General features: G+C 38.9%; 4 protein-coding genes across 4 annotated transcripts; 2 read left to right on the forward strand and 2 right to left on the reverse strand.

The window, feature by feature from the left end:
• Positions 1-13,941: 13,941 nt before the first annotated feature.
• Positions 13,942-20,028, reverse strand: LOC139731597 (large ribosomal subunit protein eL13-like). The gene is made up of 4 exons (XM_071642486.1): positions 20,010-20,028; positions 17,629-17,884; positions 16,573-16,746; positions 13,942-14,404 (listed from the first exon to the last, which is right to left on the reverse strand). Exons 2-4 carry the CDS (start codon positions 17,872-17,874, stop codon positions 14,180-14,182), a joined length of 645 nt encoding a protein of 214 aa, XP_071498587.1. The 5' UTR covers positions 17,875-17,884; positions 20,010-20,028; the 3' UTR covers positions 13,942-14,179.
• A 1,706-nt stretch (positions 20,029-21,734) lies between these two features.
• On the forward strand, positions 21,735-44,965 carry LOC139731598 (leucine--tRNA ligase, mitochondrial-like). The gene is made up of 18 exons (XM_071642487.1): positions 21,735-21,785; positions 22,522-22,617; positions 23,349-23,477; positions 23,895-23,986; positions 24,842-24,902; positions 29,624-29,764; positions 30,257-30,349; positions 31,048-31,158; positions 31,846-32,026; positions 33,609-33,817; positions 35,383-35,547; positions 36,200-36,485; positions 36,845-37,018; positions 37,499-37,681; positions 40,258-40,424; positions 42,600-42,836; positions 43,861-43,944; positions 44,752-44,965. Exons 1-18 carry the CDS (start codon positions 21,735-21,737, stop codon positions 44,929-44,931), a joined length of 2,640 nt encoding a protein of 879 aa, XP_071498588.1. The 3' UTR covers positions 44,932-44,965.
• Positions 44,966-65,374: 20,409 nt separating this feature from the next.
• Positions 65,375-105,626, reverse strand: LOC139731657 (zinc finger protein 423-like). Its single transcript, XM_071642548.1, has 5 exons — positions 105,479-105,626; positions 80,457-80,552; positions 74,816-74,878; positions 71,246-71,467; positions 65,375-69,666 (listed from the first exon to the last, which is right to left on the reverse strand). The coding sequence occupies exons 1-5, from the start codon at positions 105,624-105,626 to the stop codon at positions 65,375-65,377; spliced, it is 4,821 nt and encodes a 1,606-aa protein (XP_071498649.1).
• Positions 105,627-115,582: 9,956 nt separating this feature from the next.
• LOC139731658 (uncharacterized) lies at positions 115,583-115,918 on the forward strand. Its single transcript, XM_071642549.1, has one exon. It carries the CDS (start codon positions 115,583-115,585, stop codon positions 115,916-115,918), a length of 336 nt encoding a protein of 111 aa, XP_071498650.1.
• Positions 115,919-144,179: the final 28,261 nt, after the last annotated feature.

Genomic DNA, 144,179 nt, shown 5'->3' on the forward strand with positions numbered 1-144,179 from the left:
TGTCCGAGTGAATCCATAAACACTTTGAAGATCGAGGCACTGATTCTAAATATCAAATTGATATTATATGCAAATTGACTGGGTATACTACGACTGCAGTCGACTGTATGTACTTGTGTGCCAATCCTATAAGATGAAGCCTTGAACTTCTGGAATCCCCCCCCCTTTTTTTTTTAGCCAAGTATAAACGTTAAGTAGGTTTACAATCGGATTTCTATATCTGGAGAACAATAATTCACAACACAACCACAATAGTAAAACTGTCAGCATAGGGCCTAAATACCACGCAATTTCAAATAAAAACATCCACAAATCTTTCTGAGTGTGGGATCTGACGCTGAAATTACTAGTAATAAGTGATTTCATCGATAAAATATGTAGCCATCAAAGCTTTATGTGTTATAAAATATAACAGGTTAGATTACAAAAACACGCTTTACGCGAGCATAAAAGGTTTCCCGCGTTGAGCTTCACAAGCTTAGGAATAGTATTTTATCAGTTTTGATTTAAAAAAAAATAAGCTGGTATTTTCTTCAGACCTAATTTACCAAAGGAAGATAAAGATATCACATGTTTGATGGAGAAATTACGTGGCAAACCTTATACACGCTATGCCATCCAAAAATTGAATAGGCATTGTTTTCCCGAAGGTTCGTTAATCTGAAAATAAGAGAAACTTTATTATTTTGAAGGTTTGATAGCCCCCACCCCAAAAAACAAACAAACAAACAAACAAACAAACAAACAAACAAACATCAAACAAACAAACATATGAAACAAGGTTCGTAAATCCAACAAATGGAAAAATTGCATACTTATAACCAAACATTCGGAATTACTAACCAATATCGTTTTATATTAACGAACCTTCGGGATTGCAAACTTTTTTTCTTTATATTTCTTTTAGGGGCTAAAGAAACGAACATTCGGAAGACCAATCCTTTAGTATTTTAAACGAACCTTATTCAGTTTTGGATTACTGAACCATCGTAATGATAAACCCTGAAAATGAACCTTCAGAAAAACAAACTGTAACCAGAAATAAGAAATTTCTGACTCCAGAATTATTCAGCATTTAACAATCCCAGCGGATCGATTATTATACAATTCTGATATTCACATTGCATTATAAAGATGATACCATGTAACCATCAGGAGGTAAACTATAGCTATAATCATCAAGAAGGCAAGAGAGCCTCCTTGATATAACAGACAAACTCCACAACACCATGCTGAAGGGCATAGATATAAATCAGACACTTGCTTATATCGTATAGTGCAAAATAGATTTATTAATTATTCATTTAAACTTTATGATACCACAGTCTACGGGGTTCACCCCTCAGAACAACACGACATGATAACAACATGGTATGGACTCCTATAAAGTTTATCTAGCTGCCCTAGATTTTTAATCCTTCATATGTTGGACGATTTTTAAAGATGTTCATTAACAGCATGATTGAAGGAGAAATATCTGGTATTTCCAATGAAACATAATACTAGTGGTTACCGTTAAGACAAAATTGCAATATGTCGATCGTGTCCCACACTGCGCATCATCAATTTTTATACTATCCACGCAGCTTATGTTCAATGCATATAAATGCAATTTTACTAATAGCTTGGCTCGAAAGTTATATCATCTTAGTGTTAGATGCACCTTATTATACCCCTGTTCAAATTATGTTAGATTCTTTGAAATTACAATCCGTTAAACATAGACTGGAATATAATTATAATGTATTTATGTACAAGATTTTGAAAGGCCTTGCTCCCGAATATCTAAGACGAATTTCACCTCAGCGAACTAATCCATACTCTACGAGATCAGTCTCCATGCACCAACTATATCTAGCTAAACCCAAGTCCGAGTATAAAAAGCAGTCTTTTTCAAACACAGCAACGAAGCTATTTAACTCTCTACCCGTGTTTGTTAAATCCTCCGCCTCACTGCCCCTTTTTAAACGCAATGTCCGCAACATCCAGGTCACATTACCAGCAATAGTTAATTTCTCGTTTCTTTGAAAGTTGTACACATGTATTCTTCCTGTCACCTTTCTTTCTCGCCCTCTCTTTCTCTCCCCCTCCCCCCCCCCCCTCTCTCTCGCTCTATCTATCTACAGAGGCTCTCCACTTTTATGAAATGTATTATTGTGTGTGTTTGTATATCATTATTATATTTTATTGTATCATAAATGTGATTTGTTCCAGCAGGGCTCCCTTGGAAAGCAGGCCTTGCGGCTTGAATGAGACTACCCTGCTTTTATAAAGAAGACAATAAATAAATTTAAAAAAAATCATCTGTGATGTGTAAATATTTGCTAAACCATTTACTTCCGGGTATTGCTTTCCAATAGGTTCTCTACAACCATACAGACAAGAGAAAGTCCACTCCCATTAAAAAAAGAGAAGTAAAATGCATGTCTTTTCAACAGTATGGTTTTGCGGGAGGTAATTTGCTAGTCGTATCTTATTCAATTTTGCCCCCATTTTTTTTTTTTGGGTGTGTGTGTGTATAAATGAGAATGACCTGTATATCCTCCTGCATTCACATTGATGAGCACCCATTAAAAAGAAGTGTTCGCTTTCAAAGTCATAAGACAATTTGAGTCGCTGTGTACCTGGGTCTGTGAAGCATTCTGCTTCTCATCATTACAATGTCATGCTGTAGTATCATCCTTCGATCAACGCGGCTTAATGTGTAGCATTACAAGTTTGTTTCCTTTTGCTCTGTTTTGCTTTACTGCTATATAGGTTAGCACTAACACCTTTTTCAGGGAAAATAGATGTGTGTAACACTCCTGTTACCGGTAGGCCTACTTCAAAATCCATTCAGTTAATAAAATTAAAAGAATTTGCATATTGTTATCGCCACCAATCAGCACATGCCATGTGAACATAACAGCGGGTATTGTTGTGATGGTTAAGTGTGCTATTTACAAGTACATAACTACAAACCCTTAAATCTTTTAAGTTTCGGCTAATGAAAATTATTTCATTATCAGAAAAAAAAATAGTGAGCAATAGTTTATTGTCGAATAAATGAACCTTCGGAATAACAGGCATAGCTTTCTGATTAAAGAGCCTATCAGTTTGGAAGAACGCACCATTTTAACCAGCACCATATTCCTCACGAATATAGCACTTTCAGCATAATCTGTTTTAAAGGCAAGCCACAAGTGTTTTGGTAAAAGGACGCATGGAATAATGTTGCTTTTACGTTTAGATGAAATAGTTTGACTATGAAAGTTCTTACTATGAATAAATTCCCTCAGAGCGTTTGTATAAGTTTATAATGGGATGAATCCTGCGAGTTATGTTGGTCAGGGAGTGAGTTTTCGTAACGTATACGTTTCCCACCTGCACTTTTTCCATGGAAATGAGATAATAAAATTACTTTAATGTGTTCTATAGTGAGATATGGGAGGAGTTGCTTGCAGTTGAGCTATAAGGCTGTCATACAGTAATCCTTGAGAAGAAATCTCATAGCAGGGTATCACGTATGTTTCGCTGAATCTGGAAATACCTTATGGAATTCGTCAGTGAAATCCATCTGTATTTGACTCGATCTACTGAGTATATAAAAAAAAAAATAACAAAAACACGAATCTCTTCGTTATCCTACCCGCAGGCGCAATCCAATGAATTTCACGTGCCTTTGTTGACCGTGACAATTTTTTTTATTCCTATCTACAATCAGGCTTAAAGGACAAGTCCACCTTCATAAATACATAAGGATTAAGATAATGCAGCAATATTAGTAGAACACATCAGTGAAAGTTTGAGGAAAATTGGACAATCCGTTCAAAAGTTACGAATATTTTAAGTATCTGCGCAGCCACTGCTGGAAGAGAAGACTACTACAGTGTATGATGTCACATGCGTACAACTATATAAGAAAAATAGAAATATGTTGAATTTTCTTTATTCTTTCTTTACATCGTTGTACTCATGTGACATCACAAGCTATAGTAGTCTTTTCATCCAGCCGTAACTGAGCAGAAACTTCAAAAATTCATAACTTTTTAACAGATTGTCCGATTTTGCTCAAACTCTCACTGATGTGTTCTACTAATATTGCTGCATTCCCTCAACCCACATGTCTATGAAGGTGAACTTGTCCTTTAAGCCTGATTGTAGAGACAGAAATATATTTTGGCACGATCGACTATTTGAATCTGGTTCCTACATTGGATATTTTGTAATGATAATGATGTTATTACTATTATTTATTATCATTATCATTTTTTTTTTTTGGGGGGGGGGGGTCTGGTTTTAAATATCTTTGGTAGAGTTGCTTTACCAAAAATATGACTTCTGTGGCACGGGATCCCTTAAATCTATTTGAATTTTTTCCAGAATGGATAATATTGTTGAATCATTATTTTTAGAAATTTACATCCCAGGGATTAGGAATATTGTGGTCGGCATTATGTACAGACCTCCAAACTCCAATATCAAGGATTTTTTTAACTTACCTTTCAGATTTGATAAAATCCCCAGTTTTTATAAAATAAGGATTGTTTCTTCCTCGGCGACTTCAATATTGACTTACTCAAGTTGGAAAATGATACTGCCGCACAGGAGTTTCTTCAAAAATTTTTGTCCTCTTCTTTTCTTCCGCTTATTTCGAAACCTACGCGTGTCACTGATCACTCTGCTACTCTGATCGACAATATGTTTTTTTAATACCCTACCCCTTATTAATTCTTATATAATTCTTTCAGATATGACAGACCATTATCCAATTATGACTCATTTTGCGCTTAAAACCTCAGTTAATAATGTTAATTTTTTTCATCTCCTTTATTGAGTCGTAGAGTCTCGTCTGAAAAGCTAGCTAGTCTTGATGCGGTTCTCGAAACTGTTGATTGGTCAAGAGTATTTGAAAGTGATGATATTAATTTGTCTTTTGATTATTTCATGGAAACATTTAATTATCATTTGGATAATGTCATTCCGAAACAAAAAATAAACCAGATTATAAAAAGACACCTAGGTTGCCGTGGATTACAAAATCAATTCTTCGGTCGATTAACAGGAAAAATCGATTGTATTATAGATACAAATTTGAAAAAAAAATGAGCGATCAAAACGTAAATACACTTCATATAAAAATACTCTAACTATGATTTTACGTTCTGAAAAGAAAAGATATTATTTTAAGCAATTGCAAAGATATAAATTTGATATGAAAAATACTTGGAATGTATTAAAGCAAGCTATGAATGTTTCGAGTAAAAAATCTGGTTTCGACAACATTAAAGGACAAGTTCACCTTCATAGACATGTGGGTTGAGTGAATGCAGCAATATTAGTAGAACACATCAATGAGAGTTTGAGGAAAATCGGACAATCCGTTTAATATTACCCCTAACATAAGTCAGTAACAAGTCGAGGAAATGTGCACTTTATTCAAAAAGTCAAGTTTTGTGAAATTTTCTTTTTATTTTCCTTATATCGTTGTACGCATGTGACATCATACACTGTAGTAGTCTTCTCCTCCAGCAGTGATTGCACAGATATTTTAAAAATTCATAACTTTTGAACGGATTGTCGGATTTTCCCCAAACTTTCACTGATGTGTTCTGCTAACATTGTTGCCTTCACTCAATCCACATGTATATGAAGGTGAACTTGTCCTTTAAGTTGAGTGATGAAATCATCAGTGACCCTGTTCACATTGCAAATGCTTTCAATTCTTACTTTTCAAAGATAGGTGAAAATTACGCCCAAAATATTCCTGCGTCAGAGCATCAGTTTACTGAATATTTAGGCCAGCGCAATTCCAATTCTGTTTATTTTACTCCAACTAATAGACATGAGATTATTGATATTGTATCTTCTTTTAAGAACAAGAGGAGTTCTGGGTATGATGATATAGATAATTTCATTCTTAAAGGTGTTATATTTTCAGTTGCTGATCCACTTGTTCATATATTCAATTTGTCAATTTCTAATGGTGTGTTTCCTGATAAGATGAAACTGGCCAAAGTAATTCCATAATTTAAGAAGGGTGATAAATCCGATGTCAGTAATTATCGTCCAATTTCATTATTATCATCGTTGTCCAAAGTTTTAGAGAAACTCATTTATAAGAGAACTATTGGTTTTTTGAAGTTGCATAATATTTTTACTAATTCGCAATTCGGTTTTCGAGAGAAGCATAGTGCAACTCATGCTCTTTTATATTTTATTGATAAAGTAGCTCACGCAATTGATAATCATTCTCATTTAATTAGTATTTTCTTGGACTTCTCCAAGGCCTTCGACACTGTTGATCACGATATTCTACTCCACAAGTTATCACATTACGGAATACGTGGGAAGGCCTTGGAGTGGTTCAAGAGTTATTTGGAAAATAGAAGACAGTTTGTTATAATCAAAGACAATTGTTCAGTAATAAGAGAAGTAAATTGTGGTGTTCCGCAGGGAAGTTTATTAGGGCCACTGTTATTTATTGCTTATATTAATGATTTTTGTCAGGCATCTGAAGTACTTTCTTTCATCCATTTTGCTGACGATACCAATGTATTTTTTGCCCACAATGATGCTAATTTTCTTGTTCAAAAAGTTAATTTTGAATTACAAAAAGTGAGTAATTGGGTAAGAGCCAACAGATTATCCTTGAATGCCGAAAAAACGAAATATATGATTTTCAGTTATACTGTTGATACTCTGAGTACAGCTATAGTTTTGAATGATATTCAGTTAGAAAGAGTTTCACATTTTAAATTTCTTGGAATTATTGTTGACGACAAACTTTCCTGGAAGTTACATGTTGATTATATATCCAACACAATCTCGCGTAATATAGGCGTTATAAATAGAATGAATTCGTATATTCCACAAAAATCATTACTTATGTTATATTCTTCATTGATATTGCCTTATCTTAATTATGGTGTTTTAGTATGGGGTAACACTCATCAGAATCTACTGGATAGAGTGTTCCGTGTCATCTGTTATCCTTCCATATACCCTCCCACTCAAATTTTTCCTCCAATAAGCTATTAAAAACTAAAGATCTGTTTTTATATAATTTGGGGCAATTTATGTACATGTACAGCAACGACTCACTCCCGTCTATTTTTGCTTCTATGTTTCAAAGAAATCAATCATTCCATGAGTATCCCACTCGACGCTCCAATGAATTTCATTTACCTCTTTTACGAACGATGTTTGCTAAGAACACACTTATTTACACTGGCCCAACTTACTGGAATTCCCTGAATAATGATATAAAAAATGTTCCCTCTGTATTATATTCATTTAAAAGAAGATTAAAGTTTTCTTTATTGCAATTTTATGATCCCACAGAATTGAATTAGCCTGTTGGCTTATTTCAATTCCTTTTCGAAGAACTTGGCTTACAAGTGATATACTGTCACGTATTTTCTCGTCTCTCTTGTCCTGAGACACCTACAGAGTAGGTTTGATTTCATTTATATTATTTCTGCATCTATTTCTCTATACTTTTCTATATAATCGTATCCTTTTCACGCATCCCATCATTTTTTTCAATGAATTCTGTCGAGGATCACTGGATCTGTTTTGTCTTTCTGTCCGTTGTATTGTCTTCCTGTTATGTTAGTCTTGTCTCGTTCTGTCTTGTCTATGAGTCCCCCTTTATTAGTTTCGTCGTCCCAGTTTCGTTTTACGTTTACTCGCCTGAGTATGTCTGTTTGATACTCTATCTTCCTAGTGGGCTTCCAGACTTTTTTCTTTTTTACTTTATTCCCAGTCTTTCTTCCCCTTTTTGCATCAGTTCAATTTCTATTGACATTCTTTACTTGAGGGGCCCACATTCTACAAGCATTGTCTTTTTAGTGGGTCCCTCCATTTTTCGATGTCTTACGTATTATATCGTCTTTATCACTTCAGTCAATTTTCATTACAACGTATTTCTTATCCCAAGGTTCCTCGATTATATTTTTCTCAATTTACTTTGTTTTGACTATGCAACCTTATTCTCTGTTACCAAAGAAAGTGAAATGTTTATGTTCTTTTCGAAAAATGAAATAAAGCATGAATTGAATTGAATATTGATCAAAAGTCATGTATATGAAGATCACATATTTTAGCGGATATAGTGGGATTGACCCTTTTACGGAGGTCATTCTGTTATTCTCAGAGGAATCAATCTAAAATAAAGTCTGTAAACTTCAATAAGCCTATAATGTCCAATGAAACATTTTTTTTTATCGTATTATAAAATTGTGGAGATATACAGTTCCCCTATTTGGATGGAGGCTACGTTTCATGTAAAAACTTCTCTCTCATAAAGACACACAGACTTTACTTCTCTTGTATACATAATATAGCTTCATAATTATGAGAGTATTTGGAATTTCCTTGATTTTATGTAACAACTTCTATATGATGACTTCATGAAATCATGGAATTGGCAGCTTGTCTCTCATCATGCATAAAGAAAGCATAGGCCTACATAATGCAGTATGAGCTGGCGGTTGAAGTGGGCTCAACTTCACAACAAAACCCTCTATTTGGTGGACATTGCTGTAGTGTATAGTCAGGGAGGTGCTATAGCACCTCCCTGGTATAGTGGAGGTGGGCAGCACTACCACACACTACCAGTGGGAGTGCGATCAGCTGGTATTCTCATTAACAAGTAGTAAAACTGTCTGATTGACTGCAAGTTATGAATATTCATGACCACTCTAGCGTGAACTCTTGACCCTGCTCGATCCGGCGAAAGTATTTTACTGGACTCTTTTTTCTCGGGTATCGCAGTTCTCGGCGTATCGCAATCCTCGGGTGTCACGCCCTCATACGGCTTGACGTGTACACGATCACTGCTACGAGTAAAAAGAGTCCAGAAGCTAGACTAGTGTACGAAGGATTATCGATCTTTACACACAAAAAAAGAGAAAAAAACTCGTCTCTGTCCTTTTGTCGAGATCATGATAGCTCTTGTCTTTCAAAGTGTCGTTCTGTGCATTGAACCGATGGTGGTCATTTGCATATAGTGGGAGGGACGAGGTGCAGATTGTTATTTACAAGACAGTATATTGAGGTGCTGAGGCGCTGTAACAGTCTAGTGAACAGCGCTTTATCCGGTTATAGAAAACAACATTCCGTCTGGCAAACTATAACGTCGATGCCGCAACTCAAAACGTAAGTTGATTGTTTGTTTCATGCTGGTCTGTTTTTGAAAGGAAAGATCAAAAGCTCGAAACATATTGATATGAAGAAAGAGTCCAGCGCGGGAATTCTGTAGTCCATGCATGGAGGAGGCTAGAACATCTCAACGAAGGATTACTGCACTGGCATATTATAGGCCAGAAAGTTTATAAGGCCTATATATAATAGGCCTCAATTACACTGATCAGGGGCGGATCCAGGAATCCCGTAAAGGGGTTGGGGGCACAAAGTATTTTTTGGGTGCTACTTTGGGGTTTCATCTCATTTTTTTTTTTGACAAAAAATAATCCGCCACTGCATGCATGCTGATGACTGTGCCAATCAGGGTCTTTTCCCCTTGTTTCTCATGTCCATGCTCTGATCATCTCTGTCATCAGTCTGAGTTTAATAACAACCATTTTGATGGGTATTTGACTTTTTTTAATGATTGCCTGCTAGCTCAGAGATAACGTATGCATAATTTATGTCTAAATGCACAATGTAATGCATTTAATGTACAGTTCATAAGTAATTAACGTGTGTAGGTCTGTCATTGATAACTTTAAATCTACTAATGGGCGTGCGTATAATTATGTTGATTGATGTGTATGCATGTTCTATTCGTATGTAAAAGCCAAAATGTGATACAGGAAACCAATAACCAGGAAAGATGAATTATACTTGTATGTTGGACGATCTTGGGTTTTCTTAAAGTACAAAATTAAAACAAAAATGGTCCGCATTGTTGAATATGAATATTATATGTGTGCCTTTGTGTGTATAATAGCGCAGGCCTGTGAGTATTCACGTAATGATAGTAATATATAAAGTTATTCTCATTTTCAATTGATAATAATACTTACTAGTAGAACATTTCACTGTCGTCAACCCATGGACACACAAGACGAAGTGATGGCAAAGTGACAGTGCTTACAAACAAACAAACAAACAAACAAACAAACAATCAAACAAACTAACTAACTAACTAACTAACTATACAATCCATCCAATAAAAAAGTAATACTAATGTGGCTTCTAGCTTCTCCAACATTACCAGATTTCCTATAAGGCCTATATGGATACGTAAAGACAGAAATATCAATTCCAAGTTATCCGGTTTGTCAAGTAAAAGCGATGGTGCCTCTGTGGTGTATCTGCTTTTTCTTACAGAGAGTCGAAAATTCTCTGCATTAATTAACATAAAAATATCATACAATGTACAAGGTTAAATTGTCGATCGTGTTGTAGTGTTTAGATACACAAGTGCAAGAATACTGGTTCATCTTGGTGTGAAATGGACTGGGGTGGGGTGAAACTGCGTCAGGTGCAGCTGTTGTGATCGTTTGTGTTACGCCATTAGTGATTACAATCATTGGCTCATCCTCCTGCGTACTGCTGCTGACACACACACGCCGTGCGTACATGTACACACTCATACCCTATAACCAGGGAGGTGGTGCTATTAATATACTCGGTCTGTACCAGGAGATAAAACGCGGGCCTGGCGTCTTGCAAACCTGCCCTGCCCTTGAAAAATAGGAAGCAACGTAGGTATACAGTTGGGAAGGTTGAGGTCAGCACACCACGGTTGTGAAGTGTGCCAAACCTATCAACAACATCTTTACTGGGAAGCTGTGTTTATGTACTTGTAGTGTATACATGCGGGCAGGAAACTTGGGCCTTCAAGTACATTTTTGCTAATCACGCAAATTGACTGAGAGTCGCAGTGTTTCCCCTTTCTAAAGGTCTCGACCAAGGCCTCGTACCTCTGAAAACATTTTCTCCTGGACTAAACACTAGATTGATTCCACCTGCAAAGATGCTGGCGTTACAGGGTATCTTGAGAACTACTCGCGCCGTAGGTCTGGCGAGGAATGTCTTGAGAACTAGCTCGTACTCCACGGCTGCTGCCCCTCAACCCATTGTTCAACCTGATATTCATTTCAACAAGGTAAGTTTTATTGTTATCTTCATATTAATGCTATTAGGACAGCAGTTTAAAATCAAGGTTAAATTGTCTATTTAGCCAGAGTTTAATTTCACACGTACTCCGAATGGAGTGACAAATACCCAGGTCCAGGCTAGGCACACCAATCACTCACACCGAGTAGGAGAAAGAGATGGTGATGCCTGATGGTGGTGGTGGTGGTGGCGTGTGTGTGTGTGTGTGTGTGTGTGTGTGTGTCCCTGGTGCAAAATATAAAAACAAATTAGAAAAGAGTAATTATTTAGCGTCCGGCGTTGAGGTCGCTCGCAGACTGATTTTTTTTTTTTTTTAATAGATCTGAAGGGGGGTGCGTTCGCACCCAACGCACCCCCCCTGGTGACGCCCATGTCTACAACATATGAAGAGTTTGTTTGCAAAAACCGATAAGTCCATATTTGCCAAATGGAGATACTTGCAATTAAAGGTCAAGAAAAATAAAGAGAATAATAAGAAAATTTTTGCTTTTGACCATAACTTCATAAATGTACCTTTGTATGTAGTGACCAATATATCATTTAAAAGGTATTGTTTTGGACTTTATGACAGAGACCGTACTTCAAAATCTTCAAAAATGGACTTATACGTTTTTGCGAACAAACTCTTCATATATCGGAAATTTATTTGCATAGGTAGACCTACATGTATCACTATCATGTGGTGCTTCCATGTCATGAATTCAGGTATAATTTTGATAATGATGCTGTTGATCAAATTCCTGTAAGCCTCCCATTCATTCTCTCCAGATTGTTCATAACTGTAATACAATAAAGTTTGCACAAGTCTAAGTTCTTGAAAAAGTGCTGAAGTTCCGCGGTACGCAACTTTTTTGAGGATCCATGTTTTTCAACACAAACGATTTCCAATTTTTTTGACTTGTTCACTCTGTAGCAACATTGTATCGGTGGTGTATATACCGGTAGTAACTGTATACATTCAAGTGGGTAAGATTAGTGTTTCGTCATGTTTCTGTTGTACAGTGTTATGTTCCTGCTCACTCTAACGTGCATTTGTCCATAAATATTGTGATGCAAGCATACCCTTGTACTTCCAACTTAAATTGAATGGGCTCTTCATGGAAATGCATAGCGCTATTGTACTCAAAAACCAGAGCCAATGCAAAAGTATTTATATGTTAATCTTTGTGTCTGCATGTGCGTGTCACAGATCATCATATTTCCACTACAATGGGGCCATTCACAACTAGCAAGTCCTCATAATATTTTGCCAGCAATCACCACGGCCATCTGCACTTTGTTTCGTTCATAATTAAAGGGATAGTACAGTAATGGTTGAGGGCGAGGATTGAGCTTTTAACTATTTGCCAGATACTAAAAAAACACTTAGCATGTATGAAATGTTACAGAGCATACCTTTCTAAGAGGAATTCAAAGTCTATTTTGATGAAAATCAGTTTTGAAATGGCAGAGATAGTATCCACAAAGAAAGTAAAACAAAGCGATCCTAATGAAAGGTGAGTCCCACGTTTTATAAGGATTGCTTTGTTTTGGATATCTCAGCCATTTAAAAAACAATTTTCCTCAAAATATGCTCTGAATTCCTCTTGGAATTATATGCTCTGCCATATCTCATAAGAGGTTTCTCATTATCTCAAAATGTCATCAAAACTTGTTGGAAAACTGAAGCCCCATCTCATCCAAAACTGTACAATCCCTTTAAACACAGGGAATTACACATACAAACACCAGAGAATACTGAACACATTCCAGTCATACTATGCTGCCCTACTTTGGCAAAAGGAAGCAAGTGACATACCATCCGAATTTGAGTTAGTGATGTTTTCATAATTCACATGAGCTCTTCTTCCAGGTCAAATTTCATGCAGAAACTCTCATCCTACTAAGAGATACAGTTGTATGTTAGATAAGACATCTTGATAGTCCATTGACATCAGTGTAAATGACAGACACATTTTGCTCTTTTACAAGAAATGTCACTTTTGTCACTTGCTTCCTTTTGCCGAAGTAGGGCAGTATGGCTTCATCTGAGAACATCACACACTATTTACTACATGGCACACAGACAGACGCCCACACAAAACTAATTTGGTTTCAAGTTCCAATCAGAACTGGTCATATTGATTCATAACAGACATGTACATGTGCAGAAAACAGAAGAGCCAGTACTGGAGTTGCATGTAGTGCTTTGATAGTGGAGTGTGATACAAATTAGCTTTGTGAGATTTACTCTAACAAAGACCCTGCTATTTCCAACTCGCTCGATTTCATTATGTATTTCAGTGAAGAACTTGATGTTTACTTGGATTTGTCCAATAATTGACTCGGCAAATTTGTATTCAGCCTTATTTTTTTCCTTTTACACAAAGGCACGGGGAAAAAATCAGGACATGTGTAGGGGGGTAGGCTTCGAGTAAGGCCAAATTCAGCTCATGTGACTGAGACTTATAATGTGGAATTTTACTGTACTGTATGTGATGATTTAATAAATGTTTCCCCCGAGTATGTTGTTAAGCATGTTGTGTGATTTTGTTGCTCTCCGTTTGTTAAGACACCTCATACCCTCCCTCTCTGTAGATTTCATACACCAATGCTGTTCCATTAGTTTTTGAAGCCTTTGCAATTTATGTCATATTTATTCACAATCCTTTTTCAAAATATTCCAAGACTGCATCCAGACAAGAGATCTCACACACACACACACACACACACGCACACTTACAATACACAACCACACAGCAGCACTCAATCATGGTCACTCCTCAGTTGGGTGACTGCAGTTTTATGAATATGATAAAAAGAGAAAATCTTCAAACAGTAGGACCAGATGAATACAAGTCACAATACAGATAACATTATCCTGTATTTATTGACAATATGACGTCAGATGTTATGTCACGAAATGTTCATTTCTTGGCATGATGTAAGGGCTTCAGAGATCAGGCACTGAACTCAATGATGTCTCAAATCGCAGGTACCATGATATGCGAGTGTGTGAGGATGTGTTAATGACTTCTCCGGTCAGATCTGTGCTTTGGGGGTGGGGGGGGGGGGGGGGAGTGAAGAGAATTTACTTCTTTTTGGGCTTGGACTGGGCTTCTTCCGCCTCCTTCTCCTTGGCACGCTTGGCACGGATGCCGTGGAGCTTCTGGTTGGAGCGAGCCATGCGCAGGGCCTGGTAGACACTGTGCTTTCTCTCCTCGTCGGTGATGGCCCGGGCCTTCTCACGCCTAACGGTCTTCTTGATTGGCATGACGGGTCCTGCCAGCTGAGTGGCCAGCTTCAACTCGGCCTCCTGAATTGTTGGCAAAGCAAGTTGCACACAAGGAAGAAATGGTGAATCCTCAGAGCAACAACAGCTTTAATTACACACAAAGCAGATTTGGAGATAAAACACAAATTCTGCTTCAGGCAATGAATCTACTGCAAAAGAGGATATTTTCGTGCGACTAATTTTTCACGCTTGGCCGGGAAAGAAGAGTTTCGCATGTTTTTAATTCCGCGGAATCAAGACATCATGCTCAGGAATGTATGGCAAGCAAAAATATTCGCATGCTTTTATTTTTGCGCTAATTTCTGTTCGCGCGAAATGCGCGAAAATTTCAACACCGTGAAAATTTCCACTTTTACAGTAATTCACTTGGCATGAATAAAACATTTTAGCCCTAAAACCAGGCATGACAGATTGTGAACAAGTATAACCACCCTTCCCACTTTCTTAACACTTTGAGGACGGACCGATTTTGCTACAACACACATTTCTTATACACACCTGCCCGAGTACACTTGGGACTCGTCCTCAATGGGTTAATTTTCTGGATTACGTATTTCATATGGTACAGTCTATCTGACCTACCATTCACACTTGCCTGTTGTTTTAGGCTATGGACTGAAAAGTGTCAATACGCCAGACATCTTTCTTTCTAAATCATAATTCATACATGGGTAATCCTCCAAAACATTATCAATTTAACTAAAACAGCAGCATTCCAATGGATAAATAAAATAAAAACACAGCAATATATTGCACACCAATTAAGTTTAGGGCAGTTTCAACTGTGCGTAGTTTCAAAGGACATTCTCTTGCAGGTCAGCAGCAAATATGTATACATGTATATCCTGTCTTGTTTCTTGGTTCTTTTCCCCCTTCATGAAAACACTATCAAAGAACATAGAGTGCTGTAAGATTGATACTCTATCATGGGAATTAATGCACTGATGCAAAACAGCCAGAATCTTGAATAACCCAATGGACACTAAACATTTAATTGAAGACTTCTTTGATTTAACTTTTAATTTGATTTGATTTGATAATGGTTTATTGAAACAAACATGCAAAGTCGAAGCCTGAAGGCTAAGTTATAATGCATCACATTGAAAAACATGTCAATTACATCAAACAACATACGATGTATGAACTTTGACCGATTGCACAAGGAGGTCATCTACAGTGCACTCCCGTTATAACGAACATGGTTAAAACAAATTCCAGTTACAACGAAATAAAAATCCAGGTCGCAAAATTATCGAGTCTATATGTTTTTTTATTGTTTATTTGTTCGGTTATAACGAAATTTCGATATAACTAAAGAAAACTGCCGGTCTCGAAGACTTCGTTATAATGGGAGACCACTGTACAGCATGGCAGGATAAGGAGAAAACTTTGGTACCACCATCCCATGAAAAGGATTTCAGACAGAGTGCGGGGACACTATGGGAATAGCGCGACACTTCAGAGATGTGAAACAATTTGGGTAACACACGTCTCGGTGTACTGTTTTTCATATTTTGATCAACTTTGTCAAATGCTCTATCCTCACCATGGACGCTTGGCCATTAAAGGGGAAGGCTAGTAACTGATCAGTGGGAATCAGTGGAAATGCTGGGAGATGATTGTTCCAATCCTTATGGGATTCATTCAAGAGTTCATTGTATATCTATTGTTGTGTGAAAATGATTTGCTTCAGAACAGTCTTATATTCAAGTAATGTGCAGATTAATGCTCCGTCACTGACCAGGGACGCTAACCTGGAAGCATTAAACTGCACATTACTTGAATATGAGACCATTCTGAAGCAAATCATTTTCACACAACAATAGATATACAATGAACTCTTGAATGAATCCCATAAGGATTGGAACAATCATCTCCCAGCATTTCCACTGATTCCCACTGATCAGTTACTAGCCTTCCCCTTTAAGAGGCATCAATTCTACTATGTATGAAGGTAATGAAATTGGCAGAGTTTCTCATCTTTTACATCAAACTTGATATGTCCAGAGCCCTTTATCTGTTCAAGCCAGTGCAATATTTTATTGAAATGTAGTATTTCTGGCATTATCAAAATGACAAACAATAATACATTTTCTATGTGGCTTTCTGGCACAGACAGACCACACTACAACAATCATGCTCTGAGTCAAAACATCAACAAAGTTCATATCAGAATTCCTATTACTCACCTCACTGTCACCCTTCTTGGGCTTGGTGAGCTTCTTGGGGAAGAGGATCAGCTTCGATCTGTACTCCTTGAGGCGCTGGACATTGGCCTGAAGACCCTCCACAGACCGATTCTTCCTTCTGTGGTCAACAGAGATACCAATTGTGGGGGCAAACTTCTTGTGGATTCCAGCAGCCTGCAAGGTACATAAAAAGTTAAACAGGTAAATGTGATATTTTTCTGCAGTAAAAATGTCATGTGCCTTACCCAATTTCAGCAACATTGTATTTATATGACACCAAGAAGGCACATGCCTCTGCAGATGTTTTTTTTCTCACTTTTTTTTTCTTTTTTTTCTTACTCTGTCTTTCTGTCAACTTTATACTTTGGTCTTTAGATCTCAATGAGCAGTGTCATCTATTACCCCTAAAATGATCTCTCATAGCAGACCAATGTACTGTAATATCGTACCAAGTGTTCTGTCTGTGTATAAAATTAGAGTTTTCTTTTTTTAATTAATTCTCAGTAATATTTAAGAGTTTGAGGTTTAACTTTGGATCAGGTCTGCAATTACACTGAGCCCACTATAACACCAATGTTTCAAGCTGTATTCAAGAGACTGATAGCAGCGGCTTTATTCATTTTAGATTTTTTTCGTCAGGAAATAGTCATTTCAAACTCTCTACAGTACAGTGCACTCCCGTTATAAAGAACACGGTTATAAAGAACACGATTATAACAAAATTCCGGTTACAACGAAGTAAAAATTCAGACCGCAACATTATCCACCCTTTGTATTTCATTATCGGTGTTCATTTGTTCGATTATAACGAAATTTCGATATAATGAAAGAAAACTGCTCGTCCTGAGGACTTCGTCATAATGGGAGTCCACTGTATCAAACTTGATTCAATCAAACAGATTCTGGGTCCAATGACATCATCACAACAAATCAAATAGATATGTTTGAAGGGGCATAGCTACAGAGTTTAAAAGCACACACATACACGAAAGATAGGGAAAAAAGCAAACAAACAGACAAAATAGATGGACATGCAATTTTGTACAGTGTACTTACCTTCAGCTCTTCAAGCGTGAATCCACGTCCGGCCCGGACCTTGTTGTGGTACTTGAAGGTCTGGCAGGTAACCCGAGGTCGCAGTGGTCCAGCAATGGGGCGGGGTGCTATCTTCCTCGCTTTTTTCACACGGTTCCTGTGCCGCCTTTCCTTGCGCATGGGCTGGTCAAACCAGGTGCGGACATAGTTCTGCCACTCCTTGCGAAAGTGGACATTGGGAAGGCGTCTGTTTCCCTTTCGCGTCATGGTGACAACTCTGTTAAGTTCAAAATACACAATAAGTCATTTTACATTTTTTTTTTAATGATAGACTCCAAAACAGACTCAATCAATGAAATTATTAAAGAGAGAACAAATTAATGAAGACTTTGATACAGTGTTGATCTGTGTCCATGTGCTAAAACATAATTTGAAGAAAGATTGGGTGAACGATTTGCATGCACAGCTAGCTGCACGACACAGACTGTTGAGTGTTGTTATCAATGTCACACGCACCAAATTAACTCGCAATGTTATGCACTTGTCAATGTAATGACTCACCCCACTACCCCCGGACATGGGTGCGTCATTTCCTCGTTTGGTCCGTCAAATTTGTGACCCAGGTGTTCGTCATTTTACCAGCTTTGTCCGTCAAATTTTTGACCGAGGGGTGCGTCAAAATCCCATCATTGTCGGTCAAAATTTTGACCGAGGGGTGCGTCATGGTACGTCACTTGGCTATGGAAAATAACACGCATTTTTGCACGCTGGATACACGTACCGCGAGTGAAATTACAGTGAGCGCTTTCCCGCGGCGGCAAGTGAAAATCAAAGTCGAGAAGCGTTTTGGAATAAGAGGAAAAAACAAAAATGCTTGCCAGAATCTGGCAAGCAAAGAATTTAAAAGCCACCCTTTCTCCTTACATTTTCCCTCCAACAAACCCATGAAATCATGCATACTCAATCTCAAACCAGGGACTGTTCAGCGATGTAACAACTTAGTTCAATCTTTCCTGTCGAAACGGCAGCAGAAGAACTGCCTGCCGCATGCTATTTTCTGCTCGCGGGATAGCCCGACCGACCAGCTGGCCAGACGCGCGCGCGACGCTGTTAGCTGTGCGAATCTCTACGTACCGCGACTTGGCTGTAGTTGCGCAGTACTCGAGCGGGAATATGAATGCCGTGGCGTGGTGTGTACCTACCTGCGCTGCAGCAGTATGCATCCACCGCACTAGCAATGGCCGCGCACACACAGCGCATTCTGCACACATGTGATTGTCATGTATGGATTGCATGCACAGAATACATACTACTGCACGGAATATCGTAGCAGCAGCGTGATGTACGGTGAATGACAATACGGTGCTTACATGGTAAGGGAAACTTGCCGAAACTTTTACAAATTATGTGTACGAACCAAAAGAAAATGAAATTGCTTGAATAAAACGTATGCAAAAATCGTTTCAGTATTTACGGGGGTGCGTCAAATGTACCGAGGATGTCCGTCAAAAAAGTGACCGAGGTGTGCGTCACTTTCAACGTGTTGTCCGTCAAAAAAGTGACTGTGGTGTTCGTCACTTGCAGCGTTATGTCCGTCAAAAAAGTGACTGTGGTGTCCGTCAAAAACCCCGTGTGGTCAGTCAAAAAATGACCATGACGCACCCATGTCCGGGGGTAGTGGGGTGCGTCATTACATTGACAAGTGCATTACACGGTTACACCATTTAAGAACCTCTCTGCTCTATCCCCCTCCCGATCCCGGGCTCCCTAGGCTATTTCCCTCACCCCACCAATGTCAACCCCATCTGTCCATGCACAGATGCACGTAAATTTTACATCTTGTAAGAACGTCTAACGTTACTGACGTAGATTCTTCAATGTGTACCGCATGTCTCACCAATTGCAATTACACACAGGAGTTATTGGCCCTTGCCTTGGCATATCATATCAACCATGATTGCATGACAAGTTCATAACTAACAACATTCCATGTTTGTAATTTAATGTGTGTGTAGTCTTCAGTACAAAATTATGGCTCTGGCTTCTGTAAACAGGGCTATGTTGAGGACATTTACGTGGCGTTGAATTGTGGACAACGTAAATTACATTTACACTTGATTCTACACACAGCCTTGTCGCCGCGCTGTACAGAATGCCGTGCTTGCTGGTAGCTAGTTTGGCTACTACACGGGACGTATCATTTCGACAAGCCTTTATTACACGTACATCGTCTACTATTTCGTCTTGTGTCGGACGTGTTTTCCACCAAGATCACGAATTATCTCAAAGAATAGACATTTCATATTCAACTTAATGTTAAAGAAATGTCCTCATATCAAAATTATGAGCGATTGGCACAGATTAGATTGATTTTCCCACGATATGCATAATAGAGATCCTACCACCACATCAGTGCCCTTCGAAAAGGAAGCTAAGCAACACTTTACCATACAGTTGAAAATTCAGATTTTATTAGTGATGTTATAATGATTAGTCTCACAATATCATACTCATCCAGAATAAAATAAGGTTTTATTTTAATTTAAAAAATTAATATTCGATATTTTATATTATTATTACAAAAAAGTTCCAAATATTTATATTTTTCTCCCTAAAATTGAGTTGTTGTTAACATTATCACAAAAGTTCTGCTTGGATGTATTGCAAACGGCAATACATTTTCGTTTAGTCGCTAACTTTAATTCTTCGCGTACGAGAGTACAGCAGTTCACACATGTGTGGTGTTTGGGGTGATATTCAGCAGCATCCAGTGTATGCAGCGGTCGTGTGTGATCACTCCCAGCCGATCCTACAGGCGACCACTCCGTTGAGCTGGCCGGCCGATGAGAAGAAGCTTGCTGGGTCCGCGATACGACTGCGAGCTGGGAATTGTATTTAAGCTGGCTCTGGGCAGCAGAAGGCCGACAGAACGTAATGTGAGTCTTTTTTGGTTGTATCTTGATGATGCAATGTACATGTACCAAGTATCTACTATGATTATGGAAATAACCCACTTTTCATGATAAATATTTAGACATTTATGCAGTAGAATCTTGTCCTTGTATCTTCGTTCATACATGGTGATTGGTATGATCTGGAACTGGAATACGCTTCGGCTTTCTGGGATCCACATACAGTAAAAAAACATCCAAGTTTTAGAAAAGGTGCAAAGACAGGCAGCAAGATTTGTAACCAATTCATACGGGAGGGATATAAGTGTGATGCATCTCCTCAGTAAATTAAACTGGATCCCTCTGAAAGACAGACGAGAGGAACATCGACTCACATGCCTGTACAAGATCCTCCATGGGCATGGCCACCTGGACATACAGTACGATAACATACTTAGAAACAAGTTCACAAGGGAAAGAAGGGGACATACCAAGCAGTTTGTGATAGATCAAACTTCATCTGATGTCTTTACTCTACAAGTTTTCTTTTTTTCCATGCACTGTAAAAGCATGGAATAACTTGGCTCCACCTACCCGTACTATTTCCCAAAAGGACCCCCCTAAGTTCAAACATGCCCTGTCTGAGGACCCTTCCCTCTCATCCCTAAAGTCCACCCTCTATGCAACCTCCAGTTAAAACTCCACAGGAGATGTTTAGGAGGTCTACTTATCCAAGATCCAAGATACTTCATGTTGTTTTGAAGCACAGATGAGTCAGAGTAGGTTCTTCTACTTCTGTTCTTGTAGTATTAGACTTTATATTTTCATCGTATCCTATGCAGGACCTAGTGTAGTCGAGCCTAGGTGAGCAATTTGAAGTGAAACAGCTACTTTTTTTTTTTCTTTTTTCTCTCCAGGATAGACCGTCTACTTTAATTTAATTTAGGTAAGATTTAAATTATTTGTAGGGTCTAAGTTGAAATGTTTATCGTGAACCAATTGCTTATGTTGGGACCTCAATGTTGGTATTAAGTTATGGTTTTCTGCATGTCCAGTTTTATTTGTTGTACCATAGCCTATAGGGAAGGCAAAAAATGGAACACAGTTGCCTTTGAGGGATCTTCGGGATCTTCTGTATGAAAGCTGCTCATCGTTAACTGGAGCAATGTCAAGATGTCATTACGTTTAGCAAGGAAACTGTATCGTCAGTCGCATGCAGCTTTCTGCTCACTGTGTATGTGGCGCAGTAGATTCGTCAGATGCATCTACAGCAAGACAGGAGTTTGGGTAAGATCTCAAATCACGCTTGGGAGGATATGATGACAAGTATCCCTTTTCTGTAACTATAGTTACACAGCCCAGTCGCTGTAGCTATTCGCACAGCGTACTTACAGCGTCTGGTCGGGCTACCCTTTTCTGATGTTCCAAGAAGATGTTTATAGATAATATTACAACAGTCGTGCAGGGATCACTTTTTTTAACCAATTTTTTCCCCTCCAATTTGGCTGCGAAAATTAGATATTGCTTTTATTCAGATGCAGAGTTTGTGGGATGCATCGTACATTTAATACACTGCTGAATCTTATCATTGTGTCCCACATACACTGATTCATATCACATACCGGTAGTAATAGTATGGCTGTTATTGTTGCAAGAATTGCATTATTGCCTTCATTTATTATGTCATCAGACTGAAATGCTTTTCAAACATTGAAATAACAATAGTGAATACTGGTAGGTCTTTCTGTGAGCAGGCATACACGACTTCTTTACTTGACATACATTTATTGCTTTCCTTTCCTTTTGAAGTGAGTTTTGTACCTGATAGTAAACTATCTTTGGTTGCCAATCAGAGACAAATTACCAATAACAGTTTTCCTCTCCTTTCTCCAACATGTTGAAATTGCAATATAGCACAATCTGAGTGTGCATCATGGACAAAAGGCTGTCTCCATCATTTGCAGTTTTCCTGCAGCAATATATACCAAATTTTACATTCATCATTTTTATCATTCTTCTCCAGGAAGGAGACTTCTCGGTGGAAACTCGGCAGGAAGTTGAAAGTTACTGGAGACAAAGGCTTTCTCAATTCAATGAAAAACTGACATGTAATCAGGAGGTGAGAGGTTGAGTGTTTTATTTGTTAGTAGGCCTTTCGTTTACCCCCTTGCACAAAATTAGTTCAAAGAACAAAAGCTTCTTTGTGGCTGGAAATAATATTGACAAAAACATATTGCAGCTGATTGAGAAATTGCCCTACATCAACAAAAATAGGCACCATATTAATCAGTATTTACTAACAGTGGCCATGATTTAAAAAAAAAAATTTCAAAAAAAAATATATATATGTATATATATTAATTTGAATGAATCCGCAGTACCTGCTGCATGCTATAGGCCTAAGGATTACCACCAGCACCGGCTGTTATGTGGAAGCGCGGTGGTTCTAGTGGATAAGACCGCTGTCCGGTGTAATCAGAATGGTTGTAGATTCGAATCCTGCCAAAGTATGTATGCCCATAATTTTTATTATTTTTTTTTGTATCATGGCAACTACTAAACACTTCATTACATGTAGTCCAGTATTTTTCTTTTGCCTGATTTTGGCCTATTCCAAATCATTTTGTTGGTGTAAGTACAGTGAACCAATAGCAATTTAACTTGTCCAGTTGCTGCCATTATGATGTCATCAGTTTTTGTGTTCGACAAACATTTAAAAGCATGAATTTTAAAACCACATTTACATGATTTTTATGATGGAGTGTTCAAGCAGTATCATAAGTCATCAGTGTTTGTATCATGATGTGCTGTGGTGTGTTTTCATTTCATTTGTTCTCCTCTCTATTATAGGACAAGCGGGACAAATTCTATGTGTTGTCCATGTTTCCGTATCCATCCGGCAGACTACACATGGGCCATGTGAGGGTTTACACCATCAGTGACACCATAGCTCACTACCAACGACTGACAGGAAAACAGGTAGATAGTAATACAAAGTAACTTTGCCTCAGTGGATGTATTCCAGCCAGTGTTTTCTTCTCAATACCAACTCCAGAGCATGATTACTTTAAAGTTATTACACAATATCTGTTTATTGACAGTACTTTTAGAACATCTCTTTGCGTTAATGGAGGAAATATAGAAATATAGTGAGCGTTAGGTATTGCAAAAAGATCTGTCTCCATGTTAGATAATATTGCCTAGAAATATCCATGCTCGAGCAATGTCACAATCTTTAATTTGTAAACATATAATTTGTATCAACACATACAATGTAGGACAACAAAAGTGACCATTATGACATGGCATGAAACAGGTTTATATTTTGCTTTTTAAACTTCTCTAAGTGATGATATGTGCACATATTCTGTCTGTCTTTCTCATATCATGGACAAGGTTTTGCATCCCATGGGCTGGGATGCCTTTGGCCTGCCTGCAGAGAATGCTGCCATCGACAGAGGCCTCCGCCCAGACGACTGGACCTACAGGTTAGGAGCAATAGTCATCAACACCATCACCCCTTATACTGCTTTTCCACCATTCTCTGTTCTATGATTTCAATTCATCTCCCTACCATCTTAAAAAAGAAATCCGTACCAGTAAGAAGTTAGTCTGAAAAGAAAGGGTGAAATTTTCTCAGCATTACAGTGAAAATTTTATCAAAGTCAGATGAAAGTAAAAGAAGTAATGAAATTGTGAAGTTTCACTAATTTTTAAGAAAATTCCTTATTTTCAGTCTTAAACTCTGCATATCTTTGAAATTTCATAACTTCTTAATTTTCAATCTGATTTGACCAAATTTTCACTGTTGTGCTTGTCATATTTTACTCTGTCTTTTCAAACTTTTATCTGGCCTGGAATTTCCCTTTAATAGACACTAGCTACATGAAACACCTGCAGCACATGTGGTATTCACCACTATGATTACCTCCCTCCAGAAAAAAAAAAAGATAAACAAATGATCAGAAAAAAAAATACAGATATATATTTTCTAAAACCTCTAGCAGCTAGTGTTTTCATGCAATGTTCAACTCTACTAGTCAATGGAAGCCATAAATATCACTCTACTTTGCTTAGTTTAGACGAATTGACTATTTCAGTGATCAGCTTGTAGTAGGAAAATGATGTATGTGGTAGGGGTGATGGGGTAGCTATGGGCAAGTAAGGTGCTAAAAGGGTAACACTTTCATTATCACTGGTAGCATATTTGTCCATGATATCAATAGTAATTATGGGTAATGGTCCTGAATGTTACGTGCATTGTCATATCTACTGTAAAGTTCCATACTGCTTGACTGTTTAGTCACATTCAAGGGACATTTGTGCAATTTATTTTCCTGCAGTAATATAACCAGTATGAGAAGACAACTTGAGCTGCTGAGTTATTGCTTCAACTGGGAAAGGGTAAGAATAGATTCAGCAAACACTGTTGATATAATGGCTGAGATCCAGACATTAATGAGGCTCACTCCTCTTTTGCATAGCAAATACACTAACTTATCAGAAGTGTTACCATGTTTGCAATACAGCCATGTCTTTTTTTGATATTGAAATTGTGTATGCTTCAATTTATGAGGTATCTCCTTTGGATTTTAAACAAATATGCAGTGAAAAGAGTATTTACTGAAATTTGATAGAGAGAGAGAGAGTGAATAAAAGAAATGATAAGGGGTAATCTTTGAGAGGTCTCTCCATTTTTCTCATCGAAGTCATTGCTTTAATTCTTTTGTACTGTATTTCAGGGATGCCAAGTTAAAAAAAAATTTATGAGTGAGATTTTCATGACTTGGCATGCGAATGTGCGTGCGAACAAGGGTGTTGGGAGGGTTTTTTTCCCCCCTGTGGCCCGAGTCCCACGGTAGGGAGCTTTTTCAATTTTTAGCTCTTAATGGTGTGATCAGGTGCATACTTAAGTGACTATAAGACAAAAGGGAAATATGCCTTCATTTGCAAGTATCACTTTAATCTTTTGAGCTATGCTCATTATTTTAGGCCCAAGTTGCAGACTTCGCCTGATGCGTGAGAAAAATGGGTGTCATGCGTGAGATCGTGAGATGACCCGTAAATGCTTGAGTCTCACGCAGAATGCGTGAGACTTGGTAGCTCTGGTATTTACTGTATTAGATCTTGTGTTTGTCAGTTGTGTAATGGTGTCATTAATATTAGATGTAACTACCCTTGTAGATGGGGTTATGTCTGGTCATTACGACTCTGTTACCAAATGCTGTGCAAGGCTCAGAAGGTCTACATCATGATATGACTTTTCTCCATATGCCTTGAGTTTAAGAAGTTGCCGACATTACTGAAAGGAGAGTAATGCTCAAATCCCATTCCTCCTCCCCCCCCCCCCCCCCCCCGTCAGCTTGAATGGAATTGACAATTATATTAATTTGTTTTTCTTTTCTTTTCTTTTTTAGTCATTACCAAGGTGCCTGTCAAGCAAAAAAAAAAAAATAAATAAATAAATAAATAAACTAGAGAAGCACTCTGAGAGCGCAGACCTCCGCCAAGCATGCAGCTCATTTCCACCACTGATCTTGTTCTTCCATAGAGATATCAGTGATTTCCACCCATACGTACTTATAGCATTGTGTGCTGAAAGCCGCCCAATTTCCCAATATAGAAGCCTTTGTTACGTCATAAACCCTCAGCTGCACGGCGCATATAGCATTGTGTGCTGAAAGCCGCCCAATTTCCCAATATAGAAGCCTTTGTTACGTCATAAACCCTCAGCTGCACGGCGCGCCTCGCCCTAGCAGAAACTAGAGCACGCAATTTAGTGCGCGCATGAAAACCTCAAATACGCGCAGTCTGAACTCCCAAGTTCATTGACCCTACCTGCTAAAATATCAAAAATCCTTCATAAATTCCCCAAAAATTTTCGGATCACTACCAAAAGTTAATCGTTTGTTACTTGTGTCATTCTCAACTTTTCCTGCAAGTTTCATCCCAATCAGTCAGTCCGCAGCGTGTGCGATAATGAGGCACAAACGACAATTTTATTCAGAATCATGTTTACGCAGTTTGTGCCCCTGAGACTGACGAGATTTCGCGATACTTTGCGAGAGTTTTTGCAGAGGTGGCAACAACAGCTTTCATAGCTTTCGCAGTGCATTGTTTGACCCAGGATGGTTGGGTAAGTTATAGAGCTGACTATGCTCATTAATTTGATACCTAATTTCCCTATTTTTGATGTCAATATAGTAGTCCATTTTAGCATCAAAGTAAACGATTATTTTGCCAATGTTCAAGAAGCTTTTAGCTCATAGTTTGATGTTTTGCTAGTTCCTGACTGGTATTGAAAATAGATCTCCGTAATTTCTTCGATTTCACAATCGTGAAACTTGGGCGAGTATGATCAATTAAAAAACGAAGAGGGGCACCATTTTCAAGGTTGTGAATTTTCCTGTTGAAAACAAGGCAAATAATGTTTTCTTACTGGAAGTGGGGTAGTGAATGAACGCGCGTGGAATGTGTTGTTGATACCCAGACAATGGTCGTGGACAATGGCCAGGATTGGAATGTTTCATGAGGAATTCCACTATCGCAGCTAGTCTTTGTTCATTCTGAAATGTGGTGTGTGCAAGCACATGGAAACATGTGCTTACTTCTTTCATGTGCATGCATTTCACCCTGTGTCAAGAATTCAGACTAGCAGTGCTGGGGCAATCCACATGAATAATTGATTAAGCATTCATGTGCCTTGCAGCAGAGCTCGGGACAGGTGGCAGCCAGGTTCATTGTTCAGAGTCATTGTACGTGCACACTCACATACACATCATTGGTTCCTGTGTAAAGTTCAAGTTTTGTATAGAGAGTGAAAATTCGATCACAATCTGGAACCTAACATTTAAAACTCACAGCATTGAGTCAGCAGCCAATGGATACTACGCAATGCGACACGCCACGTCTTGCGACAGATTTCGACCAATCACAGACCCGGAATTCCGGTGCGAATGCGAGGATAATCTTTTTAAACTTGACGCTAGACATGTCTCTGAATTTTGCTAGTTCCTGACCCGTATTGAAATGAAGATGGGAAAACGTGCCCTTATTGTGATACTATATACTTTAGCGGACATAGTCTTCACCATATTCTAGAGGGGCATGAAAGATTTCAGGTTAGTTTTTTGGCGTCAAACGTGAAGGAATATTTCTGAATACAATACCGAACTTCGAGAGGGATTTTGATATTTATGTTCTTCTTTTCCATTTATTAGCTCACCTGAGCCAAAGGCTCAAGTGAGCTATTGCGATCGCCCTTCGTCCGGCGTCCGTCGTGCGTCGTGCGTCGTCCGTCGTCCGTCGTCCGTCGTCCGTCGTCCGTCGTGCGTCGTGCGTCGTGCGTCGTGCGTAAACTTTTTACATTTTCATCTTCTTCTTGAAAACCCCAAGACCGATTTTCATCAAACTTGGCAGGTAGCATCCCTAGGGGGTAAGGAACTCAATTTGTTAAAATGGGCACCATGACCCACCCAGGGGGCCCCCAGGGGGGCCCAAACCCCCCAAAATTAAGGAATCTTTAAAAATCTTCTTCTCTAGAACCAGAAGTGATAGAGCTAAGTTAATACTATGAGTTAGTTCATTGATGACTGTAGTTTCAAGTTTGTTCATGGCAGAATCAGGGGTGCCCCCCTTGGGACCCAGGGGAGGGGGGTGGGGAGGGGTTCTAATGGGGCCTAAATTGTACATTTTCATCTTCTTCTTGAGAACCCCATGACCCATTTTCACCAAACTTGGCAGGTAGCATCCCTAGGGGGTTAGGAACTCAATTTGTTAAAATGGGCACCATGTCCCACCCAGGGGGCCCCCAGGGGACCCCCAGGGGGCCCAAATCCCCCAAAATTAAGGAATCTTTAAAAATCTTCTTCTCTAGAACCAGAAGTGATGGAGCTAAGTTAATACTATGAGTTAGTACATTGATGACTGCAGTTTCAAGTTTGATCATGGCAGAATCAGGGGTGCCCCCCTTGGGACCCAGGGGAGGGAGGTGAGGAGGGGTCCTAATGGGGCCTAAATTGTACATTTTTATCTTCTTTTTTAGAACCCCATGACCCATTTTCACCAAACTTGGCAGGTAGCATCCCTAAGGGGTTAGGATCTCAATTTGTTAAAATGGGCACCATGTCCCACCCAGGGGGCCCCCAGGGGGGCCCAAACCCCCCAAATGAAGGAATCGTTAAAAATTTTCTCTAGAATCAGAAGTTATACAGCTAAGATAATACTATGAGTGAGTACATTAATGACTGTAGTTTCGAGTTTGTTCATAGGAGATCCAGGGGTGCCCCTCTTGGGGGCAGGGGTGGGGGGGGGGGGGGGGGGGTTGGTTAGGAAGGTCCAAATGGGGGCCTGAATCGTACATTGTCATCTTCTTCCTGAAAACCTCATGATAGATTTTCGTCAAACTTGGCAGGTAGCATCCTTAGGGGGTCAGGATCTCAATTTATCAAAATGGGCACCATGCCACACCCAGAGGGCCCCAGGGGGCCCCCAATTCCCCAAATTAAGGAATCTTTAAAAATTTGGGCCCTTATTGTACATTTTCATCTTCTACTTCAGAATGCCTGGTCAAATTTTGGTAGAGCTGTGAATAATTTAGATTAGTGACTGCGTGAAAGGTGAACTTGCGATACTCAGGTGAGCGCTAGACCCGCGGGTCTCTTGTTTTGATCATGAGCATATTTCCTTATGTTTTCTCTTTCAGTCGATACTAAAAGTGTCGAAAACTGACGAGAAATACTCGTTCTACATGGATTTATTCATGACAATGTATCTGCTCATTACGTATGCAAGCACCGCTCAGCCGTGCATACGACTTGAATAAATACGTGCGTTTTCGCTCGCGCTGCGGACTGACTGCAATGCGTTATCTACTTTTTGAGTTATTTTGCACACAGACAAACTAACTAACTAATTAACTAACTAACGAACAAACACACAAACCAACGGTAACGAAAACATAACCTCCTCCCTTGGCGGAGGTAATAAAAAATAAGAGACATTGTAATATCACATGTATTTACAAAAAAGTAAAGAAAATAGAGAAGTGCTGCTTCTGTTGGTGTAAAAATGATCTGGCAGTTCAACTTCTTTTATTAAATTTTATTTTTCTATTGCTGCAATAGGAGCTGACCACATGCAGACCTGACTACTACATCTGGACCCAGTCCATCTTTGTCAAGATGTTTGAGGCGGGGCTGGCCTACCAAAAGGAAGCTGTGGTCAACTGGGACCCTGTGGATCAAACCGTTCTTGCCAAGGAACAGGTGCGGTTTAAAATTTTTACATAAATAGTTGCACTTGATTAATGTTTAGGTTTAGGTCCTGATTTCTATATCTCTTTCTAAATATCATATTGTGTATTTATTCATCAATCAGCTAAGGTCATGCACATTGTCACATACAAAATGTAACAGTAACACATTGTATATGTCACAATCACATTATACGCAGGTGACATGAGATGAAGAAGTCACTGTATTACAGCAATCACCCCTGACAGTTTGTGCATACCAAAATACTGTGCACACCAAATTTTGGACAAGGAAGCCTAAACTGAACTAGGATGTTCACTTTAATTGAAACAAAATTATATATCATTGCAAAATTATTGCAGTGCTGGAGCAATTGGTATAAGGGAAATTACTTCTTCTTTTTGAATTCATTGAAAAAAGATGAGACAGAAGGAAATGATGGAGTGAAGATTTGTGTGCAAGTCAACCCTCATCACCCTGCTATAATTTTTTGTCTGTCTGCAGGTGGATGAGAATGGATGTTCATGGAGGTCAGGTGCCAAGGTTGAACAGAAACTGCTCCGACAATGGTTTCTCAAGATGACACACTACTCAAAGGTAAATACAGTCAAACCTGCCTTAGTGGCCACCTGTCTATAGCGGCTACTGAAGTAGATTTTAACCTTTTTATAGCATTTAGTTTATATGGTGCACTTGTGTGAGAATAGGTGTATTTCTACCACTTGCGTGTTATATCCCTGTATCAACTGGCTTTACAAGATAAATGTCCATGAATGTACTATAGATTTGTTACAGCCTGTGCAAAATATTTTGAACTCTACTGCTTCCTCCAATGAGTAGAGGTGCATTTGGCTAGAAAATTCTTTTCTTGTAGAAAAATGAAACTACATTGAATTCTCTTTATGTTTTCTTTTTAAATTGTTCCACTGCTCGGACTAAACTTTTAAAATTCATAACTTTTGAATGGATTGCCCAGTTTCCCTCAAAATTCACCAGCAATATAATTTACTAATATTGCTGTATTCACTGAAATCATATGTTGATACGTATTTTGGATAGGTTTCCTTTTTTAAGATATGTAGATAACTTTACTTGCCCATAGAATGTTCTTTTAAGTGGCTCTTGCATTTTTAAGCATTCCATCATATGCAATGATGCAGAAGTATATTAGTGCAGTAAGATATACCATCACTCTGCCTGACACAGTGTCACTGCATTCAAGGTGTGCTTCATCATGTTATGACCCTAACTTCTCTACCTTCTACTCTTCTGAAATTCCTGGAAAACTTGCAAAGTCTCTCCTGGATGGCCTCAAAGACCTTCCAGACTGGCCGCAGAGCATCAAGAGCATGCAGCAGAACTGGATTGGAGACTGTTCGGGCTGTGCCTTCAACTTCAGGCTGGAAGTAAGCACGATGGATAATTCTTAAAGCTTTCAATCTTCTCCATTGCAACAGCTCAGAGAGAAATCTTGGAACAAGAAATGTTTGTTTACTTAAATTGTATGTTAATGAAGCGTGATCGTGAGTGTTCTGTAGAATCAAAATGTAACCAGCAAATTGATATCAAAACTTTCTCTTTACATTATGCATACCAAGTTTTTCTGATGATTGGGTGATCTGCTATATATATACGGTTTATAATCTTTGTTCACGGAGTGGACTCGAGATTAGAAAATGTCAAATGAGCAGAAATAGAAAATATAAGAGAATAAGAGTATCTCAAAAGAAGCTACAATTACTACTACTACCACTACTACTACCACTACCACTACTACTACCACTACTACTACTACTACTACTACTACTACTACTACTACTACTACTACTACTACTACTACTACTACTACTGCTACTTCAAACTACTACTACAACGAATAATCCTTCTCTTACTTATGTATGATTAGTGCATTATTTCAATTTGTTTCACAGAAGACCATGTAGAATACACAGAAGGTATGACATAAGTCAGTTATTGATGTAGTGATATATCAAATCATGACAAAGAGCTGGATATTTCTTAAAGACTTGACAGCAATGATGGCAAGAAGGACAGTGATTGCTTCATCTGAATGTATTTCATTGATTCATCAGCCCTCATACCAGCAGGAGGACTCCGCCCTGTCGGTCCACACCCAGCATCCCGAGCTGGTCTACGGGGCATCCCACATTATCCTAGCAACCTCCCACACCCTGCTCAAGAAACCACAATTTACTCAGAAGCTGTCTGAGGAGGTGAGACTACAGCTGGACCAGCTGGACTCAACCAGGCAAGGTATGACAAATGGGAAGATGAATCTGTAAAAGATGCAATCTGTAGAAATCAGAAAACTTGGATGTTGTGTGCAATGATGCCATCCCTTCTGGGAAGAGGCGGAACTTTCTGTTTCCCAGAAAGGACAAACATGGAGATCACTTGCTTGAAAGAGACATAATGATACACTGTAACTCATGCACATGAACATCCCCCCCCCCCCCAACACACACACACACACACACAGATGGAAAGAGACACACACAACACACAGAAAACATTCAAATCATGGTGAAGATCTGTGGTTCACTTCAGGTGACTCACAGTATTCACCAAACTGTGTCAACCAGACAACCCAAAAGTTGTTCAAGTGTCACTTTTATGTTCATGCAGCCGTAATTTGTTATCATCTACATGCTCTCATCTTCACTTTATGGGGGCAAAAAAACCCCAGGAGTGTTTGGTTTACTGACATTTTATAAAGATATCAACTGGTACTACTTGATTCAAAGTAAATGCTGACACAAAAAAAAAGATGATTGAAATCATCCTTGTAAAATAACAGTAAAGGCAGTTACAGAAAATCAAGCATGTGATTTGCTGCCTTCCTGTAAAGTCTGTGTTTCAGGTATGTCAGTGTAAGACGGAAAGATGCTACCCTGAACATTGGTTCATTTAGAAATCCAGTCCACCCCAAATCCTGTTTACAATTCCCACAGTTTCAAAGTTCCTATATTCTTTCATTAGCAATGTCGTTGAACTTCCCATGTAAACTCCTGTTTACAGTTCCCACAGTTTAATAGTCCTTATATTCTTTCATCAACAATGTCATCAAACTTCCCATGTAAAAGCCCACCATCACAATATACGCCTTCCTCTAGTAATCCGCAATGAACTTAATACTTAATCCTTCTTTTTGTTCTGTAAGTAATTCAGACTCCTGTATTTACAGTTCCCACAGTCAGTCCTTTGTCCAGTTCTACTACATTATTGTAACAAAAGTAATTGTTACATCAAAGACCCATCTCTTTATATAGTACCTCACATGGTTAGATGGATCATTCTGGATTCTCCCCTCTTGGGGACAAGTCCTCAGGGGCGATACTCCCTGGCCATACCCATGACCATTGTCATGGGTAGCTATATGGCTACCAAGCGAAATGAGGGAGCCTGTGTGCATATACATTTGTTGTTATATTCTGCGCTGGATACATTTGTTGTGACTCTACGCTGGGTACATTATAGATATTACCAATAAATGTGCACTTGTCTTAACTGCATATCATGGTTTGAACCTGGTTTTCCCTCGCGTCTGAACGTAAGAGTTGTGATTGTACCACGCTACATCACCCGACAAGGAACTCACAAATCACGCTCTTACATCAGCATAGGAAACTTTAGTAAGCTATTTTGTCAGAATGAAATAAAAGCTATCTTATGAGAGCAAATATTTCCTAACCCGTTGAGGACGGGCTGATTTTGCTACAACATGCATTTCCCATAGACCCTTGCCCGAGTATACTCGGGACTCGTCCTCAACAGGTCAAAAGTATCCCTCTATTTCACTTATGGCCCATTTTGTCTTTTCATCCTCTTTCTGCAGACATAGATCTTGGTGTGTCTGTCATGCACCCCCTCACCCACCAGTCGATACCTCTCTATGCTTCCAGTGCGATGGAATTTGAAGAGAATGTGGATTCCTACCTTGTCATCCCCGGTGCATCGGGCCGTGACGCCGAACTCGCAGACAGCCACAGGATTTCTTGTCGGTGGGTTCTTGACGACGAAGATAAACTTGTGAATTCTGAGCAGGTTCGTTTACATCTAAGATTTTCCTATTTATGTTGAAGTGTGGGAGGAATGCCCTCTGACTAATTCTTCTGGGCCCCATTTCATAAAAGATGTTAGGAGAGCAACTCTTGCTGGAATGGCAACTTCTCATATAATAGCAGCAGCCAATCAGGAAGTTGGATTCATGTTGTTACCATGACATTTGCCATTCCAGCAAGAGTTGCTGTCATATCAACTTTTTATGAAATGAGGCCCTGGCCATTTTTTTGGCTTTGCATGCAATTAGTATGTTTGTTTGTTTTTACAAGTATTAAGATATCACACAGAAATCATCTTTTAAGGAAAACAATCTGTCTAACATAAGTTTACCTCAGATATTTCTTTTATTGTACCAGTAACAGTGAGTCTATTCTCTTTCTCTTTTTTTTTTTTATATCCGTTCCTATGCATTCATACCGGCATATGCACCCAATCAATCGCAATTTCAAACCAGGGAGCGTTGTATTGTTTTGTTATTGCATTTTCATCATGAAGTACAGTATGCTTGTGTCCACGATGGCGTGTGTTGTACCATATTCTCATTTCCCCCTTTTTTGTTCTTTTTTTTTTTTCTTCTTCTTCTTTTTTTCCCCTTCCTAAGTTAATTTCATGTCAGTTGACATTGGTTTCTTTGACTTTGTGTGCGTACTTTTTGAGGGTCCCATACCCTACAAGCTTTGCTTTTTAAGTGGGACCCTCCATTTCCATTCTAATCTTTGTATTAGGTATATACCTTAGAAACGAAATTCTGTTGTTACTCGTGACCACTTGTACGTTTTCTTTGAAATTGTTATAAATTTGTTCTGTAAATGTATTGTATATATTTTTTTCTATTTATTCAATGGAAATGGAAATAAAATTGAATTGAATTGAATAGTACTCATTGACTCACTTCGCAGATTTTCTTGGGGGGGGGGGGGGGGGGGGGGTTCCCCAGAACATAAAATTATGACTGTAACTATCAATAGCAAGTTTTGCAGTGAGTTTTCTTTAATATCTGACTTGCCTTTGTGATCACAAGTTTTTCAAAGTTAACACGTTCATTGCTGAATGTGTATGTTCTCTATTCCAGCAAAAGTTTCAGGGACACAGTGACTGATCACTGTAAAACCAGAATTTTTAGTGTGCTCAAAACTTCAGCGAATTTTACAAGGTGGCAAGATTTGTAAAAATGAAATGCAGTGAATGCTACTCCAATGTTGTACGCCGTCATGGTTGGCAATTCCGCGAAAATTTCATGCTGCACAAAATGGATGTCGGGAAAGTTTCATGATGCGAATGTTTCTGGTTTCACAGGACATTGACTTGATCTTGTTAACCTTTTAACCTTTGTTTAACCTTTTTACCTGGTAATCTGAATTTGTTTGCTCCAAGTGCCAAGAAAATATGTTTCTTTTTAGTTCAAAGGGATTACATGTAGAAGTTGCTAGAGCTGCTGAATGAATGCAAAAAAGAAAAAATTGAAATGTTGATGATTATTGATAAAGACTGAAATTTACTGAATTGCTTTAATATCTTAATTAACCAAAATTCTTGTTTATTTGTAGTTCACAGGATTATCCAGGCAAGAGGCAAGAGCTGCCATTATGCAATATGCAAGGGAACAGGGCATTGGTGGTCATATGACCAGTCCAAGGCAATTTGATTGGCTGATATCGAGGCAGCGGTACTGGGGCACGCCCATACCTATCATCCACTGTCCACAATGCAAGGTAGGTACCACTGTAGTCTGTACTTCTTCATGTTTAGCACTTCTACAGAGTAAACATTAAGCATCCAATCATTTGCCCTGATACCAGACTACTGTCTGTTCATCAGTCAGGAGACAGTTCTGTGTCTCTTCTGCAGGCAATACAAATTATAATTTTTGCCAATCTCAAATGAAAAATTCTTTCATTCTGGTGGAAGTTTGGAGATTTGCCTTTTCTTATTTAGCAGTGTGTTTTGTATCTTTTAGTCTGAAATGTGTTGTTCATTCAACATAATTGATTTTTATCTAATTATATATTCACAATGACAAATACTGTAATAATCAAGCTGGTATGAAATAGAATCAGACCTGCTTTATAAGTACAGTAGAGACCCGTGTACTGCTGCAAAAACTTTGAAGGAGCAAAGGAAGTACTTTGAAATAGCTGTGTGAATACTTTGCTGCATTCATATTGTGGCTTGTATTATGTGTGACATTAGAGTATTAATGCAGTGTTAACATCACAATCAAAATCTTTGCTCAGATCTGTAGCTCCTCTTTTTGTGCGTCATATATCACAGGGTTTTTACAGTCAGTTTACATAGCAACAATTCATTTTGTGTGTAAGCTATATGATAAATGCTTCCCTGTTCCATAATTATTTGTGCCCGTAGGCTGTCCCGGTTCCCAGCTCCTCCCTGCCCGTGGTCTTGCCAAAGCTGGAATCCCTCTCAGGGAAAGGTTTGTCAGCTCTTGCCAACGAGGCGGACTGGATCAACGTGGAATGCCCCAGGTGCGGGGGAGCGGCCAAGCGAGAGACCGACACCATGGACACGTTCGTGGACTCATCGTGGTACTTCCTGCGATACACTGACCCCAACAACCAGGCAGAGGCCTTTCGGAAAGATCTGGCTGACTGGCTCATGCCAGTGGATGTCTATGTTGGCGGAAAGGAACATGGTACTCTAACCTTCGGTGATGTTTCATTGAAATACATCAGAATGTTGTGCACTTTAGTGTGAAATTGTATTTTCACATTATCCTGTATGCTCTGTCCTTTATTATCATCTTTCTTGACTCGCTGAGGTCACTCACAGGAAAGAATTTACGAAAAGGATCACTGAAAGTAGAAAAAAAAAATTCATTAGTGAAAGCACATAGTAAAGAAAAAAAAAATTTGAAGTACTTTAAACACATACCTTATGATTTTATTGGTGATATTTCATCCTTGAAAATAAGCATAGAAAATATATAGTCTTGTATACACAGATTGTCTTTCTCCATTTGTATGTTTTCTTTAACCTGTTTTGTTCATCCAGCCATCATGCATCTGCTGTATGCTCGCTTCATCAACCACTTCTTGCATGACCAGGGACTAGTGGCCCACAGAGAACCCTTCAAGAGATTACTGGTCCAGGGACTGGTCATGGGCCAGAGCTACAGGGTGGCTACAACTGGACAGTACCTCGCCCTAGACCAGGTTGACCATTCAGGTAAAGTGTGTTTATGAGCCAAAGTTGTTATCTAATGACATTACATCTTGGTGCTTTTTTTTTTTTTTTTAACTTACTGGTTGAAACTGCAGTTATGTAGTTGGGTTGTTAAGGTTTTTTGTCTCTCAGTAAGTCTCTGAGCCTAAAATTCAGTAATATTGGTCACAAAAATATGCTATATCTCGGCAAGAGTACCCCCAGTTTTTGCAAATTGGGTCTCCAAATGTGCGCAGAATGTGAAAGAAAAAGTGTACTGTAAGTGAGAGAAAATTTTATGTTAAACGAAATTATTGTGAAAAATGTCGTTCTCGTAGTCTTGGAAGAGGTGGATAGTGATTTCAAATCCCAGACTGGCCCCTGCTCTTCAGTTCTTACTATTGGATGATGAAGATCAATCCATGCACTCTTGCTTGTAAAGGGGCGCGTCAGCAAAATGTGCTGGTGTGACATGACCAGGTCACTATATCTTTCTTCCTCCAGGACCCAAGCCTGTCTCAAAGGCTACAGGAGAGGAGCTGGTAGTGAAGTGGGAAAAGATGAGCAAGTCCAAGTACAACGGAGTGGACCCCGAGGGCGCCATCGAGACCTACGGAGTGGACACAGTCCGGCTTTTCATCTTGAGTGGGATCCCACCAGAACTCGACATGATGTGGAATGTTGAAGGTTAGAATGTCACGCTCAATCGATTTGTCTGTCTTTACGGTTCTGTGTACTACGGTGTAGTATGAAATATATATTGATAAGTTCAGGTCTTGTGTACTTTCTGCCCTCAAAGGCATTATTTACCATTTACAGATGAAACAAAAACCCAGCTTCAGTGCTTCAAAATAGTCCAAAAATGTGAGTTAGGGATAGAAACAACGGATGTAAAAATATCAATCAGTATAATCAATGATAAGTATTGTAAAATATACAAAATGTGAACAATAGTTATAATAGAATTGTTTCTGGAATATACCATCTACAGTTATGATTTTATTGAGAAAAATAGTGATATCTCCATTACATTTTAGGCTTTATTGCACAATTTTGATATGGTAGGATATTTTGTGATACAACATCCACTCGCCTACACATTTGTATCAAATGCAGAGACTCCAACCCGAAGCACCTTCTGATCTGGAGATTCTCCCGCCTGAAACCCCTAGCAAACGGGAGACTCCAAGTTTATGTGTACGAAGCGCAAAGTTCCTAGGGTTATAGATGCTCTCTGGTGCTATCTGAGGCTTTTTTTTGCAACATACGATAGCAATATAAGTAAGAAATCCTTTCCAATGGGAGACATTGAGCCAGGGCGGGAGAAATTAAATCTCAAACGGGAGAACGGGAGATTTTGCAAAAATAGGTTTTCGGCGGGAGATCTCCCGTCGAAAACGGGAGAGTTGGAGTCTCTGCAAATGTGATTACTCGAACATTTTTTAAATCACTGCTGCCAATGGTCAATGGTACCTTCAAGCATTCATACCAAGTGAGTGATTTTCTCTAGTCCTTATAGTGCTTTGGCATGTCTGCCGGAGAGCTTTCTTTGCTGATCATGATTGGCACAGATGTCTAGAAACGAACTGTCAATTGATGAAGATTACATGATCATCTAAATCCCTTTTTGTATCATATATATGCCTTTCATATCGGACCGCGGCATATGGTAACACCAAAGTGGGCTAGCTAACATTCAATGAAGTCAAGTTTATAGGAATTATTAAACTGAATGGTTACGAAAAAACACAGCAAGTTACAACTTAATGCCTGGTCACATATGGTCAAGCAAAGATGCCCATCAAAGATATCTTGGATGTGTGAGATATGAATGCACTCATGCACTTCAGTCAGTGATTGTATCATGAGACATTACTGGTATTTCTTAACCCATTGAGGATGAGCTGACTTTGCTATATAACACACATTTCCCATAGACACCTACCCAAGTATACTTTGGACTAGTCTTAATGGGTGTCATGAATATGCATGTTGGTAAAAAGTGGGTGTGGCCTGTTCGGCCCACGTTGGAAGACATGATGGCTCGAGGCTGGGACCATGCCGTCTGAGAAGGCGAGGGAAGAATAAAATTTTCATTACTTTAAGTTTGATTAGTGGTGGAGATTTGTTTCGGTGTCAGAATGTGTGACATGTTGTTGCCCCACCAGGATTTCCCCTCATTCCGTAATATGGGTTAACACAAAACTGGAAGTTGAAGATTGACCAATGAGTTCATGTAACTTCATGCCAGTTATGAAGAATAAATGATACTCTTTGACTAGCTGTGACCTAAAAGTTTATAGTTTTGTTGCCCCTCAACATTTGGATAAACAATTGAATAAAATACCAAGGGGTGGGGAGGGGGAGAATAGTTTGAGTAGAAATAAACAAAAGAACAAACTAGAAAAGCACTTGGAGAGCGCAAACCTCCACCAAGCAGATCATTTCTACCCATACAGACATGCTGAAAATTGCCCAATTTCCCAATATAAAAGCCTTTTGTTTATGTCATCAGCTTCCAGCTGCATGGCGCCTCTCCTGAACAGAGCATGTGCTGTAGTGTGTGTATGCAAACCTCAAATGTGTGCTGCTTGAACTCCCAAATTCATTGACCCCCATCTGCCAAAAGATAAAATATCCTTCAAAAATTTATAAAAATTCATGGATCACTGCCAAAATTTAATCATCTGTTTCTTTTGGTATAATCAACTTTTCCTGCAAGTTTCATTGAAATACATTCACAACTTTTTGAGTTTATTTTGCAAACGAACAAACAAACATACCAATGGCAATGAAAACATAACCTCCTCCCTTAATGGAGGTTATAAATGTCCATTTAACCCTTTATGTGCTGAATTTGCCAAGCTTTTCATCAGCATTCAACAATCCATCTATACTTAATCAAGCTGTAGATTAACAAGCCCACTCAGGTACAGCAGTGTGCCTGAATCTGACAGGAAGGTCATGGTGATACGATAGATTAGGGGGATTAGATCATCTCTGTTCACTGATGCATAGCTTGTAGACATCTGTGCCAATCGACAAAGACAGCACTACAGCATTTGTTACCATAAGCGAGCGAAGCACAGTCAGGCTTTAAGCATTTTTAAGTAGCTCTTGGAGAGCATTCTGAACATTATGATTCTGGCTCAATACCCCCCCCCCCCCCAACTTCTTTCTGTGAAGCAACTGCTGCTCTCTCTTAAAGCAAAGATTTAAAAAATGGACTAATGCAGGGTTGCATTAATGGTCTCATTCTACAGCCATAACAGGCGTCATTCGATGGAAGAATCGGATGTGGGGCCTAGTGACTAGATTCCTCAAACTGCAGGGCGATGAGGCAACGAAGAACACCTGTCGGTTAAACGAAGCAGAGTTCCAGAAGCATGAGAGGGAATTGAAATCTCACCTCAACCAGACCATCGATGAAGTAAGTAATGCAGGCAGTAGATTATCAGTCTTCCTGCCGGTACTTGAGACAAAGTTGGTGTAGCAAACAATAACTTTAACCTGTTGCCTCTCAGAAATGAGTTTCCTTTCAGATTTAATGTTTGGCTTGTCCAATCTGAGTAAGCAAGGATTAATGCCACAGTGAGCAGCTTCCCATGAAGGGAAAACTGAAGAGGAGAACACATTGCTGTGACAGTGTTAACCCATATTTTATGAGATTCTGAAATACTGATAGACTTAATACAGCATCAAACAGGATCCTGTGGACAATGAGTTAAACCTGCTGATTTATATATATATATGTAAATTTTTTCTTGAATAGTGCCCCAATCATACTGGCTATACATATATTTGTGGCTGGACCTAGATATTTGTTAGCCACTGTTTGTGCTACAATCTCACACTGGTTTGTTGGCCATCTGTGTCATAGTGAATGAGTGCATGACTTGCAATTTTGCTGGTTGGGTGTGTGATGGTATCGGGTGCCCATTCCTCTGAAAGTTCACACCTGGACCCGTTGAAGATCTCCCACGTCTCGGTCACGCACCCATGGCATCTGTAGTGGGCATCCCCTAACGTCATTGTTTCAAGAGGCTGATTGTCATTGTAATTGAATCTGTCTCTCGCAGACTCTCGATTCTTGACACCTGCCGGCAATCAAGACCATTGCCGGCTCTGTCCTTACCTGGCGGCTCTCACGTTGTTTGATTGTGGATTCATGCTGTTTTGGCGATGCATACATGTAGCTCACAGCATTTTCAAATCTAAAATTTGAGAGTAGACGTTATCTATCGCGCCCGCTTACGTGTTCTGCTCCCCGAACACGGGATACAGTCTCAAGAGAATGTGTGTCATGTTGTAAACGGATGCAAGTCTGAAACATGTTATGAGAGAATGGCACATAAACGTATCAAAAACACGCCATGCAAGTATCGACTAAAGACAGTGTCATATTCAGTACGGGGTGGGGGTGGGGTGGATAATTGTGGAGACTTGCGCTGTTCCTTCCATGTACATCGTGCAAACATTTAACAGTAAGTGGTTAGTGCATGAGCTTTGTAGAATTCTCTAGCAAGCAAATGTCCTCAAACCACCCTCCCCCCCTTACACATAAAGCTATACACATCACCGCATCATGCTTCTCAGGATATCAATATTATGTAGAATGAGATTGGTTTGAAAAAAGAAAAAAATGACAAACTGTTCTTTATTTCATTCATACTGTACTGTAAGATGCAAAACTATTCATATCAGTAAGATACAAATTAGTAAGGAAACTGTCAGAGAAACAAATTATAGACTTGCCCAAACACATGATTTTGATTCTTCGAACTCGGTGCATGTCATCTCTTGAGAAGAACAAATTTGGCAAAAAGAAATACGACAAAGAAAGACTTGTTCGTGCTCGTGCTCACAAGGTTAGACCAAGGCTAATGTGATGGAATGATCATGTGACAAGCAAGTTAAATTAGAAAGGAAAAATGCATCTACGTACAGTTTTTTGATGACTTGCTGTGGAAATACAATTGGTGTATCATGATGCCATTATAAGATGTATAGTAGCCATCACCTCTCTACAACTGAGATGGATGATTGCTCTGGATTTTTTTTTTTCTTTTAGACATGCTTTGGAATGAACTTTGGACAGGGATTTACATTTTTGTATTAAATCATATTGTTGGTTTTGTTGTAGATCACTCATTATTGTATATATCTATTTCCTCATTTTCCTGATATGGTTTGAATGGATTGCACAGGACAGAATAATCAATGGCATTGAAAACAAATAAATGTTTTTGATCATGATTTTTCTACTTGTAGTTTAAACAGCAACCAGTTTTGTTCAGTGATCTTCCCATGGAGGGAAGAGGAAAAAGCTCCTAAGAGTTCAAACTGTACAGTAAAAGAAAATGAGTTTTCAAACTATAAATGGCTGTACCTTCTCTTTTGCAATTTTCTCCAGTTTTCATGCAAAATTTCATTCACACATGGTAGGTAATAATTCATACGGTATCATGTGTCAAAAGTGAATTGTTCATTCACCAGTCTCCATAAGTCCACTCTTTGATAAAATTCATTCTATTCTCCTGTGACCAGTGTATAAATGATGATAACTACAGCAGGTGACCTTTCTCTGTTCTCTTTTCACTTCCAGGTCACGACCCACTTTAGTGATGACTACATGCTCAGCGTGGCCATCAGTCGCCTCATGACTCTGACCAACCAGCTGCGGGGGATCCCCGACGATGTCATCAAAAGGTCGCCAGCCTTGTACCGAGACGCTGTGGGTGCCCTCTGTGTCATGGTGGCCCCTATGGCACCCCACATAGCCAGTGAGATGTGGGCAGGGGTAGCTGGTACAATTGATGCTGCGGAGGGCAGGTGGGATTGGGTGAGTGTCTGTGCACCAAGCAGTGTTCATGCTGCATTGCTATAAAATCTTTTATTTTTGCGAGGGTTTGATATCCACAAATTTTGCAAATCGCTGTTGGGCTACAAATTTAACAACACGCGAAATATCGCCACCTGATCTCAGTCGCATTAAATTTGTTCCATGAAAATAATTACATACTCATCTAACAACATTTGACCCCTTTCTGAGCAGGGGCGAGGCCATGGTCATGGCTGGCTGGATAAGCGCGTGCTGGTATGCCTATCAAACGCTGTGCATATCCCTCCTTATCGACAAATCTCAAGCATGAGATAGAGAGTGCGGTGATCTTGGTTAGGTTGTGTGTACCAGTGCATTGCGAATAAGGGTGTACATGGCCTTATATGTTTTCTCCCAGTCCAGTCGCAATCACTTGGGTTTGCACTAGTATTTTTGTGCACTCTGTAGTATACTAAGTGCATGTACAGTACAGTGGCGGAGTGAACAGACAAAACAACTACGCTAAAACAACTTCTAGCATAAATGTCTGTGACCTCATACATGAAAATATCTTTATGCAAAATTAACAGCTTTTACAGTAATTGAGACAAAAAAATTCCCTTTGTGGCTATTTTTTGTTTACTTTTGTTGCTTTTAGGATTTATTATGAATCTGAATAGGTACCGTAGCATTTTTGCATTGTTGAATTTATCAATGATCTTCCGTGGACAAGTTGAGTGAAAAATTCCGATATTATGTAGTCACTACACCGTGCATTCCTTGCCAAGTTAATTTCAGTTATTGTTGATGTCTCTAAGTATAAACTCTTGTGTTTGTTTAGGGTAGGTGTGTTTTTTTGAGGTTTTGCAATATTTGTTTAATAATTTTCTACTTGTTTTTTCATGCAACGGCATGTGGTCTTACTTTTTTGAAAGATGAGGGTAATTTGGATATCATTTTTTATGTATGTTTGTATTCTTACTCTTCAGAAAAAAAAAGTTAAACTCAAGTTATTGAACATATGTTTGTTTGTTTTTTAAAATAGAGAAAGTCTGTCTTGGAGCAAAGTTGGCCACATGCTGAGACAGAGCTGAGTGAAGCTGCAGACACCTTAGATCTTGTCATAAAGGTGAGACTAGATATCTTTCTCTTCCTAACATTGTACCTGCAAATTGCTCTAATTTAGTTTGTGATTGTAATCTCTTTTCTCTTTCATCTTTCAGCAATAATCATGATACAAAAATTTTATGTAGTTTGCTTTAAATGATATGTGAATATATTCATTTTGTTATGAATCCCGAGAAGTCTGATGAATGTCATTTTAAAGTTATTTGTTAAACAAAGAATGCAATTGAAGATGAGGTTATTTTTTTTCTCAAAGAAATAACTGGAATTGAAGGAAAAATGCTACTTTTAGCAGAATAAGATATGTATCAAGAGAAGGAAAAATTTAATTGACTTCCCAACTTATAAGAGCTTTTTACCAGTGAACTTGGTGATATCCTTGAAATACTGTGATTGAAGTCAAAAATGGAAAAGAGAAATTTTGAAGTGACTACCTGGTACCAAAAATGAAAAAGATAATATCTAGTGTGGTATTCGATGGATGGTTCAAAATGCTTTTCACATTTTGAGCTGTTCATTGAACACCTTATTTGCCTGTCTTCATTTTATGCTTTATTTCTTTGTACTTTTATTGTTGCTAAATAGTTGTAACTGCAGGAAGTTCTAAATAAAGGATTTGTTTGTTTGTTTGTTGATCAGTTTCTTGTCTCATACTTCGAAAGTATGTATCACATTTTTAGTATGCATTAGAGTATCTAATTCTCTGAGTATTTGTTGGGTTTTTTTGACGTATTTCTGTTTTTAGAAATCCATTTTCATTTATCTGAATTGGGCATTTCTTTCCTTTGGGTTTTCTCTGTCACATGACCAGATTGATAACAAGACTTGTGGCAAGCTGCTTGTGCCGTCGTCATTGATTGAGGACCGAGTAGAGCTGGAGCGCTTTATCCTAGACAGCGATGTTGGGAAGGCACATCTGGAGCCTGGGACAATCAAGAAGATGATCCTGGCACCAAAAGTGCCCCTTGTCAACTTCCTGACCTCCAGGTGAAGCGTAGAGGCATGGAAGGGCTGGAAGCAATGGCGTTCGGGGATGAAAGTGGCTATCGAGGAGTGAAAGTAGTCCCATGTTTTTTTGGCCAGTGCCTGGGCACATGGTGACGTCTTTGCATGCTCTCTACCTCTCCCTCTCTCCCTTCAAGTGAGCTGGTGTCTGCTGTGAAAAACAGCTGGGATTGTGTAAGAGAGTTGATCATCTGCCAAGTTAGTACAGCAGGTGATCTGAGATATGCATTTGAAGTGACGTCAAGTGAAAACTGACAGCATGATGGGGACAATTGTAAGTGGTATCCGTTCCATTTCATGGGACAGGGCTCCTCTTGCACATACACTAGTGACTGTACCAAACCTATGAGTGTATGTTTGTGTTTGGATATGTAGCCTTCAGGTCCAGACTTAGTTGTGATTTTAAGGGCATCATGGGTTGGAACAGAAGAGGTCCATGCGATAATCCTTATTCCAGCAATCCTTTCTTAGCTTGTATTTATCTTTATTCCTTATCTGAATCAATTATAGGCAGTACATTGTACATCCTACTTACTACCACAGAAAGAAAAACGATATGATCCTTCCTTTTGTAAGTCAGTGAATAGTGTTGTGTCTTGCCTGTCATTGCATAAAGACAGATCATTCTTCAATGATTCATGTCCTGTAATGTCATGTCCTGTAAGCAGAAAATGTATGTGTACACCCGTCATTTACCCCAGATCTGTGGTTTTGATTCCACACCTGGCCCCTTGTGAACCCTGATTTGTGCAATCTGTGTTAGAGGTAGCTATGGCTATTTATCCTGTGTTATATTCTAGCAACATAAAGCCCCCCCCCCCCCTTTCCTGGCAATTAATGAGAGATGAAATATTCAAATCTCTCTGAAAATGCAATGTCCAATTGGAAGGCAGACTGCTCATTTCAAATTGTAATTCCTGTTTACTTGTTTGTTTTATTTTATTTTATTTTTATTTATTTATTTTTTTTGGGGGGGGTCAAAACTCATGGTATTATATGCATGATACAAAATCACTTCCAAGTTGTACCCTTTCTCTTTCAGAAGTGAGAGAGAGAATTCAGTTAGGAGGCTTTTTGCTAGATACATCACTTTCAACTACTTTATTTGTACAAATTCTCATGTTCTGATAAGCCTGACATTATCTTTTTTTTTAGACAAATATTATGCCAAAGTAGCATTTTGTCTGGCATTATCAAAGAATATGTCCCTGGAGCATCTTTTAAATTCACGTGTGTGCTTATTACTTTTCCAGGTACCTTAATGATAGTCAATGCAGTGATACCATCTCCTTTACCCCCTGGAGTCTCTTTAGTGGTTAGCACTACTCTACTCTACCAGAAGGCTCTGCCATCATTATTGTTACCCCAGTATCGCCAGGTACTCATCTGATGATGTCTGTGCCCGGGGAAAGAGTTGGTATTAAAAACATTTCATCCAAGAATGTTTGCGTCGTGCAGAATTTCAAGCCAACGTGTCATAATTTAGACTCAAGAGGGGCTGTTATCAATAAACCACTCAGAGGCTTTGTTTACCCTTGTCTCCTTAAAAGGGGAATTCCCAGCCAGTTTAAAGTTAGTCTGAAAAGTAAGAGTACAATTTTTATAATCACAACAGTGAAAATTGTATCTTAATTGGATAAAAACTGGGGAAGTTATGAAATTGTGAAGTTGCAACATAGTTCTTGAACAGTTGATATAAATTCACAAGTTAAGGAGCTCATCATTTCACAATTTTCCATTAAGTGTGTAAGAAAAACCCCAACATGATGGAAATTCAATTTTTCTGCTATAAAAGTGTAATAAAACATAATAAAATTCCTGGCTGAATAACTTCAAAATAGTGATCACTCAGATATGTTAGGAATTGAGAAAGGGACATAGCTGCATTAAAAAAAAAATGGATATTTCAAAGATTTTGTGTAAAAACTTTTTGGCAAATTCTGAGGCGATGACATCATCAACTCATTCATTTGCATATTCACAGTGACTGCTCAAGAACTGTATTGTGAAAATTAGCAGAACTTTGCAATTTTGTTAACATCCCCTCTTTTTATCCAATTTTGATAGAATTTTCACCATTGTGCTTGTAATAAGCATAATATTTATAATAATGATTCTGTAATATTTTATGACAAGCTTCATTATACCCCCGCCAAACGAAGTTTGAAGGGGGTATATAGGAATCAGCGGACGGTCGGGCGGTCGGGCGGTCGGGCGGTCGGGCGGTCGGGCGGTCGGGCGGTCGGGCGGTCGGTCGGTCGGTCGGGCGGTCGGGCGGTCGGTCCGTTGCAAATCTTGCGTCGCGAACTACTTCCTCAGTTTTCAACCGATTCCCATAAAACTTGGCACAGATGTGTGCCTTGGGTTGTAGATGTGCAAGACGTATTTTTTGACAGTACCCAAAAGTACGTTGCCATGGTAACGGCATATTATGGGCAAAAATGGGTACAAATCTTGCGTCGCAAACTCCTCCCACAGTTTTTGATCAATTTTTATGAAATTAGGTACAGATGTTCATCTGAATATGTTAATGTGCAAGACACATATTTCCGCAGTGGCAAAAAGTGCGTTGCCATGGTAACGGCATGTTATTGGTAAAATATAGGGCAAAATGCTTCATGGCAAAACTGCTTCATCAGTGTTCTTCCAATTCTCATGGAATTCATATTAAATGTTTGTCTTAGGATATAGGTCAGCATGACATATTTCTTGACAGTGACAAAAAGTATGTTGCCATGGTAACAGCTCACATATTATGAGCCAAAATGATGGAAAATTTTGTGTTGCAAACTACTTCCTCAGTTTTTGCCCAATTTCCATGAAACTTGGTACAGATGTGTGCCTTTGGTTGTAGATGTGCAAGACGCATTTTTTGACAGTACCCGAAAGTACGTTGCCATGGTAACGGCATATTAATGGCAGAAGATCAAGGAAAGATCTTGCGGATTGAACTACTTCCTCTGTATTCGACTGAAGCTCATGAAATGTGGCACACACATTGGTCTTGGTGGGAAGATGTGCAAGACATATTTTTTGGACGTGTCAAAAGCTGCGTTGCCATGGTAACGGCATATTAATGGCGGAAGATCAAGGAAAGATCTTGTGGATTGAACTACTTCCTCAGTTTTTGACAAAAGCTTATGAAATATGTGGCACACACAATAGTCTTGGTGGGAAGATGTGCAAGACATATTTTTCGGATGTGTCGGAAGCTGTGTTGCCATGGTAACGGCATTTAAATGGCAGAAGATCAAGAAAAGATAATTCCTCGGGTAAGACTGTCGTCACGGGGCGGGGGTATTAATCACCTTAAGTGATATTTCTAGTATTTTATTCTTTCTTTTTAGATTAACTTTCAGCTGGTCTGGAGTTCCCCTTGAGTATTACATGTACCAGTGTCACTGATATTTTGTAAACAATGGAACAATGCTAAATTTGGAGTAATTATGATTCCAGAATGATTGGAAAAAAAATCTCTGAGTGGACAATAGTGCTAGGATATACCAATCAATGAACCATCTTTTAACATGGCAAAGTGTGTTCACAGATATCTAGGCTGTTACATTATGATATTTCAAAACTTTTGTGTGCATTGCTGTTTTGTCATCCATTAAAGCTTTCCCTTTGTGTTTGTCATTTTGCCTCCGATGAAGATTCTGCTATGGTTGAAAGCTCAGGCCCCTTTTGACTCCAGTAAATATTGTGATACAGATGAGTCAGTTGAATTGACCTGAATACACATACACTATAGTCTATACATTATCTTCTAGATGCTTGACTGCAAACTGAATTTATTCCTGATTCCTGAAACTGTGTTTCCCAGGTGATAGGCTTTCTTCCTGTTTTTTAGATAAAAATATATCAAATATGTATATTAGAATGTGATGGGGTGTACATCGTTGGAAAGGTTGGAATCTGAATGGGTCATTCAAACAAAAATCAGGAAATTGATGTTTGGTGATTCTCTAAAGGCTGTCATGGTAAACGGTTGCATGTCATTGTGTAACAACTCATGTATGCCATTGCCCCAGTGTATGGTCTGTGTTATGTGACTGTAGAAATCATAAGTTTTTAATAGTCCATTGCTTTAAGTATGCAACTAGCCTCATGGATGATTTTCAGCTTGGATTTAGGGTGCAATTAAATGTTGTGAATCCTCATTGACAGCACTGAACATTTGAATTGTATTTTTTTAAGAATAAAATTCCTCAAGTGACTGATGATATCATCATTCATAGCATAAATGCATGTCATGCTTGCCTTGTGTACTGTATTTCTTGTTGCACATGCAAATTTGTCATCTACATGTACAAGTGTATAAGTGAACATTGCTTAATTTTGGGCAATAAGCATACTCCAGTTGTATAGCCCAAGGATGCTTCCATTTTGTAGACCAGACTAAATTGGTTGATTTAGCTTCAAATGCTGGAAAGAGATAATACTGTGTCTAGGATATACCTAAATGAGGTTTGCGGGGCAATTGTAGTTGGTATTTTGATCGGTCGTCACAGTCAGCGGGCAAGTGTAGTTGGTATTTTGATCGGTCGTCAAGGTCAGCGGGCAATGTTAGTGGGTATCACCCTTCTTCAGGGTTTCGCCGTTCACTTTACATGTAAACATTCCGGTCAATCACGAAGAGGAGACATTCACAAATCAGGAACACACGCACCGCAGAAGAACGCCAATAAATCAACTCATAGGCCCTACAAGGTCGACCTCTTCCACCAGCACTAGGCGTCAAACAATGATGAGTCCATTTGTGCTCAATAACTGCACAGTGACAACTATTACAACTCTCCAAATTGAAACAGAAGCAAAAACAAAGTGTAAATAATTCAGAGGTTTGAAATTCGCCTGTTATAACTATGTAATATGTATCTTGGAAGTTGGAGATGAATGGTGTACATTGATGAACAATTTTGCTACTATTCGACATGTTGGTGATGATCTACAGGTAAGTCAAATGTGGCTTGATATATATCATAGTGTATAGCCGTATTCACATACATGTACTTTCCTAATTTACCTAGGGGATTGGTGATAATTATGATATTGACTGGCCTTGAGGGAGATACCAGAAAATATTGCCCGCACTGAAAGAATAATATTCTTTCAGTTTGGGCAATAATTTCTGGTATCTCCCTCAAGGCCAGTCAAAATCATATAAACATTTCAGATATCTCTGCCTTGACAACAGATTTGGCCTACAGTCTTTGAGATCAAGTCCCAGTAGAGCAGTGAATACATGGAAAATTAGAACACTTCAATGAAGTTAGAAAAATATCCGACAATCCTTAAAAAAGTTAAGAATTTCCAAAGTTTTTATTAAATATAAGTGTGTTGTATTGTCATAACTGAATAAGAAGGCTACAACAATAAGTGACAAAGATATGATGAATAAACAAAGAGATTTCCATAAAATATTTCAGTTTGTGTAATATTCTTCCTACCTTTTGAAGGAGGTAAGTCAAATTCTCTGTCATCATGTCAGAAATTATACCTTACTTCATCTTGTTACCAAGATGTGAACTGCGGTAGCCTTCCTATCAAGTGATGGCAGCACCAAAACTTTTGAATGGATTGTCCAATTTTACTCAAACTTCACTGACGTGTTCTACTATCATTATCACTGGATCCACATTATACATTTGCAGTAAATTCCCTTTCATGAGAATTGACATCTGCCTACACAGCGAACAGAAACAAGAAGATTCATTTAGGTTGAAATTAACCCTAACTAGGCCAGGCTATTTAGGTAGATGATAGAGCGGGTGGGGGGGGGGGGGGGGGGGGGGGGGGGGCTCCCAGGCCCCCCTCCAGATCTCGGCCGTCGACCGCGCGATCGCGACGAAAATTGGCACACACATTGCCTATGACGTAATCTAAAGTACCTTGAAGTTAATTTTTTTTTATTGTCATTTATGCTAAATTGTGCTAATTTATGCATAATGATGCCTGAAATCAATTTGGTGTAAATCACTAAATAAAGCTCAAAACAGGCACATTTTTGTGTAAATATTCTTTTTTTAGTGTCCTTAGCAATTGCCTGTAAGCACAGTTTGCATTGAAATTGTACATGAATTCACGTTTTTGAGCAATTTTTGGTCTGACACGCACGTACATATTTATGCGCAACTTCGGAACCGCGCGCCCGGGCATCGCAAATTTGGTGTCAAAAGATGCGGGAGAATCGAAAGAAAAAAGTCATGAAATGTCGCGGCGATAGCTTTTCGCGATAGCGATACATCGCGCGGAACGTCGAGGGGGGTGGGCCGGGGGGGGGGGTCGGAGGCCCCCCCCCCCCCCCCCCCCCCACCTCTACCCCCACCCCATCCCCGGCCTAGTTAGGGTTAAGCTATAATAGAATTTGAGTTTCCCATGTTTTCATGAAACTAATGCCTAGTATAGGCTGACACCACCACCAATACTATACAATCCCTTTAATGGTGAGAGCAAAGGAGAATGATGATGATTTTGGGAAAGAGATAAGTTAGACAGAGGAGCTGTTATATGGCTCAATGGTTGACCACAAACTCTCAATAAACTTGAAAGCCCTATGAGGATCGGGCCCCGGTAGGCAGTAGAGGAAGTGCGACATATGTAAAGACAAGACGCAAATATTCGCGTTACTAGTAAAAGTCCTTCAAACATTCAGAAGGGAGTTGCCCGATTGTTGGTTCCGTACGTATAATACATGTACTTGTTTTATCGCAAGCATGAAAGTGATCCCATCTACTGCAGGCCATACAAAAACTTAATCCCGTAACTCCATTTATGAGCACAAATGTCGAAGAACATGGAGTGTGGAAGAATGTGAAATAGTTTTGAATTTGCAGCAAACATACTCTGTGTCAACGCTCTTATAATGAATAAATTCACAGGGAAAAGACGAGAAAACTGAAAAAAAAACCAACATCATTTAGGCTTGATGGGGCACTGACAGAAAGTAGAATGTATTAAAAGAACCTTAATTGTGGAGTAGGGTTGGGTGCGAGGGGAAAGCACGATGAGGCATTGAACTCAGAAAGCTCCACTAACAAGTAGAACTTGCAATCACGTCACAAAACAAGGTCCAGGGTTATTTTCATATTGAACATCTTTCCAATTTGTGTTTGATGTAATAATTAAGATATGCATGCGGTTGTGTTTCACGTCTACATTGTTCTGGTGTAAATACTTCGTAAAACTATATAACATCCACTGGAAGAGAGATGAAAAGGGAAATGCTAATGCTAATCCTCATTCCATATTGCTTGAGACACTTTTTTTCTTAGAGAATTCTAAGAAAGGAAGGGGATAGTTGCGCATCCTCTGACTCTTTTTTCCCTTCTCCCCTTCCCCCGTCTTCCTACTTCGTTCATATTATTGTCATCATCGTCACCATTGCCGTCAGACTTTTTTTTTTACAGACTCATTTTTTCCGTAGTATCATTTTTTTTTTCATAATCCAATCTTCCCTATGAAAGAAAAATAGAAGACAAACATTAAAATCCAAAAGAGCGCCAAGCGGAATTCTCCCCGCGCTCGTATAGTGAGGCACCGCGCCGTATTCCCTGGGTGATGCTGACCTAATCCACGCCCGTCGCTCCCCATATGACGCACTCTGAGACGGTAAGAGCCTCCCAGTCTCGGAGAGAGAAACAATAGTCTGGGCCGTGGGAGCTGGAGCCCCAGTGCGATTCCCGCGAGCTTCCAGCGCAATGACACCCAATTTCCCGTCCTCAGTCTGGGCCAGATATCGAAGGAAATCGAGCTAATACCATCCAGAGAGAGGCGACGCAGGATGCGTCCTACATAATCATCTGGGGGAAAGAGGAGACTAATAAAAAGTGAGTGTGTGTTTGTGTGTGTGTACGCTCGAGAGGAATGAGATAGAGAGGCAGAGGGGCTGGAGGAGGAAGGGGGGGGGGGGGGAGGGAGGACTCGAAGAGAGAAGTTGTTTGATCGATATTGATAATTTGTAGCATATTCAATACCACCCACCAAAGTGACCTTTGCCTTCCTTCAAACTGTCGGCAATCTTCTCCCCAAGGTGCTGCGATTGCCAGTATTAAGTCACTGCCACGCCCCCGTATACGCCATCTTAATATCATCCACAGTACAATATGTCGCCTCTTTCCTTCTGTGACATTTTGTACCCCCCCCCCCCCCCCATTTCCTTCTTTTCTCGTGCGTATTGACACGTTAACGGAAGTTAAAGATTCGAAAAGACAAATTCAGCGTTCGCGTCGATTTTCTCGCTCCCGACGCGCCGACTGCAAATGATGTATCGACATCACAAAAATGCACACCCGCGCTGCACAAAAATCGTATTAAGCTCGTCCTCCCCAAAGACCCAGGAAACGGATTTATGGACTCATATCAATATCAGCTTGATCTTCTCGCTGCGTCGAAGCTAAAACATGGTAAAACCCATATTACTTCCGTCGTCACGTGCACCGCCAAGTTTGCGTAATGATTCGTTATCCGCTTAAACGCGACAGTGACGGGTTGTCTGTCCCTGCAATTTTGTCATCTTACCCTACTTTTTAGTTGCTAGGCAACGATATTTTTTTCTTTTCTTATGAAACGAATTAATAATGTTTAGAATAGTTCGAAAAATATACGCAATGTCTTAAAATTACTTACATGTATTTCTACTGCACGGAAAGTCACTATACGGAATGAACAATATTGTGCAGATAACTATGATTCCTCCAAGTCATATACATGATGATGACCACCGCTTGTCTGGTTAGTCCTATCTTACCTGGTCACTAATATCGGAATCACGAAGCGCGAAAAAGAACAATGAATATCAAAGAACCACAACTCCATTGCTTTCATTATTTTCATCTGATAGGATAATCTATAATTGAGTGTGTGTGAGCATGTGTGGGAGAGTGAAGGGTTCATTGTGTACTGTGACGTAGGTGTCATGTGTGTGTGTGTGTGTGTGTGTGTGTGTGTGTGTGTGTGTGTGTGTGTGTGTGTGTGTGTGTGTGTGTGTGTGTGTGTGTATGTGTATTACGCACCAAAAACAATGCATGTATTTCAAACGATTTTATACTGTTGCGACATTGTACGATTATCATAGAGAGAACAGCCAACATACTCACACAGTCGATCGGGCATTGTGACCGAATTCGGCTTTCGCCTAACTTCAGGGTTATTCCCGGACATTAACACCTTAAAAAAGTCCTGCAATTCTAGTTTGATGTATTCTCTTAAAACTACATCATTTCATTCAAACGTGACATCATCATAAGAAAGCCTGATTAATTTCCTTAACAATGACGACTCACTACAATTGACGACATTTATAGGAGAAACCATTCCCCACCATGTCCACTCGATGAGAAGCAATTCATCACCGCTGTTAGCTACAGTATACATAAAGTCACTATTGCCTTTTCCATCAGTCATCTTTTACTTTTAACGAGTCTACCCCCGTGTTCCGCCATTCTCTTCTTTCACAGTTGACCTCATATTCCAATTTCAAGCAGTGACTGATACAAACAACAACAAGTTTTAGGCCCCCTACATCTTGTACGCCGACGAAGATCGTCAACAAATTCTTTTGTTTTTTGTTTTCCTTTGCTACCGAAGTATTCATATGCATCTCTAGGGTTCGGGTGACGCCCCGATACCCTTACTTCACTGCATTAACACCATAGTTTACGTTACAGATTTACATAAGCGTGTGAATACATACTAGTAATATTCTATATACTTGGAGCGTTTTGAAGTAGGCGTATGAATACTCAATATCACTCGAAGGGGTTCACCTCACCACGTACTACAGCCTCCTCTGAGCTCTCTTTGGATGGATTGGTGGGTTGGATGGATTGGTGGGTAGGTGGTGGAGAGGTTTTTACCTCCGTGGATTGAGAGTCCCCCTTTTCCCATAATGGGTGGATCCTTCCCATGTGTCGTACACTAGTACCAAAGACCCTATAGATCTTTGCTAGTACTCTAAGAAATGGCGTGCTCAAGAAGACGCCGCTGGATGGGGTATATGTTCTGTATTCGGGGAAAGCATTTTTAAATACCTCGTTGTTTTGAGGAGGACAATGTTTCTTCGACGTCACGGGCGGAATATTTCTACACGTATTACTCACAAAAATTTCGAATGTAACTGATAATGATGAAGTAACTTTGATACATACCGGCAAATCAACGTCGATCTCCACTCCATCATTTTCCATATAGTTGGTCACACTATAGTTTAACTTTGACTTCAAAGTTGAGTGTCTGTTTCAGTTAACAACCATATTTTATAAACAAGGTGTAATTTAACCATGGCTCATTTTGAGCAGACGAAAAAAAAAAACGAATTCGCATGTACATTTCATCCTCTTGAGACTGAGAAATATATGGAATGTCAGGTCTCTTTAATAGCTAAGCAAACCAAAGTTTTTAAGCTCATTAGTATTTGTTTTGACCGTATATGTGACATGTTTTTAATAACTGTTTAAATACAACTATTCTAAAGTACTGTTTTGTTTTGTTTTTCATTTTCAACACTTGGTCAACGATATCACTGATTTCAACAGGGCGTTTTCTTCCTAGAACTATTGTTTGTTGGTATCTATGAAATGTGATTTTCCATCTATGATTGTACAGGACCATGTCAAATAACATTCACTTGCTGATCTTCTTAGACTGTCAAATGTATGTTGAGAAGAATGAATGATTGAATGAATAAATAAATAAATAATAAAATAAATAAATAAATGAATAAATGAATAAAAAAACCTAATAATAAAATAAATAAATAAATAAATAAATAAATAAATAAATAAATAAATAAATAAATAAAACCAGAAAGGATAGTCTGAATGTTTGTGTGTGTGTCTGTGTGTGTGTGTGTCTGTGTGTGTGTGTGTGTCTGTGTGTCTGTGTCTGTGTGTGTGTGTATGCGCTCGCGGTTTTAAGGGATGGTATAGTTATGATTGAGATTGAGATTCAGGTTTTAACTCTTGCAAGATAATTAGAAATCACACCTATATGAAATAATAAAGAGCATACAATCTTAAGAGAAATTACAAATTTATTTAAAGAAAGTGAGTTTTACAAACTTAAGGCTGAGATATTGAAAAAAGTAAAGCAAAGTGGTCCTGATAAAAGGTGGGACCCTGTCTTCCCTTCTCTCACTCTTGTTAGAGGATGTTGCTATTCAATACAGACGCTACCACGAGCAAGTACGTACCAAGTACGTGTGTGTATCAAAAGGACATTATTTTGTTGATATCAATAAAACATGCTTCAAATTCATTGATATTTCAGTATGCAAGCGGGTGTAATTCCAGAACGTGCTGCTGTTGTTCGTAACTTGTATAATATATACATATTTGTTTGAATTCTACGAGCAGATATTGCGTCAGTAAACTGACCTCACGTCGCGACAAACGCGATCGCTACGTTGTGTATTGAGGTCAATAGGGAGCTTTAGATTTTAGACGCGCGGACGTTCAGAGGGGAAAAAAAACATGATCTGAGCGTGCGCAGTGGCGTGCGTCAACTTGACCCGCGCTACTGCGCACGCTCGGACCATGTTTTTTTTTTTCCCTTTGAACGTCCGCGCGTCTACAATCTAAAGCTCCCTATTGTCGTTTCGATGTTGGAATGCACATATTGCCGCCCAGTTTTTTTATCGCCACAAGGGAATGTTTCACGCACTAATTTGTCCACCTGATTATATTGCATTGATGATAGACAGATAACCACTTCATTTGTGTTCTCCTGAGCTTGAAAACCCAAGCCTAAACCCAATTATCATGAAGAATTGTATAGGCCCTACCAATGATATTGTAATTTATGAATTATCTGTACTCATAGTCGATTTATATGTTTGTTTCTCTGGTTAATAAACATTGTAAAGCGTTTAGAAACATTTCTGTCATTGACGCTATGATAGGTTCCTCATGTTATTATTACATGTATTAATACATGTATTGCAATTGCAAGCAAGGCATCGCGATAGTTACGAATTACACCATTGTATGTTGGATAACAATCCTAGTTACACAACTGATCTGCGGCAGTTTGCGACCATTTGGTCGCACAGCAGGCTGCAATTGGCTTTAATTGTCATCGATCTCACCAGGTCGCAAGAAGACATTCACAAATGCAACAGCTGTCATTCAAGAAAAGCGACTAGAAGAGACATTTGCACGAATAAAAGTGACATTTGCTCGTGGTCGTGGGTTCACAATATTGTACAGTATTATATAAGCGTTCCACGAGTGATTGCGATTTGCTTGACGCCAATCATGTAAAACATGTAGTCGCACGTACGACCAATAATTGGTCGTACCAGTGGACGTGAGACTATATGCGATCGCTCGTGCGATTGAACGAATCCGGTGCGAGTGGCGTGGGGTACAAGCCCGCCCCCCCCCCCCCCCCCACCCACCCACATGACCGGACCCGGTAGTCACTCTCAAGTTGGACTTCATAATAGTCAAGATATGCCAAAGAAGAAAGTTACATTTAAAGAAGAGGAAATAATTGTTAGAGGAGGGCGCCCTGCTGTAGAGGATCAAGTGATCAACAAGAGAAAGTTCTTGTACACACCGTTTGTTTGGCACGAGCGAGAGACACCCTGCCTTTGCCTTGTGCGTTGTTGATGGGGCCGAAGATGCAGCAACCTCACGATCCTGTGAGATTCTTAATGAGCAGCATGGCAGCATTCACATGCAGTACCCTTCTTCATTAACCCTTCGTGTGCTTTGAGTGCCGACTGGCATATAACACCTGTGGCATTGCAAACGTTGTCCAAAAGTCCCTGGAAGAGAAAGGGTTAAAGACAGAGATTGTCCTGCAGGCTGCAGCTCATCTAAATAGTCCCTCTGTATAGAGGTCTATACTCCCTTCACTTGCATGCAGTCGTGCAACGGTCGTGTAAGCTTTGATGCCATCGGTCATGCAACAGTCTCATGGTCTTAATAGGCCTACAATCGTCAATAAGACCCACTCGCAAGACCATGGAGGTATATATGAGACATACCTCCTTGGCAAGACTAGTCTCTATTACTTTGCAGGGGGCAGCTACAGTGGAGGGATTATACGACCATGAAAGAGAAGCTTTGGCCCAGACTCCTTTCCGACCGACAAGGGTTGTTGCTTGCAAACTAAGTCTCTATAGGTATCTAGCTTACGTGCGAATGTTGCACGACCTCTAGCCAACCCAATGCGACTATCAAGTCGTGCGAACTCTTGCATCAAGTTGTGCAAAGTTGTGCAACCACACTCTTACAACAATCGTACAACTGGTCGTACGACGTGATACGAGTGAGTCGATATCATATGGCTTTTGAGCATTTTGAAAGTTCAGATTGCGACCACATCACGACCGCCTCAGGTTCGTGCAACCGCTTGCAACGAGTTGGAGTGCTCGCAATTAAGACACCAGACCATTTGTGAAAGGGGCTTATAATTAAATGACTTGAAATGGCATTTTGCTAATCGATCAGGCCTAGCAGTGGCGGATCCAGGGAGGACCGCAACCGGCGCACGCCCCCCCCCCCCCTTTATTTTTTGTTGAAACAAGAGAAATAAAAAGAAAAAAATGGGGGAGGGGTGCGTGCGCCCCCCTTTTATTCTGTACACGCGCCCCCTCTTTACAGAATTCCTGGATCCGACCCTGGGCCTAGGCAGATAGGGCCAATTGCTTCGTATGAAAAACGAAATGATTGATGCTAACCTCGTGTAACAGAGGTGTCTCGGTCTCGTTGGCCGAGCAATGCGCTTTCCACGAAAAGTTGCATCACGGTCCAAGCCCTGCCGCTGCACATGTGTCCTCGTAGCAAGGTACTAGTCAGGAGCACCCCTCAGCACGAAGGTGAGGCAATGAATATCAATTGATCTGGCTGATGTAGCATGTGTGCACCGTAAAGTGGCAGCAAGGCTGGAGTGCTCTCCAGGGAGAAGAGTGAGAACCATATGTATAGACAGGTTTCGTATACAGGTAGGCAAGTTTCATTCCATTGGCAGGGGTAATAGGACGGGGTTTTTTTAACATAAAACGCGTTGATATTGTTTAAGGACGATTGGTATATAATAGTACACTTTTATGAAGTACATTATACATTGTACATCTGAAGTTATACCCACGTATTTGTCTATCCACCTATTTATATGTCTCTATTGACTATACCTATATCTATTTATCTATCTATTGGTGTACAATCACGTAGGTATACATGTATTACAGATAGAAAAAGATATTGTTTTTCTCGTACAGCTGTAATAATAAATCCATAATCCTTTGCTATTCTAGGAACGTGTTTACCGCAGTTTTGCACCATAAATAGCATGTACAGTCGAACAATTCTTCGTAGACGAGAGAAAGAACAAAAACACACCGGCACCACCACCACAAAGGCATTCCTGTAGCACATCATCCGATCTATTTCACACTCTAAGTTCACATCGCAGGTGTAAATCTACTACAATACTGTATTCTCAATGCGTAATAACCACAGTGGTGCTCGCCGGACCAAGTCGCAACCAAAAACAATCACGAATACATGTATATATTATGAAATAATAAATGTAATACTATGCAATGATTTCCCCTCATAATCACCATTTAGGTGTACCATCTTCGGATAAGACAAAACAAAAAGTGGCGATATCTTGCGGATCATATCTATTCATCAAGCGTCTTGTTGTCGGCCCTCGGGCGACGTCGTGTCCCGTTTGCCTAACACTCCTACCGCTCAGCGAGTCCCGCCATGCATAATTCAGCCCGACACACGGTTGTTTTGCATGATGCAGCAATTTCCACCAATTTCGGTTTTGGAGGGGAAATTAAAACGAGGCTACAATCAGATGCGTCACATGGGGCTAATATACTGATGGGAATAATTCCCCTTGCCAGAGAGACGTATAAAAGCAAGAATAAGGAAAGAGAAATGAGAAAGAGAGAGCTGGTAAGAACGGGAGATAGGATGACCAAAGTGAAAGAAAGGTGGGTGAGGGGGGGGGGGGGGGGCAATTTTGTACATGTCTGGCATATGCGTTTTATGCCCAAGTTTTCATCCTCTGTAGCGAGATAAATTTCCCCCCGTTCTGCTCATTTCTTCTCCTCCTCCAGTCCGTGGGGATGAAGTAGGAGCGCTATCGAGGGAGCCGTGGGGCCGCCGCAAATTTGTGTTGACGTAAATGTCATATTTTGCATATTCCACTCCCTCTACGCCGGCTTATATCACTTTCTCCTGTCACCAATGTCTGACGCCAGTGGGGATACACACGTCCGCACGCGTACACACACGCACACTCACTCACTCACTCACTCAAGAGAAGAGTTCTATGATTGCAATGTACAAAATTGGGTTAAAAGAACGAATGTTACGCAAATGAAAACCCCATGTTGTAACAGACACTATGAGACATCCCGTTTCCTTTCCGCCATCGTGCAAAAAGAAGAAGAAAAAAAACCAACAAAAACACACAGGCGCTTGTCAGTGTGTTAACCTTTCCCCTTCTCTCCATTTTTTTCTTCTGTCTCACTCTCTGTTCCTGCATCTTCTTCTCTATTCTGTAAATCTTTCATTCACTCTTTCCAGCACTCCATTATCTATTCATTCATCTATCCATCATTTTTTATATGTTTACAGTGTCCTCTATTCATCCTTTTATCTCTTTATATCTATTACATGTACATCATTTCATTTACTACATTGCATTTACCTCTATGTATACATCACATCTTCCCATGTATCCCTCTCCATCTCTCTCTCTCTCTCTCTCTCTCTCTCTCTCTGGTACATTTGAGGCACATACACGTGCATTTCCACAACAGATACAGGATCTCAGTTGTACCAGTACTTCATGAGAAATTCATTGATCATTAATGAGGTCTTACCGCATAAAATTACAAAGCCTAACAAAATCATTGGCTGATGAAATATATCTAAGTAGGCATACATCAAGCAAATTTCTGTATATGTGTCAAAAAAAAGTGTAAATGCAGAAATAGATTAAATTTCTGACTGATTCTACACTAAAGCATTTTATGTCATGTATCAAAATTCTACAGTCCCTTGACTGTATGCCCCCTCGAGACATGGCAAATTTGAAAAATAAATGCTAAATGTCCTGAACATAATTTTCAAATTAAAAATGAGACAAAATAACAAGAAAATCCATGCATTTGTTAGCATTTATTTTAATCGTACACATGAGAAATCTAACTATGAATTAATCATAACTCACCTTGTACAGAATACTGATTGATGATGGATGATTATCCACCAAAAAACAACAACAAACCATTACACATATTTTGATAAGAAATATTAGTTATATACATCACCAGTACAATTTATAGTACAGCCATCTTGGGTGAAAAATCAGGATCACAAACATTCTGATGTCCTTTTGCTCTTTGCAGCTAAGACTATTACAAAAGAAGTACTCCCTGAGTCAAAAAGGGGGATATTGATGTCAACGTGCAGTTATTATGCCAACTTTCTTAACTTCACCTACTTTAAAGGACAAGTCCACCTTCATATAAATAAGGATTGAGAGAATGCAGCAATATTAGTAGAACACATCAGTGAAAGTTTGAGGAAAATTGGACAATCCGTTCAAAAGTTACGAATACTTTAAGTATCTGCGCAGTCACTGCTGGAAGAGAAGACTACTACAGTGTATGATGTCACATGCATACAACTATATAAGGAAAATAAAAAGAGAATTTCACAAAACTTTACTTTTTGAATAAAGTGCACATTTCTTCGACTTGCTACTGACGTATGTTAAGGGTAATATTATTCCCCCTGCCTTCTGAAAGAGAGAAGTCGAGTGTTCTTTTGTTATGCGAGAAAAATGGAAATATGTTGAATTTTCTTTATTCTTTCTTTATATCGTTGTACTCATGTGACATCACAAGCTATAGTAGTCTTTTCATCCAGCCGTGACTGAGCAGAAACTTCAAAAATTCATAACTTTTGAACGGATTGTCCGATTTTCCTCAAACTCTCAATGATGTGTTCTACTAATATTGCTGCATTCACTCAACTCACATGTCTATGAAGGTGAACTTGTCCTTTAATACACGTGGTTATGCATTTTATTTCATATGCTTTTTTTCCCCATTACTGCTGATGATGCAAGCCTACTTATGCACCATACTACCTAAATGTCCTTTTGTAATGAATGTTGACACATTTATAACTAGTGTATGCTATTCTAGGCTATGTATACCATACAATCACATGCCCTATATTTGTCTATGATCATTTGCAGAACAGGGTAACTTTGTGAAATATGAATCTGTATCAGTAACAACTATACAACCCCAGTACAGGTACACACTTAATATTGTAATTGTGTACTCCGTTTAAGTACAGTTGCAGTTCATATGTTTGTAGCTAAATATAACAAGAGTTATGATGACATATGATTTCTGTAACACTACCACGGTTATTCTTATGATAGAGAGAGTGTTAATCAATGCAACATGTACAAAATCAATCATGATACAGAAGTAAGCAATGAATGTTACACAGTTTTTGCTTGAAACGTTGTCAGTTCAGTTCATTGTTCAGTCGAGCAGTGCCATCACAATGAACTCTTTGTTACGGGAAACTCCTTGGGACCAGTTAAATGACAGCTGTACTTTGATGATATCTTACTATTATATTTCTACACAAGGGTTTAAAAACAATAAATTAACAAAGAAACTCTGAATTTGGGGGCATAAAAATCACTTTGTTATATCATATCGAGAGTTCATCATATCCCTGTTCTTTATAACAAGATGAAACTGTAGCAACTCATTTCATCACAGCTGTAATGAAGGATAGGCATTAGAAATTGATGAGCTTGATAGCAAATTCGAAACAGGTTAAGCACCATTTTCAAATATTTTAAAGTAAGTTCATCATCAGACAGAGCAAAATAAAACTTATCCCCTGATACTTCACTTGTTGCATACAAAGTTTAAGAATATCTCATATTTTCTTATCATTTCCTAAGTTTTTTCTCAGGTATAATCACAAATATCTCAACTTGACGAGAATGGAGTTAACTCGCTTTGCAATCAAATTCTTCATTTTTGAAAGAAATGTTCAGTGATATATCGTCGCTGGGGTGACAAGACCTTGTATCTGCAATTTTGGTGAAAATGACTTTTTTTGATTAATGGTCAAATAATCGGTTCAGTGATGTCCTGTCCAAATTCTAACTGTCTTACCCAGAAAATGAAGCCACCACGGCATGTCCAAGGAAAGGCTATCCCATTCGCTATAGTGCTTTGGCCGCCATGTTTTTTGGCTCTCCTGAACATTTGACATTTTGTAGATACGAGCTCTTGCCGCCCCAGCAACGATATTGTCTAAATATTCTTTACTACATGATAACACTATACAATCTATAGACCCCATTCAGATTTGGATAAGGTACCCTTGCCATTGGTAAACTACAAATGTTTTATAATATTTCAAAAGACCACATAGGATATTCTAACACAGCCTCAAAATAAATGGGTATGAGTGAGCATGAATTCTAATTCAAATGATGAATTATTTCTTCAATGTCGCTGCTTAAATTCTGCATTAGCTCTCAAGCTAAATTTCTCTATGCCACATTGGGACATTCATATCTCATGTTTTCTAAGATTACTGTCACAGAACTTTTACAAGTTTTATTTTTGTGAACTGTCATTTCATACCATGTCAATGTATCATGTAAAACTTGGTGAAATACTTTTTTTTTGAAGTATGCAAACTTAGGATTCCTTTTCTTGACCTCTTTGCAGATGACTAAAGACAAGATGTTACAAACAGTATGGTTTTACCACTCAAACCATCTTGAACACACATGACATTTTGCAGAATTCCAAGATAACGTATATCATAATAGTGTACATCATAAAATTATGTCCTTATCAACAGAAAACAGCAAGATTTCCTTTTTCTCATGCTTTCTCATTCCTCAATAAGGTAAATGAATAATTTTTTCATGTGCCTTTGATCAAAGATGTTGTACTCCTCTATACATCATTTTTAAATGAACTGAAAAGAATTCAGAGAGAGTCTTTGCATAAATCAAGCACTTACTACTTCTTCTCAAGACAAGCAGGGCTTTCTTGGAAAATGACTTTATCAGATTCTTACAAAGTGTTGCATATACTGTGTGATATGATAACTAAGCAAATAATAAACTTACCTAATTTTGCGTTGGGTGGAGGTCATGTCAATCACAACTACTGCGGATACTGCCACTCAAGCTTACTTCCCAAAATCTGTGTCTTCTCTGCCAACTAGGCCAAAATCTCTTTTTTTTTAAGGAATGTTATCACAAAACCCCATCTTAACAGCCCATCAGGTAGATCATAACATTTGATCCTTACACTAATGGACTGCAGGATGCATTCTATCGTGAATATACACAATGGTTATCATGAATAGATAAATCAACGAGCATTAAATTGTAATCAATATAAGACATTTCATCAAACACCTTCAAGGCCATGCTGATAGGACTCTGGGGTGAAGCATCCATAGAAATTGATACATGTATTAGCACTACACACACTCTGTGTTTGCAGGGTGTGCCCTACGTAAGTTTCAAGAAATAACTATAGACAAAGGCGTCAGTAAGGTTCTGCATATATGCAAGAGGACATTCTAGATAAGGCCATGTACATGGTGGGGTCAGTTTATATGGCATTCAAGAATGTAACTACACTGTAGGATGATAGAATTGGGGAGTCCCCGGGATCTTTGACCGTAACCAAAATGAACAGATGTAAGAACAAGGGACTGACCTACTCCCCAGAAGAAATTCACAGACATTTGTTCATGAAAATACTCATTTTCTTCTCATGTTACTCAGCTACTTAAAGTCAATGCCAACACTTTTCTTCATACCTTCTGACAGAGCTATAGGCCCCAAGAAGTGTTCTTCACATGTCCCATAAATTTCTTTTTGTTAGTCTAAGTTTCCGCAAAATTTTGCTGATGTGTTTCTCAAAGTCTCCTGCATTCACTGTATCCATATGTTTGGGGAAAAATCCCTACAAAAGATTTTAAATCCCGTAAATTGACTGGGGATTCAGGGGGATGACAAGAATATGCACCTCTGGTTTCATAACAACAAAAAATATGACATACATCAGTTCATGTGACATCATGCTTGTTAAATTGTACTCAAGAATTACACAAAAATGACAGCTATTAATCTGTTCATTTCTAACACACTAATGAAATAAGTGAGTTTGAAGCACAAACGTGCTATTGTTCTACTGCTATTTTTAATGCTGTTATCACTAATATCTACAAAAAAATATGACACATGGAATTTGATAAGTTTATTGAGTGCCCACGATGATATGCATAAATAACACACTAACCCTTTTGTTAGTCCAGCAATGACAGCCTATTTATCATATACAAACAATATCAGTAGAAACTTATTTGTGCCACAAACTCATTTCAGTCTGAGTGTACATGTTCCACTGTTACCATGGCAACATCCTGACTGCTACTCACTTCCTCCTCCACAGTCCTGCCTGAGCCCCCTGCCGCTTGCCCCTCCTGCATCAATGCCTCCTCGTCCTCATCATTATCTGACACAATTGTTGGCAGCAGCCCGCTCTGGATCTTGTGCACTTTCTTGAGGTGGCGCCGCAGGTTCTTGGCCAGGGTGAAAGTCTCTTGGCAGATCTCACACTGATTGGTAGACAACCTACCCTTGGTGTGAGTGCGCATGTGCACCTGCACATGAAACTTCCGGGAGAACATCTTGCCACAGTGGGGGCACATGAACGGCCGAATGTTGCTGTGGGACTGCATGTGGACCTTGCGCGTCTCTTTGCGGGCAAACCTCTTGTCGCAGATGCCACACTGGTACGGTTTCTCTCCATTATGAGAGCGCATGTGGATGGTGAGGTTGCGAGCCAGTGTAAAGACCTTATTGCATTCCCCACAGGTGTACTTCTTGCCCTCATGGTTAACGCGCATGTGATTCTGTCGACTGGACAGGTTTGGGAAGCTCTTGTTGCACTTGGGACAGTCAAAGGTCTTTGGGCCTGAAGAAGCTGTCTCCACCTCAGAATGAGTCCTGAAGTAGTGGTGCTGCATGTCTAGGACTGACTGGAACACCTCTGGACACATGGAGCACTTGACGGTAGGCTTGTTGAGGTGGCGCTTCATGTGGTTACTGAGGCTGAAGAGGGAGGCAAAGCTCTGCTTGCACTCGCCGCAGTTGAACTTGCTCTCCTGCTGGCACTGAGGATGGGACTTGGCATGATTCATCAATTCTGCAGGGAAAAAGAAGGACTGGCTGCAATTCATACACTTGTGGTGGCGGCTGTCCATTCCATGCTCGATGGCATGCGCTTGGATGTCGTTGGCACAGCTGAACAGGGCTCTGCATATTGGGCAGCGGTACTCCTTGTCAGGATATGAATGCTCTATAAGATGGCACTGGAGCTTGGCCGGTGAATCAAACACCTGACGACATAGCTTGCAGTCATGGAGAACTCCCTCAGCCAGGACGTGGGATGTAACATGGAGCTGGATTTCTGCCTCTGTTGAAAATGTCTTCTGGCACTTGATGCACTGATAAGTTTTGCCTGTTGAGCTGCCGACGCCATTTCCACCTACATTCCTACTAGCTGCAGTCTGATTGTGAACCTGCATGTGTACTGCCAATTCCTCCTGAGTTTCAAACTTCACTCTGCAAATGGTACACCTGTGGACTGCAACCAAGCTATCTGGACTTCCATCACCTCTGGGATTAGCATATTGCCCGATTTGACGGTTCAGTGGGCTACTCAACTTGGTGACACCATGAAACTGGGCTTCAAGCGTTGTCTTGACACACCTCATGCAGCTAAAACATGGTCGGCCATCACTGTCTAGTTTTGGTACAACATCTGCTCTACTGGCAAAGGCCTTTCCACATAGGTAACAAGGATACAGTTCTTGCCCAGACATTGAGGACACAATCTGAGTGTGGTGTCTGGCATGTAGTTGCAACTCCACGATGGAGGTGAGGTCTTGCAGGCACACCAAACACCTGATGGTTTCAGAACCCAGGGATAGGTCAGTGTTGTGCCTCTGTGTGTGTTCTAGAAATTCTTCCTCATTGTGAAGTGTTTGACGGCATATCTGGCAAATGCATGGTTGCTGGGGGCTTGGCGTTCTCTGTGCTATGACAGGTGACTTTGACCTAGTTAGTTGTGCCAGCGCCTGCTTCTCTGCCATGCTGTGGTTGTTCAGGTGGGTCATCATCTCATACTTGGATTTAAATTTCTCAGCACAAATCTGGCAGGTGAACTTGCCCTTGATGTGATCGGCCACGTTGATAGGCTGCGTCATCTCCATTTTGATGGTGGCGCTCCTTGCCTTGATGTTGTGCTCCTGGATACGATGCTTCTCGAGGAGAGACTTGAGGGGAAACATGATGTCACAGATCTGACAGGTGAAGCAACCGGCCACTTCTTCAGAATTCCTGTCTTCCTTAGTCTTGGAACATTTAGGACCGCTCTCGGAGGTGACAGAGCTCTTTTTGTCACTATCAACAGACACTCTCTCCTGAGATTCCTCACTGTTCTCATTTGCATCCTCGCCTGCCACAAGTGCACTACTTCCACCCACATGGTCATGAGCTGCTTGGAGGTGAATATCAAGAGCTTCTTGAGAAGCATAAGGGGCATTGCAGAAGGGACACCGATACTGTTCAGAATGTGTCGTTAAGTGACACTGGAACTCCACGTCAGATGCAAAGTTCTGGCAGCAGAAGAGGCACTTGAAAGGCTGGACCATCTTTAGATGTTCTGCCTTCACATGAACCAAGAGTTCTGCCTCAGAATTGTAAACCAAACCACACTTTATGCAGTTAAAGAGCTTGTATTCATTACTATGCTTGACAGCAAAGTGAACCTGAATGGAGACCTTTGAGTCAAATACTTCTTTGCAAAGGGAACACTTGAATAAGTGGTGTGCATGAATTTCAAAAAGGTGTTTTTGCAGCTCATCAGGCTTCTTGAAGGACTTTCCACAGTCTTTACAGACATACTCCTTTGTAACACTCTTGAAGTGAGTCAGAACATGAACAATTAGTTGTTCATCATTTGGAAATTCATTGTGGCAAGTGGGGCATGACACCTTGGTTTCTTCTGATGCAGAATCTGCATTATTCTGAGGGGACTGCTGAGGCTCCACATGGGGTGATGTTGAAATGTTGATGGGAACAGCTGGGGGGCTCATACTGAGCTCTTTTTTCAGTTCCTTAACTTCTTTATTAGTATTGAATGTCGGAACAGAAACAGGAGGAGAAGAGATCTGAGAAGGGGTGACACCATTTGCACTACTTGTCTTGTTCCCACAAAGTTGTTCTTTCAAAATACTCCCAGATGGTATCTTACATTCAGGGTCTGTATTTAGGTAGACTGGGTTGTGGCTATTCTTGTGAAAGACCTCAATGTGAAGTTGTAGTTGTTCTATGGAGTCAAACAGATTCTGCTTGATGCAATAAGGACAGGGATACTTCATCTTGTCCAGAGGTTTGCAGTGGGCTCTCTTCAGATGCTCTTGAAGGTATCGCTCATTAGGGTAGGCCTTGGTGCAGTGAGGACACTGCAATTTGGAGCGGTTGTTGGCATTGTCAAAGGAGTTGTGCACATTACGGAAATGATCCATGAGTGCCACTTCGCTGGGAAAAGCAGCATTGCAGTAAGGACAAACAAGCTTTCCATCCTCCCGATACGTGATGAGACCACTCATGGAGTGCACACTCTTCACATGCTCATGAAGCTCCGTCATAGAATTGAATTTCATTGTGCAGTAGCCACAGATAAAGCTGCATGATTCATCTCCACTCTGCAAGTTCTTGATCTCACTCTCATGGAGGGCAGATATATGCTCAGTGAGGTTATACAGACTGGGATAATCCTTTCCACAGTATTGACAAACAAAGTTCTGCGGGGTTGGTGAGGACTTCACATGCATCTGCTGGATGTGGATTTTGAGTGCCTCGGCACTGGTAAAGTCTGTCCATGAGCAGTGGGGACAGTTGAGCAAGTTGTCTGGAGTTCCACTCAGGCTACTATGATTTGAAGAACTAGAGGCTTCCATCTGGACATTAAAGTCAGCGCAATTTTTGGCTTTAGCATCTTGCAACACCTTCTCCAGGGGCTTTATTGTGTCCTTGGCAACATCTCCAGCCTGACTGCTACTGCTGGCATGGCACGTCACATGTTCATCCAACTGCTCAGCCGAGGAGAAATAGAGGGAGCACTGATCACACTGAAAGGATACACTGTCATCATCTGACGGCTTCCCACAAGTGTTTGAATGAAGCACCAGAGCCCTGTTGGTGAGGAATCCACGGTCGCAGGTGGGACAAATGTGCAGGCTGGCGGGCCCCTGCTTCTTGACGGTGCCCTTGATGTGGGTCTGAATGTGCGTCTTCAGGTGATCGCTGCGGGCATAGGCTGCTTCACAGTACGGGCAGTGGTACTTCTTGAAGCCTGTGTGAAGCTTGACATGGCGGTCGAGGCTCCTCTTGTGCTTGAAGAGCCTAGCACAGTAGGTGCACTCGAAGCGCAGTTTGTCCCGGTGAGTCTGCTCATGGAGTTTCAGAAATCGTAGTCGGGAAAATGACTTGTCACAGTATTGACACGGATATGGAAGGGGTCCTCCCACAACTGAGACTAGACCCTTGTGTTCGAGGCGATACTGGGCATCACCTTCTTCTTCTGCAGCCATCAGTTCATCATCTGAGGAATAAATCAGAAATGTACTCAGAGTTCTCATCATATGACAAAAATCTATTTCGATATATAATATATGACATAACAGAAGGGAAGCGACATACAATACGCAGTGAACACATAACAATGAATATTACAAATCTCATCACCTGGTTGGCAGAATAAAGGTGATATGCTGCAAAAACTTCTGCAAAAATTGTGTTTGGACAGCACATTCTACATGAATGTAAACATCAAAGAAATTCTGTGATGCTGCATCAAAAAATGGTAGTCTTAATCTTAAAGGACAAGTTCACCTTCATACACATATGGATTGAGTGAATGCAACAATATTAGTAGAACACATCACAGAAAGTTTGGATAAAATCGGACAATCCGTTCAAAAGTTATGATTTTTTTAAATATCTGCGCAGTCACTGCTGGATGGAAAGACTACCACAGTGTATGATGTCACATGCGTACACCGATATAAGGAAAATAAAAAGAGAATTTCACAAAACTTTACTTTCTTAATAAAGTCCACATTTCTTTGACTTGTTACTGACATATGTTGAGGGTAATATTATTCCCCCTGCCTTCTGCAAGAGAGAAGTCGAGTATTCTTTTGATATGCGAGAAAAGTGAAAAAATGTTTAATTTTCTTTGTTCTTTCTTTATATCGTTGTACACATGACATCACAGGGTATAGTAGTCTTCTCATCCAGCCATGACTAAGCAGAAACTTCAAAAATTCATAACTTTAGAATGGATTGTCCGATTTTCCTCAAACTCTTAGTGATGTGTTCTACTATTGTTGCTGGATTCACTCAACCCACATGTCTATGAAGGTGAACTTGTCCTTTAAGAAATATTTTGGTGGAATCAGTCTAAAAAACAAGATTTGCAGCAGTGTATACATATTCACAAAAAAGGTGGACATCAAAGAAATATTTCCATTTCTTACCACTGAACACAAACTGGTGTACTAGGCTAAAATTGCCAATATTGAATATCATTCAATTATTAAAACACTAACTTCTATGAAAAAATGTGGTGAAAAGTGGAACATCTTCTACCATTGACAGAAAACAAAACAAAACAAAACAAAAATGCAGAGATCACATTCATCAATGATCTCAAACACACAAACACTGACTACTGTAAAACACAATATTTTTGCAGCATGAAATTTTCGCGAGTTGCCTCAAACGTTCAATGAGTATGGTGTAGAAAAGAACTTTAACATGCATTTTAATTTTTTCGAATCTTGGCTCTCGCGAAATTAAAATGCACGTGAACATTCCTTGTTTTACAGTATAAGCTGTATGTTGCATTCAATGTTACTAAATAACACTTTATTGCATTTTTTTAATGTAATCGCTGCAGTTTCATTTACAATCTACCACAGCTCATATTCAATGACATTTGCTTGCTATCAATCATGAATGGCATTCATATAACTCAGCACTGCAGCATACATTTCTTGTGACTAGCACACACTCCTGACCCACTTTTGAAGGAAACCTGATGTACCATGTATTGAATCCACTAGGAATCAGCCCAGCTTGGAGGCCACAGTTTAAACATATTTTGAGAGGAAACCCACCTCGCTTGCAATCCTTATTCCTGTGGTCCATGAAGTCGGTGATGCTGTTGAACGTTTCGCTGCACATATCACACTTGTAGATCTCCTCCTCTTCATCATCATCCTCCTCCCCATCATCCTCTCCATCATCGTCATCATCATCCTCTTCCTCCTCTCCTGTGTCTCCACCCTTGTCCGCTCCATCTGACGTTGCATCCATCTCTGTAGTTAAGTCTGCCGTGTCTACAGAGTAAAAGAAACATATAGGCACATTTCTTATTACATCACTTGCACTGTGTAGAACATCTGCATTTACATAAAAAATCAAATTGATGAAATTTGTAAAAAGGATGCTTAGATTGTGGCATATCAGTATCCTTTCGCTTTCTGATCCTTAAAATATTTCAAGTGAATCCTGAATTTCTCTCATAGATCTCTGATAAAGGTTGCAGCCACTTTTTCATAAGCTTTCAAGTATTCTACATTTGTATTTTAAGAAAAGCAATCAGTATAAGAACAGCATGTAGACATTCTGACACTGAAAAAAATACATATACACACAAGATGTTTAAATGAAATAATCATTAGCTCCTATGGATACAAAGTGTTCGCCATGAATTAATTTAAAATATTACAGGTACCTGGTAATCAACAAAATTTATTCACTTCTAGTTCTAAGCTGAACTATTACAAATACAAAAAAGAACAGACTGAAGGTAATGCATTTATATCAAATTGTGCATTTGCAATGTTATAAAGCTCCTCCTTTTAATAGGGAAACTCTAATTCACATCTGAGTGGATACCAATGAATTGAGTAAAACCGGAAATGCAGAACAGAGCTTTAAAACTGGATCAAAACTGAGTTTAAATTAGAGTGAGAAGAAATGATAATGCTATATTGCATTTTAGGCTCTACTAGACTTGGAAACAAACTTACTTCATGAGATTTGCATATATATATATATATATATATATATATATATATATAATATGTGACCGTGCATCACAAAACGAACAAAAAGTTGCACCCCTTGAATTTACGTGAGGACTCAAAAAATGTGAAACGGGTCAACCAAGTCAATATTAAGTTTTTCATATTTTCTGGAAGAGCTACCCTTCCTCTACATTATTCTTAAGTTTTGGGTCATAAAATTAATGGGAAAGTGGATTTTCAGCAGTTCTTCTACAACCCTTTTTTTGTAGAGTAGTGAGATCAGGTGTGCCTCAGAGGCCCCTTTTCATTTCTTGAGTAAACCCTTCGCACACTCCTCACTTTCAAGTCTGATAACTAAGGAAGGGATGGAGCTACTGCTTTGAAAGTTGGCATTAATCATGGACAGAATGTGTTGATAGAACATGCTCAATTTCATTTTAATCTGATAATCCCTTCATTGTTGTTACTCCAGTGGTTTACAACCTGTTTTTTGTCCTGTAAATCACACAGCGAGCACGGTTTGGTAAAGATTAAACGCTTGAATAGACAGATAGACCCTGTACTTCAGAGCCTCTTTTCTCAGTTCACACTTTTCCAGAGTGTGTGCTTTCTTTCCAATATTTAGATAGGTTAGAAGAGTCCATTTCAATTGAGCTATTATATCATTTCAAAGCTTAGAGTCTGCTCTTTCAGAATCTGCCCTTAACTAATAATCCATATCTGGCGACTCTTTGTCTGTTTTGTGATGCAAGATCACATATATATACACACACACCAGGCAAAAGGAAAATTGCAAGACAATGTCATTGTCTTATTTGCCTAAGTGAGTGACATTAATACTGTTTGGCATACAGTCTGTATGACCCAAAATTTGTATTAGTTTCTTATCTATGTTTGATTTCAATAAAGCTTTCAGTTGTGTGTGCATGTGTTTGTTTGACTGTACTCTTTCCATCACAGTCAACTTGAATATGACTGTCAGTTTCCCTCAGCAAAATTTAAAAATTGAGAGGTGCCATTTTAACAAAATGCTCTTGGAAAGGGTAACAGTTCAGTGGAAATTTAGGGGTATGCCAACATTCAGTGTACAGCTGAACTTTGTGAGCAAATCTTGTGATGCTATCCAAAGAGTCTGATGGGGCACACGGCTATTGCGCAGCTTTCGCATTACAAACATAGCTGCCATAAATTCCCCCTACTCCCAGAGGAGGTGTCGCGGGCACATCTGAGATGGAGCTTCCATCAACGACAGAATACGTCAGCAAGAACGAAGAAATAACCGACCCTCATCCAGGTGTGTAGTCTGAGACACAAGACACTGGGTGTGATTTGGGAGCAGCATCATCATCCCCGCGACAAACACGCCACGATATCCATTAACAAGCACGCTGGGAATACGCGGACAATTTAGGATATCCGAATCAATCACATACTTCAAATGGCTTGAAGGTCCATCAAGGATGTTGTTTGGTGGTAGCTGTGTTTTTCATCCCGATTGCGGGTACTTGGGAGGGTGGAAGAAGTTTTGAGAATCTCAAGGGGCTGAAAGAAGATGTGGTAGATAGCAACCTAAATAGACTTAAAGCACTGGCATCTCATCCGACCTCCATTTTGTCAGCATGGAGCATAGCATCAGCTTCACTGCAGGTGATGCTGATGGATTGCTCAAGGTCCTGAGCCATTGTCCCCCCCCCCTCCCCCACTTTTTGACAACTTGTTGAATTCTGAGATACTGTGGCACTCTTTGGATGCTGTGAACACCACAAGAGCACAGCTTGATCACTCATATTTTAGTATTATGGTCAAGAGATTCCTCATAATTTATCCACGTAAAATTCTGGGACAAACATTCGGTGACAGTAGGTTAAAAGCTACCTCCTGTCTGAATCTAATTCTTTTTAACCCATTGAGGACAAGTCCTGAGTATACTCGGGCAGGTGTCTATGGGAAATGCGTGTTGTAGCAAAATCAGCCTGTCCTCAACAGATTAAAGAAAAAAACAAGGTGGTGAGCATACAACAGTATGTATTCAAGTTGTTGCACGAGTTGTATTAAACTGTTTGCACTCTGATCGGGTCTGGACTTTATGAGTATTACCAAAGGTACTACCCCCACTCTTAAATAATAAAAGATAACTAATTCTTGAATTACATTTTTTTTTCTAAATACCCAAACGTTGAAGACTACATGATGTACTTCTATGAAAGCTCAGGCAAAATCCTCTTTAACTGCTTGATAATGTGGACAACCGACATACAATATAGAGTTTTATCATCTATTTAGGAGATGTTGTCGGACGCAGAGTTATGCTAGAGTGCTACCTGAAGAAACAGGGGTCTGGATAGCGAGACTAGCTCTCCCATATTCCCAAGTTGCCTACTTACAGAAGGTGGGGGGGGGGGGGGGGGGGGGGGGGGGGGGGGGGGAGAGAGATATCACTTGAGAGAGAACATCTGATCAAAATGGAACTCAATTCTGACCAAACATCCCAACCTAAAAATAACACTAATAACTTTAAAACAGAAATACATGATCAAAATAACTGAGAAAGAAGCAATAATAAGGTTTTGAAACACACACACATCCAAAGAAAAAAATACAGCTATATACTACTTGGTAAAGACACCAAAAAGGTTCTGCATATTCTCGGCTTACCCGTTATCATCTCGGCGGGTGATTCATGTGTGGGGTCGTCCGCTGTCTCCCCGGAGACGTCCTCTGTAAGCGAGAGAAGGAGAGGTCCCAGTGAGGGTTAGCAAGAGGGCCTCATGTCTTCCATTAATGGCATCTGAATCATGCATTACACTGAGTGGGCCTGCTGCAAGACTTGTAAAGGAGTTTGGAGAAAGGGAAGAATGCACGCAGATTATATCTATATCTATTTTGAAGGGAGCTTTGATGTGTCTTCATATTACGGCCCTTATGAATCAAATGTGAGAACATCTATTTTTGCATGTGTGTGTGTGTGTGTGTGTGTGTGTGTGTGTGTGTAATCATGAACATGATGATGAGGGGGAGAATGATGATTACTGTAAAAGTGGAAATTTTTGCGCATTTCGCGCAACCAGAAACTAGCGCAAAAATAAAAGTATGTGAATACTTTTGCTTGCCTTATGTTCCGGTAGTCGATGTCTTGATTCCGTGGAATTAAAAACACGCGAAACTCTTCAAAACTAAACAAAACTAAAAACAACAACCAAACACGCATGTAGCTCATCTGCTACAGTTTTGATTCACTTCCTTTCTCTAGCTTTTCTAATACCTCTCAGGATAGAAATGTGCATCATAGTCAAAAGAGATGTCTCATCCACAGAAACCCTCCTCTACTTGTTGGTTATAATCAATGGGTAGGCGTACATAATCAAATGGGGAGCTAGTACCTGCTGGAGCCCATAGAGTGTACAAGCATTGCCATTACCTGCGACATCGGTGGCAGCATGTTTTTGTGTTACTATGAAGAAGACCAAAAATTTCCTTAATGCGAACACAGACCCCAAGAAAATCTGAAATGTTTTCCTACCACTTGCATGATGACCTTGGTCCCTTGGAAATGGTGGTATGAATAGCATAGCCTTGAGAAATGGCTCATTTTGTTGGCAGAGTTATAATTCACGTCTTATCATCTTCATCTACTGGGGAAAAGCGTACAGATATTCATAGAATTAGAAAGTGCTTATTTCATCTGTCACTTCTATCCCTGAATCAAAAGGTAATAAACAATCAACATGTATGTCATCAGGGGCAAATTTATCACAGACAGAGAGATAAGATAACAAGTGCCCCTTTTTTATCACTGTTAAAACAAATGTCCAAATGCCGTCCCAAACTGAATTCATCCTTTTCTCTCTCTTCCTCCTTCCTTTTTCCTTTCAAGAGTGATGGAGGATGAGTCAATGCTCCGAGCTGCCAAGATTTCGGATCCCAAGGGTTCCGTCGGAGGAGGGAGGAATGGACCCCAACGCGTCCTGGGAGGGGACGAATCCTGACAGCTTCGGGCTCCGAGAGGAAGGAAGTATCCACTTATTTCTTTTGACTCAGAGATAATGAGTGCCACTTTCTACTCCGTTTCGGGATGGATGATGGGAGGGCAACAAGAAATTCCCCCCACAACGGCAAGACACAAGGTGCGGGCCAGCGGAGCAGGGAAACCCATCCCTCGATCTCTGAGTGTGCAGTTTGTGTGTCAAAGTTTGTGAGCGCAAGGGGGCGTCCGTGTAAGATGGGATCCTCTTCCCCTCCATGGAACATCCTATCCCCTTCTTTATCTGAGCCAAGTCACCAGGAAAGAGGGAAGGACACCCAAGTGAGAAGTTCCTTGAGTGCAGGAGAGGCTGAAAGCCAGCAGTACAAATTAGTAAAAGCTTGAACATATTCATGCAATGTGTTCTTTTCTCTCTCTTTTTTTCTCCTTTAAGATAACCATCTTCTAAAATCTAGCCTTGGCTCAGTGGTCATGTGACCATGATGTCATCCAAGACAAATTCAAACCAGCATCACACAATTCCCACTTTAATTTCTAATCTATGGAGACTTCATCCCAGAGCCAAAAAATTATGAAAGGCAAGGACAGTGAAAATGATGATATTAATTAGAGCAAAATGAGATGAATATTACAAGCAAAAATAACCACTACCAATTGGATGCTTTAAGTCACTCAGTATGGCATTACATGTACACTTACATGTACACATCCAAATTAATAACACTAATTACATCAAGTGAACCATAATACAGCTGTATTCCAAAAGTAAAAATTTTCGCATTAAAGTTAAAAAAAGTTACAACTTGACCCTTTTGTCTTTTGAGTACATAACAAATATAACAAATATCACAAATATGAGCATATTATAGGATCCCATATCTAATATAATTTTGAAAGGGTCTCGCTTGTCTTTGATGATTTCCAGCACCTTTATCTCCGATGAACAGTAAGCAGGTTTTATGTGCACCTGTTGCTCTGAATGCTGTTAATGTAATCTCATGCCTTTGAGTCAACTTCTTCTACCAATTCCAATGTTTTTTTCATCTTTTTAGATTCATAACACTGCCACAGAAAAAAAGAAAGAAAAAATATTTCTTTTCGAAGAGAATATATATATAAGCAAGATTAGCACAGAAAAGCACTGTATGGCTTATGAGCAGTTGTTGACACAAAAAGACTTATGTGACTTTTTAAAGAATATATGGCTCTAACATTTCTCTACTCTGATTCTTATATCAATATTATGTGTTAAATCTGTAGGCCTATGTAGAATGCTGCCAATGCGATGTCACGTCAATCTTACAGGTCCAAAAACTGAGATCACAGCTGCTTATATAGAGTTCCACTCATCATCAAATAGTTCATGGATGCTTGTCTTGCACTCGTTTTACCAAGCAGTCAATCATCAGGCATCCAAGACCGACCACCAACCAGACCACATCCTTTCACTTTGTGATTTTCTTCCTTCCCTGAAAATAGTACCGATCGGGCCCGATAAAAAAAATTGCCTCCATCGGCACGCATTGCTGGTCCCTACACAGCAAACATTTTTAATAATGGTGACTTCAAAACCATTAAAAAATACCCAATACAAAACACAAGAAACAATATATTCTTTCTTTTTAAGTCAGTATTGAAGTTTGTCAGGAGATGCAAGACATGATTTCATCCCCTCCTCATCCTAAGGGAGAGGGGGCCCCCCAAATATATATGAAAAAAAAAAAGTCTGAATATGACAAAAGCAGACCTTATCTGCATGCCTGGAGTTTTGTTGGGGATGAATTATTCAGAGAGGATACATCTTAGGGGACACATTTGTATTCTACACATTGATCAAGGGAGTGTGGTGCACAAATTTCAATGGCTCCCCTCCTTTCCTAATGACTTTTTGACGGATATCGAAAGCCTCCGTCCTCGGTGTGTGGGATGGCAGGGAACAAGACCCTATAATGCGTTTATGAATATAAATACGACTATACTTTTTCTGTCTGCGAGCGCTAAGAAGCCATCAAAAGGCATTCGAAAGCTACACGGACTGAATTTGTCCCAAATGTATTTCCACTGATTCTTCTTATGATAATAAATGAAAACAAAACAAGTTTACAAAAACATTCGGACAAAGAAAGTAACTGATACTTTTTTTAATTTTATTTCATTTTTGATCAATGGACCTGTGACAAAGTGATACAAATGAAATCACAGGGTCAATCAGAATGATGAATCTCGGTTCATGGTTCAAGGATCGATTGAATTGAATTGATCCACATCTGGAGGAATATCCGGTGAAGGGAACGAGGTCCACTGAGTCATAGCACATAATCAAGTGCCAAAGAGATGCCGGGTTGGATGCAGAGTATCGAGTTTGAGTTTAACCCGTTGAGGATGGGCAGAATTTTCTACAACATGCATTTCCCACATACACCAGCCCAAATATACTTGGGTCTAGTCTTCAATGAGTTAACTCTTTGGCCTGAATTCACGAAGGTGGTACAAATGAAACCATGGTTTAAACCATGGACAAAAACCATGGAGTGCCAAGTGTCGCATGCAATATTTCGTTACGAAATCAGTCATTTCGTTGATGGAATGATCATTTTGTAATGAAATGATAACATTTTGTAACTAAATGAAAATTTCATCCACGAAATGATAATTTCGTTAACGAAATAATCATTTTGTCGACGAAATGACCAATTTCATAATGAAATATTCAGTGCGACACTTGGCGCTCCATGGTTTTTGTCCATGGTTTAAACCATGGTTTCATTTGTACCACCTTCGTGAATTCAGGCCAATATGTGCCATGGTGGAAGCCCCCTGTGTGCCACATTATTCTGAGACACCAATTTAGGCATGCTTTAAGAAAGCATTATGTTTTTTAAAGATGTATTTTCTGTATAGATTTCTGTTAAGCTGGACATGTAGTGAGCAAAGTTGTAGGGAAAATGCCAAGCTTTGCTTTGATGACAATTGTATGACAAATCCATGATTGTTTTTCTTTGAAATGACCAGTAGCTACATTACTGTAAAGGCATGACTTTTGCACACAAAACAGTAACAGAAACTTAGAATTTACATGCAAATCTATAAGGGGGCGCTGCTTGATAGTCAATTACCACATAAAATGCAAGCTATATGTGAGACGAACAGAAGCGCGAGAAAAGCTTTCATTGGGTTTGAGCAGAATATGCGAAGTTGGCACGCCGTCGACCAAGTCGGACGTGCGAACGTGGCACATAAAGAGTTAATAGACAATGGACAGTGGATGATGGGCATGCAAGGGAGGCCCATGTAAATATGTAGGTCTACTACCTTTGTGCATGTTTGTGTTATGGTGTAACAATGTGTACATTTGTGAGAGAGAGAGTGTGTGCATGTGCATGTATGTGTGTGTGTGTGTGTGTGTGTGTGTGTGAGAGAGAGAGAGAGTGCAATGGTGTATGTGTGTGTGTGTGTGCGTGTGTGTGTGTGTGTGTGTGTGTGTGTTGTACACTTGATTGCACCCAACTCCAAGTCAACATTGGCTATACGTCACAATTTCTGATCTACACTGACCAAAGAGATTTGTAAATATGGTTCATTGCAATTGCAATTCTGCAACAGATGCAACAACTGTCACTCCCAAAACTGACTGGCTTGTGTCAACCTGTCACCATGTTTGTAGTCTCTGCAGTATATGTGTGTCTCAATTGTACCAGCTTCACAGAATAGCAGCCAGGCCACATAGAAATACTGTATAATCATTATATTATGCCATACATATTTCAACAGCATGACACTTCATATATTATTCTTTGTAAGACCATTTTGCAAGTTATTGAATTTGTGACTGAGGAACACAGCCATAGGATAAGAAATATATGACTATTGTTTCATAACAGACATATGTGATGAAAATCTTGAAGAGATCTTGATAATGCATTAAACTGAGATTACTTTCATATTAATGTTTCTACACAAATGATCAAACAGAATTCTTATGAGCTTCAATCAAATTCCTAGCCAAAGTAATGCTTCTGTTGCAGAAGTGTAAATATTTTTGTTTTAGTTTTTTTCTTTTTTTAACACAAATATGACTTTTTTGAAGAAAATGTCACACAAGCTAAGGCAGTCCAAAATAGCTAAAAACAAGATATATTTCACAGTATGTCATACTAGTGCACAAACAAACACACACAAGTGAACACATTTTTTTTTAAGAGATGGGTAACCAAGCATAAACATAGCATGCAATGTGGTATTAGATTATGATCCTCTTGAGAGCAATGGTACAAAGTGAGGACAGTGAAATGTTCCCCCCGCCCCTCTACCAACCATCCTGGCTTGAAATCTGGTCCTTGGTGGTATCTTCCGCATCACACCCCATCGCATCCTCCAGAGGTACCTGGGGGTCATCCTCACTCACATCTCCTGAAGATGGGAAAGTAGAGAAAGATAAAAAATAACACAAATGGTGCTAAAAAATGGGGTTAGACGAAATATGACTGTAGAAAATATGCAGGGATGCAAAATCAAAGGATTGATGATGAATAAGAGGTTATTCCACATTTAAAGAGAAAATTTGGGTTTTTGTGCAGCTTTAGTGTTCAATATGTCAAGAAAAAAAGGAATTGCATGGTTGCATCCTCACTTTACTAACTGCTACGTCATAAGGAAGTAAGTGTGAGCACATACAAATAACATGCAAGCTTGCACATATTTGGTGATTCAGCTTCTTTGCTCTTTCTACAAAACATCATTATCTAAACATCATTGCAGAAGACCTCTACTTTATTGAGAAATATCACTGGATAAAAAAATTCCACACACTTTTGCACCTGATTTGAGATCACAACCAGACATGATAATGTGTGCCATAAAATAATGATTTGCATACTTATTGGGCATGAACTTGTTTTTCATGGTTTGGGTTTCTCGGTGACTTCCTGTTGAAGCTGTCTTCCCAAAACTTCAAATCAACAGAGTAAACTTTGTTTAATCAAATAAAATGATTAGAATTTCATTCAAACTGGATTAAAAATAAATTTGTGGAATTTTGATAGTTAGCATGTTTTCGATGAATACAGGTAAATTGGGAATGGAATGACATCATCACCTCACAACCTTTCACTGTTGTGCACATCCAAAATTCAGTTGAAAATAATGATTCAGCAACGACGTCCTCATTCCCCCTAAAAAGTCAGAGCTGTTGCATTTTCACAAGAACTAAATAAGATACTGAAGCTACATCTTATTATCAATGATCTAATGCAAAAAAAAAAATGAAATTTAGTACAGTTCAATAATAGATGTGTGATGTCGTGACAACATCATCCAGGCTGCTAATTTTAGGATGTGGTTGTGACCAGTATTACTAATTTGTGAAAAAAAGCAGAGAAATTTAGAATTTTGTAGCTTTTTTTAATCTCAGGTCCAATATTAATGAAATCTCTACCATTCTGTTTGTCTGATGTTACTGATGAGCCAACTTAAATATGGTGTAGAATCGAATCTTATAGCACTGATATGTTTTACAGACATACATACTTTTATACCACCTGCGTGAAGTACTGTAGCTACTTAAAGTCAACAGGTTATAGCGACTAAAGAAAGCAATAACTCCACTCTCCCTACATCTCGCCTGGCCCACCATCACAACATAACAGATAGCAAATCATGAGCATACAGCATCATCACTTTTTAGCATCAATCCACAGAGCCAAGTAGGAAACCTCAGAAGCAAGAATTCAAGCCAACTAGCCCCCGATGGAAAGTTATGCATGCATCTGGTTGCGGTTTGTCACTTTTCCGCCAATGCGAGTCATACGAGCAATGCCCTGCACCACTGATGCATCAGTCGACATTACATTCTACACTGTAGCATCAGTGTCAAAAGTAGGTTCTACCATGGTCTTAACCCTTCTATGAGCGGGTTCAAACTTTTTCCATTCCTCGTCCGCTCTAAACATTCTCCCGCTTTCAGTCCCCACAGAGAGCGGTGCCACACTCTGTCGCCATGGAAAAGCTGATGCTTTTCAAATCTAGTACAAGAAAATATTGATACGAGTCTTTCCGTGCATTCAGATGTCGAGAGGGCGATGAAAGACAACTCTCCGTGCTCTGTTCTCTTCCCGAGTGTTCTCCCAGGATGCTTTTCATCGCTTGCCTCTTAAATGTGTCACACGGACACACTTGAGTCATTCTGCTGAGTGGCCAAATTCACATTGTTCACTCATATCCCGCAAAGCAGAGACGAGCGTCGTAAGACCTGATCGATGGAGAGTGTGACGGGATACAAGACAAACTGATCGATGATGGGCATCGAGTTGTAGGGCATCCAGAGTCATGATTGATTGTCACACATCAGAGGTTGAGATGTTATGATAAGACTTGATGAGCAAAGTAAAAATATGCGGCAGAATCTCCAGTGAATCATGTTATCTTGCGTCCAGGAATTACATTCACAGATGATTACATAATACAGGTCAGGGAATCACACATGATCCTACTACAGAGCTACAAGCTCCTTGGACCAACAGCGATACGGTGGGTTAATGAGTCTGGACCGACAGAAGCAGAAAAGACGAAAAGGTTTGAATCCTGCGGAGTACATATTGCTCCTTGGTACCAATCCCCCTCCCCCCCCCCCCCCCCATGTCTCTCTTGACCAGGGGGCTGGACTGGGTACCCAGCATTGCTTAGGTTATAAAATAATAATGGCAGGACCCTTTGAGTACTTGAGTTGAAGAGGCTACCCTGGGTAACAGGAACATATCATCATCATTAGTATGTAAGTGGCTAACAGAATGTTTAGCTGCATCCCAAGTAACTTAGATGAGTTACTGAGTACTGCCCACACAAAACTGTCATAAAAAAAAAAAATATATATATATATATATATGCATCATACAGTCAAAAAGTTGCTGACCCTGCCCGTACAGACCAGTAGAAAACAACAGACTTTTAAGTTGGTTCTGTTCCTTTCAGTTATTTTCTATTGACACTCAAATCACTGCAACTCTTAAAGAACATATCAATCTCAATCCCGACAGGACTCGCAGCGAGCACAGTTACCTCAGAGTCCGGTCTTCCCTTTCACTTCCAATCAATCTTATTTTCATTTCTTCCTTTTCTTCTTTTGCAAGATTTGCATTTCTGGGGTCGTCTATGTTAGATTAATGTCACACCACGAGGCCGATTTCATTTCGCCTCCCCCTGGTCCTGATTTACAAGTCAAACTGTAATTAGCTCTCTCATTACCAGCAGCGACCTTTCCATCTGCAATGTCAATGAGATTAAACTGGGTTTGTGGCCATCAGAGGGTTAAACGCACACAAGGGTACCTGTTGATTTGTGAATGCAAGAAACATGCTGAGTTTCTCTTGCTGAAAGTAGGATGCTTTTTTTTTGCAGGGTTGTATGTTTGTTTGTTTGTTTGTTGCTTTGGGGTATTTTTTTTTTTTTGGGGGGGGGGGAGGTTAGGTTGTTGTTGCATTTTTCAAATATCAGCTTCTTCCTCCTCATCTTCCTTTCGCCCTGTAGCCAAAAACAAAGAAACAAACATACGTACATGCAAAACACACACACACACACATACACACACACTGATGATATCACTGGCCCTTCTAATGTAGCAAGTATCACAACAGTTTCACAAAAAATGCAGATAAATATGTGCTGTGAATGGTTGTGTGTGTGTATTTTTTTCTTACAGCTTTGCTATTGATAAAAACAGTTGAACATACACACATCAATATAGGAGTTCTCTGAAGAGGAAGTTTTTCTCTTGAAAACAAGAAAATAATGATTAACAAGAACTCAATGGGAAATAAATAAAGGTGTTTTAACTTTGCACTGTCCATGAGAACAAAAGATCACCCACTTGTTATGTCAGTCGAAGAATGACATAAACTAATATCATGACAGGTCTTGTCTAAAGGAAAAATATAACAAACAACCATCACTTTAAAATCTCAACTCATCATGTTTTCATATCACATGATTATGATGAAGCTGATGTGATGAAAGACTGTATCAATCACGTGTTATATCTTCACTGTGCATTCTCTGTCTCTCTCCAAAACATCTTATCTATTTTTCTATCTCTCTCTCTCCATCTATCTCTCCCTATCTTCATCTTTCTTTCCCTCTCTCTCTCTCTACCTATCTATCTCTGTATCTCTATCTTTCTACTGTATCTCTCCCCCCCCCCTCTCTAGCTATCTATCTCTATATTTCTATCTTTCTCTCTCTCTAGCTATCTATTTCTATATTTCTATCTTTCTATCTCTCTCTCTCTAACTTATTTTTCTCTCTTTTTTTGTGTCTTTCTCTCTGTTCCTGATCTCCCCTTTGCTGGATTGAACATTAAAATTTGTGAGGCAAATCTGAAGCATCCCAACACCGCAGAGGCAGAGGCAAGTGGCTCCCCAATGAATGAGAGTACGATACCATACAAGGCGATGAGAGGCAGCACATCAATCACGGAGGAGATGCTTGGTTTGCATAAAAGATCGATTGATATCTCTACTAATCCAGAATTCAGCCTGCAGCCGATATCTTCTTATTTATATGCCCTTTTCAGATTGTTATGTGCTAAGTCTATTTATGCATTATGTATATGATTCTTTGTTGTCGCTTTTTTGTCGTTGAAAACACAACATTAAAAAAAAAGAAATGATATGTCAGATAAACTTGAGATTTGTTCAAGGAGAAATTTTGAGATTTGTTTGGAGAAATGCACCATCAAGCTCTGAAAATTTATCCACTCCAAAACTTTTCTGAATCTTTCCCTTGGCACATGAACGATCACTTTTGTCAAAGAAAAGGAAAGAAAATATTTACTCTTTCATACGAAATACTAACGATGAATAGTCCCAAAATCCTGAAAAGCATACAACACAATACCACAAAATGTGATTTCTGTGTCTTGATGGGTCAAATTGGTACACCTGTGGATGTCCTATTAGTAAGTACTTCCTACATAGTGACAACAGCCTTTTCCATTTAATAACAAAAAACAAACAAAAAAATTCCCAAAATTTCCATGATTGTGTAGGCATAAAAGTCATATGGAACCCAGTCCTATACAAGCGATATCTGCAGGACCCCTTTCATGCTACTCACTTGGGGGATCATCAGCAAAATTCAATGGGTAATCAAATGTGGAACATCATACTAATGAATGTGCTCCATGTTAAATTCCTCTTTTCAATTCTTCCGCGGCAGAAGTCCATGTTATGGATAACACATGAAGCGCTCACAACACTTTGCTGGCACACTGACCTTCACTTTTCAACCGGGAGTAAACCTATAATGCCTTTTACACAACAACTTTACCCGGGAGTTCCAGGGGACACTCCAGACTTTACCAGGGATGGTTCAAGGGTTAGATTTCTGAAAAGTTACCCGGCAATTTACCCACAATGCCTTTCATACTACACCATCACCTGGGAGTTCCAGGAAGATCTCACATGAGATTTGCTAAGTGTGAAAGGGGTATTAATTGAAGTTATGGCCAGACAAGGACATCATTTGCTAAATTTGAGGTCATCTTTGACCTTGACCTTTCACCTGCCTTTCACCAAAGTAATTGCATATCTATACACTAAATTTTCCTAGCTTAAAGGACAAGTTCACTTTCATACACATAAGAATTGAGAGAGTGCAGCAATATCAGCAGAACACATCAGTGAAAGTTTGAGGAAAATTGGACAATCCATTCAAAAGTTTCAGTGCTGCAATCAATGCATGAGAAGACTACTACAGCTTGTGATGTCACATGCATAGAATGATAAGGAAAGTATAAAGAAAATTCAACATAATTTCACTTTTCTCACATAATAATAGAGCACTTGACTTACCTCTTTCAGAAGGCAGGGGGAATAATATTACCCTTAACATATATGTCAGTAGCGAGTCAAGGGAATGTGTACTTTTTTTTCAAAAAATAAAATTTTGTGGAATTCTCTTTATATTTTCTTTATATCATTCTATGCATGCGACATCATACACTGTAGTAGTCTTCTCATTCAGCAGTGACAGTGCAAAAGCTTCAAAAATCCATAACTTTTGAATGGATTGTCCAATTTTCCTCAAAATTTAACTGATGTGTTCTAATGATATTGCTGCATTCTCTCAATCCTTATGTATATGAAGGTGGAAATTCACAGTTCAAGTTCAGTGATGTTTGACTTTGAGGATTCTGCCTGAAATCTTATCAGTCTATGATACACCTCATGTAGCATACCTATGCTAAGTACAAGAAATATCCCCCAACAATGTTCTTCAATCATGTTAACATGATCTTGGTTCTATAAACTCATTAAATTCTCGTGTTACTGTTTAGTACATGCTGTGCAATAGTGCTGCTCTGAAGAAAGAAAAAATGACAAAATTACTTCGTGGCAACATAAAAGATTTCTCAGTTTCAATTTCACAAGCAAATGGAGGGTTAGTTTGAAGAGGGAGATACAGGAAAAGCAGCATAAACAAGAAACTTTGCCAGATATAACGGAACTGACACTAACATTTTTGCCATTTGAATATACCAATGTCATTTAACAAAGCATCAAAAAATGCCCAGAATAACAGCCACCTATGTGAAGTATTCTTTTTGGCTTTATGTATATACCCACAAAAAGATGAAGTGAATTTCCCACATCTCCATAAAAGATATTTGTTCTAGAAGATTGGAGCCTAAAGGCTATCTTATAAGCACCTTGTAGGGCATCAAGAAGAAATGATATTATTTGAAGAGAATGCCAAATTAGACATATTTCACACATAACAAATGAGGATTTCTTATCCAGGGACAGCTCGTTCACACAACTGACAAACTTCTACTCCTCTATTATTTTTTTTCTATTATTTGAAGACACCTTAGGCACCACCTCGTAACTCAAAGTACTAGATCTCTCCTGCTTACTGCACAATATCTCTCTCTTAGCAATCAGTAACTTTAATTTCATTGCTTTCTTTCATCATATGATATGCAACTCACTAACTCCCCATGCCTCCCCAAAGCTCATTCAAAATTGACTGCACTTACTCCAGTCCTTATAATATGGATGTCATTTCATTGGTCGAGATATTCTCTCCCTTCGACAACAGAACTGCATTTGCTCAGCAAACACAGCTGATTACAGTGTTAGAAAACATGGAAGGGAACACAACTGATATTGGCGAAAAAAAAAATGAAAAGAGGTGTGGCACATGCTTCTTATTTATTACACAGTCAGGAAAAGGGCTGTACAGCAGGCAAACTCAGCAGGTCATACCACAGTCTGTGAGCACTGAGGTACCAAGACTAGCATATCCCAGTGGGAGGTGGAGCCATTGTAATACCCCTCTTTCAAGCGGAGATCTCCAGCCAGCATAAATCTCCCCTCTCCTCTAATTCTGCGGCATCCCACTGTGCGGCGCTCAACAGAGAGCCCTATGGGGTCTCTGGACCATTCCATCAGGTCTGCAGGGGGTGGCAGGTGTTAATCCAGGCACCTCTCCCCATTGATCTTTATTACTATGAGGTTGATGTAAAATGAAGCAGTGGAGGTTTGAAGATGTGAGCTCCAGACACACATAGCTCCTCATTTGGGTACGTACAGGGAGGTGCTTCCCAACTGCCTGGTAGGTACTAAAATCAAGAAAAGCAGATGTCTTTTCCTGTACATAAGTATCACACAATTTATTTAGTTGTGCTATCTCAAAGAGACTAGACATTATCATTATATGTAGTCATTTTACATAAACATTAATATCAATACTGGTATTTTCATTATTGTTGTTGTTGTTACTATTAATATTATTATTATTATTATTATTATTATTAAATTATTAACATCATTATCATCATCATCATCATTATTATCATCATTATCATTATCATCATTATCATTACAATTATCATTATCATAATTATTATTATCATCATCATCATCATCACTATTATCATTATCATCATTATAATCAGTGCAATAAAATATTCAACCTCTGGATATTTTATGAAAAGCGACAGCATACAAACATAAAGCATCGCTGCAATTCATCCACTTTTGTTCAGAAGCATTCCAATGCAATCCCCCCTGACAAAGACAACTATGAGGAAGTCTTCTTCTTTTTCTTCTTCTTCTTCCTGCATGACATAATTTTTCCCTTCCCTTCTCCACTGGATGTCTATTGATCACAAAGCTTTGAAACCTCATGACTGTTCCCTTGTTCATGTGGCTCCAACTCCTCTGGGGCATCTTTGGAGTTTGGATACCACCTGTTGCTGGAGAAAGGGTCAGTGTGAGTAGCACAACAATGTACCAAGTCCCCTCTCACCTGGATACTCATTAATGCCACCAAGACAGAGGAGCGATGGAGAAAAGTAAGAAAGAATGGGGTAAGTGATGGAGATGAGTTCCACACTTGACCACAGAACTTGTTTACAAAGCTGCTTTTACAGAAGCATGTTTCATGCGCATTCATGTTTTTTGTAAGTCTGAACTCTGGAAGCAAACTTGAAATTAATCCCATCCTTCCAAAACATGCTTCTTGAATCACACATTTGGCTAATCATGGTCCCTTGGCACTTTCCAATTAAGTTTTCTCAACTCTTGAGTCAAATTAGCAGCCTCAACAGTATGACTTCAAAAACACTGTTCCGGAGGCGGAGTTTACCTTGAACATAGTACTCACTTCTGCCATGGTTTGACATGTGCATGAATTCTTCAAACGTAACCTTTATGATGTTGTATATCTACAGGGAATCAAGTATTGCTAGTTTGATTGACCGACCATGGGGATCTTGACACCAGTTGCTGAAAAAACTTCATTTTGATGTCTGAATACTCTGCTCTGTAATTCTAAATGCACTAAAAATTGTGTTTCCAAAATGTGATGTTTTTCTGCATGTCTGAAACCTTTCCAATACATATGGGCAAAAAAAAAAGAGACTTGAGAGATACAGAAGAAGGGAAAAGATTAAAAAGTGCATGGCAAAGGAGCTCAATGTTATATTATGTTCAGATCTACTCAGTGATAAAAGAAAAAAACAAGAGCTTGTTTGATACCATGCTACTCTTTCCCAACTATCACTCTCCTAAAAACAAAGTACAATATACACACATCCATCTTTCCTCTCATCTAGAGAAGCATTAAAACAAAGCTCAATTTGACCTGAATAAATGAAAGAATTTTCCCTCATGTAGAATAAGTGATCAACTGCTCAGCTGTTCTGGATGGTCAAGATTCTTTACAACAGTCTTTACCTTTTTTATGAAATACATGTCCTCAGAAAATCTCCTTTGTCAGTTGCATATAGGCCTACCTCCTGACAAAGTTCAGTTATTGGAAACCATGCATACAGAATAAAGCATCCCTTTTCCAGTCCAATATCAACCCATTCTTTGCTGTGTGCATGCATACCTGTATCTACTGCAGAAAAAAAAAACAGAGAGAGAACTAAAATAAAAAAGAAGATGTTAATCAAATAAACGAGACACACTTGTCACTCACAACCCAGTATGTAGCACTCTGAATAGGAAGTCCCAAGTGCCCACATCTGTGTTTGCTTTAATTTTGCCCACCCTATTCAAGATGAACCTGACTCAGTCATTACCATATTATGCAATTTGATGCTACATGTCATCAGCATCCGTTCTGATATGGTACAGGCTTTGGGGGTTAAACCTTTATGCCCTCAGGCATTTAGCTTAACCATTTCAGTGCTTTGAGTGCCAACTGGCACAGAAACACCTTAGTTTTGTACACATTGCCCAGGTCCCTGGTACAGAAAGGGTTAACTTACTAAGACTTCATCAATAGCAGAGCTACCAAGTCTCACGCATTTTGCGTGAGACTCAAGCAGTTAGGGGCAATCTCACGATCTCACCCATGACACCCATTTTTCTCACGCATCGGGCCAAATCTGCAACTTGGGCCTATAATAATGAGTATAGCTCAAAAGATTAAAGAGATAGTTGCAAATGAAGGTATATTTCCCTTTTGTCTTTCAAAATAAGTAAAAAATAGTCACTTAAGTATGCACATGATCGCACCATTAAGAGCTAAAAATTGAAAAAGCTCCCTACCGTGGGAGGCCACAGGGGGAGAAAACCCCTCCCACACCCTCGCTCGCGCGCACATTCGCATGCCGAGATGCCGAGTCATGAAAATCTCACTCATAAAATTGTTTTGAACTTGGCATCCCTGCAATATTCAGTTTTCCCTCCAAACTGGACCTACTTGCAAAGTTAGCAAGGCCACTTGGGTGTAGCAATATACCTCGGGTCTTCATCAGCTCGAGCTTGAAGAAAAGCCTGCTATTTCGGATCCAAACAATTAGCCCGATCAAAAAATAGCCTGTTAATTTTGCGAAGAAGACCGAAATAGCGCGCTATTCCGATCGGAAAATAAACCACCGAAATCTCGCACGTATTTGCAGAATAGCCAGCTAATTCACAAACTAGCGCGCTAATCTTAATGTGTCTTCATCAGTTCAAGCTTAAACATCGGGTTTATCGATAAACCACACGCTTGTTCGTCTAAAGTGTGTATGCACCAGCACTGGCCTTAAGTTACCCAACCGTGCTTGAAGCTTGAGCTGGTGAAGACGCGATTGCACATTTCAGCTGACTTCGGGCTTATTTCTCTGATCCACCATAAACGCGCTATTCTTCAAGCTCGAGCTGATGAAGACCCACCTAGTCCAACAGGGAAGGCCGTGGTGACACAATAGGGTTTGGGTTATCTCTGTCCATTCAATGATTAGTTTCCAGACATCAATCTGTGCCAACTGAGGAAGAAAGCGCTCCAGCATGTGCGCCAATTGGCAAACAAAGCCCAGAGAAGGTTTAAAGCCCATGGGACATAAATATCTTACTTTTTTACTGCATATTTCTGTCGCTAACCTGTGATAGCTCAATGATATTTTGGTATAGCGCATATTGAAACTCACAGACAAGTTCTTCAAGAGATATTGTGATGGCAGTGAAGGGGGGGGGGAGGTGGCAGTGGTCAATATTCTTTGCTTATTTGTACAACTAATTTGATATAATACTAACAATGGTGTGCTGTCATACAGTCAGTGACTTTTATCTTTTTTAATTCTCTGTGGCAGAGTATGCATATAAACTAGATGTATCAACCTAACTCACAATAGCAAATTCCCAGCTGTGTCCTGCACACAAACCAACAAAGAGCCAATTCTATCCACGTCAATAAGAACGATGACTCAGAATGAAACAGAACATTGCAGTTCCCACTATAAAAAAAAAGAAGAAGAAGAAGAAAAAGGAGGTTCTGGCAAACAAGTTGTCCAGCTGTAGGTAGAGGCCATTCTCTGCCTTGTTTGGCACAAACCTTTCCTTGATTAAAGAAATAGGAGCTTGGGATGAAGGGAAGAAAAAGAGAGACTTTGAGAGGAGAACGAAAAAAAAAGGAAATATATCAGTGATTACTCTTGCACCCCATCATATGGACCAGCTGGGAATTGAGAAAAGGTCAAACACAATGGGGCACAGCAAGCCATATTCCATACCCCGCCACCACCAGCCACACGAGGGGCTGGGCCATACACACACAAGCCCCTTCTTCTTGGCACTATACGAGCGAGCCCCGGCGTCATGGGAGTCACTTGTCCCCGTTTCTCCCCCTGCCCATGTTTGGATGAGCGGTTGTCGCAAGCTCCGGCAAACATTTGATCAGGTCCCCCGGCCGCGCAACAGGGTATGCACACGAGGGGTGTGCCCCCGTCCCGGTCTTATAGCATTAGCTGCCGGGGACTCTCTCCTCCGGGCCCCCCAACAGTGCCGAGAACCACTCAATTTCAGGACACACACCCCTGGGTTGCCACCCGCTTTTGTTAGAGACATGTTAGTGAAATATAATAACTGACTGGGTAAATAAGGGAAGTGCAGCAAACACACACACACACTTGTACACAATTGCTTGATACCACTGATATGCACAAAGCATAGTGAGAAACTAGAATACGAGTGAAAAGGAGGAGTTATAATCTTCACCACTATGCTATATTTGAACTGGTTGAAAGGCTACACCTGCCAATATCATAAAAGACACTTCTTTAGTTCTCAAATGCGCATACCTTATTTTGATTACCAGTACTCTTATTTTTTTAAGTGTCTAAAGATAGAAAAGCACATATATACACCACATGTGACAAAAACAAACAAACAAACAAGATTCTTCACTTGCAAGTCACTTTTGTTTCAAGTTGTCACATTATTGCACATCATGACTGAAATGATAATACAAACAGCCAGGAAGCTCAGTGCTGCTGTTTCACATCTTACCCTACAGAGGGAGCCCTTTCTCCTTGCCAGTTTACCACTGTAGGGCAGATCAATACTATCATGAAGCAAGCTAGTGTGCAATGTTGCCATGTACTAATGAACCAACCTGCTGACAGAACTTCTGTTAAATAACTCTGAAAAAAGAAACTTTTTGATAATGGAATCTGCTCCTTTCCATACACTTGCCCCATACAGGTGATTTGTGGTTGGCTATATTTCTGCCTTCCTGGCAAAGTGCTTCCTTCACTAATAATCATCATCCATTTGGTTTTCACCACTCTAGTCAACCTGCCCTATACATTTACGTTTTCTCCAATACCCCCCCCCCCTTGCCCCATGTTACTCCCCATATAGTTTTCTGAAGTTTCTTTGAATCTGTTTCCAGGTGTCTGACACTTCTACCCTTCTAGAAAGATAGTAGTTAATAGTAAGTAGGATATCCTATGGGAAAGCAGTGACCCAAATCAAGCACCACAGGCCTTCATTGTAACCTGCAAAATTCAGTGGGTCAATTCTCATTCATTTTCTGTTTTTTAATGGGCAATTTAGGTTTAACAGTGGTCGGGAACTATTTGAAAAGTAGAGTTTACTTGGTTGATGTTCAAGAGAAGTGAACTGGAAAGAAGTGAGAAACCTTGAATGACCAATCTCTGCCCTCCTGCCTGTTGTATTGCTCGAAGAAGAAATCCACTCCAAAATTTTATCAATATTTCATTTGGGGAAAAAAAATCCCTGCAGATCAGTGCAAAAAATGATCAAAATCGGATAGGAAATAAGAGAGTTACGACATTCTGAAATTTCAAAAAATTTTGGAGAACACTTCTTGGCCAGTCGTTATGAATATTCGAGTCAGCAAGTTGATGATGGCATGCTCTTGATTTCCTATGCATTTTATGTACAGAAATGAAAAAAAAAATCTCATATTTCAGCTGTATGAATATAAAACGTGCCTTAAAACCACCCAAAATAAAAAAGAACAAATGTTGCCTCTGATATACTTTGGCATAGGAATATGCTTTTGCCTGTATTAGCTAAAAATAGCATTTTCTTTCTTTTCAGAATTCCATCCATATCATACATGAAAAATTGTAAGAGCATCACATCATCACTTTGTTCATTTGAATATTCATAAGGGCTGGTCAAGAAATGTTTTATGAAAAAAAAAGTGAAATTTCTAAATGTCATATTTTCCTTATTTCTTATAATCCAATTTTGGTAATTTTTGGAACATTATGTATGGATTTTTTTTTCCACTTTCTTTTGGAGTTAATTTATTTCTGGGTTAGATTTCCTCTTTAAAGAGGTGTTCTACCGAAGTCACCCAAGGGAAGCGGAATGTTATTTTCAAGTCTGACCAAGAGCACTATATATATTCTTAGATTTATCACAAATGCAATCATTACAGCTAGATCAAACAGGAGTTTGAAAAACATGCATTTGAAAACCAGGTCTGTGTAGACTATACATGTATTTTTAACCATCAGACTGATGTGCCATCCTGTGAAAATTTTGCATATATGGCTGTTGCCAAACATGCATAGTTCTTTGGAAAAGATGTATCACAGGGAAGACCATTTGATACACATCTCAACAACATGAACAATACAGGTGTCTATGGATCTCAGCATTAAAGAGAATACCACATTTTCTTGGTCATTATGAAATAAAGAATCATATCCTACTTCTTATCATGTGTCAAAATGATTACATAGAGAAATGCTAAATAGGCTTTGAGCACTGTTATAGGCCTACCTACTTCTCTGTCTGGAGTGAAGTCATGCTAGTCATAACTTTTCCTCTGAAGGACATAAGTATGAACAAGCAAGGGGCAACCTCACCTCCAGGAGATATGAGAAAGTCATTCCACAAACTGCAGTTGTATCAATCTCTTATCCCCCCCCCCCACTTCCTCAAGGGGAGGGGACAGAGATTTCAAAGAAAGAAAGCATCACCATGCTTGACATTTAGTGCCACTAGGAATTAACACCCCTCACATCCGAAATGGTATAACCCTATCCAGGGGTTTGCAGAGAGGGCGAAAGAGACAAGATGGAAAATAGTTCTGCATGGCAGAGGCTTGAAGATCCCTGTGGGACCACCATTCCTGGGGGACTAGATTTCCATCACCCAGAAAACATCTCCACGATATGCTTATATACATTATATATTCTCCCCCTCTCTTTTAATCAGGCCTGTAGGCATGCTCGCTAGCTGGCGGTAGCCACTACAGGGGCTTTAGGGCTCCCGTGGGGGCCCGCCGGTTGCCTGGCAACCCCACATCTGTCTTGCACATTTGCCTCACACGTAATTTGGTACGGTCCCGCTGGGACTCCCGCGGAATGACGTTGGCAACTCCACGGGGAAATCTTGCCAGAGACCCTCGCATAGCAACATCCCTCCATTATTCAATCCCACCGACTCCCCATGGAGATTACGGCCCTGCCATATAAGAGGAGAAAACAAAGCCAGGAAAAGCGAGACAGACGTAGAGGGGGGGGAAAAGGATAAAAGCAAGAGAAGAATGAAGGGAAGGAAAAACAGGCACAGGCAGTCTTTGCGGGGAGGAAAAAAAAAACTGCAATTTAGATTTGATGTCTTCCCCGGGGAGCCTGGCAAAAGAATTCATCCATTCCACTTCAGAGTTTTCCCATTTCCACTGATCTCCTGCTGATTCCCCTGCCACGTTTCAGAAAATGTAATTTGCAACAGACTACAGCAAGGATAGTGGGCCAGGTAGGACAGCCGTACACACACAAAAAAAGGAAGAAGTGAGAAAGCCAGAATGACAGAAGAAGAAACAAGGGGGAAGGGAGGGAGGGGGTGGGGGGAGGGCTAAATAGCAGGAGAGAGAGAGAGAGAAGGGGGGGGAGATGCTGAGACAAGGGCTTTGGGAAATGTTGTTTGTGAAGCCTGGCTGTAAGGCACCCTAGGGGCCCCCTGGCCAGCCTTTCCTGCTTTCTCTGCTAGCCTCAGCGGGACGTCTGCGCTCCGAATCTGAATCCACCCCAAGTAACGGGGCCCATCCCATCTACAGCAAATGGAGGCACTCGGCGCGGCAGTGGTAGTCTGGACGTAAACCCAGTGCTGCCGTGGAACACACTGGATGAACCGTGAGGTGCCACAAGGTGGATCCGGGGAGCTAGCCCGAGGCTGGGTTACATATCAAGAAGAGTGGCTTTCATGTCACGCTCATTCAACACCCATCAAAATGCCCTGAAAATTTCATCATGTAATGGACTAGACAGACAATTCGCACATGTCAAATAACCCATGAAGAGGGGAAGTGTACATACAACAAACGGCTCAGCTTGATTTTCGGTTGAAGTCACTGCTTTATACCTACATATGCTACAATACATACCACCAAGTGTATTCCATGTAAGTGAAAACAGAATACTGTAAAACCAGAAATGTTCGCTTGCATTTTAATTTCATGAATTTCGCGAGAGCCAAGATTCGCGAAATTAAAATGCATGCAAAACTTCTTTTACACTATATGCATTGAATGCCAGTGACAATTTGTGAAAATTTCATGCTGCAACAAAGACCGTCAGCTTAAATTTGCAAAAAACTTCATGCCACAAAAAATATCTTGCTTTTATACCTACACTCCTACATAGCACTACAATACCCTTTTTCTAAGATCAGGGGGTATGACTACTTAGATAAATGCATGTAAGTACAATCAATAAAGCAAACTGAACTCCTAAACGAATGAGATATAAATCTCAGAACTTGACTGTCTTCTTATTTGCATATCAGCATTGCAAAATAGTTAATTGTGTTCTAAACTAGTGCATTTACTTCTCTCTCTCTCACACATTCAACTGTTTCCTCACTTTGTATATTCACTTTGTCACATTTCCATTATATCTACAATGAAAGTGCAATCTACAATATTCATCTAATCCATGCAGAACTTTACTTTATTCTGATTTTAGAAATTGTTTCAGAATACCTTTTTTTCTAAAAGTTTGGAAATTATGTGACCCCATAAAGACAAACGCAATGGAAACTCCATAGGCCTAAAAACACATTACAGCACTGACCCAGGTTTTGTCGATTGTCTCTTTTTATGAGAAATAAAACTGATTCAAAAGCATCACAAGTTGAATAGGCAGAGTTTATTAAAGGCATAATTTACCATTTGGAGATGAAACAAAAACCCAGCATTAGTGCTTTAAAATAGTTCTTAAATGTGAGTTAGGGATGGAAACAACCATTGTAAAAATTTGAATTGGTAAAATCGATGTTAAGTATTGTTAAATATACAACATGTGAACAATAGTTATAATAAAAATGTTTCCAGACTGAACCGTCTACAGTTACGGTTTATCGAGAAAAACTACAGATAGCTCCTTATATTTTAGGCTTTATCGCGAAAATTTTATGTGCTAGGATGTTTTGTGGTACAACAGACCTACACATATGCATTAAATGTCATATCTTGAACATTTCTTAATTCACTGTTCCCAAAGGTAAACAGGACCTTCAAAACATTGTAGCTTCTTGGAGAATGTGCATAGGCCTAATGCCTTGAACCAAAACACAGAGTAAACACTATCTAATGAAATCATTACCATTATCAATATTTTGCAACAATTTACAAATTGCAGGGTTTTTTTTTTCTGTTATTACAACATCATAAGCAACATAGAGTAATTGATCTGTTTTAAAACCCATATCCTTTGGATAAAGTACCAGAACTGGAATGTGTGAAGACATTCAAAATAAGATTTTACTGAAGGTTCAGAAGCTGGATTTAAGAGCAAAAAAGATGTGATTTTACTATACTTGATGCAACAAAGTCATGGGAGAGTCCATTATAGTTACAGGTGTGACATGAAGAAAAGTCTACATGATTTCTATTATTAGTCTACTATCAAGAAAAATATGTTCAACTTGACCAATGATCACTGGAGTCGAGCAAAGACATTGCAAATTCATAATGATTGCTCCTGTTGATCCTCCATGTTTTTTTTTTCAGGGTTTGTTTTTATCCCCCAGACTCAACAATTCAGTAAATATGTAATATCATAATATCAGTACAGCATTGGGCTGGGGTGGGGCTGTCTGGGAGAGCCAAGATTGGGGAATGGACACTGGCGAGAACAACCCACCTTTTGCTGGCTGGCTCCACACTCCAGGGTCTGTTTTGTAATAAAGTGTGCTCTCCACACCTCTAAATCAATGTTGACCTCAAAGAGACTTTTCAGAGGATGAATGAATACGCATATAATTCCCCCCTCCCCTTTCAGTCTGTTTAATTTGTACACTTTATCTGATCATACTCTTTATATCTCACAAGGCTCTGGAAGAACAGAATGTTCTTATACTCAGAAGAAAAACAGGGGTTTATTTTAGTTGCTACCATCATTGTTATAACAGTTGCAACCACATGACACAGACTGTGTGAACTGATAATGTCATCATCTTTCCAATGTCCTGCTGACCTGCACGCAAATCTTTTCTTTTCAGACATGATGCTGACAACAACAAAAAAGAGCTAGAAAAACTTGTTTTCTTCTCATCCAGTCATTGATGTGTTGCATGATCAGACTTGAATGTCATCAAAACACATCCTGAAATGCTTGTAAAGGTGCTATACTATGATGTCAGAATTTTAATCAACTTTTCTCCTGCCTTGATACAAGTCTTGGGTCCGTAACTTGGGTCGTTCATGAAGGGTTTCGCCTTTTTGCTGCAACATACCGAAATGTTGGCACAGCATACAGACATGCACAACATTCACTGACAACATGTTGAAAATAAGAGACAAGTTGCTGTCTAAAAATCTACCTAATCTGGCTTAAGATTTGGTTGGCAGCAAATTCATATCACAGTAAAATGCTAGAAATGATCTGGCTATGATAACACAACAGAGCATCTAGTATCCCATCACTTTCAGGACCATTTAGCAGGTCCTTGACCCTTCTTGCCACACAAACAGCTTTGCTCTTTACACTCATAATGCCACCAATGCATTTGTAGTTCACAAGAATATCAAGATACATTGTATATTCCTTTTCCTTATTATGCAGCATGTAAAAATTCCCAATTAAGCATCATCATGTGTAGGCAGATAACTTTCAATTATCAAAGTGCGCTTTCCATGGTTTTCAAAGTAAGCATAATCCACTTGAATTTGGGCAACAACAGCCACATTACTTTCCACTGATGATATTATGATTTGCAGTCATAAATGACAGCTATCTGGATGTTCTTCTCAAACAGTCATCAATAAAAACAACAAAATAGAAAATCTACAACTTTGAAACTTTCTCATCAATAAACTAAAATTTGTGGATGTGTAAGGTAAAAAGTTAGCAAATGACAAATCACGAAATCACACAAAAAATAAGGTTATGTAGTCAGAGCTCACATACAGAAATACCAGAAATTTGCTGCTCAATATTACACCAAAATCACTGATATTACGTAGGCTACATTGTAAAATTCTATAGTACTTGCCTGTCAGGGTAGCAAAGTTTGCATCCTCTGATAGCTTCACTTGACCAAAGGAAAATTTGACTGGCCCCAGAGGAAAAGAAACAGAAATATATGACATTAATGACATTACTACGTGATGAATATCACTTAAGTCTGTTATGTCTGGATTTTGTTTGAGAATGCATTACAATTCATAATCTCAAGTAGTCTCCTTATCCAGTCATTACAATACAAAAACTTAAAAAAATTCATAACTTTGGCATCAATTGTCTGATTTTCCTAAAACTTTCAATGATATGTTCTAATAATGTTGCTGCTTTCACTCAATCCACATTGCTCTTTTGGTTTTGGTTTCCTTTAAGTGTTATAAGTTGACTACTCCACCTTCTTTTTGATAAGCCATTACACGTGCTTATTTCCTTTCATTTCCTATGTAATAAAGTCGAGTCTAGAAAAAGTACATGCTCAGAATGAATTAAAAGAAAATTTATCCCACATATTTGCAGAAAAGCATTGCAACGATAAAATACATTCTGTACTGTTTGAAAGTTTACTGACTGCACATAGATTTTCTGTCCGATGAATAATACAAGATGCACACTTTCTCTGGTGCTAAATATTACCAAAATCACACAATCAAAATGGAATGAAAAATGGCTACAATAAAGACATTTCAAGAAAAGAAGAAATAAATGATGTAATTCATCAGTGAAAATCTGAGAGAAACCTGAAATATATTATGGGCAGGTTCTGGCATCATGTATATCAGTGAGTGAGCTACTTGAACATGGCATCCCATGATGGGCAACACATTAAACGTTTATAGGTCACATGATTGCAAAATCACATCACTTTCATGAGATTTTCACAGTTATCAAACCTTTCATTTTCATGGTTTTGAAGGAATATTTCCTCTGTGACTGTGCTCAAGATTTACCATGAATATCATCTGTTTGATTACTGTCGGCACATTCTGTGAATGCAACAGATGGGCAGTAACATACAAGAAATATCACTAGCCAAAGAGAATTACATCATTTTTATAGATGAACTGTGTGACGTTAAATCATCCATAGCCTCTTTTGCTTTGTTCAGTGTTGCTAATTGAAGTTCCACTGATTGCTGGCTTTCATGTCTATCAATAATTTGCACCAATACCATTCAAGTGTCCTGGTAGTCAGTGACAGGAAATGGGAATTGCTTGAAATGGGCTAAATTTCAACCATCTTCCTTAATGACAAAATTTTATAACCCCCCCCCCCCCCCCAAAAAAAAAAAATGCATCTTAAAATGGCTCTTTCATCCATACAATGGTGCGTGTACACTTTTAAGCCATTTTTTTTCCACAGATCATTTATATCATATCTTATTTAGTATCCAAATATAATGTATATAGCCTAGATGATTTATGAAAGAAATTTTGTAACTGTCCTAATCACATGATTATGTATATTGTGCATCTATATCATTTATTCATACATGTATTACTATTTGATATTCATTATATCACTGACTTACTCCTTAGTTCCTGGCTCTAAAAGCAATGCAGCATGCTGCCATACCATTCAATGTACTGCATAAAAACTCTATGATCAAGTCAAGGTAACCTGTTGAAGTGGAACACGTACAGGAATAAAATGACCATGAAACCCACTTTACAGTTCGCATCACAGGCAGTTTTAAAAGAGAAGAATCTGGCAATGTCTGCAATGTTGATACCACACACTCATTATACCTGCTGAAGTTCATTCCCTGTCGAAGTCAGCAGTGGGGGATCCAGGGGGAGTGCATCGGGCATGCCCCCCTTTATTTTTTGTTAAAACAAAGGAAATAAAAAGAAAAAATGGGGGCGCGTGCTCCCCCCCCCCCCCCCCCCCCCATAATTTTGTAAAGATGCCCCCTCTTTACGGAATTCCTGGATCAGCCCCCGGTCAGTATACCTCAGAGACAAATAGACTCTCACAGCCAATGTCTTTTATTCTAAACACACTTTCCACAGGTGACCTATAGCACTATTAGGTGCTGCAAAGACCACAGAGTAGGCATTCTTTTGAAAAATCAAAGGGAAGGGGGGGGGGGGGGGGGTGAGGGATGATTGTAACAGTTCACTGCCATAACTTACAGTACAACATGTACCTCTAATTTTCTTTACCACATATCTTTACATTTTCATTGTAGTTTGCCATCAGTAAAGTTCTCATTACAGTCTCTACAGAGATGCCTCCTCCACAATATTTCCACTTTCTGCAGGTGAGCCATGAAGATTACATTGAAACACCATGGCAACTCATCTAAAATTCTTGACCACTAATTTTGATCTTCAAAAACTAAGTAATTACATCTCTCTTTTTTTAACTTCTAATAATCAATAAGATAGCTGAAGATGTCTGCCAGTGTTGGCTCAAGACTATGAATGGGCATGCATACCAATGCCATGAGAATAAAGAAACCCATGTTTCCTTATATTCATTTCTGCATGCCTTATACAAATAATACTAGACAAAGAAAACTCCAGGAAATTCATGCTCCCACAAAAAGTAAACATTTATCACTGATCTGAGATGCAGGGTTCACTATGACAGTAAGTAAACAAGATCAAAAACAACGGAAATATGAACTCTGTTTCAGAAAACGTGTTATTTTTATCTAATAAAAGCTTCTAAGACCTTTAAAACCCACCTACTCTCATTATCGAACAAACATAATAAAATAATTCTCACACATAATCTTAGATGACGTCAAACAAAACTTGGATTAAAGTGCAATTCCATTTCATTATAAAAATAATTAAATGACACTCACATTGGCTTTGATAACGGAATCAAATCAGACCATGGAGCTACTAGCTCCATGATCAGACTAAGATCAGACCAAATGATATATCATGATTCATTAAGATTGGACATGAAATAAGAAAGTTCTAGAATTTCAATATTTCACTTTTTGTTTACCAAACAATGCACTAAAATTGGAAGAGGTAGATTTGTAAAATCATGGAAAATGTCAACCTTCACAGAACTCTTATTTCAGATGTGATTTTAAAGGGTGTGTACAGTTCTGGTCGAGGTGAGGATTTAGCTTTTAACATTTTGCGAGATATTCAGAAACCACTCTATGAGATGTCAATGAGCATGCAATTCTAAAGGGTATCAAAAGTTTATTTGATGAAAATTGGTTTTGAACAGTGACTGAGATATCCAAAAACAAGGTGAAACAAGGAGATCCTAATAAAGTTGTGGCCTGTCGCCTTTTATTATTATCACTTTTTTGGATATCTCAGCCATTTAAAAAACTCATTTTCATCAAATAAACGTTGAATCCTTCTTAAAATTACATTCCCTTTCATATTTCATAAGAGGGTTCTCATTATCTCACCTTGGAATGGTCAAAACATGAATCCCCACCTCAACCAGTACTGTACAGTCCCTTTGATGAAATCTCTACCACTTTGTATGTCTGACTTTATTCATTTAAGCCAACTTGAGGACAGGAAAGAATTGAAAAAAAAATGTCAAACTAGCAAACAGCTTAATAAATCAAAGGGGTGGTATGATTTTGGTTGAGATGGGCTTCAGGTTTCCAACTTTTTGTGAGATGAGAAACCTCCTATGAAATATGAAAGAGAATACAATTCTAAGACGAATTCAAAGTTTATTTGATGAAAACTGGTTTTGAAATGGCTGATATATCTAAAACCAAAGAGGTTCTAATAAAAGGTGGGACCCAACTTTTTTGAGGACTTTGTTTTACTTTGTTGTTTTTTAAATCTCATGTATTTCAAAACCAACTTTCATCAAATTAACTTTTAATTCCTCTTAGAATTGTATGCTCTTAGATTACTGTGATAAGTGGTTTCTAATTATCTTGCAAAAATTTAAAATCTGAATCCCCATCTCAACCAAAACTGTACCACTCCTCTACCACATATCACTCCCATCCTTAAATAATACATTGGTTACCAGCATGTGAAAATTTTGAATATAAGATTCTGCTTCTGACTTGGAAAGCTGTTAACCCATTGAGGGCAGGCAGATTTTGCTAAAAAAACACATTTCCCATAGAGACACCCGCCCCAGTATCCTCGGGGACTAGTCTTCAAAGGGTAAATGGTACTGCTCTTCAGTATCTAGTTGACTCAATTTCTGAATATATATATGTACCCGGTATAATTCTTGATCTCATGGGAGTAATATGTTGGTTCCACAAAGAATTGAATCTTTGGTTGGAGAGAGAGAATTTGTAGCATCTCCTCCTGTCTTTTGGAATTCGATTCCCTCCACACTTCTCAGTTTGAGCACATAAAAATGATGCATCTAATTTAAAGTTAGAGTTTTCTTTTGTGTATTTTGAAACACATTTATTGATTTATGTTTGGTTATTGTTGTTGTGTTTTATTCAATAATATGTTATGCACCTCTCTGTGGCTCAGAACTGTGAGAATACAGTGGCGGCACATAAATGTTTTGTCTTATTGATATTTATTCATTATTATTATTATTATCATCAAATTATCACCATCATCATCATCATCTGATGCCAGCAAGTCAGCTACAACATGGATCCTTGGGGATCGTGATACAGTCATGTTATTGGAAAGCTGCTCCCTGCATGTATCACCTCCTAATCTCTACCATTGTTCTTGCTGCTTCATAATTATGCTCGTCACCATCTTCACTCTCAAAACAGAGGCACTTTCCCCAATGCCTTGCTCAAGTCAAAGGTCATTTTAATGCTTGTGAGCCTATTGAGAATAAGGAAAATAACATCTTCACACAAATTCACCTCCAAATACATCAAGTAGGGTCTGCCTAACTGTGGTCATTTTGACTAAAAAGAGACAATATTGATTACACGAAGGTGTTACTCCTCGGTAGTGTATTAAGCAGTGCAACATGAAGAGCACTGCTGGGTGATACTCTACTGTCTTTTCATTTTGTCCGAGCTATTGAAGCATCTGCATGAACTTCTACCACATTCCCAATCACTTGACATTCAATTCAATGGCTTATTAAGTACTGGCCATGAGAACATTAGATGACAAGATACTAGTGTATGTAACAAAGTATAAAATGATCAATACTTTCTAATATGTCTGTGTTAAGTTTTGCCCAGACTGTCACTGTGCTGGTAGGCCTATTGGTTAGTTCTAGCAAGCAATAAGGGGTACCAGGCAAGGTATCCCTCTACATTTATAATCTGAAGTTGAGAATGAAGAAAAGAAAAAAAAATAATGATTCTCCATTTTTTATATATCTCTCATTTAATAGAGTGAATAACCTCATGTCATTTGGTGATGAACTAGCCAAATTCTGTAACTTGTCAATCTTTGCATATTGCCATACATCTTCTCGAATAGATAAACACTTTTTCACTCAATCTATTCATCTATTGGTGCAAGGTAAGGGAAAGGCAGATGAACCCACATGATACACACACACACACACACACACACACACACACACACACACACATATCCATCCACACATGACTTTCAGATGGGCCTACACTAAATGTAGGCCTATGTTCTACCAAGAACAATAATAAAAAATAACTCATTCTCATACAAGTTTCTTTCTTTCTCCTACTTTGCCTGATCTTGTGTGCTGGAATGTTATATGACAATAATTTGATGACACATAGTCATGGAATCAATTCTTGGCAGGACTTATAAAGTTGATTTTCCTTTTTGCCTGTTTATATTTTTTTAATCCTTTCCTCACTAATTGTCAGATGTTCTTGTGTTGTGCTGACTTCAAAACGTATTAAAGCTGTATACCACATACAAAACATCCCAACTCAACATCGCGGAAAGATCGTAGCCATCTCGGAAAGGAACTTTGGCCATTCCAACATATTCTGCCACAACTTGTACATACTTACTCTTGAGCGCTCGAGGCTTTGACTGTTTCCGACGAGAAGGCATGGCTGTCGCTAGTAGTAGTCGATCGATCTTCTCCTTCTTGCTCATTAGCAGAGGAGAGACAGGTCTTTATCGGTCCGAAAGGTGCGAACAGGGCGTCGGATATCAAAAGTTCGGATATCGTTGATCAGACAGCGTTGTTAGGAACGTGTGAAGTGGTAATGGTCTCTCAGAACGGATGGGGAACGAATCACAACTTTAAATCAAACTGAAGGAAAATAGAAATGATTACCGCAATTCTTCACCACCGCTTTACGCTCTTCTGATTATCGTGTGAAATGCTACTCTCCAAAACTTGAATGAATCTGGAGTCGGATAACTGGTTAGCCTGCTGGAGTGGTAAAATGCACCGACGAGAGCTCAAGATGATCTCTATTCCGACGTTTTGAGAGCGATGCCAAATAAAATGGTTTGGTTGGCGTGGAGGGTGCGGGCTGTTAGCGGTTGGTATGCTACGTTGCTTTCCCTAGCTAATTGTTCGCGCCGACGGGCACGAGGCACGAGAATTATGACAATCTGACAACAACTTTATCGAAATCAGGTTATAGCATGCGTGCAGTTTTCGAAATCAAGAACGGAAAAATCTCGTTGATATTCGGGCGTGACCGTCGATCTGTGCCGGTGCACCCTACTAGGGACTTGTGTGGTTCTCCCAGCAGCATAACAGTGGCACCTCTGCAGAAACGCACGCCGGCGGTTGGGCGTTGATCGCAGCTCACGGTGCGCCAGGATATGAACAGTCTCGGCTGGAGAGCGAAGCCGCAGCTGTCCTTCCCGCTTGATAAGACGGAAATAGTGAACCGCTGCAGGGTTTCGCTCGGTGGGAGTCTTGGCCATAATGCTTTCCCAAATCCCCTGGCAATTTCGAGGAGAACAACTTCTTTTTCTTCTCTCCTGTGTGAATCAAGTATTTTTTTTTTCTTCTCTCATTTTTCCCCTTCGCTTGCGCACGGTGTCCTGCTGCGATAACGACGCATGCTCTTTGGACTAACCCATTATCACAGGCTGAGGGGTGAAATTTTCAGTATCCGATACACGCTGGGAAAAGAGACTACTATGTGTGCACAAATAGTCTATCTGAGAAGTTTTTGCGTGAATATGCATATTGATTAGTCCTGGATGACAAATCGTACTAATATTTTTCATTCGAATAATTGCAAATCTTGTGAGAATTGTTCTCATTTGCAGAAGATATTACAATACCTTTTTATGAAGTGGTCGAATCCGGTACTTTCCCCCATGGGATCTCGGAATTCTTACCCCGTCATACAAGGCTTTCTAGCGCTCGCCGGATCATCCCCCTTGAGATTTGAGATGATTCCGCCGTGCTACAGTGCTGTACAATCGGGGTATAGTAAACGCAGTGTGATGTTCGTTGAGGCAGTGGGCCTTATAAAATACACCCAAAGAGTCATGTAGATATCAGCTAGTCATGGAGTAAGAAGACCATTATTTTTATGCGCTGGTTCCAGATAGCGTAAGTTAGTGTAAGGAAGGTGGCCAGTATCTCTCTTGTATTGATCTGGGTATATATTATAAATAACTGCATTCATAATCAGTGTTATTGTTGTTGTGTTTTTTGCTGTCCTCCCTGTCTCTTCATATTCGTTTTTTTTTTAGAGTGTAATTCCTCTCCATCTTCGAACTGATGACTTTAATTAATGAGCAGATTGAAGTGAAACAATGAGAATGGTAAAAGTTTCATCAAATTGAGGACAGTTGTGGAATTTCAAATTTTCTCATAATTTCACGAAACATTGATAGTAGTGTCAATCTGTGATGAGGATGTAATCACCACTCCATCCGCAGTTATGTCAAAACAATGAAATATTACAAATATATCATTTTTGGATGACACGATAGGCAAATTACACAACTATACCAGCCGCCCTTCTTTTTTAGTCAGTATTCCCATCATCAAAAAGGCATAAATTTAGAGGGGTTTTTTTTTTTCTTTTTTTTCGGTGATAATTTTGGAAAATCATCTTTTAACTATAATATTTCCGGTCTGTCATTTTGCTTTTAAGCTATTTTTCTCAGTCACTTGGTATCCCCCAAATACATCATTTCGGAGACAACATGCGCGCCCTTTCCAGAGATTCAAATATCCACAGCTATACCAAGGAGGTGGGGGATACCTCCCTAGCTGTAAAACCAACTGTTACACTTACTAGATTGTTTGACATGACATTGTGTTTTACTCAAGTATACGATTATGTTGTCTCTTGAAACACAAGTACACGCTTGCCGTCATAAGGAGACGTGTGTGCCAACATTGCAAAGTCATTATGACTTCCAGGAATAATTAATAAATAGTTTGATGATTGATGGAATATGATTGGCAGTTGCATCTTTGCGTCGAATCCGATCAGGGGAAATCTAAGGGCAATATCATTGATGGACCATGCAAGGACTTGATGCGATCATCAATTCCATTTCGCTAGAAGCTGTATCTGGGATTTTATGCGGAGGAATATATATGACACAAAGTGCCCCTATATATAAACTTTACTATTATAGTCCTCTCCAACGGTTGTTATGACGTCAGGGGGTTGAATGTGTTGCATTAACGCATTAACGCATTCCCCAATGAGAAGATCTGAAAGGGAAATACACATCATGTATCACACTATTTCAAGATGACTGTCATCAATAAGACAATATCAAACAAACGAAGCTGTATTTTCACGAAAATCGGAGAATTAATGGGCCAATTATGGAATTTGAAGGATTCGTGTGTTTTTCGCACAACAGTGGTATCGGTTGTTACCACTAAAAATGCAAATTAGATGATGACCGCCTCACATTGTTCTACTGGTTTTTATAGACAAAATAATACAGAAATGTTGCGGAACAGTAAACATCAGTCACAATCGCCCATAATGTACATTACATGATGTCATAATCAAGTCTTCCATTGATCTATACATGATTTCATATCAGCTTATTCTTCACTTAAATTTCCTATTCTTAGGTAAAATCATACAGAATGACTTGCACCCGTCTCATCACGTTCTTACGGAGTTTAAATAAAATCAGTAGAACACCGTTCAACGAATAGGGGTTGTAGAATTTCTCCATTAAAACCATGATTGTTCTTCTCTTCTTACTTTTTTTTTTGGGGGGGGAGGGTCAAACTATTATAGGGCTGTGGAGCAGTGAAATCTGATTTTTAAAATGGTATTTTGACCAATGTTAACGTTTTTGCGAAATCTTTGAAATTCAAGATTTCATCATCGTCTTGTCTCATGTCAGATTATAACGAAACTTTGAACATTCTGCTTTTTGTTTTTGATAGTAATAAAGTAATTGAAGTCAAGAGGTTTCAAAAAGACGTATAGGCCGAAATTCAGTCTTCTATTTCAGAGCTGTAGGTGATATCAACGTGTCATCTATTCTGTTTGTCAAAATCTGTCTTTGTTCTTTGTTCTTTCTTTGCTTCTGTTCAATTTTGTGGTCGCTATGTATCTCAGATGCCATCACCAAGTCAATTGCAATTTTCCATGAACATGTCACATGTCACATGTCACTATTTTTGTATTGTATTCATTATGCGCAGATTCATCGAATGACTTTAAGAGGAAATGAAGCTCAACCAAAGCTCTCGAGACAGAAAAATCTCGTTTTGTCGAAACCTGATCAAATCCATGTTTGTTTTGATATACTATGATGGTAAATGTAAAGTGAATGAAACGGTTAAAGTTTTTTTTTAACGGAAATCAGACAAAACATAAAAACTCGTTAGAACTTTCTCCTACATAAAAATGGCTAATGATTTAGTAGCTTTATCTCTTTTTAAAAAGTTTTCCCAACTAAATCATTAAAACTTGAGGAAATTTCATCCGAAGGTTCAACCTTCCTCTGTTTAATGAAAGATCACGTTTACCTTTGGGAGCAGTCATTTGAAAAATGTTCAAGATATCGCCTTTCATGCATATGTGTAGGTCTGTTGTACCACAAAACACCCTCCCCTATAAAAGTTTTGCAATAAAGCCTAAGATATAAAGAGATGTCAGTATTTTTCTCAATAAACCGTAACGGTATACGGTTTACAGTCTGGAAACATTTTTATTATAACTATTGTTCACATAAGCATCGATTTTACTGATTCAAATTTTCACAGTGGTTGTTTCTATCCCTAACTCACATTTTGGAACTATTTTACAGCACTAATGCGGGTTTTTGTTTCATCTGCAAATGGTAAATTATGCCTTTAGTTCGAAATAAAAAGTCGGTTGAAAACAAAGTAATGTGAGCAAGTATTATTATAATTATGTATTATAAGTCAATCGCAGAGGTCTAGACGCCTCATCATCCTAACATCTATATTTCTTGAAAACGTGCGTGTGTGAGTATAGAGCTTCTGACGAAGATTATTGTTTTATCTTGGGGGGGGGGGGGATCTAATTCTTCTGGTACCATTACTGTACATTAACTGTAATCTTATTATATTATCCCTCTGCGAGCGGCATTAATTACTTATCCATAGGTTTGTATGTAAAACTTTTGCACATTTGATTTATTCGCACAGAATGGGTTCAAGATAAATCACCTTGTGGACGAGATAAAAGTTCGCACGAAATAAATCCACTTTTTTAACCTATGTTCCTTGTAGAGAACTGTCGTCAAACTATTGCAATGAAAAAAAACAACAACAACACATTTAAAAAATGTGGCGGAATATCGCTGTCATAAAGGGAAAAACAAACAAACATCACGTAGATTACTCTGAAATGTATTATTTAATGTGAATGCTGTCTTTATGTTTTACAATTGTATAATAAGAAGCAAGATGAAACGGCGTCTCCTTAGTCATGTCTTCAGTAGATGGATTAAGATAGCATTGTGTTCATGTGTGTGGATTAGGAGATTTATGATAATCTGGAAAGCAGTGACACGTCGAACTCTCTGTAGATCATGGAATTCAGAATAAGACAAATTCAAGAGTGCTTCAACACTTTATGAAAATTGTTGCAATGAAAAAAAAATCCAGTATAGATGCCTATTGATCACACAAAGAGATTTCTTAACAAAATCACAGGTTGTCCTTTATCACAAGGATTTCCCCGCTGAAGAACAGCACGGATGAACTAACTATATCTACCTCGAAAGAGCTATACAATCATACAATTTGCCTGACAATTTGGGAGCAAAGTCATAACGAAGACGTCGCCCACAAACATGAAAAAGCTGCGAATCCTTTCACGTACATCAGTGGAAGATGATAAACTCTCTGATGTACTAGTGACAATATTGACAATTAATCGCAAATTTTTAAGCCAGCTCTACTTTAGCAATTGCATGAAGTCTCCCATGATAATCATTCATCATCAGAGTTTCTTCAAAAAGCTGTCCTCTGGATTATATATATATATATATATATATATATATATATATATATATATACATACATATATATATATATATATATATATATATATATATATATATATATATATATATATATATATATATAAGTGTGAGTCGTGTGTCTTCAGCTAATGATGAACCCCTGGGTCGGCGCATCTTTTTGGAGTGTGTATGTAAACGAGAGTAAGGAGGCGGTAGACGTTGCTTAATCCTCACAAATGATTTTACTCAAGCTTTCGGGCTTCCTGCCCTTTGTCAAGACTGGGGACAAGATACAAAACATGGATATCATATACACAAATAGAAAATAATAATGTAACCGGGCCAAAATTGTGAAAATGATTTTTTGAAAGTTGGATTAGTGTGAGTTGTACGTCGTCTTTCAACTGTTTTGGAAGGTATAAAAAGGAAACCAAAACCTAAAGAGAAGTGTGGATTGAGTGAAAGCAGCAACATTAGTATAACACATTAGTGAACATTTGAGGAAAATCAGACAATTGATGAAAAAGTTATTAATTTGTAAAGTTTTGGTGTTGTAATCAGTGGAGAAGGAGACTACTAGAGGTCATGACGTCATATGTGGACAACAATACAAAGAAAATATAAAGAGAATTCCACAAAGATTCATTTTTCATGAAAATTACACATTCGTTCAATTTGATACTGTCATAATAATGTTAAGGGTAGTAATTATTCCCCCTGCTTTCTGAAAGCGGTTAGTCAAGAGCTCTTTCATTACGCTAGAAAAGTGAAAGCATGTTGCATTTTCTTTATTATTTTCTTTTATTGTTGTCCACACATGATGTCATAAACTCAAGTAGTCTCCTTATCCACTGCTTCCAACACCAAAACGTTAAAAACTCATAACTTTTGCATCGATTGTCCGATTTTCCTGAAACTTTCACTGATGTGTTCTACTAAAGTTGCTTCTTTCACTCAATTCACATTTTGCTTTGGGTTTTGCTTTCCTTTAACAATAAAGTGAAATGCCAGACGATGTTCAAGAAGTAAACATAGAGTGAAACATTGCACTTTTGATGTTTACATGTTTCTTAAGGATATTTCTTTTTCTTTTTCTTCTTTCTTCATGCGTGTTTTTGTCTTTTACCCTAATTTTTCGTTTCGTAGTGCAATGGTAAATATAATTATACATCATAGTTACGGTGGTAGTGAAATAATGTGTGAGTTATATGAGACCCTTACGGAATATACCACACATCATGATATATTTCTTTGATACCCTGTCTTTATCATTTAATTTATGGTGTATTAAACACAATCATTCAGTACCGTGAATCAAAGTATTGGTAAATTTTCGGTAACTAGCTTTCTGTAGGCTGCTCATTAAAAAGAAAATTGATTTTAAAAAAAAATGGTTTCCTTCTTTCCGTCTGTGTATATCTTTTTTTTTTCCCATGGGAATTTTTGTGTGGGTTATTGATTATATTTTCACTCTCTCAACTGAAAGTTCATAGTCCTGGATTTATCAAGAGGTCTAATGATCATGATGTGATTAAAGGTGGGAGAATATGAAAATCGATTGGTTTTCAAAAACAATTGTCAACACTTTACAACCGGTCTTTCCTTCGTTCTATGACACCATACATTTCTGTTGTACTGGTAGGTAAACATGCCCTTGGTATTCATTAATGTTAAATGTTCTCTCTGTTACAATACCATCTTCATAATTTTATATTTTTTGGTGTTTTCTCTTTAATTCATGATTTCTTACTTTAGTACATCCGTTTATATCCGTGTATAAGTTGTTTTCATTCACTTATGCACTTATTCTGTCTGAAATATAACCGCTAATTTTCGACGGTGCAACTCTCTCAGTCAATTAATGCAGTCGGTCGCCCTCTTGTGGCAGACTATGGCACTTGTCGCCTGTCGTGCCTGTTATTTTTCCGGTTTCAGAAATTGGCGCGCAAACGAGCATCAAATTCCATGACGCCATCACGTCCGCCAACTGTCTCTTCTCCTGTCTCTCTCCCTGCATTACTCCCCTCTCTCTTTTGCCATATATATCTATGTATGTATCTATCTGACTGTCTATCTAATCTATTCATCCATCTATCTATCTATCCAGCTATCTGTTTTCTGTCTTTCTGTCTAACTTTATTTCCAACTTTCATCCTTTCTTTCTTTTTGTTTGTAAGACTCCATGTAAAATCCAGAAATAAGAGCATGAAATAATTATGTGTAAATCCCAAGTCTTGCAGATGTGCTTCAAGTAAGACACTGGCGAACAAGGTGTCATCTCCACGAAAACAAGATGAGTCTCATGCAATTCAAGGGAAAGTCCAGACGATTTTCAAAATTTTACATCATGTAGCTCATAGATCAACAGCTCCAAGTTTTTGTATGTGGAATTTATCATGGTCCTTGAGCAGAGTTAACCAATACTCTGAAAAAAAATGAACAAATTACACTGATCAATTAAGGATGATGACATAGGAGGCTCACATATTTCAGAAATGCTGCAATGTAATTGCATTACAATACCGCTTGCTTAGCAAGTTTACCTGCGTACAATAATGGTTCTTTAATTTGTTCTGCTTCCTTGAGTCCCCACTCATGCATTTTTATGGTGAGGCTGCCATGTCATCATCCTTGTTCATTGCAATTTGTTATAAATTTTGATAACATTCTTACTCCTCGTCCCAATCACTATAGGTACTGCGGCTATGTACCAGGTATAACCAATTTAAAGTTGTTCAATGTAATGTGAAAGTCTGAAAATCATACGGAGTTCTCCTTTAAAAGTTGTCTATTTCTGCGTTTTTTTTATAACACTATAGTTATTGCATTTTACTCTTTCTTATTAGGCCTACTGTTTTTATTTATTTTCTACTGTTTAAGAGTTTTTTTTTTCCGTATGTGATTTCGAATAAACGTGATGACATGAAAGCAGTAGCTCCTTATCTTAAAACGTTATCTTTGAAAGTGATCAAGGCTTTTGCTTTTTCGATAACAAGCAAGCCAGCTTAATGATTTCTAATGAATATTAGCAAACAAAGTAATGAGCAAGTAGCATTCTCTATCTCGAAAGACATGTAGACCATCCGTAACTGACATATACAGCAAAATTATAAAGAAGCGTATCAGGAGTGAAAATAGTTTAGTTGTCATTTCATTCTAATAATAATGATGAATGTGATGTAAAGTAAAACATTTTTTTTTTTGGGGGGGGGGATATCGTGAAATAAACAGTAACGCTGAAGTGCAGACTACTTCTATAAATGTTTTAAGTTGAGTTGCAAAAAGGAAATAAAAAGAAAGGTAATGGGGAAAATAAGGAAAGAATGAATGGAAAGAGGAACAAAGAAGCGCACAGCAATCATCAAAACAAAGAAAATGCATCAGTTATTGATAATAAATTCAACTTGGTTGTCATAAATTCATGTGCAAACATTTGAGTGATATTATTGCGAGATAATCACAATAAACTCACTTTGCATTAATGGGAACACTGAATATAAAATCATATCACCTCGAAAACTCAAAATTATACACCTCAATCTCTTTACCGCTGGATAGGGCAGCATAAAATAATGAGAACGTCATATAATGAAAGATAAAGGTCCGGAGTATAAATATTAGCGATTATTCTGACAATTATAGACATTGTTGCAATCACATTTTATTGTCATGATATCGATACTGATATCCATTATTATTATTATTATCATTATCATTATTATCATTATTATTGTCTTTATCATCATCATCATTTCGCACATTTCATTCGAGGTCGCAAAGGGTCTATGCTTACATTTATAACAGTCGACGCAAGACCTGCATCGTCATTGTTTTGTTCGTCATTACTATGAAGAGCGCCATCTGTGGAGCTCTCGTGCACAATCCCCAAAAGGCGATACAGATTTCAATAAAAAATATAAATGCACAAGATTGATTTATGAACTATGTAGGCCCTATACTTAACTCGAATTAAGAAACAAAATAAATTTAATTGGCGAGAAAGCTCATTGGGAAATGGAAAACACAGAAGTTGCAGGCCTACGTAAAACCTCGCGAATACCTATCACATAGAAAAATAAAGACGAATGTAATTGATTACTATCATTATTATAATATCATTACCATTATTCTTATTGTTATCATCATTATCGTTATTATCATTGTTATTATCATTGTTATCATCATTATTACTTTGCCTTTTCGCCAATCACAGTATTTGTATTTTTTTTCGTTGGTTACCTATGATGTATCTCTTGTATTGTATTTCACTCCTTTCCCCCTACGATAAAGTGGGGTAGCTTGGGCCAAGGAGGTATCACCTCCTTGAGTGGATAAACTCTTGAATTACGTCATTAATTTGGACTGATACAGCTGTGCATAAATCAAGACTACGCTGCCACTCTAGATAATAGTTGAACCAGGGGATGAGGTTGACCTCCTTGTTTGAACTACGCACAGCGTATCTAAATACCTGGTAATAATTGATAATGATAATAATAATGATAATAATAATGATAATCATCATCATCATCATCATCATAACATCATCATCATCATCATTGATCACCATCATCATCATTGATCATCATCATTCATCATCATCATCATCATCATTGATCATCATCATTATCACCATCATCCCCCTGGTTACATGCACCAGTCTTCAACTGTGTTCATCAGTTTCGCGATGGAAGCTTCTGCGTCCTATCTCTATCGACGAAACTATTATGAATTCATGTATGATCGCTACGACTACATTTGATATTCACCCTATCGGACACTCCCGCGCATACTATTACAGTACTATGTTATTTGATCAAAGAAAAATCAAGGCCACAACTAGTCGCGCTGCGTTTGTTTGTTTGTTTCTTTCTTTCTTTTCGGTATTCATTTTCTAGTAGAAAGTTGTGCACACTTGCGAAAAAGAAAGGAGTTCGTAACTTGCACTGAGCAGTTTGCTCAATCTCTCAATCCTTCTGTATTCCACAGCGCCAAACTCAATGCCATGTTCGTTTACATTACGCTCTTCGCTGGCAAGCTACCCAAGCCAACACATCGACTGCAATGCCCAGGGCAAGGCGTGCATTGCCATTTTTAGCTTGAATTATGCATGACATCATCGCAAAAGCGCATATCGATTGGCCAGCAAAGTGAACACTCTCCCGCCTCGCGTGACGTCATGCGCAGCACGCCGAGAAAAGAAGAAAAAATATTCAGCAAATCACAACCGACATCACGCCCTTCCACTTCGAACTTGCTTCCACGCTTCGTCGTGCTTATGAATGCAAGCAGCCTCGCGTTCAATTCCAGTCTGCCTGCCAGGTCTCGGGACATAAAACCTGTGACCCGTTGAGAGATACCTCATACCCTAGTGGCCACATAGCACCTAGCAGTCTTTACATTTTCTCGTCGGAGTCGACCGATACTTTCCCTTATTCAAAATGGGCGAATGGAGTAATGGAATCTGCGGTTGCTTCAGCAACATCGGTATGTGTATCTTCACGTACGTGGTGCCTTGCTACACTCAGGGAAAACTGGCCGAATCGGTGGGTGATGACTGCCTCCTCTGTGGTATCGCTCTCCTCGTACCCCTCGTCAACATCTACGCCCGTGTCACTACCCGTGGCAAGGTCCGAGACAACAAAGGAATAGAAGGGGGGCTCATCGGGGATTTGATCTGTGTCTGCTGCTGTCCCTTCTGCGCCTTGATGCAAGAAGCTCTGGAAATGTCAGTGGCGACTCCCCTAGGTGCCGGGGAATCCATTGCCCGTTCTTAAACCCGTGAGTCTATTATAGTGATAGCGACAACTACTACCACAACAACATCCACGCCTATGTATTTTATGTGTAAACTTTGAATTCGGTGATGCTTCGGGACGTACGAGTGCAGCCAGCCCTGTCCAGGAGGCTGAGAGAAATATAAAGTCAAGGATATTATAAAGAGATACATTTGAAAGTGGGGGAAATGTGCCATCACAGTTACTTTGATTGATGATAATCTGTTGCTCACCACATCACACGGGTGCAGCGCAGCCATACTAGCCACGCCCTTATCCTACAAGCTGATAATGTACAGAGTGCCTCACAGTGCGCAAGTGGAGCTTGAGCGATCTAGCGAGACACCAAGCGCCGAGTACTTATATCAAGGAGCCTCACACAAGATGGCATGCATTCTGGATCTGACAGACGTCAGATATACCTGGAAACTGTTTGGGACTCTTTCATTATGAAATCAGACCACCCCCGCCCATACTGTTTATAAAGCGTGACGTTTTATAGCGCGGTTATGCGAACTCAACTCTTCGACCCTGACATCACTATTTTAGTAGAGACAATGCTCCGTTTCACTGCTGCATTCGACCATGGCCATGGAGCTACATCATACGACAGATTCCCCTGGTATCCCCGCGGCCCCGAGCAGCTCTCCATGATACAAACCCGATGAAATTGTAGGATAACTTGAACACTTTCTTTTTCTAGCCTCCAATCAAGTTTTCAACTATCAACCAACCTTGCTTGACGTGATGGCTTTGAAGAAGGCAATAGTTTCGGCAACGCGTCGATCACACAGGATTTATTTCCATTTTTTTTTTGTCCGGAGTTCTGAAACATATTAAAAGATATTAAAACAGAAAAATAGATATGACAACACACTTTCCTGGAAAATGCCCGAAATACCTGTGGAGGGCATAGTGTCCTTGGTGTGACATAAGCAGGATACACCGAATCTTCGCTTATATTTCCCCCTCGGATTATAGAATGAAATGAGAAAGGGCGACCATGTTTCGGGTCGAACACCGTGGCCAACGTGACTGTAAGCTGGGACAAGCGGAATGCAGGAAATTCTGTACAACAGACAAACTTGACCTTTTTAACCCCTGGACAGCTAGGTAAACGTCAACACGTAAGGAATATAAAAAACACCGCAGCAACAGTATGCCGGGAAATCTGCGTGTGCGTAGAAAGAAAGACCTCTTTGTTTTGTTTTAGGTTTTAAGTTCGTAGTAAACTAATTATCAAAATGGCCAGGTGTGGATTAGATTGTGTTCGCAATGGGAATAGGTATGGACCATCTGGTGCAGCAGTTACCGCTTTGGTTGATGTTGATTAGCAAACAAGATTTATTCGAATGTACACGTACGGGAAATGTAATCAGAATAATCGCGCTTGCGGCAGAAAACATGCCTACACTTATATCCGCTTCTCTGGAATAGTAGTAGGGTCTGCATTCCTCGACAGTAAGTAGCACAATTTGTATAACCATAAATGTTGTGATGAAGATATAGGCCTAACTGGCAAAAAGACTGAATATACAGCAAATGGAATATAGCAGTCTCTTTTATTTCGATCAATGCATTATGTGGCAAAAATTTCGTTTAATTTCCCCTTTTCCGCGCTGAACAACTACTTTCATATTTCGTGTGTTGTCTATCCGTGCCTTGAAACAATTCTCTTCCTATTTTTTTCGGCATTTCTATTACGTAGTATAATATAAAATCAAACCTTGTTTTATGACAATGCTCTGTTTGAATGCAGATTTGAATCCTTTAATGGGCTTAGACTACACGCAGCGTGTTTATTTTTATATACCTACATTGTTTTACTTTCATTTCTCTGTATTTCATATACTTGTCATGTCATTTTTACAGAAGACCTTGATATGATAACTTGTGTATTTTTTAATATGAAGACTGGTATGACTCATTCACACAAACGCGCAGATGTGTATGATACCAGGAAGGCGTCTCACCTCCCTGATGATACATACATATTACTTTGGTCCTTGGTAAACCCTGTCATAATAATTATAATTCTGATTTCATCGTCATGAGCCGTATATTTTGTAGTCGATATAAAGAAATATTTGCAACACCCGAAGTGCGTAAATTAACTATTCAGCGCACGAACAATCTAAAATCATCTGTCTTTCACGTCGTTAGCAGGGGATATTGCTGTAAATGTTTCCAATGGAATACATTTTGACCGTGGCGAACGGGTAACGATGTTGTTTCCCGTGTTCATACAGTTATTACTGAGATTCAGGGATTTTTTTTCCAAGATAAGTTAGCTGCCTTTTCGTCTGATTCTTCCAATCCTGTTCATGTGTCTAAAACTGGTAAAGCAGATGTGAGCTATCACTGAATAACAATGGTGTTAGACTAGTCGTCTTGACGACAGGAAATGAAAAACAAAATGCACCTCTTAAAGCACCAGGAAAAGACAAATCAGGGATTTATAGTGTCACTAGAAAACACAGTACTCTACCGCCTGAGCTTATCAAAATACGACGCAGCTCCAATTACAGAATGTGACTTCGCTCTCATTGGAAGTTTCATCTCGACACTGAATTACTTAACTGCTCGACTCTTACAATTAGATCAACTGTATTTTAACGCATACACTGTAGTCGAAAGCTTTCATGGATTATGACTGTACTGGGCAGCACATGACCGTGATTTCAATACAATGTATGAGGCGTGTCCTTTCGCCGTGGGCGTCTCCTACGCGCGGGAAAAGCACGGAGGATTGTGTTTTGTTCATGATGCGAACGTCCAGATGGGGATGGGGTGGGCAAGGAATGAGATGACACAGGTCACACTCGGTGATGTTGGAAGCAGAAGGGCTTACACTAATAATATCATCGAATGCCGTTGCTGCCCGGAATTTCCACGGCATGCGGCGTGTAGTGAGTGGGCGAGGTTGCAGGCATATGAAGAGTAGACTCAGGCGGCCATTTTATCTCTTCCTTTCGGCTTATCGCCAAACTGGACTGGAGTCGGTAGGGAGCACTCGCAGTAAATAACGATAAAGAAAATTCAGTCGTACAAACTAAGGAGAAATTGGCGCACATTCTTAAAATTACTCTATGTTCTTTTATCCTTTTAGTACATCTATTTAAATGTTTTAAGAAACAAACGCGTGGGATCGGTGATACTGTGATGTATGGTGTATGGAGCAACAACGAAGTTAAAAAGAGAAGTAGAAGTAAAATATATATATACGGTATATAACGTGGCCTTGGACTATGTCGAGTACTAGGCGCAAGAAACATGTAAGTGAACATACAAAAAAGTCAGTACTGAAGTTCAAAGTCACCGATATACCATTTTGATCGGCGACACATGCAAATTTGAACATAGGGTGAACAGGTTATGTATTTGTACTCGTTTGATATCATGACTAGAAAGAATGATTTAGAGAAGTTACAGCTATCATTATTTGACACTGTATGGTTACAATGATTCCAGCAGGCCTACTCTGTGATCATCATGTGATGGTACAAAAGTGGAAGTTGTTGTTTTGTTTTGTTTTCAGTTGATAAATGATTTGTTCCATGCAACTTTGAACGGCGCACACACGGTGACGAGTACCACCAGACTTAGCCTCGTGTTCAGGCCGTTTAGGATTTTTGACAACTGTGTCTGTTATCAGACCAGTTTGATAACATGCAATCCCAGTCCCACCAGTGTGGAGGTGTACTGTTTTGCGACATTTAGGCCGATGAATTATTGGCACTACTCCTATGATAGTGTTAAAGGCGTTAAGTCTGTTTCGTAGACGAACTTGTCGCATTTGTAGAAGGCAGAACCCATTGGCAGTGACAAAGGCAAGCAACTGGAATCGAATTTGATTTTCTCTGTAATTTCCAGGTGTTGTCTGTTCTCTGTGTAGATATTTGACTGAATTTGTGACCTCGTGTCAAAGTGATGACAACAAGAACGATGATATTCCGTATTGACGACCAGGCTGTAACATCCTCTTTTCCGCATCATTCGCATACTATAGGCGATGATTGGAAATTTGTGATTTGATAATATTATAATTGTAGTGATATAGATGGATGTAGATAGGACCTATGGTCAGAATTATCGTTGTGCCGTTTCAAAGTCTAGACGAGGTAGCCAACATTAGTAGTGTTTTGGGTTTGCGTGTAGATTATTGTTGTACATGGATATGTGTGAGTGATACTCCTGGCGTATACTCGAGTGACGATACAAAGTACCATGTGTATAATTAACGAAAAGGATGAAGGGAGAGAAACAGGAAAAAGAGCTTTGTAAACTTAGCATCGTGATCAAAAGGATCCAGCAATAGTTATTATTTTATACGGAATACAAACTGAGTCAAAATATACAGTCAAAAGACGTTGGTACAGCTCATGACGTGTATTCGTTTCTCTTCCAGTTTTTATCTGTGTGACGTGATCGTTCTATGGGGGTCATCCCACAAGACCGACATCCATGAGTCATACCGCCCACGAGTTCGACACTAGGTAAACAAAGCCCATGAGACCGACACTAGGTAAAAACAGCCCACAAGTTCGACAGATACATGTACAACACGGAGTTTAATGTGTCGGTCTCGTGGACCTTGTTTGCTTAGTGTAGAACTCATGGGCTGTATGACTCATGGGCTGTATGACTCGTGGGCTGTATAACTCGTATGCTGTATGACTCGTGGGTGTCGGTCTCGCGACGTGCACCCGTGCTATGTGGGGTGAGTGGGAGAAGTAGATTTTCATTCTAGTGGGGAGAATAGTATGTTGCAGTCTGATGCGTCTGTGCGATTTAGATGGTGCAGATGTTGGTGATGAATACTGATGTTGAAAATGATGGTGGTGATGATGATGATGATGGTGAAGATGCTGCTGCTGCTGCTGCTGGTGCTGGTGATGACGATTATTATTATACTGATTAGTGGAGAGTGGAGGTCAGTGGAGATGATACTGCAGACAGACGTCAAATACAGCGGAAACTTGGCATAAAGAGATCTGATATAACAAAATAACTGATATAAGGAACAAATTGTCTTGGTCGCAATGATCTCGTTATACTGAGTATCCACTGTACAGGTATAAGTGGCGAATAACAATGAATTACTTTTAAAACGAAAAACTTTTATATAACTTTGAAAAGTGTTTGTTGTTTTTGTTTGTGTGTGTATGCGCGGGCCCGTTTGTGTGGATTTACATATATCTGTAGTTAGCGTTTAAGGTCACGTTAAATTTGATCTTATTTGTGCATTTTTAAGACATACAATGAGCATATAATATAGCACTGTTTAATTCTTTGGTACGAACTATGAAAAGGAATGATACATGGAAACTGTAATGATACACATTCACGGATATTGTAAGGGCACAGACCAATGAATTTGTGAGACACATACTAATATGTAATGTTGAAAACTGTGGGGGAATTTAAAAGCCATGGCATGATATGAAATTTACAGCAGACATGAATACATTTACATATCCTCTTTACATTTTACTTTTTATTTTTCACTTTTCATTGCAGTCGCTATCATTACCGCAATTTCACAGAACATGCAGTGAAAGAAATGTGTGTTAAATGTTACAATAACTTTCGCTCGTTTCCACTCTTTTCTTCCTGTTTGATCTCCCGTCTAACTCGTGTTTCTTCATACTTCCTTTGTTCCTCTTAAGTTAGAATTGCCGGGTTACCATGCAACGTAATCGTATGTGTTATTCTAAATTATTGTGTTAACTGCATCTACATAATGACATAGGAGATTTTATTTTGATATCACGAACAGATTGTTTCCATATCATGATGAGATCATTAAAATCTACTCTCAGATTACTCTGTGACGCTTCAGAAAGTGGAAACTGAAACTGGACTGTTTCCATACTTAGAAATGGCAATAGTTGTCCTACTTACCGGGTAAACATAAATCTAGCTTTATGGGCGCATAGAATGGAGTTATGATATTCAAGTTAAAGGATAATCATTTTCATTTAAAGGTGATGATTAAACTGAAGTATACCAGGATTTTTTTTATTTGTCTTTTTTTTTTTGGTAATTCATTCATATATTCAGTCTTCTTTAAAGACATGGTAGTCTTTTCAGAGCCAGAAGGCCTGCTTTTAAAAAGAGCCCTGTCATAAATATACAATATGCACATCGGAACTTATTATTTGCTCAGTGTAAAAAAGTTATTATGACGACAAAACCAAAATATACCAAGTCAAACACAATAACAGCTAAACAGAAAAAACAAACAACCAAAGACAATGTAAACTTAGCTCATAACAGAACAAGATAGGCCTACTATGTAACAACACAGGGTAACAAACGTGCCACATAACAGTTATGTCTTCAGTCTGTGTGAAAAACTATAAAAGAATAAACCAGAATCTGTGTTAAATCTGATTGTAATTGGGTATTGAGATGAGTGTTGCTGCCGTTCAAATATGGGCTGGGAGTTTATTGTAAATACTGGGTGCTATGAAAGAAAAGGATCGTTTTGGTGTGTTTTTTTAATTCGATGTTGGGCTTTGGAATGAACAGTGGATTTAAAGTAGTGACGGGAGACATAATACACGTATATATTAATCGGTACACAAAAAGCGACATTGCTCTCACCATGGGATAAGTGGCTTCATTCCAGGGTCTGGTATCATGGTTCCACACAACCACGAGACACAACATTTATCTTACGACACCTCTCCGGATTGCTCAACGTGTTTATGAACACATGGATTTTAAGCATACAGTGTGCTGTATATGGTTTGTCGTTTTTAACACTATGTTTTCACATAAATTAGACAGTGTTGTATTTGTTAAACATACACCCATGGAGATCAATGACAAGCAACTCATATTTTGTAAATTCAGTATAAGGACTATGATAATATTACATGGCACAAAATGAATGTTTAAATCATTCTAAAGTACTTTACATTAATATTGGATGTTTAAGATCAAGTGGCATGGTGAGAGTCGTCTCAGAAGGGGGTTAGATTGCATGCAGATGGACATCTGTGTGGGTGTATGTGTGTGTGTGTGTGTGTGGGGGGGGGGGGGGCTCCTACCTCTCCGCAACAATGATGATAAAGATACTTATCAAACCATTCCTTTTTCTACTGCCATTACTATGGTATCATGCACTTATGAAAATGAATTCAAAAACATTGTAGTGAAGTTTATCTTGCGTCATCAACCAACATAGATCAGATTTTGGGTTTTGTTGTTGTTGTTGTTTTTGTTTTTTGTGGGAGGAAATAGAAAAAAAATGCGTCAAATTGGTAATGTGGATCTTGTCCCCCACCCCCCGAATAATTCCCGGAGACCGTCTGTAGAGTACAGACGGTATGGACGTATGAGCTTTGTGACCTTTGACCTCCATTGTCATTCCTCGCGTCGCTGGTTGATTCAAATTCTTCCACAGCCTTTTCTTTCTCTATTACATAATATGCAGAGCCTTTTGCACTGGTTTACAAATGTCACAGTTTTTGTTCCAATTTGGTACTCGTGACATGCATAAGGTAGTCCATGGGCCAGGCCAGATATCGGTACCATCTGAGGTGGCAATACCTTTTTGGTGTCATTTTGTTTGTCGGGCATAGATATGCTTATCAAGCTATGATAGCATTTCCAAATGAGTAGCTTAGTCATAGTAAATGAATTTTAAACCAATTTGGTCTCGTTGTTATATCCCTGTACTTCTGAATCGAGACCAACCGCTATACAAAGAAGAGCACTGTCTTCTGTATGTTCACAGGTGTTCTGTTGTAAACGCGGTGCGCTTAGTCTTTATTCAAGGCAGCAAAGGGAATATCCAAGGGTTATGATGTCCACAGCGCTTAGTCTAATATTCAAGACTGCGAAGGGAATATCCAAAGCTTATAATACAGTGTATATCCCTTTATCTAAAAACAACAACAACAACAAAGCAATTTCTAGTGAATTCTAGCGTATTTTTCAATTATTTATCATTTTCCGGTGAAAACGCTACGGTGAAAACGCTAATACCACGCCAATGTCGCTTTTTTTTTCATCCAACAATGAAAGATTATGCAAAAACAATGTACCGGTACACTACAATACATTATAATTAATAATGTTGTAAATGAACAGAGTGATTTTTGTTTAAAACTGATGTATTTGTTGAGAGGGTGGTATAAAAACAGTATAGATAATCCCTTTTATTAGGAACTTTAAATATGATTAACGGTACATTGTTCTAGATAAAGACTAAGCGCACCGCGTGACAGCTGTGGACATCATAACCCTTTGGATATTCCCTTCGCTGCCTTGAATAAAGACTAAGCGCACCGCGTTTACAACAGAACACCTGTGGACATGCAGAAGGCAGTGCTCGTATTTGTATAGCGGTTAGTTTCGATTCAGAAGTATAGGGATATAAAAACGAGACCAAATTGATTAAAAATTCATTTATTATGACTAAGCTTCTCATTTGGAAATGCTATCATAGCTTGATAAGCATATCTATGTCCGACAAACAAAATGACACCAAAAAGGTTTTGCCACCTCGGATGGTACCAACAACCCATTTTTCGGCTCTTGGCCCATGGACTAAGGTATAGAGTAGTATTATGTAGTCTTTCTTCACAGGTGACCGCCAAGTCGGTGGAGGAGAAATGAAAAGAAGTTTTACTGTCTGGTGTCACAAGATGTGATCTGATATCAACATTTGATTTCAATTGTGCATTAGACAGGAACCTTCAAACTGAATTTATAATGATTAGTTTCTAAAGCTTATCACAGGGGGGGGGGGGGAGGGGAGGGGGTAGCAATATCAGAAGGTAATCTTTCTATTATGTTGGTAGTTTCGAATGGCATCGCGACGAAATAAACACAGGAAACAGCCAAGGGTAGGAGAGAGAAATAAAAAGGGCTTAAGTACATGTGATTCAGAAAGATCTTAAATGTCAGGAAGTACTCTGACATGGCATCCCATGGAAAATGGGAACCTCAGAATGGCCTAACACGTGGTCATGTGATCGTGACGTCACCTGCCTAGAAATCTTCACTAATTGTGGTCATGGCGCATTATATTGAAACTAATTCGAAAAAAATCATGCCTTGGACCATGTACATGTACAACCGTATCCAGTCATCCTCTCAGATGGAAATGAAACACACATACCCCCCCCCCCAAAAAAAAAGAAGAAAACAACAACAACAACAACAACAAACAAAACAAATGTATTGTGGTAAGTTTTGCATTTCGTTCCTGATTTCATACGGACAATCATTGTTAAATTCTTAAAAAGGAACGTAGTATACGCAGTACAGGGTGGTCATGCTCCCTTTCCGTATGGGCTCACACTTACATTTAGAAATCAACCAGATTAAGGTGTGATTTTATCTTTGTTGAATATTAGACAGCTGAATCATGGATAGTGATGGTACTGTATGAAGTCATCTGCGACATATACACTCAAAGAAAATAACGTGTTTTCAGATCTTTCTTGAGTTATAAAAATTGACGAATTCGGAGTTTGTGATGGACAGAGGAAGAATTTTACTCCACCCTTTGAAAGTGAGCGAGTGTAATAAGTCCCACATCAGCCTCTTGATTTAATTCAGGGAAGTAATTTAGAGCCCACTTTGCGATTAATTCAAAAAGCATATATTACGCGTGAGGCCTCGGGGCAACCCGATGATTATTTACTGTTGAACAAGTTGAAAGGGAAGCCAGTGAAGAGAGTTAATGCGTGGAGATGGCATGGATGGAGCAGGATGACTTAAAGGGATGGTAAAGTATTGGTGGAGATGAGAATTGGGCTTTTAACTTTTTGCGAGATACCAAGAAAACTCTTATGAAATAGTACAGAGCATACCATTTTAAAAGGAATTCAAAGTTTATTTGATGAAAATCGGGTTTGGAATGACTGAAACATCCAAAAACAAAGTAAAACAAAGTGATCGTAATAAAATGTTGGTCCCACACTTTATTAGAATCGCCCTGTTTTGGATATCTCAGCCATTTCAAAGCCAATTTTCATCAAATAAATGCTGAATTCCTCATGGAATTACATGCTCTTTCATATCTTATAAGAGGTTTCTCACTATCTCACCAAAAAAGGCTAGAAACCTGAAATTCGGTCTCAACCAAAACTATACCATCCCTTTAAATTTCTTGTGCGAGACGCCGGAGTAGATCCACACTAGACATTGGAGTGGAAGAAAGAAGACCGTTGCAATAGTCAAGAGAGGGTCAATGACCTAACAGTTTGATGACAGGTTTTGACAGATCGCTGTATTTGTGCACTTAGATATGAAAATATTGTTCTTTTAAATGAAACGTTACGGAGCGACAAGTATTTTCATATGTACGGAGACATTTTCAAGGGAGTATCAATGAAGAGATGAATGTAAACACACACACACACACATACACACACACACACACACACACACACGCATATAAGTGTATGTTTATTGAAATACACATACACGCAGGTTGTTATATCTAGATTCAAAGAAAAGGGCTTTTTACACTTGTATTTCTTAACCCCGGACTTTCTCTGACCCAGGACTATCGTTAGTCCCGTACCAATTTTTTCAGCTTTTTACACTCGCCAATTAGTCCCGTACTATCTCTTGTCCGGGGCTAAGGAGAAAACTGACCTTTTTACACTCGTATTTCTTAGCCCCGGACTTTCCAAACCACATGAATATTCATAATTACGCTGTGTACTGTACACGTACACGCACGCACCGGCAGCACTTGATTACCTCGTTTCTGATTGGTCAGTGAGGGTCGGACTTCGTCTCCGTCGCTTAGCCCAGGATTATTTGTTCGTTCTGTTTACACTCACTTGCTTGGCACCGCAATTGCGGTGCTAACCCCTGCTATTTTGCAGGGCCAGATAGTACCGTACTATCGGTGGGGCTAGCCCACTTTGGCAAAAACGAGTGTAAACAGAAAGTGGGCTAAGGATAGTCCCGTACCAACGGTGGGGCTAAGGCCCCCCTTAGCCCCACCGTTGGTCCGGGGCTAAGCAAAATTTTACAAGTGTAAAAAGCCCTAAAGAGTACCGTATCATGCATAAGGAAAGGTTAAAGGAAACCCAAACCCAAACAGAAATATGGATTGAGTGAAAGCAGCAGCATTAGTAGAACACATTAGTGAAAGTTTGAGGAAAATCGGACAATCGATGCAAAAGTTATAAATTCTTAAAGTTTTGGTGTTGGAACCGCTGGATGAGGAGACTACTTAAGTTTATGACATATGTGTGAACAACAATTAGAGAGAAAATACAAAGAAAATTCAACATGCTTTCACTTTTCTAGCATAATGAAAGAGCACTTGACTAACCGCTTTCAGAAAGCAGGGGAATAATTACTACCCTTAAAATATGTCAGTATCAAATTGATGGAATCTGTAATTTTCGTGAAAAATTATTTTTTTGTGGAATTCCCTTAATATTTTCTTTATATTGCTGCCCACAATCAATGACGTCATAACCTCTAGTAGTCTCCTCATCCAGCGATTCCAACACCAAAACTTTAAGAATTCATAACTTTTGCATCGATTGTCCGATTTTCCTCAAACTTTCACTAATGTCTTCTACTAATGTTGCTGCTTTCACTCAATCCACATTTCTCTTTGGGTTTGGTTAAGAGTCGTGTGTGTGTGTGTGTGTGTGCGTGTACGTTTATATAAAAAGTTGAGTCCAAGGAAACACGCGCCCATGATATTTAATCATTTATTTATTGATTTTTTGTACTCTTCTTTATCACCAGCAAAGTGTTATGTGACAGAGATAGAACGAAATATCATGCTGTTTGTTCTCTTCCTTTCTTTCTTGTTTCAATATCTAAACGGACAGATCGTTTTTATGACTATACATGGTAATTTATTTCCTTTTCTGAGCCATTGTTTTTCCTGAATGGACCTACCAGCACGCCACCGCGCCTCCTTGACGGTGGGCTATATACACCATAATGAGATGCAGGTATACAGGCACATTTTAATAGAAGCTCCACACACAGAAATATATAGGCCTACTTATCAGACGCTTGTCTTCCCTGGACCATTCCTCTACAGCTCTCCCTCCACATTTGCAATGCATGGTCTTGAAGAGTTTAAAGGGAAGGTATAGTATTGGTTGAGGTGAGGATTTAGCTTTTAACTTTTTACGAGATATTTATAAACCGCTCGATGAGAGCTTACATTCTACGGGGAATTGAAAGCTTATTTGATGAAATTCGGTTTTGAAATGACTGAGATATCTAAACATAGGGTAAACAAAACGATTCTAATAAAGTCGTATCCTGTCGCATTTTTTATGATCGCTTTGTTTGGATATCTCAGCAATTTCAAGACCTAATTTCATCAAATAAACTTTGAATTCCTCTAGGTACTGCAGTCATGTTCTTTCATATTTCATAAGAGGTTTCTCATTATCTCACAAACACACACACACACACACACACACACACACACACACACACACACACAGCTTAAAAACTGCAGCCCCATCTAAACAAAACTGTACTATCCCTTTAATGGGATGGTATATAGTTCTGGTTAAGATGGAGGGGTCAGATTTAACATTTTGAAAAGTTTATTTGATGAAAATCGGTTTTGAAATGGCTGAGATATCCCAAATACAAAGCGGTCCTAGTAAAAAGTGGGCCCCACCCTTTATTAGGACTGCCTTGTTTTACTTTGTTTTACGATATATGTCAGCCGTTTCAAAACGGATTTTCATCAAATAAGCTTTTCATTCCTCCTATGGAATCATATATGGTATTCAATATTTTATGTGGTTTCTGAGTTTCTCGCAAAAAAGAGGAAATCTGAGTCTCCCAACCAAAACTATACCATCCCTTTAAAACGAGAAAAAAAAAAACCAGGGGCAATAAGTTCAATTGTTTATCTTCGATTTTGCAACAATGAGTACATAATCATCAAAATGAGCAGCTCTATCAGCGACAGAAGATCATGATCGTCAAACATCTGAAAGGGAGAGGAATTAAATAGAATTCAATAATCACTATCATTATCATTGACATTGTCCCCATTATTACAATAATGAACTTATTCTGTTACATCTTGATGTCGGCACGTCACACAAGTTATACGCAGTGTACCGTATGTCCCCCCCCCCCCCCCAAAAAAAAAAAAAATACAATGGGACCGTCCGCAATGATATCTTTAAAAGATAGTAAATCAATCTAAATACGAATTCAGGGTATGAAACTATAACTCATTGCCCACATCTTTCAGAAAACCCCATTCGATTTGATTCAGTGGTCAAAGAGAAATGAAGAGTTTTGTGGAGGATATCAGAAATCTCTTCCCTCCAAGTTCTGTCTATTGTATTCATACACAAGAATATCGAAGTGCTAAAATTGGAAGAATCAGACTGATGACATGCTTAACAACAATCCACATTTGTCTGTGACCGCTTAACCATATTGAATGGGGTTTTCTGCAAAAGTATAGAGCTAAGATGTTATATTTTAAGACTCTGAAGTACCATTTAGACAGTTTAATCATATTGGGTGTTATCAATACGTAAATTGTAATTTTTTTTGACATACTGTGTTATACTCCAAATTTGTCAGAGACGGCTGAAAATTCAAATGTGATTGAACCAAGAATTCATTTCAAAAGATAAAAAAGTAAAACAACTCGGCTGCTGAAACTGAAATTCAGCCCATGCTGGCCTTCCATCAATGTTCAAGAAATTCTATGAAATTTTATGAAATGCAATTTAAAGAAAAAGTGATTTAAAGGAGATACTTAAATTTTGTTCTCACGAGGATTGGTGGTTGATTGACGTTTCAATAATTTGTGATCTATGTGAGTTGACAAGTGTCAGTAGCATAGAGGAATAGGACTGACTCAATGATAGTAGGACTACCAGCTTATGTCTGTATACCAGCAGAAACTCACCTGTATCTTCTCATGCAGAACAAATCGAACACACGATGTCGATGTAATATTGAAGACCGACACGAACTGCTGGGATATATCGGATCAGGGAGGTATCTACCTCAGCGACCTGACGCCACTTTTCCGGAGAAGGGTTACTGAACTAACAGATAAAACCATAAGCATGAGTTCAAACGCACTATTTAAAATACCAGAATTGGACGCAACGGTATATAGAGATTCCGTGTCTATATACTATGCGAGGCATGTATGCGCAGTATCAAAGCAATTCATCGTTCAGAAAACAGAAAACAGTATATTGAAAACACGATAAGTATCATGTGTTTGATTTGGGCGTGGTCGACACATTTTGAAGAATTGCATGCATTTGAATAATCGCATGTAGCTTTCCATACGGAAGCGTCGATCTGGAAGAACACTTCTTGTAATATACTGGTCATGCACTAGCTAAGACCAATTTTTTTTTTTTTTTACGTTTGTCTGTTTACTTGTTTATTTTCCCTTTGTACAGAGTTGTATTGTGCGTATGGTCGATATGCACGACCATGATGGAACAGATCTGCCACCGTAGCTCTGCTACAACGTAGATCCAGATGACACAGAAACGACGCAAGCGGTATGACCGAGAGAACGCATATGGATATGAAGGACAAGTATCCGCCAGCGGAACTATATATATATATATATATATATATATATATATATATATATATATATATTATCACTATATGTTAATAAGGTAGTCCAACACTTGAGAAAGGGCGGCGAGACGCTCGAAAATTTGTGTGAAGAAATAAACCGTTGGTGAATACAGCATGAACTTTGTTGCAGCTTTGTTACTTATCTATTATCATTATATATATATATATATATCATTATTTAGCGAAGAATATCAACTTATGCGACACATGCTGATAAATTAGCCTTAAATTTATCAACTTATATAGAATTCAATGTTTCGTATTCAATCCTCTATAATTTCATGAAAAAGAATGTTGTTGGAGAGTTTTTGTGCCTGGAATGTATATATTACCCAGTCTTCGGATATTCAACTTGTGACATAATTATAAATATTGAGAATGGATTCAATTATCTTTTAACACATGAATTTGTTTACAGTTTTGTTTTTCTCTCCAAAAGAGTGCTTTCAAGCAAAATATGTTCAATTACCAAATGGACCGAGTTTCATTTCCATCGAGCGAAAAACAGGAAAAAGATTCATAAAATGCTTTTACGGTTATGACTTCACGTCGAGTCACATGAGGCGACAATGTCATTGCCTCACGAATCTTTCTCTTTTAATACATGCTTACACATAGGTTTTCTTTTTTTTTTCCTTCAGCTCATAGATATGCGGATAAAACAATGCAGAAATATTTGGAGAGCACAGTAAAGTTTTTGGAAACTTTCGCTGGCTGTTCAAAATGTGAGAATTCTACAAACTATACTGGGTATAAGTAGGTATATCTCTCTTTGTATTCATGTTGTATGAACTTTACAGTTGTCATGCATTATTCAGCAATGATTTGTATGAGGAGAGTTGTTGTTGTTATCGTTCTTGTTGTTGTTTTTGAGAGCCTCGCGTGCAAGCCAATAGGAGAACTGTTTACTAGATGAAAATCGGTTTTGAAATTGCTGAGATATCCCCCCCCAAAAAAAAAAAAAAAAACCAAGGTAAAACATAGCTATCCTAATAAAAGGTGGGTCCCACCTTCTATCAGGATGGCTTTGTTTTAGATATTTCGGCCATAAACTCTAAATTCTTCTTTAGAATTACATGTATATGCTCTTTTATATTTCACAAGAGGTTTCTCATTATCTCAAGAAATCATCATCAAAAACCGTTTGAAGCTTGAAGCCCCATCTCAACCGAAACTGTATACCATCCCTTTTACGCCATTAATTTGCTAGAATCTTCGATCGTTGTCGATACCACTGTTTCTTGAAAAACTTGAGACAATTCTAGTTTGTAAATTATAGTATTATAAGCTCTTTGTTTTAATTATTTCATTTTCATTTCATTTTCATTTTATTTCAACACGGTAATAAAAGGAAACTTGCTATTCTGCAAGTCCGTGCATGTATACAATATAACAGAACAAAAACATAGATTCAGTAAATTCAGCGTATGATAATGATTAAACATAAGAAAGAGAGAGAGAGAGAGAGGAAAAAATCACAAAGAGAGAGAAAAAGTATATTTACATAGTTTATAAAAGCACATGAAAAAAAATAGAGGCATTGACAAGAGATTGACGTAAAACAAATGTCAATAATATGATAATTAATAAGAATATGATATAATAGGAAACTTTATGATAGAGAGAAAAGTACATCAACGTATAACAGCACATGAAAAAAAAATACAGGCATTGACAAGAGATTGACATAAAACAAATGTCAGTGATATAATATAATAAGAATATAATATAATTGGAAACTTTATGATATATTGATATGATATAATATGATATATAATGCAGCGAATATCAAACTACAACTGCTGCTGTTTTATTTTTACTGTGTTCACCTTTGAACTTTTTCACTATTTTGAGTCAGTAGCAATTGGTTTTTCAATCTCTAATGGATTTCAACGGGAGACTTATATCAAAAAAGAAGAAGAAGAAAAAGAAAAAGAAGAAGAAAAAAAGAAGAAGAAGAAGAAGCGCAAATACGCTGCTGCCTTTTGTGTGTCCAGTCTAGGTATCAATATGATTGTCATTATGGCTTCCGCAAACCTACTAATCTCAAAAGGGAATGCCAACGACATATGAGAATCATGCAAATTGATACGCACGTGATGTATAGGACTCGCATTGATTTTCTTTTCGAGCCACGTGTCTCATTCGACCCGCCACAAATAGCGTCGACTCAATCCATGAACCCAGTGCACGCCACGCAGGAATATAATAGAGACATGATGCATGCGGTAGTCCAGACTCTCGAAAGAAAGATGGGGAAAAGCATTTCAAGGGAGATTTTCATTGAAAAAGAAATGTGTGTTCAGCGAATGCAGTAAGAGTATAGACGAACATATATCAGTGAACTTTGAGGAAAATTGGACAATATTCGTTCGAATGGAATGAATGTTCATCGCTTTGATTGAATCATTGTAGTGCCGTCATCACTGGATAAGAAGGTTATAAACAATTCGCGATGTCACAGTATTATAGTGAAACGGTATAAAGAAAACTTAATTAAGAGAATTCAGTATATAAGATTTAATTCTTAATGACGAATACAAGATCCATCTAAGTATACTACTAATTGATTATAATATATATATATATATATATATATATATATATATATGGGTTATAGTGTCGCCTCTGCTTTAAGAAAGAGACATATATATAAGACAAGTGCTCTTTCATTATGAAAGAAAATTAACACCCATGATGCGGTGTGCGTTTCTCTATATATTTGTATATCATATAACTCACTTAACTCACTGCTATGAAAACACGAACTGTTGAGATGACGCCACCAAAACTTGAAAAAAAATACATCACTTTTTTCCCTCAAATTTCACTGATGTGTCCGATTAATAGCGCTGCAGTCACTGAATCCACAAAATATACATTTGGGGTTCATTTCCCCCTTTAAACGTTGTATGCTTACACATGCGATCAGCTCGCAGTTTGCGTGTCATTATAATCCAAGGGCCTGTTTACTGACGCACATGAAACTGTGGTTCAATGGATACGCGCATAATGTAAAGGCTATTACAATAAGCTCTTCAATAATCAGAGCCCCAAGCTTTTGTGCACTATACTTCAATACATTGTTTACCCACTCTTGTGGAATTTATTTACTCTCACTCAAGAATCTTCAGTCTATTGAAGGAGGCAGACTTAATCAGAAGAAGAAGAAAAAAAAAACTATGTTAGTCGCTTGACGCCCTATTAACAGCATATCAAATTTGTGTTGGACTTAAAGGGATCATACAGTTCTGGTTGAGACGTAATTTCAGGTTTCTAACATTTTTAGGTGAGATAATGAGAAATCTCATATGAAATATGAAAGAGCATGCAATTTTATGAGGAATTCAATGTTTATTTGATAAAAATTGGTTTTGAAATGGCTGAGATATCCAAAAAAGAACGATTCTAGTAAAGTGTGGGACCCACACTTTGTAACGATCGCTTTGTTTTACTTTGTTTTTGGATATTTCAGTTATTCCAAACCCGATTTTCATCAAAATAAACTTTGAATTCCTCTTAAAACGGTAGGCTCTGTACTATATCATAAGTGTTTTCTTGGTATCTTGCAAAAATTTAAAAGCCTAATTCTCATCTCAACCAAAACTGTACTATCCCTTTAAGTTTGACATCACATAATGAAGATAAGAAGACAGGACAGAGGGAAAGTCCTTGGCGAGGGAAGTCACTCTCTTAAAAAGGATTAACGAAACAATTTGATAGTTTTGTCTGACGGGAGTAAGATCTAATTCCCAACAACGGACTTGCGAACGGCATATACAGGCACTCATGGTTAAAAGTGCTATTTTTTTTTAAATCAACACAATAGATATCTGTTATCTGCGAAATGCTTCAAGGTAAAGTAGCAATTTCGATCAGACTACAGCCCTTATTACCTACATACGCAAAACATACTGTAACATGAACATTATTATCAAACTTCTCTAATCTACATGTTCGATGCTTGTAATATATGCAATATTATAGTACATGTATAGGTTATATCTGATCATCGGGTGAGAGGGGTGGCAAAAGGAAGAGGGCAAATGGACTATTATACACTGTATTCCAATGGTTTATAAGCTTGTCACGCTAGACTGACGTGTAGCTGTATTATTTCTTCATTCAATTTCTATCAAAATGCACAACGCACAAAGCACAACGTCTAATAGAGCGTGAAAGCGTCCTTGAAGCAATACGTTTAGATATCATGATATAACAAATCACAAATTTTATAGCGGTGCACGAGAGAATAAGCAATGTGCGCGTACACGGGTCCCGCATTCACACGCTATACGGGGCAGGCCCTGGATGAAACTGGGCAGAAAGAATGAATAGTTCTCTCCAGCACTGAAGCGTATATAAATTCAACGACAACAACTGCAACGACGGCAGTAAAGATGATGATCAATATTTCGCATTATGTGCTTTTACATAACGAAAGTGCAAATTTTTGGTTCAGTTGTTGGCTAATTCGTCCTGTCGTATGCGTGCTCATCCTAGTATCAGCTGTCGTTGTTGCTGGATTTCAATAGGTTCAGCTAGCAGCTGGTGGAGTCATAATTATGATATGGGACAAACGGAAGGACATGCACAGGAAGGTGTGTGTGTGGGGGGGGGGGGGGAGGTGGTGGGCAACCCCTCCTCGTGGGCTTGTGTTTGTAGCTCCGTGGTCGAATAAAAAACAAAAGAAAGCAAAAAGAAGTACAAGCAAACAAAGGGGCGAAGAAACATTAGGCGTATGTGTCAAGATAATAGGAAAACAAATGTGTTGCGGGTTGATGGGGGGATATTGGGATGTTTTTACAGTGGATGTACGAAACAGAGGTTTTTCACTTTATTTCACCTGACAATCGAGTTTTATTTATTGATTCAATTTCCCAGTACAACAGAATATATCATAAGATATACTGTATTATACCAATGATTTAAGTAAAGAAAATGAGACAGAAAGATAAAAGGAGCTATTGTACAAATCACATTCAATATAAAACATGCAGGCCAATTAAACGTATTCTCCCTGTGACATTTTTTAAAGCTCTGGAGTTTTATTATTTCATTTAGTATATGTGATATAATGCTATGTGCTGCTGTAAAGCACATTAAGGGGGAGGATAGAAATGTATATGGCCTACTAATAGGAAGAGAGAGAAAGAGAGAGAAAGAAAGCAAAGGAAAGATAGACAGAAGGGGCAGAGGACAATGATAGTGAGAAAGAAGGGATGAGCGAGGGGAAGATGTCCATTTCCTGTTCTCCTCACACTCTTCTATTCGGTTAACAGGTCTGTTACGTCCGTATTGTATCTTACCATTTTTGCATACTGTACTTCCCCGCGAAAAAGCAAGAAGTGGAATTCCCACCTGGAGGGGGGCGGGGGGGGGGGGGGGGGGGGATCAAGGTCATTGCTGCGTTAGTCTGGCTTCCAGAACCTTTAGTAACTTTAGTCTCTTCCACAAAATGTACCCTCTGCTACTTCTTTCGTCGTTAGATTGCGTTGATATTTTGGAAAGCAAATAAGTACAGGCAGATGGTCAGGGAGCTTGAGACTAATACTGCGTGGGAGAAGGAACTCCTCACTCGGGCACGGTTCGTGTCACGAGTGATTCCCGCTACGACGTCATAATGCCGCCCGTTGGCGTGACCTCTGACCTTATATCGCGGGCAAGTAAATAACGACGTCGGAGAATGCGTTTGGACTGCAACACGCATCAACAGATTATCGAGTCTTTCACGATGTTTTGCTGTGCCCGTCATCATCATATTCGCCAACGTCATTCAGTTTAGCAGCAGGTTGTTGTTTTTTAGAGCTAGTAAGAAAAAGAAATTTGCAATTTCATACAAGTTCAAGTTAATTAGTTAACCAGTGTAAATTTAGAAGAACAGAGGTAGCAATTTCATCAACACTTAACTTAGAATATGTTTCCACTGAATACATTAGAATAGGCGAAATTGGAAAAAGCTATAATGATGTCATTACATGGCAATCTATAGCAAGTGCAACGTCTTCCCCCCCAAAATCATAATAACTGTAGGTTATTACTGGGATGACGTCAGTGAGAAGGATACATCTTTTTCCACTCCATGTCAGTGAGAATACGTAATCATAAACTAAGTGAGAATTAATCAAGATTTGCAAACATCTCCGTAGGAGATGTGGGAGATGGTAACATCATGACTTCTGCAGTGATTTCAGTGGGAAGGATACGTCTTATTCTAATTCGGGTGATGTTCGTTAAGCCGAAGGTTCGTTAATCCAAACATGAAATATAGTTCGTTATTTCGAAGGTTGGCTATCCGAAACACACAAATTCACTTTACCTACAGGTTCGTTAATCAAAAAAAAAAATAATAAAAAAGATAAATAAAAAAATCGTCAATCCGAGCATTTGAGGCATTATTTCGAAGGTTTGTTACTCCGAAGGTGCGTTAATCCAAATATGAAATGAAATGTGCGTGGGTGTTTTTATTCAATGTGCATTGTGTAATCTTCGGAATAACGAACCTTCGAAATAACGAAACTCATTTCGTTTTCGGTTATACAAACGTTCGAAACAACCAACCTTCTGAATAGCGAACTGTAATCTCCAATGATACTGAAAAAGGGAAAATCAATGAATATTATTTTGTGAACAGCCCGATTAGAAATTTTGTGAGGTGAGGTAGTGGCGTAATCATCTCATAAATCTGTGTGGTCGTAGCTAATATCAGTGACTCGTAAATGCCTGAGAAACTTTAAGATTCACATCTTTCTCATTTTAGGTCCTATTTTTGAAATCTCTGCTATTCTGTTCGTGTTTACTTTGTTCTAGTCTGAACATGTTGTGAAGCTGTCCTTTAAGATCGAATTCCACTTGGATTGTAAAGATGAGACTTGTTCATTTATCTTCCTTTGTATATGCTTCGGATGTCTTGAAGTATATATGACAAAAATTTTATCAATGCAGTCATGCTAATGATAATTACCATGATACGCTATATATGCTCATAATGTTATAACTTAAATAGCGGCTAGTGTGATGCATTATGCATATTTCTTTTTATGGACATCGCCTGGCCCCCAGCATCCCGGATGTTTCTATCATACATTGAGCCTGCTAATTTTCACAAGTTGCATCCTTCCTTCACAAAACTACACGGTCCCTCGTATTGATTTAATAAATACCATCGACCAAAGCACGGAAGTCCACTGATATTATTTATCTAGCACGATAGTATACGGTGCAAACATCCTCGATGATATCACACCGCAATGAACATATTATTAATGTGCATGTAATCTGAGTGTAATGTGATAATGAGATAAGATTGATAATATTTTGATCGGCTAAGTGTTTTTACAAACACGCCGGACTAGTTATGGGTAGTATATTTGTTGTTGTGTTTTTGCTTTTGTTTTGTTTTGTCAGGTTTAAGATTAACAGATACGTAGGCCTTTTCTGGTCACACTAATAGTAATAGCAATAAGTTATCATAATCATAACTATAATGGCGAAAGAGGACAAAGATGCATGGAAGATAAAGTAAATAAGTACAGTAAGTAAGAAGTAGTTGTAGTAGTAGCAGTAGTAGTAGTAGTAGTAGTAGTAGTAGTAGTAGTAGTATAGTAGTATAGTAGTAAAAGTAGGAGCAGTAGCAGTAGTATATAGATACAGTATATACAGGCCTAGTAGTAAAGTAGTAGTAGCAGTAGTAGTAGTAGTAGTAGTGGTGGTAGTAGTAGTAGTAGTATAGTAGCAGTAGTAGTTGTTGTAGTAGTTGTAGTAGTAGTAATAGTAGTAGATAGAAGTAGGTCAGTGGCGGATCCAGGCGGGGGAGCACCAGACGCCCCCCCCCCTTTTTTTAATTTTTTTTTTTACAAAAGAAAAACATGAAAAGACAAAATGGGGAGGGGCGTGCCCCGCCCCCCTTCCCCGTTTAATTTTGTAAAGCGCGCCGCCCTTTTTACGGAATTCCAGTAGATCCGCCCCTGGTGGCAGTAGTAGCAGTAGTAGTAGCATTAGCAGCAGTATCAATGTTTAACAATATAGATAGAGAATGAGGAACTCCAGTGTTGGAAACAGGTTTGCATGAAGAGTTGTAGATCCAGCAGCAGTAACAGCAAATCATGACAAAGGCCCTTGAACACGCATGTTGTTAAAGCTATAGGTGTAGAGTTGTGAGTGAAGAGCTCGAACTCGTTTTTTTTTTTCAAAACAGTTCTCAAACCGTTACCATGAATATGCAAATGAGTGAGCAGATGATGTCATCAGGTTATAATTTCCAATTGGTCATTCAAAAAAAGATAGAAAATATATTGTTATTCCTGACTCAAAAGTGTAATTCAAAGTATCATGCACAATCAATCACAGTATGTATCATAGGATTTAAGACTGGGGCATAATTGCCTTTGAACAAAAACAAACAAGCAAACAAACAAACAAACGCAACTAAGTTAATCAGGAAATGTCAAGATATTGTATACAAACAATATCATATCATCCACTCACTCGATTGCATATTCACGTTGACTGTTTAAGAACTGTTTTGTGAAGATCAGTGAAACTTCTTACAATTACATAACTCTCAATTTTTTTCCAATTTTGAACAAATTTTCACAGTTGCGCTAGTAAAATTTGGAATTTTCTTCTTTTTTTTAAAAATCAATGTGTGACTTTAACGAGCCAGGAATCGCCTACCCTTGACTAAAGTACAGTTAGAACTTGGACAGCTCGTGATGTATATAGACCCAGATCAGGTGGCTGTTGACAACTTCCGTTTCCCGGCCTTGTATGAAGGCTACCCAGATCGAACTTCACGTTCACATTCCGGTCATTGTATTTGTTTGTTTCATCTCCTTTGTTTTCGGTGCATGCTCGTGATATCTACATTTCATATTTGTCAAGGTTTCGGAAAATCATTTTGTATTTTATTCGATTGGGGATTTTGGGCAGTCAATTTTATGTGGGTAAAATTGAATTTCATGTTTCTATCATAGGGGAGGTGAGTAGTATATATATGTTCCCCTCGGCACCACGGTGGAGCCGGTGGAGCCGGTGGAGCCGGTGGAGCCGGTGGAGCTCCACCTTGGCTCCACATGATAAATATGCATGAGATGATGACGTCATACGATAGATATGCATGAGATACAATCATACATGAATATGTATGATGTCATTATTTGCTGGTAGGATTAGATAGCGTTAATAAGGGGGAAATGAGCCCATCCTTTAGATAAGATTATGAAAGCTTGACGGTGTTGTGGAGCTGTCAGGACTGTGAATATGTACGAGGTTGCTGATGTCGCGACGATGAATTCTGGACGATGTAAATCAGCTTGCCACGAACGTAAATGTAAGCGTGGAGCCTTGCGTATGGCAAGCGATGTTTTGTTCGTTTGTTTTTTTTTTGAGGAAAGGTGAGCGTTGTGTGGAGCCTAAAGAATATGCTTGAGGTTAAGTCTCGATTTATTTGCGAATATGTAAATCAGCGTGAAGGTTGGTTGTGTGGAGCCTCGGCAAGCGATACGACCATGATATGTGGAGCACTACCTTTGCTGTTATTATTGTTGTTGTTGACTTTTTAAAGGAAAGTGAGTGTGGAGCCTTCAGGGTTGTGACTATGACATGTGGAGCGTAACATCTATTTCGTTTCTTAGAGGGAGGGTGAGAGTTCTAGCTGTGGAGCCTGATGCATATGCATGAGGCCGTAATATCGCCGATGATTATCAGTGAATATGCAAATTAGCTTTCCATGAACGCAAATCTATCGTTCGTGGAGCCTTGACAAGCGCGGTGACGATGTGGAGCACTACACTTACTTTTTGTTTGTGTGTTTATTTATTTGCTTGTTTAGAAAGTTGGGCGTAGAGCCTTGAGTGTTGTGACTATGACATGTGGAGCGCTACATTTATTTTCGTTTCTTAGAGGAAAGGTGAGAGTTCTAGCCTTGGAGCCTGATGTGTATGCATTAGGTCGTAGTGATGATTTATCAGTGAATATGCAAATTAGCTTTCCATGAACATCAATCCTTGACAAGCGATGTGACTATCAGATGTGGACTCAGCGCTGCACTTACTTTTAGTTTGTTTGTTTCTTTGCTTGTTTTAGGAAGGTATGTGCGGAGCCTTTAGCGCTGTCACAATGCGCTGTGGAGCGTTACGATTATTTTGTTCTAAAAGGAAAGATGAGAGTTCTTAATAGCTGTGGAGCCTTACGAATATGCATGAAACCGTAGTATCGCCGATGCTGTGTTCGTAAATAATATGCAAATTAGCGTATCACGAATCTGAATACTTGTGGCATGGAGCCTTGGCGAGCGATGCGACCATAAGATGTGGAGGGTTACATCTGTGGTTGTTGTTGTTGTTGTTGTTATCTTTCCTTTGATATTAGAAAGGTGAGCGTGGAGCCTTAACAAGCGCTGCGGCTATCACATGAGATGTGAGCACTATATTATCGTTATTAGTGTTGTCATTTTTTTTTTTTTATTTAGGAGGGTAAGTGTCTTTACAAGCTCTGATAAATGTGGAGCGCTATATTTGTTGTTATTGTCTTTTATTAGGAAGGTGAGGGTAGAGCCTTTACAAGCTATGGGAGATGTGGAGCGCCACGTTTGTTACTGTATTAAATGTAGAAAGGTGAGGGTGGATGGAGCCTCTACAATTAAGCTACCAGATATGTGGAGCAGTACATTTGCTGTTGTCTTTTTTCTTTTCAGGAAGATGAGGGTGGGGCCTTTGCAAGCGCTTTGACTATGAGATGTGGAGCCTTACATTTTGTCGTTGTTGCTGCTGTTGTTTTTGAGAAAGGGTGGGCGTATGTGGAGCTGTATGCATGAATATACATGTATGTGCTGTAGTGACAATCTTTTTATTATTTTTTTTTTTTTTTTCTTGTTTTGTTTTTTTGTTTTTGTTTTTGTTTTTGTTTTTGTTTTTTTGTTTTTTCGTGAAAGTACATGTAACCTGCAATCCATGAAGTTTTTGCCTGGAGCCTCGTATGAAGTATCATGAAGCAAAGTGATCTTTATTATCGATCGTTCATATGGCACAACGGATAGGATATACTACATACCTAACAACATTTTGAGGGCGTAACGGATCATGATGTATAACCTCAATGAATAGCAAAATACTAGGAAGTTTTAAATGACTCGAATCTATTGCGTTAGATTCGGCCTACATAATACACATGAAGAAAGAAAGAAAAAAAAAAGGAAGAAAGAAAAACAAAATTAACAGCATCAATTGATTTATTATGTATACGCAATATGTATAGCTATTCAACTTACAAATCAAGTATCTATACAAATGGACCCAGAGTTTCTTTCTTCTTCAAAATACGTCAATGCATCACTTGAATCATACACTATTTCAACCATAGTTCGTATATAATATGCTGTTGAATATGAATCCATGCTTTATTGAGTATTTCACTCGATTATGCGTGACAATCACATATTAACTAAATTGAACGCGACCACCATACGTGAACTAGACTACCAGTATTTTTTTGATAATGATGCGTGTTTTGATCAACCTTTGATCGTGCGAGCTTGTGCAACCATGGAGGCGAAGGTTTGAAAGTGCAGTGGTATCTTTTGTACAATGGCTTGAAAGGTCGATGGTATTATGTAACCCGTAGGGAATGACTGGTCTCTATGGAGTGGTGAGGGAAATTTATCCTTCCTTTACTCCAGTTCAGGTTTATTCGGCCTTTACATTGTTTTTGAGCATATCGCTTGCATTAGTATACCCATAGATATTTACAGCAAGCAAGCAAGCTGATGCCAGAAATCATCTCCATGAAGTGGGGAGGGAGATTTGAACTTCCTTTACTCGAGTTCGGCTTTTGGTGGCTGTGGAGCATATCGCTTGCAATATCGACAGATATTCAGAGCGAGCAATTTTTTACTGTAACGTTATAATTGAATTTTCTTCTGAACTTCAATACAGTGAAACAAAAACAAAAACAGAGCAAAACAAAACAAAATAAAATAGAGCTTGAGGGAATTCATCATTGTATCGTACCAACCTGAATAAGCAGTATACAGATAAAAGTCCATGGTCGTTATTTTCACTTTGGAGTAGATTAAAACATTATATAACATAATACTGGATTGGTCGCTCTCATCGTGTTTTCTGATAAAACACTGAATTGGCGCATTTTGAATTGTTGCGATAGTTGCGTAAGGATGATGTCGATGGATGTTTGCAGTTTTGTTGATGTGGTATGGTGCTTCTAAACAAAAGAAGTATAAATCGAACGACCGAACAAACAAAGAGCAAACAGATAAATAAACAACAACAACAATAACAACAACAACAACAACAACAACTACAGAGAATTAAGATATGATGGCCCGTTTTCTAAGTTTGATCTCATGGACGTTTTATACATCGAAACATCAGTGACCATCATGGTCTTGTAGCGAATCAGAGAGAATTAAATTTGTATTTCTTGCATTCGTTCATATTATTTAATGCGCTAAGCAATTTTAGTCACTACATGCGTGTGTTACGTTAAAAGGTCTCAGAGATTCTTTCTTCGCTATAAGTCAAACAAGTTTAAAGCTTGTTATCGTTTGTTTACGCATCAACATACCTGTCCTAACTCTGCGTGTAAAAATAGATGTCATGTGTTGCTATGTATATATACATGTATACATGTTTGGTTAAACTGTTTTCCCCATTTTGCTGTGTATATTTGATGAATAAAGATTTTCTTCGTATTTGCTGCATGCATTTTTTGTTTTATTCCTACCAAGAATGCGTATAGATTATCATTTATCTATTTTTTTTTTCCAAATGAGATTCCAGTAGGCCTACTCATGCCATTCAGCAACACTCACACATGCAGGATGCATCAAACAGATCGTCGGTTCCAGGAAGGACTGAGGGGAAAGACTGCAACATTTGGCATTTAGATACATACAATTCTTTTTTTTTCTTTTTAATTAGGTTACATCTCTTTGCAAAATACGTATGCTTCTTGTAATGTGGAAACATCGATTCAAATTTCATACACAGACCTTTTTTTTTTTTTTTTTTTTTTTTTGTACAGATCACTTTTAACAAGTATATTGTTTTCAGACTTTATTGATTTAAAGACTATGCACGAACTTATGTTTATGTACAACTAATAAGAATAAGTTACTGTAAATCTGTATGAACAATCGATACAATAATACAATACCGATATATAATTACGCTTCTGTTACACTATTCCCTATATGGGATACTTTGCGGTTGTCTTTTGATCGATATTTTCATGCATATGTACACTAGGTGATTACGCGTTTTCAGGACATTCTGTATGACAACTGTAAAAATATTGAAAAAAAAAAACCAAACACGTTAACATTCCTTAGCATAGAAAAAAAAAGAATAAGCCCTGTGCGAAATAACAATGCAGTACATTATCACCAATGACAATTTGACAACTGAATTAAAACTCAACCGTCTTGAGAATGAATACAATAAAAAAAAAAACACTTTTGCACGAAATACAAATAATCTGTTTCCTCGTGAAATATTGAATGTCTTTAATACTTCTACTCGTCTCATGAGGTACTTTGCCATTTTGCATTTTCAGTGCTTTGCCTGAAGGAACGCTGTCTCCATACATAGCTTGATGTATCTCACGTATAAGAATATAAACATTTTACAAATATATAGAC

This window comes from Diadema antillarum, unplaced genomic scaffold (genome assembly GCF_040938485.1).
Source record: "Diadema antillarum isolate AM-2024a unplaced genomic scaffold, OU_Dant_1.0 seq00000382_RagTag, whole genome shotgun sequence".
Lineage (NCBI taxonomy): Eukaryota > Metazoa > Echinodermata > Echinoidea > Diadematoida > Diadematidae > Diadema > Diadema antillarum.

Bases quoted from the DNA above. Each gene is read 5' to 3' on its own strand.
- LOC139731597 (XM_071642486.1), bottom strand. From the start codon at position 17,874: ATGACGCGAAAGGGAAACAGACGCCTTCCCAATGTCCACTTTCGCAAG. The intron at 16,747-17,628 runs GTAAGTACACTG...TGTACCTTGCAG, and splicing joins TCACGCTTGAAGAGCTGAAG to GCTGCTGGAATCCACAAGAA. The intron at 14,405-16,572 runs GTGAGTAATAGG...CCAACAATTCAG, and splicing joins CCAAGAAGGGTGACAGTGAG to GAGGCCGAGTTGAAGCTGGC.
- LOC139731598 (XM_071642487.1), top strand. From the start codon at position 21,735: ATGTGGCGCAGTAGATTCGTCAGATGCATCTACAGCAAGACAGGAGTT. The intron at 23,478-23,894 runs GTAGATAGTAAT...ATCATGGACAAG, and splicing joins AACGACTGACAGGAAAACAG to GTTTTGCATCCCATGGGCTG. The intron at 42,837-43,860 runs GTGAGTGTCTGT...TTTTTAAAATAG, and splicing joins CGGAGGGCAGGTGGGATTGG to AGAAAGTCTGTCTTGGAGCA.
- LOC139731657 (XM_071642548.1), bottom strand. From the start codon at position 105,626: ATGGCCAAGACTCCCACCGAGCGAAACCCTGCAGCGGTTCACTATTTC. The intron at 74,879-80,456 runs GTTGGTAGAGGG...TCTCGCTTACAG, and splicing joins CCAGATTTCAAGCCAGGATG to AGGACGTCTCCGGGGAGACA. The intron at 71,468-74,815 runs GTAAGCCGAGAA...TTTACTCTGTAG, and splicing joins ACCCGCCGAGATGATAACGG to ACACGGCAGACTTAACTACA.
- LOC139731658 (XM_071642549.1), top strand. From the start codon at position 115,583: ATGGGCGAATGGAGTAATGGAATCTGCGGTTGCTTCAGCAACATCGGT.